This window comes from Acomys russatus, chromosome 4 (assembly GCF_903995435.1).
Source record: "Acomys russatus chromosome 4, mAcoRus1.1, whole genome shotgun sequence".
NCBI lineage: Eukaryota > Metazoa > Chordata > Mammalia > Rodentia > Muridae > Acomys > Acomys russatus.
Genome location: NC_067140.1, coordinates 43087287 through 43231465, shown reverse-complemented (window position 1 = coordinate 43231465; position 144179 = coordinate 43087287). Strand labels below are relative to the sequence as shown.

Below are 144179 nucleotides of genomic sequence, written 5' to 3'. Positions count from 1 at the left end.
CAATTACTTACAATACACAATGAAGTACATCAAATCTAACAACCACTCTTTAGCCCTTCATTATTTGGTAGAGTCTTTGTTAAATGTATAAACCATTTTCATCTAAATTATTTATTTATACTGTATATTTGACAAGCATATATTTCTTGCTTTATATCCCAATGGCATTTAAACCTTCCTAGAGGGCTATTAGAGTTTTTTAAACATTATCATTATAAAACTTATTTTTATTCTATTATCACTTTAATGGTAATTAAACTCTCTAATTTGATATATTCAAGTAATAGTACATAAATGCAAAGGAAAATGCCCATGAGTATGCTTGATAACACACCATACACTTAAAACACTGGAGTTCAAGGAATAAATGAACAGCTTAAGCATCTGTTTAGTAAGTGGAATTTTGTTTTTATAAAACTCCTGGGGTACACAAAGTACAAGGATTATTTAAACTTCCTCCTTCCCATCCCTCAGCCTGTTTAAACAAATGGCCTCCAGAAATACAAATAACTTCTTTCAAATTTTCTGATAAGATGTAATAACATCTTATAAAATAACATCACAGAAAGTGAATAATTCATGATAATAGCAGAAGTGAACAATTCCCTGTAGAATTTATTTCCAACTCTAGAAGAAAGTATGCACCTAGAGCAGCTTGGGCATTCAGGTGAAGCTTCCACAACTGCAGAGCAAGCTCAGACTGTCTTCCAACAGCACACTCTACAGTATGCATCCTGCAGAGAGAGTGACATACCTTACTCCCCGCACACCTCCCTCCCTCAGTGCTTTGATAGATGAGGACACTCTGAGCAAGAACAACTCCTAAGACTAAGGACCCTTGAGAGGTTCCTTGTGATCAGGGGAATAAAAGATTCCATGTCAAAGGGGAAAGAATGATTTTACCTGTGAAAAAGTACGAGATTAAATAAGGTACACCTTGTATCTGATACTGGGTAAGGTTATATATACTTTTTGTCAGTTTTCCCAGAATGTGAATTCCCAAAAGGAAGTTAGCTAATCTTTTATTGTGCTTTAAAGAAAATGGTTTACCAAGACCTAGCCGACGAACATGATACTCTCCACCGTTGAGTCGAGAGTGAGATCTGACTCTCACACGAACTCTGGTGCCCCTTTTCTGACCATATCCCCCGGATGGGGAGACCTGGTGGCACTCAGAGGAAGGATAGCAAGTTACCAAGAAGAGACTTGATATTCTGAGAGCATATATAGGGGGAGGAGGTCTCCCTCGGTCATGGACATAGGGGAGGGGAGAAGGGGAGAAATGGGAGGGAGGGAAGAATGGGAGGAAACAGGGGAAGGGCTAATAATCGAGATGTAATATGAATAAATTAATAAAATAAAATAAAAAAAGAAAATGGTTTACTATTGTCTAGTATTGTTGAGATTTTTTTTTAAAGACTTGAAGGAAAAACATCTGAGGAGAAGTATGAAGTGAGGAATGTATAACCTGGGTGACAGTGAGGAGGTACCATGTCTTACTCCTGCTGTCCCGCTGTCCCCATCTCCCCTCTGCCAACCCAGTCACTATGGAAATCCATAACTCCTTTTTGAAATGATGAGGTGACTATGTTGAAATTGTCCCTAGAAGCAATAGTATGTCCAAATGTTTATATTTCAGAGAAGCGCTATTACAATTAAAATACTCAAAATAGTTAAAATGATATTTTAAAACAGTGACCAAAAAAGATTAGTGTCCTTAAAGACAAGATTTTTTAAGTAGCCTAAATAATCTTCAGTAAACCTTTTGTTGATCATATAGGTCTCACTTAAAGTATTGAAAGTAATTTACCTCCTCAGGGGATTATAAAAGACAGTAATACACTGAACTGCCAGGGAACAAGATGTAGTGTAGCTTTCTATTATGAAATCCCTAGGAGGACTGATAGCTAAAGGATCACCAAAGGAAAGTACACTATCTGCAGAATAGCACTTATTGCTTAAGACACTCTACAGTCCCAAAATGTAATTATAATTTGGAATTTGCCTGCTACAGTGTCAGAGGTACTGTCTATGAAGACAGTGAAACTGCCCTGGATATCTGTGACAAACTATTCCTTGTGTCATCTATGTCTCAAAAGCTGGTGCCATATTCTGAGTCAGTTGGGAACATATTAGACCACAGCTGGGCAGGAAAAGCCTTCTGCTGCACAGATGTCTGAAAAGAAGATGAGGAGTAGCCAAGAGTCCTCCTAACCATAAACTAAGGGGATCTGACCATGTTCACACAGTTGGTGTTTGTTTTCTGGTGGGAGTGAAATACAGACAAACGTGGATGGTGTGGGAGCAGAGGAACACCACAGAACATCAGAGTGAGGGAAGATAGCCGGGTATGAAGAGGCAACAGAAGACAAGCAAACAGCTCGAGAAAATAACAGGAAAGTAAAGAGACGAGCCACAATACAGCCACTGTGGATGCACTTAATATGAATTTTTGTAAGATGTGTAATGTGTTAATTAGAAGGGAAATTATGAAGTGTATAAGCAAAATATATTACCACGCTTTAGCAATTATCCCTCATAAGTGATGACAAAAATTGCAGGAGAAAGGTGGTTAGAAAAACAAGAGTGAGACAGAGAAGCTTAACCACAGTCCAGGTCAAGATTTTAAAGATTTTTTTTCCCTTTTCTCATAGAGAAAGTCACGTCTTGAACAGCCACAGATCACCAGCAGATCCCAGGTTAACTTCAACCTTTCAATGCAACACTCTCAGGCTGAAGAGCATCACTTTCTTTATCATGGAGGTAATAGAACTCCAGGCATTGTCTTCAGCTTTTCATTCTAGGCACATCAGAATTAGAGGGGATGGTAACAGGCAATAGTGACAGAAAAGCAGTTATGAGTTAAACAAAGAAATGAAAGATTCACACTGGGGGAAAAAAACCTAGAGAAACAGGCAGCAAGAAATATCCACAGAAGTGTAGACACAGCACAAAAGGTAAGGCCAGTGTTAAAGAAATGAAAGGGGAAGGGATGGGAGGACACAGAAGCTGAATAAATGAATGTGTGTGTATGTACCTTTACCAGAAAATAAGAAAGTAGCTAAAATTGCTGAAAAAAATAATTGGAGTGAAAAGTAAAGCAGGATACCAGCTTGAAGTGGAAAAATGGAAACGGTACAAGTTAAAAGCAATAAAATATACATTTTCTCTTTGTTTTTAATCAAGAATATAATTGTGACCATACCTGTGTTCCTCTAGTATAACATACAGGATATATGTATCTAGAATGTATTTAAACACATAGTGAGCACCCTGTGTAAAGGACTTTCTACTCTGCTGCATGATGTCACAGTTCAGGAGCCATCATACATGCCAGCATTATCTTATAGTCAAGGTTCCACTATATCTCATCTAATATCTCCAAGAAATAAGCAAATATCATGTTACAACAGTAAGTAAATATGATCCAGAGTCTCTACAAAAGATAAGCTTGTTGGGCTCATGAATCATCCTAGTGATTGGCTTATAAGCTCAGTTTTATGCTGAACATAAAGATGATGACATTATATTTACTCAGCCAATGGTTTATCAGCATTTGGAAAATATTTTAAAAGGTTTACTGCAGATCATCATGTTAAGCAAAATTAGTCAAACTTAGAAAGACAAATGCTACATTTTTCCCATATGAGGAATTCAGATTTTACAAGCATGGTATGAAAGAAGAATGAGAATTATTATTTGAAAAGTGAAGAGACCAGAGAAACTAGCAAGGGTAATAGAGGCATGTGGCTATGATCAAAACAGATTATATGTACGACTGAAAGCATCATATGAAACCCATTCATTTATACAATCAATATATGTTAATAAAACAATCACAAAATAAAAGGAGGTTTTTTGTTTGTTTGTTTGTTTGGTTTGGTTTTACTTTCTGTTAAACAAATAAAAACATTGGGAAGATGCCCTAGTCATCTCTAGTTCATACGTCAGGTAACTGTTGCTGAGTTGGTGTAGTTGGGTTCAAACAAGTTTTTAGATATGTAAGTTTAATCAAGTTAATAAAGTATCTAGATCTTTGATTCCTCATTAAATATTAGATATGTTTAGACTACTAACTGCTTATATTTCTTTCAAACTTGTTTTGAGAGTAAAACTGACAAGTTGCAAGTTAATGGATAAGCAGGGTGATTGCATACATCAAAGATTACCTGCATTATTACGGTGGGGCCTTGAATAAGATGGCCTCCATAGGTATGCAGGCAGTGGCACTATTAGGAGGTGTGGCTTTGTTAGATAGAGGAAGTGCATCACTAAGGGGACAATTTGAGGTCTCAGAAGCTCAAGGCAGGTCTAGTGGCTCACACTCTCTTCCTTCTGCCTGTGGATCCAGATGTAGAACTCTCAGCTCCTTCTCCAGCACCATGTCTGACTGCATGCCACCATGCTTCTTGCCTCGATGATAATGGACTAAACCTCTGAACTATAAGCCAGCCCCAGAGAATGTTTTCTGTTAAAACAGTTGTCATGATCATGGTGTCTCTTTATAGCAGTAAAACCCAAACTTAGACAATTATAATGATCAATATAGTGACTGTTAGCTGTTCAAATAAGTGGAGAACCTAACATAGCTAACAACCTTTGTAACCCGCCAGCTCTCCAGGCATTATTTGTATCACTTCCTCTAAGTTCTGAATAAATACTGAAGGACACCTTTCTATGTGTGTGTGCCTCTTCTTTAGGATTCAGTGAATCACTTAACATTACACTTATTTTGGTAAAGAACACGGGATGTACTAGAAGGTGAGTGCACACTTGCTCCTGTTGTCCTCAGGATAGCTGCAGGACACTGGGAAGGAGGCCTCTTGATGCTTTAGTCCAGGAGGGAAACAGCCTAAGTCACCGCTCCTAGTTTAGGATTTCCAGTTAAGAATGATAAAGAATAAATAGTATTTAATTTAGAAGTAAAAGCCTCCAGGGTTTCATACCGAAGGTGGACATTAATCACAATTTGTCATCATTTGCTGTACTTTACCACAACTATTAAATATATTTCTTTACAAATTAACATTGATACAAAATTGAGGCAAGAGATTTTTTTTATCTAAACCTATACTTAGTATAATCCTAATTAATCAGTAAAGAAATTCTCATTTGTTCTAAAGTATTTTTATTTTTGCTGCTTACTGTCAGCCTCCACATCTAAGCAAACTTGCCTGAGGACGACGTTGCTGGGAACGCAGCATGGTGCACTAGATAGGTGTTTCTGTCTGCCCTTCTTCCCTTCCTTTCTCAAGTGTTCCTTCCTCCTGACTCTGGGAGAACTTTCCATTGTGCAGCCCTGTCTTTCAGGCCAGGAAATAAATGTCTCCAAGGCTGTCCAATCAAAGTACCACTCCTAAGACACAAGGATGGGCGAAGAGTATGAGCAATGTTCTCTTCCCTGAGAGTGAAAGCTCCTAGAACACTGAAACCTCTATATCCAAAAGAGAGTCAGCCCAGACTCAGGCAGACCTGAGATATGGAGAGCGATGGGAAGCAAGAGAGATTCCTGCTAACAGTATTTAAATTCCTAAAACCATTTTCTGAAAGGAACCGCACCGTCTGAGTGTTCTGGGCAGCTAAGCCAACTGTTTCTCTTTCTGTTTGAGCTTGTTTGCATTGGGATTTTCTTATTTGCAACCTATATATCTTGTATAACTCAAGACAACCTAAAATTTCTTAAGACCCAAATAATACACTCACAAGACAAATGCCAAGAATGTTATCTACAACATCCCCTCCGAGGTGTAAACATACACTAACAATTCTGATGAACTAGCCAGAGTCTTGTTTTAATGTTTCTCACTAAGGCAAGGAGGAGGAATCACAGAGCTATAAATCAAATTTCAATCCCCATCTCTGTCACTAAGAAACTATCCACAAAACTTGTGCTGTACTCACTTACCACCTCGATGTGGTCATCAAATAAAACGTAGCAGAAGAATCTTCCCAACAGCCAGAATTAAGGGCATTTAGATGATCAACCAAGGGGATTGCTTCACAGCTCCCACAGAGCTCAGCAGCATTGATGACCATCCAGGACCAGTGGCTGCTGTGAGTCCTGTTCTGGTTTCCTAATGTACATCCACTGGAAGTTATCTATAATAGGGCATTTTGATTGTTACTATATGAAAATGACATATAAAAGCCTATTCCTTTTTATACTACCATAAAAATTAATAACAAAAATGTGGTTTCCAATATATAAATTTATCACAGCATGACTCTACTTGGCAGTGAGACCATGTAGTGCAATGCGGACATAGGTAGACTTCACAACACAAGCACAGTAAGCTATCTTCTGTGGGGCCTATTATTGAACCAGTAAAAGGCATTCAGCCAAGCAAAGCTTTGAAGGAATTGAGTGAGGGTTTCTGATGAGCCTCTTTGGCTATGCCGAAATATCTGGTCAAATATTCTCAGTGTTTTATGCATTTCAATTTTCTCATCTCCATAACAGGGTCATCAACATGGTGATGAGGATAAAATTAACTGGCAGAGTCCCAACAGAGTGCTTGCCATATGATAGACTTCCCACACTGTTAATCTACATCAGTGTCAAATGAGGAAAGGTTTACCTTTTGCACAGCATGTCAAAAGAAGGTGCTTTACTTTGCCCAGCACTATCTGAAGACCAAGGGGAATCTGGCCCTCTCTTCTTGAGTTTTTCAGAGTAAGAAGGCTGAAGTTCCCCCCTAAAGACCCATTACTCTCTCAACTTCTTTCACCGGTTGAGTTCCCCTAAATTGGAGAGGGCTTATAAGCAAAAGTCAGCCTGTGTATAGAGAGGCAAAATTATATTAGAGAGTAAGTCATCCTGCAGAATGAAATGTCTTGATTGTCTTGAGGTGTTTAGTATTATAGTACATTATTTAAAAATAAAATTATGCATAATTATGCAAAATTATCTCTTGGAATATCACAGCAGTTTTACATTTTCCTTACACTTGATGATAATCCCAATTTTCAGTAAAAGAGGTAATAATTTCAGTGATAGGTATGGTTTTTGTCTATAGACTGGTTTCAACGTGTGTTAGTAGAGTGAGTTGTGTAAGTGTGAACTCATTATCATTATTAAATGCAGTATTTCTTCTGTACTGTTACTATAAAAACAGTGTCATCTTCACTAAAAGTAGAACATATTCACAGGTTAAGTAGAATATGCAGAATACAATGGGGCTTCAAATAACATTCCAGTACGTTACTAATTAAATGAGAACTAATTGTTAATTAGAAATTAAAGAAATAAAAATGTGTTAATTTTAATTTGACACTAAATACTATGGGACTTTAACAGAGTACAGATAAAGCCACTGCCTTATGTTTTATTAATAAGTGCATAGTTTATCCATTGACATGTTGAAAACCCATTTTTAAAATTTCCTCATTAATCATTTTACATGAATATGTACCCCCCTCTTACACTTACCCCAATCAGTTCTGCCTTTACTTTACAAAAGGCATCTGAGTACATAGTGTTTATGAACCTGGACTCTTTCATGTGAGTGTGTGGACTTGCATCCTGGCTGCATACTTTCTATGCCACTTAGGACCAGTCATATAAGCTCTGTCTTTTGGTTTGTTTGGCTGCAAAATGGAGATAGAAATAGTGGCTGGCTCATAAAGCTGTGTGCTTAGCACAGAGCAGGTGTCATGTGACAGTTACGGATGGACAGTTGAGTGGCCTTCAAGATGGGATGCAAAATTTCAAAGTTAGCTAGTGCCAGTTAGTACTTCATGGAGACTTTCCATTGGGCTTCCAAGAGTGAATAGATCTTAGAAAATTCTTTCCAGAGTCTTATATTCCATAAGCTTTCCTAAAATACATCTGCCCATCAAGCTGCTTGTCCTAACTACAGATTGTTATAGACAGTCTCTAGTTTTCTTTTCTCAAAAAGAAAGCCTTCATTTTATGCCCATACAGAACCTTAAGATAAAGGAAAGCTTCATAATTCCTTCCATCACACACACACACACACACACTGCTAAGTCAACGTAGTGTTGCTCATATGTATATGTGTTTAGGGCTGAACACTTGGTGCTGGATAACTGAATAACTGATAAGGGGATTCATCCTTAGTGACAATTAATAACCATAGATAAATAAACCATAGATGTAAGATTGTGTTGTAGATGTATCAACTGGGGAATGGCACCCACAGTCAGCTGCAGTTTTCCCAGAAGGGCAGGCCTACTCCAAGGGTAAGATATGGGTGAGGAGGTTCTTAAGACTGGGAAGAACAACCACACTACCCTCATATCTTATTTTAATTCCCTAAGCTAGATAGTGATGATTATTAGTAAAAATTCCAGACTGGGAGGGAGAGTTCTTCAAATGCATATGATACAGCAGTAATCTGCAAGTATCCTTGCCAGGAAAACTAGCTTAGAGAGCTCAGAAATCAAGGAAAATGTCTCAATTCATAGAGTGTGTCAAATAAATTTAAAGCATTGCAATAAGGCAGGGGAAAGAAATTAAATAGGTTAAAACTGTAAAAATTGGGTGTTCATGGCTGAACCAGGCTATATGTATCACAGCTTACACAGTATTTATGTGCAGTGCTTTCTCAAACCAAATCAGCCTTCCCTGTGAATATGTGTGAGGAAGGGCAGAATTGAGATTTGAGCTATGAAGCTCAGAGAGAAAGTACCAGGGGTCAATGGTGTGTAAGAGATAAAGTGTACATGATTAAAGATATAGCTGCCTGACTCACTTGTTGGGAAACTATGGGTTCTATTTGCATTCCTTGGGCACACTCTTTTTGGCAAAAATGGGAAGTTCAGTATGTTATCAGGAAGTGGCATAACACAGCTATCAAAGCCGATGTGACGAAACTATGAGATGATCTTAATAATTTTTATCAAGTGGTAAAAAATTTATGCTATCGTAGTCTACTTATTTTGTCTTACCCTACCTTACAAGTTATTAGCATGCTTACTGTGTACACATTGTTTATTTATTTTATCGACAAATCATAATTGTATACATTATGTGGTATAATATGATACATAAAATTTATAATGACTAAATAAAACTAATTAACATATCCATCACGTAATTGTTATTTTTTTTTTTTTGTGCTAAGACATTTGAATTTGACTCTTGTTTAGAAATACAAAATCCATTATCAAAAGTCCCTGCTGTATGACAGATCTTCAAACATAGTCCTTTTGTTTATCTGAAACTTAGACATGATCTGAATTTTAATTTTCATAGTTGCTTGTTGTTGTTTGAGACATTGCCTCTCTTTGCAGCCCTGACTGGCTTGCAATTCAGTAGTATTCTAGGCTCCCCCTGGCCTCATGGATAGGTCCTTCTGAGTGCTGTCATGCCCAGCTTTCTACCTTCTTTACTTCCTTCCTCAGAACTAACACCTCCTTCACTTGTGCCTCATAAGCTACTAGCTTACCTACTGCTTGTGTTCAGTATTTCTTGTCTGCTGCACTTGCTTTCTTACTTTCTGTATCAGGATCAAATGTCTAAACTCCTGTTGCATGTTACTTCGATCAGGATGAATATAAGAGAGCATGAGAAAGTCTGTATGTGAAAAGAAAGACACAAGTGAAGACAGAGAAGCATGCCATCTTTTTCAGAGGCTTGCTCAAAACCCAAGTTTGATGAGAGAAGCCAGAAATGATGTGGCGAGAGTCAGGGATCACATGCCAGGTATCAGTTCTACACAAAAACATTTAGGAACTTCTTTGCTAGTGTTTTTGGTCAAGTTCTACCAATCCAGGATGTGTATCTGCCATTGAAGGCTATGAAACATTGCATCACAGAATATCCTGTTTCCTGTCATCTTGCTAGCTTTATTTAGTTGCTACTTTCTACTGGTAATGAAATAGCATCTTTACGCTATGGTGGAAATCATTAAATCTATAATCGGAAACTGTGTTATGCCAAGATACTGCAAAAATAAATGTGAACTGTTGGTTCAGGAAATGCAAGTTGCACCTATCCTCAAACTTGGGAGACCACTGTCTCAGAAACTTGTAAAGGCTTACCTATGACAGAAGGCTAACTATTCAATTTAGTAAAGGAATACACCTGAAGGCTTTATTAAACCTAACTTTATATGGCTGTATAATAAATAAAACTATATTATATATATATATTCAGTTATTCTTTAAATCAATTTTAAAGCTATAGAAACATATCTTAGTATAGATGTATCTATTCTTCTGCAGGATAATGTTTGTATTTTAAAGAAACTTGAATTATCAAAATTATCTTGTATAAACAGTAGCTCAAACTACAAAAAGAAAACATGGACACAAAATGGGTGAAAAATTTTTGGTCAAGATCTCAAAAATATAGTAAACAAAAATAAAAGAAGACAGATGAGATTATATCAAAGCAAAGCATAGAGAAGTGAAGAAAAACAGACATTTTATATCTGACAAGGAGTTAATATAGCCAGAACAGATAATGAATTTTTAAAAATCAATAGCCAAAAGGCAAAATAAAACAATTTTGGACAGATGTTTCTCAAACGAAGACATTCAAGAGGTTACCAACAGGTATCTGAAAGGTGCTCAACGTTTTGAACCATCAGGGATGGGCAAGTTAAAAGAACAATGACTTACTGGCTCACACCAGTAAAAATGACTATTATCTAAATGACTAAGTATTGTCTAAAGGCAGGTGCTGGCGAGGATGTGGAGAAAGAGTAAGCTTGTGCTGTGCTGGCAAATACAAATTCAACCGTTATGGAAAATAGTACAGATGTTCCCTCAAATTGTTAAAAAAAAAAAAAAAAAAGGCAACTACAGTGTGACATAGTAGAAGCATCCTGAGTGTATATCCAAATCAGGTCAGGCTGCTAAACAGAGATCTGCATGCCATAGTCAATGCAGCACTATTCACAATACTCTAGAACCAGAAACCACTTATGTATTGATCAACCAATGCCAGGTGTTAAAAATTGGAATATTACTTAGTAATTTAAAAAATTGAGATTCTGTCACTTGCAATAGTGTTGATGGACCCAGGGAAGGTTGTCCTTAGGTGAAATGAGCCAGGCTCAGAAAGAAAGACAGCAACTGTATGATCATTCATTCTCATACAGGGTATGAAAGAATTAGCAGTATGTAAGTTGACAGCTACTACAAGATCGCTCACTTATGAGGTATGGGAAAGTTAATTAGACACAATTTAACAGGAAAATGGTAGTTGCCAGAGGCTGGGCAGGAGAAGGGAGAAGGAGGAAGAAGGAGGGAAGTCAGCAGGGCCTGGTAGCACAGACCTTTAACCCCAGCACTCGGGAGTTAGAGGCAGGCGAAGCTCTGAGTTTTAAACCAGCCTGGTCTATATAGCAAGCTCCTGGACAGCCAGGACTATACAGAGAAACTCTGTCTCAAAGAAAGGATAAGAAGTCAGTAAGTTCTAATGGCCTAATATGAAGAAGCTTTGTCATGCTAGCATGCAGTAAGATGATTAGCGACAATAAATGTACTGTATGTTTCAAAAGCTAGGATGCTAAATGTTTTGATCATACAGAAATGGCATTTTAGGAAACATATATAAACACATACATTTAATCTGATTTGAACATTGTTGCATGTATGTACGGATACTATAATTAACATATGTGATTTTATGCTTTTATTTACCATAAAAATACTTTACAATAACATTTTAAGAGGTGGAGGTGATTGCAGGCTCTCAAGTGAATCTTTTTTTCCTGCTGGAATCTCAGGGAGTTGGCTTTGCTTGCTTTAATAGCTGTCAAAGTGCAATTATAAGGTAAGCATCTTATGAGAGATCTGGCTCTCTCACTTTTGCCGTATTCTGTGTTGGTAGAAACAAAATTAACCAAGAAATTCTTGCATATGTAGATCACATCATTAGCCTGTAATCTATTGCTTTGATAAACACGTCAACTTTACTTAAATATAAGCAGGCATCTTTGTGGCCCTTAGAATATGTTTTCCCTAAAAGCACATTGTAAGGCCTATTCCCATCACTTGTTAATCTAGTCATCAAGTTACATATTTATTCAGTACTAGATTTTTGAAAAATAGCAGTGAATCAATGTTGAGCAAGACAGTGACCTGGGATCTGGATATAGCTCAGCAGGCTCACGCTTGTCTGGCACATGCATGGTCCTAGATTTGTGCCCTATCACTGCCCCAAGCCAACCAAACTGTCTGTACACCGGTTGTGTTTTGCCACAGTGTAATGATAATTTTAAGTAATTTGCCTTATTAAATGATAACTTGTTAGTACAGAAATGACTAGATAGAAAGATGGGAAACTGAAAGGCATGCATATATATATATATATATATATATATATATATATATATATATATATATATATATATTATACTATATATACCATTCCTCTCTCCTATACTTAGTATTAATCACTGTAATATTTTTTGAATGCCTTGGATTTTCATTAAGATTTCATAGTCTTTGAATTAAGCTAAGGTGTGGTCACGCTGAACACACAGCCTGTATGAGGTTCTTCCCATTAGTAGATAGACTGATGATGTCTGTGTTCTCACACTTTAACATGTTTCCTAATAGAACACAGCACTGTGGCCTCTGTGGCCACATGCCTCTGGCCACACCACTCAGTAGTCCTTTGAGAGCTCTAGGAGCTAAACTCCTCCACCAACGTGTCTATAGAACTTTCAAGGTACTGTATACTTCTAAATCAGATGGCTTTTGAGAAATGGAAGAAACGCTAGAATTGCTAGAAATATCTGAAAGCCTAGCTAGAACACCCATTAGCCAAGTAAGCATTCAGCCTAAAGTGCTTCCAATTTTAGAAAAATGCAATTTTTATTTTAAAAATATATTAGAATAGCTTTTTCAAAACAGAGTAATACAATATATTGTCTTGCATATGTAATACTACTGAAAAGGTGTTCTGAATGCTACAGAAACATGAGCACTGAGTACTGTGCTGGCTACAAACAAAAAACTTCTAAACTTGACAATAAATATTTAATGTTTTAACTGATTGTTATTTAAGTTTTAAAATGATATCAATATTCAAAGAAGATACCAAGACATAATCAGTGAGATCGTGTGGATTATGAGTTATTTTAATTCTATTTAGAAAAGCATTTAATTAAGGAATTCTATATATGCATATATATATGTATGTATGTTAAACTTCTAAGTAGTTTAAAGATAACTGAGTTCAAAATATCTAATTAGCCCAATGTCCCCTTTCCCATACACCTATGAGAACATATCCAATTATCTTGAAAAAGGCAATTAAAATTACAATTAATAATCTTAATACTAAGATGTGTTCTAATTCATTTGATAATTACATTTCCCACAGAGATACTGTCAACATCAACTGTGAAGCTGTAGCCCTATCCTGTTTACAACTCCAAGACACAATCTGCTCCCTGCCCGGCAGTACCTGAGTGCCCTGCTGCAGCTTTTCTTCACAGGTAACACGTGACAGGAAACATGTCTGTTTTATGCTTTATAACTTCCATTCTGATGTTTAGTGTTAAAAATTATATTTATGTATCACACATGACAGAATGATTTAAATAATTAAAAAGAAGCCACAGCATTCATGCCTTTCATTTCAAGTTGCAAAGTAGACATCTTTTGTTCGTAGGTGCTAAAACCATCTTAATGGGAAATACAAGCCATTTACACACCCGTGCTTATGAAGCAGCAGTGAGTATCAAGTCTAAGAACTCAGAGTTTGTAGCTTCAGAAATGTTTTATGAATCAAATTGTGTCATAAAAATGGGGACGATCAAAAGACAATATTGCAAGGTTGACTCATGAGTTCTAAATTTTGTTATTTCGCTTTATGTATACTCATTTTGATAACAAGGAAGAAAATAAATGTAATATTTTGATTGCAAAACCAAAATGCAAGAAAAGGTACCATTTAAACAAGGCTGAAGTTTACATTATTTATTGCTATTTCCTCAAAAATATGCATTAGGATAAATAGTTTTCTAAACACCAAAGTAAATACAGTACATGGTTCTGGCATATTTATTTCACTGAAAAGGTGTTCTGAATCTTAGACAACATAAATACTAAGTAGTGTAGTGGTTGCCATAGAAACAAGTAAATAGGGGCATAAAAATACATGCAATTTTTCAAACGTAGCCACTTTTTTTCATAAATATTCATTTTATATGTAAAAGATTATTCAATTCCTGCTTTTGTTCCCTTTTAGAGAGAGAAACATGTAATTCTTTAGGAATAAAAGATCACCATGAAGCAATGGAACAGGCTCAAAAATTTTTAAATGTACATGATCAATCTGAATGTTTTTAAGTTTGATTTTCCAAAATAAAGGTAGAATTTTTTTCTTTCATTATCTATTACTTTAATGGACAGAATTCTTCAAATAAGAACAAAAACACATAACATTTTTTCTTCCCAAACATAAAGTAGTCTTTTATTTTGGTTAAGTTCCTTATGAACAAATCTTCATCACATTCAGCATTGGCCCTCAGAAAACTGAAAGTCTCTTGACACAAGAAGTGAAGGAAGTTTGAAGCTGACCCAGGAAACAACACAGGAAGTGAAGGAAGTTTGAAGCTGACCCAGGAAACAACACAGGAAGTGAAGGAAGTTTGAAGCTGATCCAGGAAACAACACAGGAAGTGAAGGAAGTTTGAAGCTGACCCAGGAAACAACACTTGAACAGATCATTCTTTTCACCCTCACTTGTTAAAATACCATTTTTTTTTTAATTTACGGGTGACCTAACAGACACATTTAGTATACTAATAAAATCTTCTGAATTCTACATACAGCTTAAGGAGTTTCAACACATATTGTAGAGAGAAAAGCATTTCTGTAAGACACACTGCCACTTTGGAATCTGCTGGAAGGTACGGCAAGCCAACCAAAGCAAAAGAGAAAAACTGCTTAACCATTACTGGGAAATAAATCTCTTAAATCTGATAATATAACTAGTATTTCCAATTTGTTTCAATCATGATCATTATGTAATATGCTCCTAGGACAAAAATTAAACATTTTAAAGATCACTGCCTGGCCAAGGGTGACAAAACACTGCTTCCGGGTTCATCTTGTGCTCTCTTCTTGTTAAAGAAGCCATGTGCTAAGACTGGCTAGTCTGCCAAGGGAAGAACAATTAGACGCATCCTTATCATGCATATGCATGGCTTCATACAGTTTACTAAAACCATTACTTATGCAAGCAATGACAGACAAATAATTCTCATTATGGGTTTACTAAACAGATTCTTCAATGTAAAAAATAAACAAGCCCAGTGTATCTCACTTATCATAACATACCTCAAGAGCCATACGATGTTATCAAATCCTACATGTGCTATCTATTTCCTGTATCGATGTACACAAATTTAATTGCTCCTCCATCTGAGCTAAGCATCATGGCCAATGCTTTATCAGTTTGAGTTGTGGAGGCAAAATTAGCATGGACTTCTATTTTTTTCTTCAAAATTTCAGGTGTAGAAAAGTCATTCTTTTCTTTTTGAAATATTTGATGTGTGTGTGTGTGTGTGTGTGTGTGTGTTCATGAGGGCCAGAAGAAATCATTAGATCCCTGGAACTGGAGTTACACTTATCTGTGAACCACCTGACATGGATTCAGGAGCAGTACATGTTACCAGCCCAGAAGAGTCATTTGTACAGATTTTAGCCACTCAGAATATGGTCCCATTTATTTCCTTTTCAAGTCAAAACTTTCCATCTTCTCATCTACAGGACACACTATGGCTTCTCTTAGGCATACTTATATGGCCAACATTACGAGTTTTGCGGTTTGGAGGCATTATAAAATAAAGTCCATCTTGAGAACACAAGCATGGTCTTATTGTCACAGCCACTCTAAAACTAAGAGGCTCAGTGACTAATGGGTGGAGAAAGCACACAGCATGAACAGTATGGACAGAGTGAGGCTCGATATAGCAAAGAGGCAGAGCAGCATGTCATTCAACATCATCCCATTCCTCACTACAGCATGACATTTAAAATTATGAAATTCATCTAGAATTTTTCATCTATTATTTTTTATTTCAGTTATGTGTAACTCAAACCAAACATTATGAAACCATGGATAAGGGGAAATATTAGTGTAATATAAATACTAGTAAAGTATATAATATTAGTAAAATTAAGCTCAAACACAGTAATATTCTACATGAACAATATAGAAATTTATCACAGCAAAGTGTACTGACTTTAATGAATGCATAGTTGCTATAGCAATGTAAGAACTTTAAACTCTTGTAATAAAGCTTCAGCACATAGAAATTTATAACTCAATTAGTTACATTATCCCATGTGTTTTGAAGGTACAATTTAATTTCCTGTTTATCAAATACAGCTGAATCTCAGAGAAAAACTTCTAAAAGTAGATTGAGAGACTATTTATTAACAACAACAATAATAATAGCAACCCATCAGTCTTTGGGGGAATCATATATCTGTCTCCACTTTCATAACTACCTTCAGATATCTTTGGGTATTCCAAAACATTGCTCAAATTTTGTAATGACCTAAAGTGAAAGACAAGACAGTGTGCAGTTTCCTAAAGATGAGGGAGAAATGCTACAACTTGCACTAACATTGGCATTTAAAACAGGAAGGTTTGACTTACTTAATTTTGTGAATGACATTTTTTAATTTTTCTATTTGGGAGATATACCTAGACAGACATTTCATTCACACTGTGCTCCCTGATTCACAAACAATGTCTCTCTTTTCTGCCTATCTCTTTCTACACATAACAACACACACTTACATGCACTTATAAATTTTCATATGCTTAAGGTATTTTTTACTTGATAATTTCTATTGTGAATTTTCAACTTCAGTAAATTTGACTTGAACTGAAGTGGTGACCATCTTCTCTCAGCTTGCAAAATGTTGCCAAGGCTTTATTCATTCAGTCAGAAGTAACACAAATTAGAACCCAGTACCTGGAAAAGGTTACTATGTAAGTAATTGCAAAGAGTTACCTTATTTTCAATACCTAAGCTGCCTGCATAGCCTCAAGTGCCTTGCCCCAAAGAGTTATCATTATATAATGCTTTGTATTAAACATTCAAAAAATTATATTTTCATTGTACTTGATAAAACATGGCTAATTTTAATATACAATGGTTCCAACAGATGGTTATTTGTTTATTTGTTGTATGCACATGCCGTGTCATAAATATAAAGGTCACAGGACAACCTGAGTCACTAGATTTGGCAATAAGCACCTTTACCTGCAAAGTTACCTTGCACCAAACCAAGAGATGATGATTACTTAAGGATAAGCCGTATGCAGTAGAGACACAATGTGTTGCCTGTAACATTGCTGGGAGCATTTAAAGAATGTGGCCCAGTACCTTCACTGTTGGGATGCAGCAAAATGATCTATAACCCGATGAGGGCTACAAAATTGAGCTTTTAAAAAATACAGATTCAGATATTTTTCTTAAGGGTCTTGGTGATAATTCAATGGCTTCAAGCCTCGTGATGGATATTCATTATAATTCTATTACTATAACCCCAACACCTGCGATCATCAAGGCTAACTTCGATCATAACTGTAATAAGCACAGGGAACTCTGTGACGTGCTGAGGTATCCTGACCCTCTTGGAGAATGAGTAAGCAAGGAACTTGCAGAGTTCCGTTTGCAGAGTTCATTATAAGCAGAAATGTCTCCGTCTGGGAGGGATAGTTAATTTAAAATTTCAGAATCTTAAAGAAGGATTCCAATGTTGATTAAATGTTTATGACAATTAACATTAGAGTAGGGTAGGATGTCACACTGTCATCTTCTGTTACTCTTTCATTGTACTACTTTTTAATAAAAACTATTCTCCCCTGTTTTCACCAACCTAAAATGAAGGAAATTATCCATTGAGCCTGGAAAAGTGGAAACGTACCCATCTCTAAAAGAAGGGAAATTTACTTTGATAATTAGACAGTTTGGTTTAATCTAGGAACATGTAGTAACACGTCAAACAATCAGTTAATAACATAGAAAGTACAAGGAAACGAGTGTGTGAGTATCGGAGCAGCCTAGTATGCCAGATGAACTGGGCGTCCTCCTTTGATGACAACACATGCAACTATATGAAAAGGGAGCAGTGCAATTTCAGTGCTGCAAAGCCTTTATTCATTCTCTGGATCAGTAAGACACATGATTTAGGATGAAGAGAATCTAACAATGGCTTTAATTGGAGACAAGCAGTTATTGACCTATCTCCTCTCTTTTGAGGACCTATTTCAGAAACAGGTCAATGCATTTACTAGACTGTCATCAAGAAACTTTGCTTTTGTGTTTTGGCTCCTTCTCATCAGATCCTTCATAGTTCTTAAAATAAAAACAGAAATGAACTTCCTTTATACTCTCTCCAAACTGTCAACCTTTCTTCTCTGTTGGGATCATAAAGGATTTCTTGATTCCATGAAATTGGACTGCAGAAGGCTATGTATCCAATTAGGTAGAAATTTTGAGAGGAAAAGTGTGTGCACTATGGAAATAAATTGCCTTTATAGCTTTATAAGTTGATACAATGATATTTAAAGTAATTACATGGGGGGGGGCGTGGAAGAAATGGTACTTACTGCTCCTGAAGAGCATCAGATAGGTTCCCAGCACCACACAAATGCAACTCAGTTCCAGACAATCAAATGCCTTCTAGCTTCCACAAACACCTGCACACATGTGATACACATAGACTCATGCAAGCACACGACATGTACTAAGTAAATTCTTTTTTTAAAAAAAGTTGGCTTAAGAAATGAGTACAAAGATCACTTCCCCTTGGCAAGGCTGCCTCACCAGACCACAGGGGAAGAGGATGAGCTCAGTCCTGATGCAACTTGATGAGCTCTGGTGGGCTAGGGTTTTCCACTTTTCTGATGAGTACGGGAGGAGAGATGGGGAAAGAAAGAGGGAGGGTGGAACTTGGAGGAAAGGAGGGAAGGGGCTATGATTGGGATGTAAACTGAACAAATTAATTCATTAAAAACAGGTAAGTACAAGATTTTAAATTTTGGAAATTTAATGAGTGTAAAGAATAGCTATTTGTTTAAAGAAGACAAGTACTGTCAACAGGATGAGGAAGACGAGTCTTTGTATCCTGAGGTCAGGGATACGAGTGCACATGAGTACAGACCAGGGCATTAGGATGATTATTGTGAATAGAGGCCCTATCAGTGAAAGAAGGTGGAACATGGGCACCAGGACCATGCTGGTTAATCAGGCTTGATCTTGAATGAAAATGTACCATGTTAAGCAGAGGTTTCTATTGAACCAATGAATAAAGAGAATTATTTTTCTGAATTCTGTAACAATTTGTGATGGTCTAAATGAAAATGGCCCCCATAGACTCAAGGGGAATGACATTATTGGAGTGTGGCCTTGTTGGAAGACGTGTGCCACTGGGGGGTGGGCTTTGAGATTTCAAAAGTTCAAGCCAAGCCTATTGGCTCACTGTCTCTTCCTGCTGCCCATTGATCCAGGTAGCACTCTTTGCTCCTTCTCCAGCACCATGTCTGCCTGCACAATATCATATTTCCTTCCATGATGACAATGAACTAACCCTCTGAACAGTAAGCCAGCTCCAATTAAATATTTTCCTTTATAAGAGTTTCCATAGCACCTGTAATCCCAGCCCATGGGGAGGTAGAGGCAGGCTGATCTCTATGAGTTTGAGGCCAGCCTGGTCTACAAAGTGAGTCCAGGACAGCCAAAGCTACACAGAGAAATCCTGTCTTGGGGTGGAAAAAGAGTTGCCATGGTTCTGGTGTCTCTTTACAGCAATAGAAACCCTAACTATGACACCATTTAAAATAAAGAATATGGATATGTGAAAAATAAAAAAGTTTTATTACTAAATTTCTGATCTCAACTGTTTTTCAAAATAGCAGGAAAGTCATGGAAGTTCCCAGGCCAGAGATGGAATAGTGACCCTCAGACAGTACTTGTACCAGTGTACAAAGAAGGCAGTAGAGGCCAGTAACTAGTCCAACCTCTCTCACAAATAACAACAAACCAACAAAACCAGTCACATAATTTTCTTCCTCTCTTACCTTAGCATATTCCAAATGGTTAGGGAAGATGCCTAGATCATAGAAGATTTTCATAACTAAAACAGTGTAATAAGAACACCAATAAGGTGAAAATATTTCTATTTACTAAGCCAAGACTATAATAAATACTTTATTTAATAAGTAGAGAAATACAACTAAAGAAAATGGTCCTGCAGATTGTAGAGAAATGCAGTGTGTCCCATATGTAAAAATGACTGTAACTGGGTCAAGAAGTTTCAGAGTTCTGATGTTACTTTTTGGCCAGAGCTGAGGGAAATTCTAAAATCTCCTGTGTTCATTTTTCTGTCTAAAACATGAAGACGAAGCTGCTGATGGAAGTAGAATTCTGAAGTCACTCTATCTCTAAACTTCACGTCATAGAGGCTTTATAAGAAGTTTAGAGTCAGCTGCCTTCAGTTTGATGTTGTCTCTGTTCCATTCCAATCCTACCTGCTTTGTGGGGATGATAACAGCATCATCTATCTTACCTATCCAACGGTACTAAGGACTAAAGAAGAAAGTGCATGTGGAGCATGCCTGATATTTATAAGTCCTTACTTCTGCGTTTATACTTGTTTCTGCCCTTCCACTATCCAAGGAAGAATCTGCAGAGGCAGTAGAACATATCCCAGGGCTTCTTTGGTATCAGAGAAGATGAAGTCACACAGTAGATGCAAGTGAAGAGGACGTGCTTCCGCAGATGTTGAATTTCTAGCCACGCCAGAGTTGGACAGCTTAGGTTGCTTGTAATGTAGTATAAAAAAATACTCAGTAAGAAAAGTAGGTAAGTTTTCAATGCAGTTCCTCAGAGGCTAGAAGTAGAACCTCAACACAAAGCTACATAGCCCTGTTAGTGGAGTTTTCCTATGGCTTGGATGAGATTTGTCTCTCAAAGATCCATGTATGAACAACTTGGTCTTCAGGATGCCCTTGCTGGTATGTGTGTGAAGACATTAAGATGTGGGGCCTAGAGGGAGGTCCTTAGGTCGCTGGGGGCATATTCTCAGGAAGGATTAAAGCATTTTTAGGATACCTCTCATATCTATAGAAAACCAGCTGTTGTAAAGCCCTGGGTTTGGTTTCTGAATTACTCTCTGGATTCCTTCCTTATGATGACCTTTTGTTTTGTTACACACACTGTGGTGCCATTTGCTATGAGGCCTTTAACAGAACCAAGATGAAACTGATCTCTAAAACTGTGAGTGAAAGGAAAACGTCTTTATAAAGTTATCTGGCCTCAACGTATGTCATTATAAGAACAAAATAAACAGCAACAACAAAAAATGCTAATACAGTAGTATGTTAGAAGTAGAAAAAGAAATGACAACCGTTTGTGCTGAAGAAGATATCAACTTAAAAGCTTACATTCAGAATTCTCAACAGGGGACTATCGGATGGCTGAAAACACTTAAAGAAATGCTCAATGGCCCTAGTCATCAGGGAATCGCAAATCAAAATGACTGTCAGATTCCATCTTACACCCATCAGAATGGCTAAGACCAACTACTCAAGTGACAACACATGCTGGCAAGGATGTGAAGAAATGGGAACACTCCTCCATTGCTGGTGGGAGTGCAAAGCTGTATAATCACTTTGGAAGTCAATCTGGAACTTTCTCAGAAAAATGGGAATAGTTCTACCTGAAGACCCAGCCATACCACTCACTCCTGGGCATATACCCGAAAAATGTCCCACCATACAACAAGGATATTTGCTCAACTATGTTCATAGCAGCTTTATTTGTAATAGCCAGAATCTGAAAACAACATAGACATCCCTCAACCAGAAGAATGGATAAAGAAATTGTGGTATATTTATATAATGGAATACTACTCACCTATTAAAAACAAGGAAATCTTGAAATTTGCAGGCAAATGGATGGAACTAGAAATGAGTAAGGTACTCCAGACCCAGAAAGACATGCATTGTATATACTCACTTATAAGTGGATATTAGCCAAACAATACTGGATAACCACACTACAATACATAGACCTAAAGAAACTATCAAGGAGGATCCTAGGGAGGATGCTTAAATCTCATTCAGAAGGACAAATAGAATAGACATCAGAAGCAGATGAAGAGAAGGAACAGGAAGGGGGCCTACCACGGAGGTCCTCTGAAAGATTCCACCCACTAGAAGATTCAAGTAGATCCTGAGACATGCGGCAAAACTCCTGGGTGGAACACAGGGAGTCTTATGGAATAGTTGGGGAATAGAGGGACCTGGAGGGGTCAGGAGCTCCACAAGGAGACCAATGGAGCCAACAAATCTGGGCAGAGAAGAGGGGTGTTGCAGAGACTGATGCACCAACCAAGGACCATGCATGGTGAGGACCCAGAGCCTCTGCTCAGATGTAGTAGATAGGCAGCACAGTCTCCTTGTGGGACCCATAATACGGGGAGTAGGGACTACTTCTGACATGGACTCTGGCCCTCATACGTTGATTACTTCCTCTTGGCGGAATGATCTCGCCAGGCCATAGAGGAAGAGGATACAGGCACTCCAGATGAGACTTGGTAGGCTGAGGTCAGACGTTAGGGGAGATAGCTCCCCTTCTGAGGACTATGGAAGAGTAGGAAAGGGTATGAGGGAGGGGAGCTGGGACTGGGAATGAGGGGGGGATAAGGGAGAGGGCGTCAATTGGGATGTAAAGTGAACAAAAAAAATTTTTAAAGAATGAAAACACAAGGAATAATGTTTACATTTAGACTTGGATAATGGATATTGGCAGAAAGAAGAGACTCTGTGGAGAATTAGTCCACTCATTCTTTAAGGTCTATTAGCTAGACTGATTATAAAGATGAAGGTGATTCCTACACTACAAAATGTTAGGAAGTTACCAAGAATTAAAAGTAAAACATAAGGGGCTGAAGATATGGCTCCAAGGTTAAGAGCGCTGGCTGCACTCCTAGAGCACTAAGGTTCTATTCCCAGCTTCCACGCAAAGTGCCCCTCAACCATCTGTGGGCTCCAGTCTCAGTGTCTATCATGGCCTCTTCTGGCCTCCACCACAGCACTGCACGCATGTGGTGCACAGACATCCGCTCAGGCTGCCATGTGCATAAAATTAAAATAGCAAAAATGTTAATGAATTACAGAGAACTCAACTTTTCAGAGCACAAATGTTTATTTGTAAAGGTCTATGAGTTTTGCTTTCAATTTTTATAAATGAAAATTCATAATGTTACTTATAAAGATAAGAGTTTCTAAGCAACATATCAAAATTTATTTTATTGATGTATGTTCATATATTGATTATAGCCTTTTCATGAATATAGATCCAAAATAACAAACATGTACAAATGACACACTCCACAAAGCAAAATGCATTGGCTAGAAAGAAAATCCTGAATGCAGATTGGCCTGCTGCACACTGGAAGGAAGTCTTGTTCATCACTCCCCAGTTCTCAAGCCATACCTGGACCCTAGGGTAAAACAGCTCCAAACTCATGATTAGTCACTTAGTATTTCTTCAGCTGCCTCTCACTAAGCACTTTTATGGGCTGCCATTTGCTCACTCCAAGTTTAAAGCCAAATCAAATAACAAATAGTACCGGCATCCTGCGGACGGAGTTAGCTCCACCTGCTTTAAGTGAGGGACTATGGAGCAATGCCACACTTCATGTAGATGATGAACAAAAATCAAATACTATTCCTCAGCTTCCTTTAATCTCTTGCCTTTTCTTATGCAGGGTCTCCTAACTCTTAGACTAAGACAGGATGAGTTTCTTGTCAACTCTTCCTCTGTACTGATATGTATTAATATCACATGTACGTGTGTGTTTAATATATATAGCAATATAAGTCACTCATCTCTCCCCTCCTAAATTTAATTTTAGTTTAAGTTCACAAATGTTCACTGCACTATGGAATATGTCTTTCCTTTTCTTGTATTTAAGTTTCTCTAAACACACAGAGATAGTAAAAACAGGTAGTTTGATATTCACAGGGAAATACTCATAAAGAGAAATACTACAGAAAAGGATTCACACTACAGACAAAGATTAAAAAACATCCAGTCTTTCAAATTAATATATCTGACTGACTTTCTCTAATGTTCCCGCTTCACCTGCAGCACATCAGACAAGGTAATAATTTATGATAATCATATGAAAATATACAATTAATATTCATCACCTCTCATTCCTCATCACTTTAGATGATCAGTAATGCAGAGTGAAAATGCTGTCAGATTTCTAATTGCTTTGTAATGGGCTCGAAACAGGGAAATCATTAAAGGCAAACAATCTGTCATTTGTCTGTTACTTTAACTATCTATCACACCAAAAAAACTCATTAAAGAAATTGCTAATGAGCTACAAAAGACTGTACTCATGGCGCTTCTCAGCAGATTAAAAAATAATAGTATGAACTGCTCATCATATTCTTAAAAATATGATATTTTTTCTGGAAATTCATCAGAAAACAGCTATCCGGTATACTTCAGCTGTGTGCTTCCATCATCCTGGCACTGGCTCCATCAGTGCTGAAAGCCCATTAGCAAAGGAAACTTGTTTTTCATCCATCTCTAATGATTAAATGGGAGAGTTGCAAGTAGAAGCTGTAATGCTAAATGTGTTTATCACCAGTAAACTGATGTAAGCCGTAACAAATAGTACCATAGTGACCCATATGCTGAAGAGACGAACATAGTTTAAAATATGGTGGGGGGTGATGGTGAGGCTAACTCATTTCTTTTGTGGATTTGAACTGTGGAAGATGCACCACTGTATTCTTGAATCAGTCTACCAACCTACAAAATTACATCAGCTTCTGATCTTTATGCATCATAACATTAAGGCCTACATAATAATATCAATTTTTTGAAATTTTGATGGTATTAACCAATATGAACATGTCTCATAATATCACTGTGGGCAGCTTTACAGAGAAACACATCATTTATTTAGATCTGCATGTCTTCCTCCATTCAAGCTTTAATAATGTCACTTTTTTTTTTAAAGACAAAGGAGCAAACAAACAAACAGAAAGCTAGGAATGTTTTCTTAGTTATGCAGTGCAGTTTATTTTGGAAGAGCATCTGAGTAAGGAAGGCACTAGTGTTACTAGTCACATTTCCATTTCTCTAATGATGGATTGAATAGTGGGTTTCATTTCCAATGATGGAAGATAAGTCATACTAATGAAGTCAAACATTTCCTACATGTGCACACCTATTCATATGCAGCCGCATTTTAAGCCAGGTGCTGCAGTAAACATGCACTGGTGAATTCCAAACTAACTCCACAAGGTTCCCTAACACCCTGGAAACATCTTCATTATACACTCTAATTGACTTAAACAGACTTCATATCAACTATTTAACACGTTTTAACCCACAAATTAACACCCCTTGATCATTCAGATTAACCTTTCATCTGTGAGTCAATTACACGACAAAAATAAACTTTTTCTAAAAAAGTAAAAATGGAGAAGGAAGGATGCTATAAAAAGCAGCATATAACCGCATTTTCTCGTCTGATCAAAAGGGATTGCCGTGCATTGCAGAGAATCTAGGAAGTGCAGCGCAGAGAAGCCAGAGTGGTCACAAGAAGAGAGATGTAAATGAGTGAGATGCTAAAAATGACCTGGCATGTACTATGATTGCCAAAGATGAATCAAGGGCAGTGCCTCTAATAGGTTTTGAGATGGTTACAAGTACGAAGAATACAGGGACAAAACCCCGGGTAAAATAAGGACGCCCCAATAACCAAAGCACAGACACATGGAGTTAAACAAGAGATCACAATAGCAGATGTGGTGACCACATGTACTTCCAGCTCAGTCACTCTCTTACTAAGTACATGGCTGTGTGCAAACCCTGAATATTCATTCATAATGCTGTTGCCATGACAATATATTACAGCAAGTTTAGCAAGTTTGGGGAGAAACAAAAGCTGGTTTGAGAAGGTAGAATTGTTTTGCCAATCCAATTCCTGGTACTACAATAAAATACTGGAGATAACTGGCTTAAAAGGAAGAAGCATTTGTTTTGGTAAGTGTTTAAGCTCCAGTTCTGGAACAAGATGAGGCATCATGGGCAAGGAAGCTATTCCCTCTGTGGCAGCTGGGAAGCAAAAGGACACACAGAAAAGGATACAGGTGGATACAGACTCAAAATTGTCTTTAAGGACGCGCTTCCAGTGCTAACTTTTCCCTACTCGCCCCCACCTCCTGGTAGTACCATGAGCCAGGACAGTAATCTATTACCATATGGGGCTTTGGGGGATGTGTTAGACAGAAACTATAGTAGTCCTTCATTAGATTGACTTAAATATTGTATAAGCTTTTATGACAATCAGAAAAAAAAGCACGTTTCTCTAATTCTTGTCACAAATTTTCCCCTCCCTTTCAAGTATTACCGAAAGCTGAACACATCCACACATCTTCGTGGTTAGTTTAATCTTGATTTAAAACTTTCAGTAATTCAAACAGCTTGTTCTTCTCGGTACCTCTAAGTTACTAAAGTCAGTGATTGGCATTCCCTCATCGGGTGCTTGCAGTTATTTCCGCTGTCTTTTTCTATATCTGTCTGCCAAGATGAGTAAGATGCAGCCAACACTTTCTACTGTCAATCTGTATGAGGCACAGAGCAAACAGAAACTACTTGTAGACTGAGTGAACAAGGATGTTTATGTACCATATTATTACACTTAAAATCTAATTGCTAGCTAATTCTTGGTGGCTTGCCTATGTTCCCAGCAAGGTTTCAAATGGCTTTAGACGCAATTGCCTAATTTTAGAACATAGCCATAATATTTGTAACACCTGTGGTAATTACAAATAAATCCAGCTTAGTTCAGTGATAGGAAAATCCTAAAAAATCATAAATAAATACGAGAAAAATTAGAGTTGGTAATTAAATACCTGAAAAGTGTAAATAAATATAATGCCAAGAAATACACAAGGACACTGTTGCTAGGGCATGGGTATGAAGCGATCTCAAGAGCAGCGCTATTGGATGGGACCCTTGGGAAGTGGAACCTACAGGGAGATCTTTAGGCTATCAGAGATGTGTCCCTTTTCCTTTTGCTTCCTGATCATGAAGTAAGAAACTTGTTCCGTTACAGATTTTCCACCATTGTCACCTGGCACTCACTCCTACAAGAAAGCCAAAGCAACAGTCTATATGACATTGACCTAAGATAGACAAAACTTAACCAAAAAAATATTTTTGCTTTATGCATTACCCATCTCAGCTTTTCATTTTAGTAGCAGAAGCTAACTCAACTGTCTGTATGGTAAGAAGCATAGTTTTCTAGTAGCGTATCAAAGTATGAATCTAGTCAGTGTGTGATAGGCATTCACTTATAGGCAGATTAGTATTAATGTGATAAATTGAGTAATGAAGTAACTTTTGGTTCCTCTTACAATCAAGGGTTTTAGATCTATGTATCTATAATACTTGACTTGTAATCATATATTTAATGTATACCTACTGTTTTCATATTAGGTGTGGATAACATGAATTAAGAGGGTCTTGCCGATGCTTTTAATTTATCCTGTAGACAAACTAAAAGATTAATTCGGCAAACAGTTGGGTATGGCCTTATTTTTTTCTAATTCCACGGTTTGAGGTGTTCAAAGGATTCTGACATGGTGCCATGAGTGCTCACTGCTATATTTAAACTAAGAAGCAAATATTTTACTAGTAGTGGTAATAACCCACCTTTGCTAAGTACTTCCTCACTTCAGGAACCGTTCCTTCACTCATGCCTCACAGCACATTTATGAGGGAGGCCTTGTGTGTGCAGTTACTGGCAGAGAAAGAAAGCAGGGCAGAGAGGAACTCTCTCACTGCCAGGAAGAGGCAGAACTTGGGCTGAAGCTATGCTGCTTGACTGCAGAACTCATGTCCTTAACTACCACATGGCTTATGTTTCATCTAAAATATTTCATATTTATTCTATTTTTAATTAATTGCAAGTTCATGTGAGTGTGGGTGTCCTCAGAGGCCAGAGATGTTGGGTTCCCCTGGCATTGGAAGCACATGTGAGTTTAGCTATGCAGGGAATTAATTAAACTCAGATCCACTGCAAAAGCAGTCGGTGCTCTTAAGCACTGAGCTATTGCTCCAGCCCAATAGTTGACATTTATGCTATGTAAGTTTCACATATGATGGATACATTTGCTATTGAAAATGAGGCAGTAAGAAGCAAACCTATTGTAGAAACTTGTTGGGAACCAAGCTGATCCAAAGTTTTCCCAGGCCTTGAGAAGGAACTAAAATCAGAAACATGCATGGCAGAGCCAGTAATGAGCTGGAGCCAGGGCCTTGGGAGCTTTTTCTTGAGGCCCTGATGTATGGAGAAGGAACACAGGTTTTTGTGTAAAACCACAAATATGTTTGGCAGAGCCAGTAATGGCCTGGGGCCATGGTCTTGGGGGATCTGAGGCTTTCCAGAGAAATCAACTATCCACATCCCACAAGTGGCTATGGTTCTCAGTCGCAGGCCTCTGTGATACACTTGAGATAGCGTGTGTTCCGTTTTGCCCAGCAATGCTTGGTCAGCTTGCTAACTTCGTACTCCTACTGTGTCAAAATAACCTTTCGGCTTCCGTAGTGTCTAATCTCCTTGGAAACTATGTATAAAATGCTGTACTTTTTGTTTGTTTTTTGTTTCTCAAGACAAGGTTTCTCTATGTAACAGAGCTCTGGCTGTTCTGGACTTGCTTTGCAGACCTGGCTGGCCTCAAACTCACAGAGACTCACCTGCCTCTGCCTCTCCAGTGCTGGGATTAAAGGCAAGTGCCACCATGCCCCGTCCAATGCTGTAATGCTTAATACGCTTTTGTGGAATAAGACATAGCTTGTGTAAGACACTTATGACCCCAGATTTGCTTTTTTTCCCCTATCTTTTCATCCCCTGGTACACTAGCTCTTAGCACCCTGCCACTGAAGAACAACCTGGTCCAGGTCAGAAACTCATCACTAGAAAATGGAAAAGAGAGGCAGGGCAGCTCACAGTGCTCAGCTTGTCTAAAGAGAGAGGTTTCTTGCTCTAGTAGGATGGAAATACAATGCAGGGAACAGTGCCAGAACATACCTCTAGAGACTAGCGCATCGTGGAATCAGAAGAGTACAAATGAGTACTTTGTAGGACGTTCTATGAAAGGTGGAAGAAGTACTTTCTAAAGTTTCAACTCCTATAGAAGGTAGGACTTGAGGGATGGTGAGACAACTCAGAATGTAAAAAGCACTGCTGCCAATTCTGACAACCTGAGTTCTGTCCTCAGGTCCCACAAGGTAGAAGGAAGGAGCAAGCTGACTCCCACAAGTTGTATTCTGATCTCTAACATATGCTGTGGGACACACACACACACACACACACACACACACACACACACACACACACAAATGCATACACAATAAAAATAAGTGTAACTGAAAAAGAATTAGGACTTTATTCTTTAGACCTGCTTTGTTCAGTGTGCTAGCCATTAGTGACAGGAGGCTATCGAGTATGGGGACAGGAGTAGTTCAAACTGAGATATGCTGTAAAAGCAAATGTACCAGGTCTTTAAATGATTATATTTGATAGTTAAAATATTCTTCATATCTTGTATTAAATATAATATTTAAAAAGTCACACATGTAGCTTGCATTTGTGGTTTACTTTACCATATTTATAATGAATAACATTGCTCTAGACAAAAGAAGATTAATGACCAATGATCCATGTAACAGCCATCTTGAGGAGTTTATTCAAATACTGGAGCTTTGGATCATAAGACAAAACTTTAGTTCTTTAAAATGAACTAAAACCATCAACAAAGCCAAATTGTTAGTGAAGAATGTGTCTGGTAAAATATATTTTCAGAGACAGAAAAACCAGATTCAATGTTTCAGATGTTCGGATGCATATCCAGGCAAACTACCCCTAAACACATCTTTGAAACAATGAGGAAAACTTATAAAAGAAGGTGCATATATTGGATGATAATAATTAAATATTGACAGTTTGGATTGATTAAGGACACTTTGGAAATAAAGCAAAAAGTTGATCTGCTTTAGTGAAGCAAACTAAAGCACTTGGAGATAAAATGAAAATCATTTGAGATTTCTTTGAGGATATCAAATAAGCAGACAGAGTAAAACAAATAACACAATAACCTAATGGGATAGTATATCAAAACTTTTTTCTAAAAACTGGACTTTTTGGGGCTGGAGAGATGGCTCAGAGGTTAAGAGCACTGACTGATCTTCCAGAGGTCCTGAGTTCAATTCCCAGCAACCAAGTGATGGCTCACAACCATCTATAATGTGATCTAACACCCTCTTCCGGAGTGCAGTGTACATGGTGACAGAGCATTGTACGCATAATAAATAAATAAATAAATAAATAAATCTTTAAAAAATAAAAAATAAAAAATAAATAAAAACTGGACTTTTTGAACATACCTCGGCATACAAAGGAAGGTCAAGTAGTGTTATATGAGTGCTAGAAAAGTTTAATGGGAACTTTCTTATAATATTGTATAGGGAGAGATCCCCAGTACTTATTTCTGATGCTTATTTTGGTAGGCCCACACAGTTTTCTAAGTTTGGAAAACTAGATACTCTCACAGTTAGTATAGTGATCTTTGCTCTAAACATGACAAAATCCAATCGAGAACCTAATCTGTGCTTTTATATTTAGATTGTAAAGCCAACTGTGTCATTCTGCAATTCATCACGTCTTCTGCAATGCTCATATATTAAAGAATTTGTCCTATTAAATATTTCCACCTCATTTTATCTTCAGTGCTTCTTGAACTGATATTTGGAGGAAGAAAGACTAAAGGAAAAGTATATCTAAGCAACTTGCAACACCAAAACTACTTTATATCTCCAAGGGAGATCATATCATGTTGCTTAAAACTTAAGATTCTATCCCTGGCTTGCTTAACCATTTTCCCCCTTTTATTTGGGCCCCTTTCAAAGGTGTTATTGACCCTAAATCAGCCTGAAGAAACCTTAAGAAAATGACGTCCTATTTCCTCTAAAGGGGGGTTGGGTAGGTTTCTGTTTGCTCTCTTGGGCTACAGATGCTTATTTTCATCAGGAGTTGATTATAAGCAGTTATTGGTCTTATACAGAGAGAAAACTAGGTTGGATTCAGGAACTTCTCTCTTTTCCTTTATCTGTCTTTTGTAGGTAAGGAGATAGGAGCTGAAAAGAAAGAAAGAAAGAAAGAAAGAAAGAAAGAAAGAAAGAAAGAAAGAAAGAAAGAAATAGAAAAGTAGAGGGATGATAGAACAAGGCTTTAATTGTTACACACAAAGTTGTTTTTATTTCATTGGTATAGATTTTGCATATTGATGCAAAATACGTATAATTTTGATACATTGGTATAGAATTCAATCTGAGATTTTTCTTCACACATACACTATATATTTTTTCTAATCTAATATGAAGTATTATTCCCATCCAACTCAATTATAGTACAAGGTTTACTTCCAATACCTTGAAAGTGGTGCTGCAGCCTATTTAGCGTAAGTAAGACAAGCTAACTGTTAGTTGAACAAATCATCGTCATGCCAAATACTAGTCTAATTTTATCACAAGAATATATATCCTAGGTTTAACAGATAGATATGAATCTATAGATATATAAAGTAAAATAGTTAAATAAGGTCTTCAAAAGCCTCAGAGACCTACAGATTATGGCATTTAAAATGTTTTTATTATTCTAAAGATTCTTTGACAACAAGGCAAGTTAACTCCTGGCAATACCTAGATTACCTCAAATAAGATGATGAGCATCAAAGAACCTCCTTATGGAGATGTCTTCAAATGTGGCAAACAAGCCATTGGGCAAAATGCCCTCGTTTCTGCCACAGACAGAATTCTGCCTAAAATGGGAAAGCTTGGATGCAGTCAGAGTTGATGTCCAAACTAAACCAAGACAGGGTAAGCAAGTTCTCAATAGTTCCTGTCTAGCAAATATGGATGTCAGATGTATTGAGCTAGAAGGCTGAAGATGATACTCCAACATTATAGAGAGTTTTGGGTGACTGTTGAGGCAGTAAACTGTCTTTGTCATTTTTTTCATTTTGGACACTGCTAACCTTCACTTCTGGTTCACTAAGATATTTAACTTTTATTCCTTCTCAAGTCTCTGATGAGTTTGAAGACCATATAGTTTAGTCTTACAATTAAGCTTTGTTCTTTAGGGGTTAAGACGTTTTTAGAACTAGATAGATGTTTTAGGTTAATAGAGATGAGATATGATAGATATAGATTTTCATTCAGAATTTTAGATACTCAACAAGATAGGAAAGATGTTTACTTCAAGTTTGGCAAATACAAATAGCCAAATCAATACGAATGTAACATTTATATAATTCCTGATGATTTCATGGTTCTTCCTGCTGTATGTAGTTGGTTTTATTTATGTGCAATAATATAAATGTAGCTGTTAAAAAGAAACACAATAAAAATGAAAAAAATTAAGATGCTTCTCACCTATATATACAATGCAGAGACTACTAGATCAAGGCATGGTAAGAAACACAGATAAAAGTTAGTAAAAGGGAACAAATAAAAAGAGATGAAAGAAAAAACTAACATCATACTTAAAATTGTTCATTTGGAATAATTTAAATACTTCACAAAGTAGAGTTCATTCTGGTAAGAGTGCTGGTTCTATGCCTGCACCTGGCCTTGATCCTTGATTTGTTTCCTTATTTACAGAGTAATTATAGCAATACCTTCCACAGTTGTTTCACTGGGATGAAGTGAAAGCAATAAAGAGATAGATAGCAAATGTGAAAGGATTTGAAAAATTTAAAGTATTTTCAGTCAGTTGCTGAGGTCTAACGGGAATAATTATTAGGAATAATTTGTTAAATATCCTTATCACCAACTCCCCGCCCGCAGCATAAACCAATGGGACCCGAGCTGTTCAAAGTAAGGTAAGAGGAACCTGGGATGAAGGTGCACCGCAGGAGAGGTGGAGGGATGCGACAACTGCGGAGCCCGGCCAGGGAGAATTAGAGTCAGAGGAGGAAATGCATTTCTCCACAGCTCTTCTTACTTCAGACAGAAAGTTTGGAAACCCCGGGCGGGTTACCATAGCGACCGCGTCAGGCAGTGGGCTAGGCGCTACAGATAAGTGCGTCTACAACTAGGGCTCGACTGGAAACTCACTCCAGCAGTACTCTGACTTCCGGCGGAAGGAAAAGTGGGTTCCGCTCTCTGGCTGGCTGTGGCAGCGAGTGTGCTCCGGCTCCCGTGCGAAGCTTGGTAAGTCTGACGCTGTGTGGAGTCAGTCAGGGGAAGGCATCTTCAGGGGAAGGCTGGGTAATGCGGACTGTGGGTGCCGCGGGTCCCCAAGCTCTAAGTTGGCGAGAACCGGCTCTCTCATTGTGAGCTGATTTCTAAAGCTGGGGGGAGAGTGGCGTCCTGGAGTGCATACGCTTTGGGAGCGATTTGTTTGCCTGCTGTGAGCGTCTTTGCCCTAGCACGAGAAATCCCATTTTCCCCGAGTCCGTGCTGTCATTTCGTGCGTCTTTACATTTACTTTGGAGGAAGTGAACCAGGGAAAATCGGGGGGCTGTGTATGCCCTCAACTTCAATTTCTTTGGCATTCTATTTCTTTTATCCATTCATTTCATAAATACTTACTTAGCCTCAGTGGCACCTACATGCCAATTTTTACCATTAGATTTTAAGAAATACCTTCATAGAAGTTAATCCATCACCCAGGCTCATTATCAAATTCTCTTTTTATGACATTGTGAATTTATTTAAGTGATACACATATACCATGAAATATCTAATAGGTTTTCTGAATCCTTATATCCTCATACATGGCATTTAGGGGACATTTTAAGTGGAAATATAGATTTTCTTGGACTTGCATTATGATCACAATTTACTCAAGTCATAAAGAATTTAGAAAGGAATATTTCTTTATTCTGATTGTAATGAATTGTCATAACATTTCTGCTGCAGCTTATCAGAGAAGGCCCACTTCTAGTTAAAAGGACGCTGATGGCAGTTGAGCAGACACCCAAAAAGGATTGGTACAGCATTCTGGGGGCAGACCCATCTGCAAATGTGTCAGACCTAAAACAAAAGTATCAGAAACTCATATTACTGGTAAGTCTTTTTTTTCAGATAAGAAATCATGATGAGGAAAACAGTGTTGTTGTTTTTTTTTTTAATGTGACCAGAAATTTAAGCTTCAAAACATCTATATTAATATCAATAGGAATCTAGAAATTTGTTTGTTCATTTAAACGTTTCAGTAGTAGAGAAAAGAATTTTGATTAGGTGTGGGATCGGAAGGCGGCGATTGAATTAGAATCCTTTGACTCTGTCACTATAAGAACTTGGACCACTTTTCTTCTCTGTTTGTCTCAGCTAATGTTGAATGAAATAATCTATGTAATGTCTAAAACAGTTTTTACTTGAATGTTGAAATCCACTAGCCATACAATTGATGAGCACCTGAAAAGTTTAATGTTCTGTGTGTAAAATTGTAACATGTTACAAATATAGTGTTCACTGGATTCTGATGACTTGGTAAAAAAAAAAAATAAATAAAACAAATTTTTTACACCACATATATATTAAAATAATAATACTTTCTATGTGCTGGCTGTTGCACAGAATATATGTATGTGTTTTGCATATATATTAAAATTTTAAGTAATATTTTTAGTCTGAGAATTCCATACAATTTTGAACATATCCATTCCACTTCTCCCAGATATACTTCCACCTTCCTACCAACCCAAATTTGAGTTCTCTTCCCACCTGCTCAACCCATTGAGTCCAGTTGTGTTGCCCAAATACTCTTGGGTGTGGAGCCTGTGCTGGGTTATGGGCTGCCTACCAGGAGTCAGACTGGAAAGAAAACTAACTGCCTGCAGTTGTCAAGTGCTAGTAACTCCTCGCCTACTCTCCTCTCTCCCCCTCCGTGCCGGCATTTATAATATCAAAAATGTTGCTTAAATTTGTTCATATTTAACATGTATTGCAGGCTTTGTTTATAGTTTAGATTATATTTTTACTGGGTAGTGACAATTTAAGCCTTTTAAAACTGTTTTTCACTGAAAAAGAAAAGTAAAGAATCATTATGTGTAGCAGCACTGTTTGTCTAGTTTATGCCAAATGTGATCTCTGATATTTTGCCCAAACTGTGCTTATTGGGAAAGATATATCACCATCGGAAATGGGCTAATACCTCAGTCTTAGATAATAAATAAGAGTAACTGAACTTGAGGTACTTTCTGCCTTGGATTGTTTTAAGTACATTTTGCTGAAAATTTTTCTTATACTAAATTATTCTGTACTCTAGTTAATGGTGAGATAATGCTGGAGAATTGACTGACTAGACCTGGAGATCCTTCTGTGTTCTATTGTCTTTTAGTTGAGCAATGAGAAGGCTTTATGTGGTCCTCTTTGTCAGAGCTAAAGTGGATGAACCATTTTATATACAGGTTAGCAATGTATCAGGTCTAATTTATGTCTGTCTACCACTAAACTATATTCCCAGCATAGAAGTGTTTTTTGTTTTTATGAGATAATATCCATTTTGGTTTTGTTGTTGTATATGTCTTTTCTAGTGTCATGAAAATATTCTTATTTGTTTTCTAGATGCTTTATTGTTTGCTTTACTGATAACTCTTTAGCTTTTATGTAAACTGAGATTAGTGGTCAGGTTTGTAATGGAGACGCAGCTCCTCTGGTATCATTTGCTGAGATCACCTCCTTTCTTCATTAGCCGGTGTCAGCAGTATGGCTCTATTTCTGGACGTTTTAAATTCTCTCATGCTTTTTTATTTTATTTTTGTTTGTTTACATTATTTTTAAAATTTTCACTTATTTTTATTTCATTTAAAACTCTGTGTGTGTGTGTGTGTGTGTGTGTGTGTGTGTGTGTGTGTTACTCTGTGCAACCACAATGTGGAGTGTGTTGGTCAGAAAAGAACATGAAAGAGTCAGTTAGATTATATGGATCTTGGAGACACAACTCAGGTCCTTGAGTGTGGCAGCAAGTGCTTTTACCCACTGAGCCATCTTGTTAGGCCTTGCTTACATTTCTATAGAAACTTCAGAATCAGCTTATGAAATTCTAACAAAAAACAGGTTTGGCTGAGTCTTAAAATCAAATTTCCTTAATATATATCTATTTTAGCAAAATAGATACCTTACTAGTGTTGACCTTGAAAATATGAACACATTATATTCTTTCCACTACTTACTTAAGCCATTTTTAATTTATCTCGGCAATATTCACAATCTTTAGCATAGAGATTGTGCTAGTTCAGTAGGCTTCCTGGAAGCCTCAGCTTTCTTATTCTTAAGCTCTCTATTTTACAAAAGCAAAAGAAGAATTATGAATTGATGTGTTCCTCTGTGCTGTTACCAATAGGCTAATAGTAATGGCACTGAAGATACTTGGCTGTGCCACCCCACCCCACCCCCAACACACACAGAGACATCCTGTAAAAAACTAGCCAAATTATTAACCCACTTCTATCAGACGCACCATCTCTGCACTCTGTAGGAAAGCTGTTTTCCAAAGATGTCTCTACTACCTTTCTCTGGTTCCTCTCCTCCTCAGGAGGCTATGCCCCTTCTGCTCCACTGCAGTTCCTGTTGTCAGGAACACCACTAGTGCCTCCCTCGCTGAAAGCAGCAATCAATTGTAAAACATGATTTTGGTTTATTACTAAGGTGGCCAGATGCTCATTTTCTGAGAAGAGTTCTGACTTGTGCCTGCTGTCCTGGCATACTTAAGAGCAGCCCTCTTCGTGTTCAGAAGTAGAGTAGCTTAAATCACCACCCTGAGCAGCAGCAGCCTTTGGTTCAGCCTCTCACACTTTCTCCTTTCATACATTGTCTTTCCTTGTTTTCAAGGGCATGGTATTTTTCTGTGATAACTCCTGTTAAAAGCCATCTCTAGAGTGTTGTAGGCATTCAGTAAATGTTTGTTTTATGAATGTAGGCAACTTTATATTTTAATTCCTCTGTCACCAAGTTTTTGCTTGATTTGTATTTTTCCATTTGTGTTTTCTGCCTTATTTACTAAATTTTTATTTTTTGAGAGTATTTTTTCTATTATATCAATCAGCAACACAATATCTTTTCAATTTTATTCAAGTTTTTTTCCTTCAGCTTCTGAGTCCTCCTTCCCCCGACCCATCCCTTTTAATACTCAATGATTCATGATCATATATTTAAGAGTGAATATTAGAACTGATTTTGAATTTTTATGTATGTGACCAGAGGTGAGTGAGGTCAATGACACCACTTAACAACTTTAATTTTTTTTAGCATTTGGATCTATTTCCTGGTGAGGAATTCTGAAATCTCTGCCTGATGACATAGGAAGCTGGTTTCCTAGTATTCTATGTGTCCATGTTTCTCTTTTTATTTTCTCTCTCTTTTCTTTTCTTTTTCTTTTAGTACCATTTGTCAAAGCCCTTAGCCCCGTGACTAGTGTTCCTGAATTTAGAACCTCTTGGGTCTTTATGTGCACAGTAAAACTCTAGTTTTCTGTTTTGTTAGAAACAACGGATACCTGGAGTTGTGGTGAGGGAGGGTCCTGGAAAGCCAATTATTTTTGTTAAAGTTTAAACCAGATGACCTTTTTTGTCCTAGCCCACAACTTCATTCCTAAATGTAAGAATGAGTTCATATATACTTGCACAGTATGCTTATGTTTCAGTTTTTTGAATTGCATACCGTGTTAATCAGCATTCCATTACCACGGCAAGTACTTGAGGTAAGAAACATAAAGAGAAACGGCCTATTTTGGCTCATGACTTCAAATGCTCCGATGTATGGTCATTAGACCCATTGCTTCTGAGTTGTGCTGGTGCAGCTTACAGTATCACAAAACCATTTATCAATGGGTAGGGAACAAGGAGAAAGAGGAGGAGACTAGGCTCCCACAATTACTTTCAAGGGTACCACTGAGGAGCTCAAGACCTCATTTAGGCTCCTCCGACCTGTTGAAAGTCCCATCACTCTCTGATGTCACTGACCAGGGGACCAAACATTTGTTTACCACATGGGTCTTTGGAGAAATTCCTGATCAAAACTTTAGCATGTACCATTTATGGTCAGTTTTCCATCTAAGTACTAACCAGGTCCAACCATGCTTAGCTTCTGTGATCTAATGAGATTGTGTGACATCCACGGCAGTCTGGTCATAGACCATATGATTAATTTTCCATCTCAGTTTTGGTGTTTTTCACTTAAATATGTATTCCTGCTTTTGGTTTTATATATCCATATCTCTCTAATTCCTTTGCTGTTACAATCATATAATTTGGTGAGGAAACATAGATAAATGCATGTGTTAATTTCCTGTTTATTAGAGGCTGTGAGCTACTTTATTTTCCTCTTGTAGGACAGATACCCTTCCTTGGGTATTTACTGCTGTCCTGGTCCATTTTGATCTATCTGCCACCTCTCTCGAATAATTCACTGATTGCTTCAAAAATGATCTTAGAAACCTCAGCTCCCCATGTCCACCCTTCCTCATGGGGACCCACCCTTAGTATACTGTGTTTTGTAATAGTTCTGTGGAACACAGATGGTAGAGGTGTAAAGAAAAGAGAATAAGGTTGCCTGCATTGTCATAAAAGATGGCATTGAGTTGAGTGTGTTTACTTCTGATGGGGAGCAGTTAACAGGGCATGGAGTCTCAGGCACAGGGAGAAAGAAGAGCATTGGTAAGAGGAAGGAGAGAGTTGTCTCCATTGTCACAGAAGGAAGAAAGGTGAATGCAAGGCTGCTCATGTATCCATTTGATGGCAGAAAACTGATGTGCTCTATTTGACAGCTAGCTGTCTCTTGAGAGAGGGATATGAGGAAGCAAAGGAGCAAAGTGCAGGAGGGTATTACCCCTAGCATCATCCTGGGTGATGGTCCCTGAGTATGCTGATGCCAATAGTAAATCTCACTTAACAGCTATATATCAGGAAAAGAGCTGTACATGATCAGAAACAGTCAGATGGCATTCTAGCTGTTATACATGATGTGTCATTATAGACGAGCCCAGTGGCTGATATTCCTAATCATGACAGGGAGTTAAACTATGCTCCATATGTTCTGCTTAAGAAAGCAAGGGTGCATGTAGTTGTTCCTCAGCACATATATGTACAGCTTATGACTGCTTTTGCCTGCTGCCTGTTTTATAGTTTCCGCAGTCCTGTAAGGTAGGTGCTGTTATACCTGTGTTTGTAGTTAGAGAATAAGAATCTAAGCACAATCACAAATTTTCCAGTTCTGCACTTTGTCCCATTGTATTGCCACTTTCTCTCAAAATTGCTGTGCAGCAGTCTTTACTGTTCCTTAAAGACAGAATTTTCATTTTTCTAGGTTTCTTTATGGTTAGTGAGGTATAGTATAAGGCCAGCTAGTCTTTCTTTCTCTCTCTCTTCTCTTCTCTTCTCTTCTCTTCTCTTCTCTTCTCTTCTCTTCTCTTCTCTTCTCTTCTCTTCTCTTCTCTTCTCTTCCCTTCCCTTCCCTTCTCTGAGGTCCTGGACTAGCTTTGTAGACCAGGTGGCCTTGGACTCACAGCAGTCCTCCTGCCTCTGCCTCTCAAATGCTGGGAATAAAATTGTAGCCCACCATACTATTCTTTTTTTAACTTAAAAAGAATATAGATTGTGTATAGCTTATAGAATGAAACTTATTTTCCTTGTTTTGTATGATAAGTTTACAGTCTCATATATTTAAGAAAGAAAATCATATGGGAAACTGACATTGTTTATCATGGTTATTAGGTCTGTTTTGTTAGGAAAACAAGCTTTTAAATGACTATTTTCTCAATCTATGTTTTTCAACAGTGTCACAAAACAGTTGAGAATAAAATTCGGTGTCTAATTTTGTAAAAGCCACATTTATTACATGTGCTTTTTCCAAATATAGAAGACCCTGAATTTAACACCACCTACATAATTGGTTGCTGGGGTAAAATATTGCTAAATCGTAGGCTGCTAAGTTTACAACCCATGCTGATTTAGTAAGTACTGCTTCCTTTTTTCAGTTTTTGTGAATAGGCTGCTTTTCAAAGTTCTCGTATTAAAAACAGTCTTATTGACTGAAATATTCTAGAATGTTTCAGAGTCACATATAAATGTCAAGTGCACAATTACCCCTAAAGATGTTTCATTTACATAATATTTAGTCTTTTGCCACACGATTTACTACATAAAATAAAGCAATTAACATTTTAGCAGTGTTTTATTAATGTTTATTTATAAAAGTGATTGCTTCTTCTCCTTGAAAGTCAACTCTAAACTGTGTTTTTGTTTCCCACAAATAACAGTTTTAATAATCACCTATTGATGTAAAATCATCTAGGGTCTGGGAATATTAGTCATGTTATTCTTGTATTGCTTGAAACTATATATATATATATATATATATGCACACATATTGCTATTTGCTGAATATAAGCCTTTAGTGAAAACTGGGTCCCTTCCCATTGACACTGATGATATTACAGGATTCCTTTCAATTGGAAAAGAATTACTTTGCTGGAAAATTACATGCTGCTGTTAGAGTGTGTCCCATAACCTTAAGAAAAATCCATGTTACTTGAGGCTGGAGTGTTGGTGATGCTCTTAGTGTTGTAAGGGCATGAAATACGATTTCCTGTTTGTGTACATACTTAGAGGCTTTCTTAATTACAGCTGATTATGTGTAGATTATCATTAGGCTCCTTATGTAATACATTTTACATGTTGAAAGAGAAGTTACAAAGGGTACCTGTGCTGTTACAGAATGGATGTTGATGTGGGGATCTAAGATGTGCCTGTGACTACAAAGAAGTGATCTTGCTTACATAGTTGGGCATTAAGAGAAATATAGAATGGGAGCCAGAGTTGCTACACAGGGCTGAGGAAAGAAATCAAGGCACGTGGCAACTCTGACAACTAGAACTGTCTGTGTAGGACAGGTCAGGATAGCACTGCTCTTACCCCACTGTCCCCATGGCCTTAGTGAATACCTTCAGACTGCTGGTTTGAGTCACAGGAGTGACTCAGGAGTAGGCACTGAGCTCTGTTGATGCAATGAGAGGCCTTGGTTGTGGAGGACTGCACGCAGTTCGAGAAAGGTAGTTCTACTTGGGTATGACAGAGAGCGAATCTCTAGCAGGGTAAAGGATCCTTGGTGTCATGGTTGGCTCATGTGGTGAGAAGTTAGTCTCTAATGCAACAGTGCTGAGGGCAGAATGTTAAGAGGTAATGCTACTATCACAGGTGTAGTCTGGTTATTTGGGGGCGTACATTCCTGGTAAAGGCTGAGTTTGGTCCCCTTCACCTTCTTGCACACAATGTATTTTACCCTTCTTCCAGAGATGAACAGCGCACCAGCAAGGCACTGGCTGCTTCCAGGCATGTAAGAAGTGAAGCTCTGTTCTTTACAGATCACCTGGTTTTAATTATTGTGTTATAGCAGCACACAAGGAACGAAAAAACTGATCTGCTCCCCCAGTACTGTGAGCTATTATTCTGTGAACAACTTCAAGAACAATTAACCTATCCTCCACCTCAACCCTAACATCCCAAAACTTGTTTTGAAGTAAATTAGTTAAGTTGTTAACTTATTTTCTAACTTTTTGAGACAAGGTTTTTAGCCCAAGTTAGGTTGGAACTTTCTATGTGTTCCAAGCTTTCATTGAACTCAAAACAGTTCTGCTTCCTCAGCTTCCTTTGTGCTGGTATTTTAACTTTAAGCTGCAGAACTATTAGCATATGGGTTTTCTGAGGCATCTTTGCTCAGTGATATTGTCAAGACATCATCCTTCTAATGTGGGGACCACACCTCAGAAGCATGGCAGCCATCCTAATCATGTTGACTCCAAAAGTTCTTTACATTGTAACATAGGGATTTGTTGTTTACCATTCTGAAGATTAAGGGCTTTGATTATGCTTTCTAGCACTGTACCATGTGCTGTATATGCTCAGCCTGAACCTATGGGTTTTTAATCTTTTCAGTGAGACTACCACCTATGAAAATCACAATATTTTAAGTATGGTTTCTTATAATGTCATGTCCCTTATTGTGAATATAGGCATAATCTTAGATGAAACACTGGTGAACACTTTTTTAGTGACTAGTTATGTCTATAAAATTTATAGAAATTGTGATTAAAGATATTTATCAGCCGGGTGTGGTGGCACATAAGTTTAATCACTGCACTCAGGAGGCAGAGGTAGGTGGATCTCTGGCTACAGTGAGTCCAGACCAATCAAGGCTACACAGAGAAATCCTGTCTCAAAAAAAAGGGTATTTATTATTTAGTTTTTATATATAATTTGTGTTCTGTATTACAGCACATACTTGGTGTGGGGATGGGGCTAGGTAATAATAGAGGTTAAAAAAAACAAAACAAAAAACAAAAAACAGTTTACCAAAATCAAAACAAGCCTAGTAATAGCGTGAGAATGTGAAGCAGAGGTCTATCAGGAGACATAAGATTGCTGAAGTTCGAGTCTCTAGTCTAGAATTCTGGTTCAGGAGTCACATTCAAATACAATGATATTTGACCTTTGTTAAACTGTTAATAAAGGTTAGCCTTTGTTCAATTTAAGAAATAAGATAGCTCTTAGAAGGCATCTGGTTTTTGTTCTTTGAGGTCAGCACTTTTCTGTTTGTATGTGGTAGTTTAAAGCCTTTCATGAGTGTCTAATAAAATATTGCAGAGATACTGAGTACTGCACACTTTTATCATAAATAGATATATGCTTGTGCTCTGTATATGTTTTCTTCAAGAGGCCAGAGGGTGGTGTCATATTTCAGCAAGAAGTGATTTTAACAAGTGAGTGAAATACAGATTAACTTCAGAGTTGCTTCTCAGCTCTTTGGACACATCATTATCATCATGTGCTACTGGAAAACAGTTTGTGTGTCTAATTGAAAAAGAGCAAGCCAGCATTTTAAGGGTAATTAGTGATTATTGACTAAATTCGGTGTGTGAGCTATGATGGTCAATTGAGAAAACACCTCCATAAGATTGACCTCTAGACAAGTCTGTTAGGCGTGCGCACACACGCGCGCACACACACACACACACACACACACACACACACACACACACACACTCTTTTGGGGGTGGTTAGTCATTGATGTGGTAGGGCTCCACCCACTGTGGTCAGAAGCCAAGAGAAGCCTGGGCAGGTGGTCCTGAGTTCTATAAGAAAGCGGGCTGAGCATGAGAAGCAACCCTGCAGCATTCCTCCATGGCATCTATATCAGTTTCTGCCTCCAGGTCCTTGTCTTCAGTTCCTGTTTTGACTCCACTGGATACCAGCTGTAAAATGAAATAAACTATTTCCTCTCCAGCTTGCTTTTGGTCATGGTATATTATCAGAGCAATAGAAAAGTAACTAAGACATGAGTATTGCAAAGCTATCTACTTGGCAGACAGATGTGCATTTATATCAGAGGATATTTTAAAAGAGACCAATAAAAGGCCAGATAAAGAGGTACATAGGATGAGATGTCAAAGATCTCAAACTCAGGACCTTGCATCCCCATACGTTTGGAGTAAAGCTCCTTCGCAACATGTGAATATATTCTTGTCTACTAACCTAGGTCTCTCCAAACCCTCTCCTTTATAAGTTCATAGGAGAGTTCTTATGTAGCCATGACTGATGAAATTATGGGCTATGCCATGCATGATCAACTCAACTCAGCTCACTCCCTTCTAGAGTAGGAGCTGAGCCTGAGAGTTCTACTTCTTGGGTCAAGATTGGCCTATCTAGGAGGCCTCTGTCACCATCCTCTCCATTAACCTACAGAAGACAGCCTGTCCTTATTGCTGAGTTGCAAGGGCTTTATGAGCTATGTACCTGGAATCAGGGTAGAGACCAAGTATTTCTCCTTATATCATAGCATCATTGGTTGCATTCATAAGATGTTGACTTTTAAACAACTCACATTACCCACCTTCCAAGGCTGGGGCTTCAGAGTTTCAAGGCCCCACCATGCCTAGCTTAGCTATTAGTTTTCTGTTCCATTGAGCTCTTATCTCTTAGTCTGTCCTTGATGTGTCTATTTTGAGCCAAGTGGGCTTATGAAATAAAAGTTCATTGCAAAGGTGACTTTGAGAATGGGTGATGTTGCACCAGAACACCTTACATTCTCTGATCTTGGTCATCTGTTTCCTCGTGGTTTTGGCCTTTGTTGATAAAATTTAAATTGTATTTAAGATCATGTTGTTCGATTATTACTTAATGTATTATACATGTACAACTTATTTGAAGAGGTGAATGATAACTGTTATAACCTGTTCAGGATTGTTGGAGATAGAAGTTGGTAGTTGGTCACTTAAAAATCTTATTAGATACTAAACTGCTTAATTATAGAATAAGCTTTATTTAGTTTCTTGTATATTTTTTTCAAAAGGAATAGATAGACAATGGCTAGAATAGATAAATAGATGGTCTTCAAACACTTCAGAGATCGACAGAAAATGGCATTTAATAACAAAAGGCTTTTATGAAAGAGAGACACATCTATTCCTGGCAGCCTCTCCAGCCTAATTATGAGGGCATCAAGAAACTAGTGTGGCAGAATAGCCACAGGACTGTGGATCTCTACTGCTGATAAGAGACTGATCATCCACAATGATTCAGCCTGATATTGAGAAATTGGCTGCCCAGCCTTGCAGAGACTAGGTGGGCCAGTCCTTCAGGATTCCTGCTTCACAGAGCAGTCTGTCAGATGGTTTTGGGCCAGCGGGTTGAAGACTGGATGCCCGAAGATGGAGAGGAACATGTGACTGTCCAGGCAGTCAGCTCTCTCTACCTGTTTATACTTTTGGAAGTTGTTTGCCTGTACTTCCTTCATATTAGATAGTAGTTCCTTCTGGGGTCTCTGATGGCGTTGAAGACTAGATAGCCACAGTGTTACTATAAGCTTTAGTTTAAGAGTAAAAAAAACAAAAACAAAAAACAAAAACAAACAAATGAAAAAAAAAAAAACCCAAAATCCTTGAACATTAGCATAAGACTGAGTAGCATAGGATAGATAGTGGAATAATTCCTCCAAAATTGTTAACTACCAATGGTCTGGTCCGTGTAAATGTGACTTACTGGATAATTCTTATAATTATTTTTGTTCTATATCACTTATTTTATTTAATAGAAAGGGGAAATGAAGGAGAGATAAACATGTTTTTTTTTGTTTAGATCTCAAGTGTGGGATGAGGAACAGACTGGTGAGAGAGCAGGTGATGTTTATCCCCTTAGAAATCGAACTACCTTGTGGAGGAGCTTGGTTGTTACCATATGAAAAACATACTTGAACAGATTCTGAGATATAAATGTGAAACAAAAACAAGAGGTGGGACATCTTTGGAGACTTGGAATTGTTTGGTGTCCATTGCTCAACTTCGAGACACTCCTAGAGAGAACTGCTTGAGGGAAGGCTTTGGGCCTCTAGCTGAGGCTCCAGGTTCCGGTTGCTCCAGGTTTCAGCAGACGAAATCCTGCTGACTATGCCAGGAGAATCTTTCCTCAGAACTGATACCCAGAAGGTTTCATTCTTGTGTTCTTTAATCTCCTTTTCCTCTTGTTTAGGTTAGCCAGGTTATAAGTGAGGTACATTCAGTTAATAAGGTCATAATAAAATAGAATTGTTAAGAAGATTGAGCCTACAGGCCTTACTATGTTATTAAGTATTTGATGTGTTTAGGATTTTAAAAGTATTTTTGAGAGAAAATCTTTGTCTTTAGATAAAAGATTAATTTATAGATAATAACTATAACTATAAAAATGTCCAAACAGAAAATGGCCGAATAAGAAATAGTCTAATGAAATGGACTAGGGAATTAGGGGATGAGATAGAAGCCATTTTCAAGCCTTCCTCGCTCTTTCTGAATGCTTGCTGGCTGGCTCGACTCAGCTGTTCTGGCCTAAACTCTTCACCAAGATGACTGACTTAAATTGGCCTCTCTTGGCTTTTGACTGAATTGCTCTGCCGAGCCTCGCATTAATTCTATCAATATGTTTCATCTTCTTGCTCCTCATTGTCTTCACCTCTGTTTAGCTGGTTCTTTCTGCAACCTCTCTCTCTAAAATTGTCCTGGTAAGAAACTCTTAATTAAAACAAACAAACAAACAAACAAACAACAAGAAGAAGAAAAACCTCTGGTAAAAACTTCCTCTTTCTCCCTACACTGCTCTTAAGTAGTCTCTCTTTCCTTTCCTGTCCTTGTGAGAGGTCAGCATATCCTATCTCTGACTCATTCTGTCTCTTTCTTTGATTCATCACTTTGTCTGCCCCTCACTTAGATATCACTTTCAAACATGGCTGCTTCCTTTTCTAACTAACCTTACTTTCATTGTTTGGGATTAAAGCTATGTACTAAGGGCATATCTGTATTCCAGTCAGATCAAACAGTATGTCTGTATTCCACCTGAATCACATAGACGTAGAAGGTCTTTCAATGTTATCCCTTCCCAAAGCTACCATGGTCTATAACAGTTCTCAAAAAAGGAAGGAAAGGAAAAATAGACAGACACACACCCATACCCACACTCACCCCAACAACACACAGTGGGCTAGTTAGGGTTTCTATTTCTGTGATGAAACATCATGACCAAAAAACAAGTGGGGAGCAAGGGTTTATTTGGCTTACACTTCCATATCACTGCTCATTGAAGGAAGTGAGGACAGGAACTCAACAGGTTAGGAACCTGGAGGCAGAAACTGATGCAGAGGCCATGAAAGGGTGTTGCTTACTGGCTTGCTCCTCATGGCTTGCTCAGTCTGTTTTTTTATAGAACCCAGGACCACCAGCCCAAGGGTGTCACCACCCACAATGGAATGGCCCCTCCCCCAGTCAACACTAATTAAGAAAATGTCTTACAAACCTGCTTATAGCCTGATTTTACGGAGACATTTTCTTAATTGAGGTTCCTTCCTCTCAGTTGACTTTAGCTTGTGTCACGTTAACATAGAACTATATCCAACACAGTATTTTAAAATGTTTTCAACACCCTTAGCCATCTAGGGCATATGCATTAAAACCTCTTTGAGATTCTATAACTGTAGTTAGAAGGGATAGCATCACAAAAACAAATGATAACAAATGCTGGTGAGGATGTGGGGAAAGTAGAACCCTTATTCATTGCTAGTGGGAGTGTAAACTAATGCAGCCATTAGAGGAATCAGTGTAAGTATTCCCCAACAGATTAAAAATAGAGTGATTGTGTGACCCAACTATATCAGTCTCAGGTATATAGCTATAGGGCTGCACATCATACCAAGATATTGCATATCCCTGTTAATTGCTGCATTATTCACCATAGCCAGGGACTGAAACCAACCCAGATATTCATCAACAGATAAATGGATAATGAAAGTGTGATACATATATGTAGTGGAATTTTACTGTGATGTATACAAAAATGAAATCATGAAGTTTGCTGGGAAAATGGGTAGATTTGAAAAGTAAAGTGACACAGATTTAGAAAGACAAATATTTTATATGGATGAGAAGGGCATTAAGACATGTGGAATAAAGGCAGTAAGGGGGCTACTAGGGATGGTGGGAGATTATAAAGCAGTCAGGGAGATAAGAGAGAAAATACCAAGTGAAATCTAATACTTTGAATTGGAATAAATGAGTCTGTAAATTCTATCTGGCCATTAATGTTGTGTTTATTGGGAAGATTGCCTTAAATAACCTCACCTGCCATCATCAATAATGGAAACTTATCTTCCCATTCTTGCCCACTCCTTCCTCTTCAATGGTAGGAGGTGCACCTTCTGGTAAGGTACAAGTCTGCTAAGTGTCCTGAAGATATCCTTTAGTCAAAAAAATCTCTCTTCCATGCCCCTGGAAGTGTTGCAGGTGTGGCTGCTGTGTCACATATGCTTCAGTAGGTGGTCGAGAGGAGAGGGGCTATGTCTATGCCTGAGATGACCACCAGTCTGGTACTACACAGGCCCTGCACAGGCCCTGATGTGTTCCCAGGGCAGGGAGTGAGCCAGAGACTAGAAGAACCTCTCCTGGGAGGAGGTAACTGGTGGAGAAATGTAAAAGATAGAGAAACAGAAGGATATGGTCACAGTGAAGGGAGGCAGAACTGGAGACTTGAGAATAGTGAGGAACAGCCTGATGTGAGTAGCCTGTGATGCCATCTGGGACCATGGTGCAGTCCTGGCCTGTGCTGCCACTGGGGGTCACATCCGGGTCCATGGTCTGTTACCACCAGGGCATCCTTGGTCTGGGCTACTGCCCAGGGGTGTGTTGATATCTGAGGGCTGTGAAGAACTGGCCCCACCCCTCAGCAGGACATCTCATGCCTAGGGGCATGAGAGCAGGAGTGCTGTCCCTGCCCCTCACCAGCTGCAATACGTGGGAGAGCAGGCCCTGCACCTCACCTGCAAAGCACAGCAGAGTTTACCTCGGGTGCGAGGGTCCAGGTGAGCCAGCCTGAGCATGGGAGAGCGGGCCCGACATCTTGTCTTCCTGTGTGGTGCCATGGTTGAGGGAGAAATCTTCTCCTCTCCCTTTTTTTTTTTTTTTTTTTTTTTTGCTCTTACCACCAGCAGCTGATGGGAGAGCTGGCTCTGATGGGGTCATGGGAACAGGACTGTTGTCCATGCCCCTCACTTGCTGCAGGACTCAGGAGAGAGGCCCTGCACCTCACGTGGGCAGCACAGTAGAGCTACCCTGATGGCAGAGGTGCTGAGCATGGGACAGCTGACCCTACAACTTGTCTGCTATGTTGTGGCAGAGATGAGGGAGAGATGCCCATCCCCCTCCCTTGTCCCTTGCTACCTACAGCAGACCAGAGACGTGGCCCTGGGGTCATGAGAGTGGGATAGCTGCCCTTGTCCCTCACTGGTTGCAATACTTGGGAGAGCAAGCCCCACACCTTTGCCTGGGCAGCAGGATAGAGCTGCCCTGTTAGTTGATGTTGCTGGGGAGCTGGCCCTGAGAGTGGGAGAGTGGGGGAGCTGGTGGGTTGACCACCCAGATACCTTTCAGTCCCAGATCCAGGGCTTTGAATTGGCCTACCTCAACATCTACCCCATTAACTGCTAGAGTCCATGAAGGGGCCGGTTGTACAGATCCAAAACTACAGAATCTCCATGACACTGGGCAACAATGGGGCATCTGAGAGGAGTCCCAATGGGGTTCCAGTATTGATAAAATAGCAGAATCCAGAAGCCTCTAACCAGACCAACGAATCAATGCAATGAACATTTGCAAGCAAAGAAATTTGGACAAAATGGTGAGACACACTGACACACATTACAGCTTCCACGATGAGATTTTTTTCTCTTGTTATGGGGAAGGTTGCAAGGATGGAGGGCAGATGTGAGGGGAGTGAGAGGTGAGTAGAATTGGGGTGCATGATGTGAAATTCACAAAGAACCAATGAAATGTTTGCTTGTTTGTTTTTAAGCCTTTTGTCTTCTGTGGTCTGCTGGTAAATTGGTACCTTGCGAGCATTCTGCTGAGCATAGTGTATTTTTCATTACCCATGCCTGTGGCCACTTCAGCCAAAGTGAATTCTCTCAAAGCAGAAATCCTATCCACCTACTTTTCTCTTCTTGGTGGCATCAATTCCTTGCGCTCTCCAGAGCAGAATCTCAAGGAACAATTGCCATCTTGACTACTTTGTACCAAGTACTGTTCTTCATTTTCCATTATTCTTCTCAGGTTCAGTGATGTCCCTTGTGAACCCAACACTAGCATGTGAAGTAACTTAGCCTGTGGCAGTCTTTGAACCTATGGTTTATCTAACTTGTGCTCAGAAAGCCTGTGGTCACACCTTGCCCATCTCTGGGATAGATTTTATTTTGTTTTTTAAACAATGCTATATTCTATCATAGAGATAATATGGAATTTTCAATAGAGGCAAGTCAGCATTCTAAGATGTCTGCCTTGCAGGTCTTCTGTTTATAACTCTGGTGTCTGCCTTACTTATTTGCTATCTTGTATTTGCATCTTCTCTCTGTCCAGGATGTCCTTTTTCTCCACTCTTCCATAGTTCCTCCATAGGCTGACTTGTATTCATTCCTCAGACGTCAGTCAATGTAATAATAATAATAATAACAAAAATAATAATATAGTTTTATATAATTATATAGTTATATATATAATATATAGTTGTTCATTCTGTTGTCTTATCACCTCACTATTACTTTATAATTGATCATTCCCATGTGTGTCCTCTTCTTGTGGAAAAGTGAGACCGTTAAGGACCAGGATCCTCCCTTTGTCTTAAATAGCTATATTGGCTGGCACAGTATCTGTGCTGTAGTGAGGTGCTAAATAAATATTTTTTGTTGGCTAATCACATCTTTGAGTTGGCAACTTTAACATAGATTACATTTTCTATAATCCACAAAACCTTGAAAAATTAAGCTTTTTTAAAAAATCATGTTTTAATTGTTAGTTTAGAAAAAACAATGAGTTGTTGACTTTCTCTAGACAATATTTTACTAAGCATTAGGTGGCAGCAGTGTGTTAGACTTCACTTCACCTTTGATTTATTTTTTCCTTTTGGCTTTCATAATTTTAATGTATAAAGGTATAAAGGACACCTTTTGTAGTACTTTTATATATAACGTTTTTTAGTGACATAATCTTATTTGAAGCAAGTAATCTTTATAGAAATGAGGAAAACAAGACACAGCCATGGCAGTCAATGTGTATACCTCTTCAAACTGTACTCATGTTGGTTAGAGAATTACTCCTACAGAGTCTTAAGAGCCCTTCCTCACCAGCTGTTTAATGGCTGCTTTATGATAACTGTGATTTGTAATCATGAAAAGTAGATATGACCTAAGAGGGTACATGTTTTCTTCATGTTCCAAGAAGCTGTAAGTGTTCTGGGTATACTCAGGAGTATGCATATTAGGGTCACCTATCTTACTTATTGAGTTTCATTTTAGATGTTTTTCTCTCATCATTGTGTGGAAAGGATTAAGTATTGTCACCAGCACTCAAGAATTAGGTGTCTTGTTCTACATTAAGTTTGAATGTGTATGTGTGTATTCAAATGCCAGTGCTTTTTATATACATCTAATTTTCATGATAGCTTCCTAAGGCCTGTAAAATTAAATAATCAGAAATTATATTTAAAGAAACTATACATTTTAGCTCCACAAAAACACATTTCTGCAAAGAAAAGAAACAGGAAGGTATTGAGAGCGGATTTGGATGAGAAAGGCAGGATTCTTCCATCACTCTTCTCTTCTTTACTTTTCTATCTCAGGGGAAGCACTTGGGGGAATTCAAGCCAGTGTGCTCATTTCATTAATAAGGCAGATTGGTCAATTACTACAAGAAGAGCAGGAGTGCGCTGACAGAGCACCTCACCTAATTAGTACCGCGTGGCCTTGGTGGCCACCAGGAGCTGCAGGTTACTCCAGGAGAGCAGCACTGGGAGGGTCCCTGTCTGTTTGTCACCACTCTTTACTTTGCATGCACAACTGTAGCTTAGTGTCAGTTGTTCAAGTCCTTAATTATGGAAAACCAGAATAAAAGAACCTAGAGAATAGGCAGGCTCAGCAGTGTCCTAGTGAGGGTCTTTGCAGGAGACTGGAGGTCAGTGTTTACCTTGAAATTTCAAGTGTAGCTCTGCAAAATGTATTGAGAGGTCAGACTTCTACTTCTTAGTTTCCCATAATGTCATTCTAGTTCCACCAAACCCACTTCTTAATGCTTCCTTTGAAAAACATCCACACGTGAATATTACAGGCTTTGTTTTCTTCAGCCTCTTCCCTCTGTTCCCTGACATGTCTGGGTCCTTTTTGAACCCCATGTTGCTCAGTTCTCCTTCTCCCCTGTAACCTTTTCTTTGCATCTACCACTTCCCCTTCCTCCTCCTGCTTTTCCTACCTACCCCGCCCTCACATTTAAAAACCTTCCTATTTTGATCGTTGTTAGAGCTAACTAGTTTCAAAAAGAGACTCCATTTTGGCCTCCAAGGCCATTAATGTTGCACTGGTGGGTTATAGAAGCTTGAAAATCTGTCAAGTAGACCAAATATTATCTTAAAAAGCATTCTTGGTGCTCCCGTGACTCTTCTAGGCAGAGATCCTTGAGCCTGGTCCTGCATATTTTATCTGATAGTGTGGCCATGTCATCACACCAAAGCCTCACTCTGAGGCTCTTCTGAGGATTGAAGGGGGATGGTAGAAGTCAGACTCTATCAGAATTAAAATCAAAATTCTATGGATAACTAACCCCTGGTAAGGGCTGCTAGTGTGTTTCACAGCCAGACTGAGCGTAGGACACGTCCATACAAAATAACTCTTACCTCAAAGGCGATAAGATAAAAGGTTTTATTCTGGAGTCAAATACGAATGAATAATCCAGGATCAAAGATTTAGGTTACACCAAAGGTTACCTCTTAGTTTTTTGGTTGGTGGAAACTAGGGATTTGTTAAGTTAACACATTCCAAAAGATGTGTACCTGTTAGTTATAGGATTTTAAGTCTGAGACAGGGATGGGCAAGGAACGTCTGACTGGGTTAGTGGGCTAAAGGTAGACCAAGGTAAGTTGGTCTGGACCAGCAACATTCCAACCTCTCCACAGTCATTGAAGTTCTAACCAGTTAACTAGCTTAGCAGAAGATTCAGTCTGAAAATACAGCATCTTTCTAGGAACTTTCTTTCTCAGGTAACATGATATTGGCTCTATACAGATACACACACACACACACACACACACACACACACACACACCACATATAATCATATGCACATACATAAACACACACATATAAACACACACAAATATGTACACATAAACATACATGCATATATCCCACATCAAGTTTGAATGTGTGTATATTAATAACTTAATATTTATATAAAAATAAAATATGTATTAATACATTTCCCTTTAAGCTCTTAGTTATTCTCAGAATTTCCAAAGGAGCTGAGAATGGTGGGGGTTTTTTTTTTGTTCTGTTTTTTGTTTTGATACTTAGGAATCACACGTCTTATTTTTGGTTAATTAGTATATGAATGTGTGTGTGTGTGTGTGTGTGTGTGTGTGTGTGTGTATGTGTGTGTTTCCTGTCTTGAGTAGACAAGTCCATAGAGACACAAAGTAAACTAGTAGTTGCTGGGGGAGAGCGAACAGGAATAAAAATGACTACCAGTGAACACAGGGTTTCCTTTAGAAGTGATGGCGATGTTCTGAAGTTAATGGTGATAGTGTGCTGTATTAGATATCTTTAAAAACAATGCATTGGACTTAAAGGGTAAACTATAAGGTGTGTGTATTATATTTCAATAGAATAAGTTAGTACCATACTTTAAGACTTAGTGGTTTAGAAGATAACTAAAAATAGGAGTTTATAGCCAGGCCTGGTAATGTATTCTTATGATTCCAGCACTTAGCTGGTGGAGGCAGAAGGATTAGGAATTCAAAGCTAGCTTGGACTACATGGCAGCCTGTCTCAAAAAAACAAAAATAAAAGCAAGGAAACTCATAAATTCATACCTGAGTTTTATAAGTGGGGCTAGTGCTACTTTTTGTTGCTGTTGTTTATTTTGGTTTTTTTGAGACAAGGTTTTTCTCTGTGTAGCTCTGGCTGTCCTGGAACTTTCTTTGTAGACCAGGCTGGCCTTCAACTCAAAGATCCACCTGCCTCTGGCTCCTGAAGTGCTGCTCAGCTAGTAGAGTGACTTTTACTATTTGTTACGGTGTGTGTGTGTGTGTGTGTGTGTGTGTGTGTGTGTGTGTGTGTGTGTGTATGTTGTTTTTGAGACAGTATCTTGCTATATTCTCCAATCTGTTTTTGAGTTCATGATCCTCCCATCTCAGCTTCTCGGTACCTGGGATTGTAGCCGTCACACCTATCAACTTTAATTATTTCCCTAAGTGCACAAATGACACTAAACTGGGCCTTGCCCTGAGGAGTACTTGTAATCTGGCCACTTGGCCACAAAGCAGTACTTCAAGTTCTTACTCATTCCAGTAGCATCCCTTGATATTTTCTCAATCAGCTTTTGCAAATGAAAACATAAAGGTCTGTTTAAATGTATACCAACTAAAAGAAGATACTGAATAGAGTTAATTCATCACCTTTCAAAAATGTGTATCAAAATATGTACTTTGAGGGAGGTTGAGATAGGAACAAACTAGTGAAAACATGTTTAGGGGAAAAGGGTGTTTTTTCTTATTATTTTTGTGTTAATATATCAAATTAGTAATTTCTCCTTTTAATGGTGAGCTACTAAATTTTAGAGTCAATAATTGTGATTCTATGTGTTGTGATTATCTGAGAACAGTTCCCCCTCCACACTCCCCCTCACTAGTTTGCAAATGTGTGCAGGTGGTAGTCATTACCAGCTATAGCAGAATAAGGATACAGCAGAATGAGGGAGGTCTGACTGTACCTGGAGAACAGACAGGGCAACTCCATACCCCTTTCTGCCTTTCCTATCTCCTTACCAGCCTTTACTCCACTGTAGGAATGCGATGGAAGTGTGTTGCATTGCAGAATGGCAGAGGGACACTCTACTCTTCTCAGCTGTCACTCTCTGAGAAAGACAGCACTGTCTCCACGCTTCCAGAAGCCTTAAAGACCCTATCATGGGTCTCCTCAAACCCATGGACTCCCTCCTTTGAGCCACATTTAATTCTTGCTTTTTTATTGTGTTTTAAAATTTTTTGTTTTGTTTTGTGGGGTGATACTCATAGCTGTCATGATGTAAGTGGGCCTGTGAGACAAGCAGACTTCTTACCTTTTTCAAACATGGAAGGAAAGTTGAGGCCTCAAAGGTCAGTGCTGGCCTCCAGGAGTATGCTCAGAGCTGGAGGTGTGTCCCGTAGTGGAACATCACAAGACCTCTTGGACTAGAAGATGTCTGGGAGATTCTTGACAGAAGATAGAGGAGAAAGGGTAAGAGAGGCAAAGCAGATGAAAGAGGCAGTAGGTGGGAGTGCTAGGGTCAAACATGGCTGACTAGTGTATGAAGGGTATTTAACTTATAGTGACCAAACCATTTGGATTTTCTCTTTCTCTTGTTCTTTTAAAATAATAAGAAGCAGAAACAGGTTAAAATATCAGCAGCACCAGATAGAGTTCAGTAGCTTCTTCAGCAGCAAAGTGAGTTGGTATAAACAATAGAGGTTGGCATTTGTCCTTAAGCAACAGAAGGTTTCCAATATCAAAATCTTCCTGCTTTGTAACACTTAATGTGATTTTCATTATGGTGTCCTAAGTTAACATAATTATGTGGGGGGCACCCATTCAACATTTATTAGTCTTTTAAAAATACATATACCTACTTGGCAGAGTGTGCTTGTCATAAAGCTGTAATGGCAGCACCAATTGGATGACTTGTTCTAAGCAGCAGAGACTGACAGAGTGCTCTTCTCAGCCTTCTCTGGTTTCTCATCTAGGCAGTGTGGCGAGGCTCTGGAGTTCTCTGAAGGTTTGAGGTGGGTCCCAAGAAGTGGTGTTTTCCCTAAGCTCTCAGACAATGCTAATTCTGCAGATCAAGGGAAGCTGGGCTTGGTGGTGCACGCCTTTAATCCCAGCAGCTGGGAGGCAGAGGAAGGTGAATCGCTGTGAGTTCAAGGCCAGCCTGGTAGCCTGGTCTACAAAGCAAGTCCAATATAGCCAAGGCTATTACACAGAGAAACCCTGTCTCAAAAACCCAACAACAACAGAAACCAAACAAACCTGTAGATCCGAGGACAGCATTCTGAGCAGCACTAGGGTGACATTGTGACAGTCACTCCTGACTTAGGCATCAAGAAAGTACTTAGACTTATTCTAAATTCAGAACAAAAGAATAAAACATTCCATATCCAGCAACCCATTGCCATAGACTAACAGGAATTGATACTTTACAATAAAATGTTAATTATCAGTCAGAAGACAGACAACAAACCACTCCCGGGATAAGACTACATCAGTGTCTTTATATCTTTCCTAGTATTTTGAGTGATTCTCTACTTATATATCAAAACAGTTTTTCTAGCTGTTTCTCATCCTGAAGTGGCAAGGGAATTGAGAAATATAAGCTCTTCATTCTTTACTTGAAAAATTTCCCCCAACCATGAGGAAACTACTGGAAAGTTGTAGCTGCTGCCATTTGAGAGAAGTGAACTAAACAACTGGTGAAGCCTTTGGAAACAGACACCTTTGTACGGAGAGGATAAAGAACCATGGAGGGGCAGCTGTGCTGATTCAGGGCTGGAATCTCTGGGCTCTCCTTGCTCAAATAGGAGGATTGCTAGGTGGGCCAGCCTGAACTATTTGGTGAGTTGAATCCCAGGCCAGCCTTGGCTACAGTATAAGCCCTTGTCTCAAGAAAACTTTTTCTTAAAGGATCAAAAAGATGATATCAGTATTTTTACTTTTGTACTATTGTACTGTTTAATGTGCTTTGACTGTCCACTAACATTTTTAACAAACAAAGATATTCATGTGGGGAAGGAGAAAGCTCCAAGCGTGTGAAGGCCTGAGCAAATTTGTGCTGTGGACATGGGCACAGCCATGTCAAGGAACTTAGGCTCAGACCCATTGAAAAATGTCAAGGCCTTCCCCTGTCCTGAGGTGAGGCTCAGAGGGATGGCAAAATCTTCCTCGAGTCTGAGTGCAAACGTTGACAGTGCGTGCAGAAATGCTCACTGCAGCCGTCTTCCTGGATGTTCACTGCTTGGATGCTGCCCCTTAGAGAGAGCACTTCTGAGAGATTCAGTAAACCATCCTTCTGATCCAAACCTTGCCTCCTTCTTTAACTGGGTCTAATGACTCTGTCTAGGTCAGCTGCATGTAATGGCCCCGCCCACCTATTGCTCAGCTGTATGTAATAGCCCCCCTCCCATTCTACTCAATATACTAAACATGCTGAGCTTCTGAGCTGCTGCAGTTGCTCCAAGAGCCCAGTTCGCCTGACTTCACCTTTCTGTACATGTGTCCTTCAGTTTGTCTTTTCTTTATTCCCTTGTGGTCCCCAGTGAAATCAAGGCCTCAGGGCTATGCACAGACAAGGCATATTTATTTATTTATTTATTTATTTATTTATTTATTTATTTTGTGCGTGGGGTTGGGGGTAGGGTGGTGGGGGAGGAGTATTCCATTGGCACATCCACTCAAAAGTAAAACTTTCCATAAGCTATTTGTAATTCAAACTTTTACCCTAATTTTAATTCTTACCAGGCTTTTGATTAACATTTTCTGTTTTAGTGTACTTTTCTACTTTTATTTTAATGTGTTGCTTAGCAATGTTGCAGCCCAGGCTGGCCTGGAACTCACTGTATAGACCAGGCTGGCCTTAATCTCAGCCAGCCTTCTCCTTTGTACACCTTCTACTGTGCTAGGATTAGAGGAACGTTTCACTACACTCAGCTGGTTTTCTCTTTTTTGGTAATAGAAGAATTTTTCACATTTTTCTTTTCCATCTTACAGAGATTAGCTAAATTCTTTCTTTAAATTTAGATTGCTGAAAAATTTTGCTTTTGAAACATGGCCAGTATTGAGTGAAATATGGAGTATCTTTTGTGTATTTGGCTTGGCCAGATTCAGTGCTATAACTAGCACCCCAAAATATACAGAACACCTTCATTCTTAAAAAGAATTCCTTTTTGCTCATTTCCTCAATTCTTACCACCCATTTCTATCTAGAAACATTATTTTTGTCACCATAGAACCTGTTTGTCAAAACTTTTGTTTCATGTGTTTAAATTCTCTAGCATGTGTTATATATTTGAATGTGCTCCTTTTGTTCAGAGAAATGTTTTAGACATTTTTTTTTTGTGATTTTGACTGTATCATCATTTTTTAACTGCTGAATAGAATACATAGGGATTTAATTGCATTTATTAATGCACACTCTCCTTGATGGGCATGTGTAGGTTCTAGGTTTTCTTAATATTTATTAATAAGACAATACTTTGTTTATGAGCCTTTTCCTGAATATATGTCTTTATATTTTATTTCTCTTAGGCAAAAAAATCTGAGAGTGGACCCTGGGGTAGATCGTAATTCAACTGTCCTGCAGCCCCATTTAGCAGTGCACAGATGAGTTCCGGTCTTCTGTGTCACACAAGTCTTGACGCATGACCACTGAGTAGTTTCCTCAGTTTGCCCCTTATTCATTTTCTTGTGTTACTTTTGATGAGCAGAAAGTTGGGAAATTTGGCAAAGTTCAGTCTTATTGTGCCATGTAGTTTACATTTCTGCTTATTTCAATATGCTATATGCCTGTCCCAGGGGCAGGATTAATCCTTTTTGTTCCCTTTGAGAAGCTTTATGGTTCTATGGTTGTCTTGTTGCTTGTCTGTGTGTGTTTTGTGTTTCTGGAGATTGAACCTAGGGCCTTGTACATACTTAGCAAGCGCTGTACTTCTGAGCTTCGCTTTGTGCTAGCAGGTCTCCCGATGAAGTCTAGGCTGCCCTGCAGCCTGTGATTCTCTGCTTTTGCCTGCGTGGACTGTGAGCGCAGGCCGTCTCCCCCACACCAGCTGGCTTTGTGCTTTACCTTTATGTCTCTGATTCACCCAGAATGACTTCTTGTGTTAAGAACAAGATAGTGGTTGAGGTTATGCTTTCCGTGTGGGTATGCTACTCACTTAAAACCATTCAGCATATGAAAACAGCTCTAGTGTGAATCGTGCATGTTCCTTGGATGCCCATGTGTTTATGCCTTGGTCCCAAGGTTGTGCTCTTGGATAATGATAGAAAAACTCAGGTCTTTGGGGTATGTTCTTGAAGGGAATATTGGAACCCTGGCCCGTTATTGCCTTCTGGCCACCAAGAAATGAACAAGCCACACTTGCCACATGCTCAGGTCATGGTATAATCTGCTACTACAGGTCCAAAGCAATAGGTCCAGACGTCATTGGACTATAGTCTCCAAAACTGTGAGCCAAACAAACTTTTCTCCTTCCAAGATGATTTAGGGCAGGTATTTGTTACAGTAATAGAAAGCTTCATTGCATTGCTACAATACTTTGTAGAGTCAGTTGATCATGTGTGTCTGACCTATTTCCAGGCTCTTTGTTCTGTTCCACTGATCTCTTTGTATCACACTATGAGTCCAAAACTACAGTTTTAGTACTATAGTGTTAAAGCAAGTCAAATGGTCTTCTTCTTTAAAAAACAAAAAAGCTTCTTGGACTCCATTAGTGTACCATTTTATATTTTCACCAGCCATGAATAAAGGTTCTTCTTTCTCTACATCAACTTAGTTTCTATGTTTTCCCCAGCATACATGAAGTGTACTTGTTGTTCTGTTTAACCAAATAGCAGAGTCCCTTTGGCTCTTCTGATAATGATCAGCAGTAGGGTGGGGCAGGTTACCATGATAATGCATCTATTGTTAAAGCCCACAGTTAAAAAAAAAAATTAAACCTACATATTCTGAATTCAATAGGAATCAAAGTTATTTAGCTTTATGTTACCATGACTTGTTATATAAATTTGAACTTAGCAACTTGAATAAAGAGTGGGGGTGCTTGTAAGACCTTGTGTACCTTGGATGTCTATAAGTCGGAGGCATTACCTGGTTGTGATAATGAGCTGTCTGCATCCATGTGTTATGGAATATAGGCATGCCTCTGTACCTGTTTTATTGAAACAACTTGAAAAAGAAAAATTTACTGGGTTTATCTTTAAAACTTAAATGTGTTCTGTAGTTTGTTTGTTAAAACTTTCAAAGTAATTATTGGCAGAAAATTTCTAGATATTACTGTCAAATGATTTCTTATTTACCTGAGAATGAAAAAAAAAAATTACACTTGTGAGCATCTGCTCTGCCACCTACTCCTTGTCGTAACTAAAATGTCCTAAACTTAATCTTTCTTCAATTGTTTATTGAGAGACTTGTTACACATAAAGGAGACAAGAGAATAAAGAGAAAAGGAGGAAAGGGTAAGGTAAGCGAAGCTCCTAGCAAGCCACACGTACTTCATGGTTTTGGCCAAGTAGTATAAATATTAAAAATATTACTGAAAATTTTTAAGAGTTAGAAAGTTCAATAAAAAAGATGTTTAATGAGTTTATATTAAAATGTTTTATTGAGTTCCTTACAAATGCGGCCTGGAAACTGAAAACATCAAGGCTGAGAGGAATGTGAGAAGTCTTTTCCTTCCTTCTTTCCTTCCTTCCTTCCTTCCTTCTTTCCTTCCTTTCTTTCTCTCTGCTTATAGCTAGATTGTTTTAAAATTTCATAAGAAAACCATCTTTTCCCATTTTGAAATTATATCTACATTCAAAACATATAAGGAACCCTTTATTTGTGTGGTTCAGGTCCTGCTGCTTTGCACGTACTTATTTCTCTTTGTGTTAGTCACCTTCTGTAGGTAAATTGTCCATGAGACCAGTGATTCCATGAGCAAATTATCCAGAAAATGCTGTCTTTGCACGTTGTGACAGATCATGCCACTGGTGGATCTGCAGCTATGCAGTGGTCTAATTAACCTGGCAGTTGTCTCCTGTGCCCAACACTGTTGTCTCATTGCCTTGGCATCTTAGTCTCCATCTTCTCATTATCTTCTTAACTAAAGCTCATATTTGATTGTTTTGTTTTGTTTTGTTTTTTTAAGCCTACTCCACTCAACTATGCACCACCCTTATTTTTGATTGGCAGTATCATCCAGATAAACAAAGCGCAGATGTGCCAGCAGGAACCATGGAGGCATGTATGCAGAAGTTCATTGAAATTGATCAGGCATGGAAAATTCTAGGCAATGAAGAAACCAAAAAAAAGTATGACCTGCAGCGGCATGGTAGGTACTTGTGGTGAGGAGACAGGGCTATGGGCAGCTCTTTGAAGCACAGTGCACAGGCCATGCCTGGGGAGCATTTCCTAGCATTTGTATTCAGTTACTGCCACCATTATTTCTCATTCTATCATTGTTTTTAATTATGTCCTATTATTAGTATGATTATTGTGTATTTATTAAGAAATTAACAAAACTACTAAGGTGTAGCTTCTTGTAAGGCATGAAATGTGCTTCCTGTAAACTAGTAAAATGTTCAGTAATATGCCCCAAGTTAATATGCATTATATACCTAAAACTACTTGGTATTAAGCTTAGCTATATATGCATTACAATCTTAAGTGTGGTATTTGGAAGCCTACATGCTGTAGCCATGGCTGACTACAGGAAGCTGTTGTTCGGGTTAGCTCCCACAGCACTGCTGGCTGTGCCCTGTGTTTTAAGGTGGGTCTCATGATTAGCTACTCTTCATGAAGCTGCTGTCAGTAGTGCCTTAGGAATGCACATGGCTTAAATAATTTTAAAGGTCATTTCGTTTTTGCCTTTTGAAAATAGCTCCTTAAAACAGTGACAAGCTGCTGGGAGAAAGAAAGAAAAAATGTAGGTCAAGTTTGTCACACATGAATTGTAGTTACACGAAGTGATAGGTTGTCTTTCAGCACTGGCCTTGGGACAGGAGTCCCTCAGCCTATATTTGGACATTCAATAAGCACCCTGCATGCTAATGGGGAAGTCAATAGTCCGCTGCGGCCGTGGGGAAAACACTCCGTAGCTTCTCTGCAGTAGCACATCAGGCTCAACGTGGACTGAGATGCTAGTTGGTTCTTGAGTCCCCTCCCATGCCAACGCCGGTACACTCTCCCCGTCACCAAATGGCTTTCTAAGGCTTCTGCTACTGAGATTATGAAAAGTTGATTTGGGAAGCAAGGAGTTATTTATTTTTCTTTTTAACTATATTTTTAATGTGCATTAGTATTTTGCCTGCATATGTCTGAGGGTGCCAGGTTCCCTGGAACTGGAGTTACAGACAGTTGTGAGCTTCCATGTGGGTACTAGGAATTGAACCCTGGTCCTCTGGAAGAACAGCCAGTGCTCCTAACCTCTGAGTCATCTCTTTAGCCTATAAGGCTTTATTTCTAAATGTAACATAACAGAATACAGCCAGTATTTGTAGAAATCACAGGAAGCTGTACCAGTAAAATACAAGTTTATTTTTAAGTGAGACTTAATTTTTTTCATCTTTCTTCATTGAGACAAGGTAACCTTGTAGCCTAGTCTGGTCTCAAACTCACCATAGGGCCAGGCTGTGGGGAGCCATGTCTCTGTTCCCCCCCTTTCAATCCATGCTCCCTCTTTCAGAGAACCTGTTCGACTTGTCCCATGGGATGGGACACCAGGCTTTTTACTTTTTATAAGATCACTGTTTGGTTTTGTTGCCATTGTTTGATTTTTACTATTAAGACCTGGTGAGTATACCGTTTGAAGGGATTTGCATTGATTTTAAAATGTGCCTTAAATATCTGGTCTTCTGTTTGGTATATGCATTTTACCAGTAAAATTGTATTTCTTGCAGAAAAGATGCAGAGGTACCTTCAGTTGAGAACAAATTCCATCTGTAGGTGCATCCTTAAAAACAGGGTTCACATAAGTTTCTGTGACTGTATTAGAGCTAATGCATTTGAATATATTGTAATGCTGATGTGAGCTGGTCCAGCTTCATAAAGCCACAGTTCTTTGGTGGTATGTCCTCACATTTTTTATCACTCTTTACCAATGTGGGGTACCAGTTTACTTAAGAAGAATTTACACAAAACTGTACCCTAAGGAGTATCAGACAGAGGCTGGAGAGGTGACTCAGGAGTCAAGAGCATTGACTGTTCTTTTAGGGGACCTGGGATCAATTCCTAGCATCCACATAGCAGCTTAGAACCATCTGTAACTCTAGTCCCAAGGGATCCAATGACCTCTCCCGGCCTTTGTGGGACCAGGCATGAGTATGGTGCACAGCAATATATACAGGCAAAACTTTGCATGCATAAAATAGAACAAAGCATGTATGTCTACGGTGTTCAGTGTCTATGTTTTTGCCATTTGTAGCCTGTAAACTATAAAGATCATGTGAGTGAAACTGCCTAGAAGTCTACTTTGCAAAGGGTAAGAAGAGAGCAGAAATCATGAAGTAATTTCTTTTTCTGGGGCATGCAGTAGGATAAACCAAAATTGTAAAGACCTAGGAACTGACTTTGAGTGTAGTATTGCATGAAGAGAGTTTAAAAGACATTATAAGTACAAATGGCCAATAGAGTTACTAGAACTCTGCCTTTCTTTTGAGCTTTTGAGTGCGCACTTTTAGCATCTGTAGCCTGAGATATCCTAGGAACTTCTGTGATTGGTGAACTCACAATAAAGTTTAGAAAAATTATGATTCAGATAAATAAACTTGAGTTTATATGTCAGTTTGCAGGTGCCAATTGTACAGGTGGGTGGTTTACTAAGCTGAGCTGTTCTAGGACAATAGAAGTACAGATTTAACTACCCTTGAGTACCTCAGATAAGTGTGTTCTTCACCAGAACTTCTGAACATGAGTGCTCTCTTCCATTTAAATGGCCGCTGGCCTGCTGTTGAGAGCCCTCGTATCTAAGTACGACTTGCTATATTTAAACCTCTAACTCCAGAGCTGCTTTTCAAAACTCTTATGAAAATCCTGGTTTGAATACTGATATTAATTTCTTCTTACTCATCAATAAATGCCTTTTCAAAAGCAAATGAAATGAACTTGAATCTCTAACAGGATTTAGATTTGCTATAAGGAAAACCTTTGAGGGTGCTAATTTGTTAAAGATCAGTGTAGGTTAGCAGAAGAGAGAATTGTTAAAACCAGGTCAGAGCAGTCAGTTTTTCTGGGTCACCCTGGGAACATGGAAATAGCTTTGGTAATGCAGAACTCTTTTTGCATTTGGTGATGGTTATTGTAAAACTTTCTTTTTGCAGTATTAAGTATATTGATTGCCTATCTGCCATTGACTTGCAGTGTATGTAAGTTTAAGCTGTACTTAAGTCATTGGCTGATGTTCAGTGCTTCTCCATCTCTCCCAGCTCAGAGTGGTACTCTGGTTTAAAAAGATCCTTACCAGTATTTCCACAGCCATAGATGGATTAGAGGCTAATTTAGAGAATCCTTGGCATTCATGGTTTTTTACTTCTCAAAAGAAGCAACTAAATATTTCTAATGAATAAAATGTGGTAATAGGGCATATAGCCTTAAGTAAAACATAATTTTTTTCTCCCTCCTATTCATGTCTGTATTCTTGGCATTTTAGGGCAGAGCTGGTCAGGCAAAGGAGAACAAGTCTAAGGATGAGTAATGCTGGGTTCCCAGAGATCTTACATTTTGAAAGTGATGCTAACTAGTGAAATCAACCAATTAGTTCCAATTGGCATATTTACCATGTTGTTGGTAAAGATGGCTCTAAAACTGCTTGCAGCATTCCCCTGGCAAGTATGTAGTTATCCAAGACCAGGCTTTGCATTTCAACCAGAGGCATACTTGGAGAACTCTTTAAAGATCTGCACGCAAAATGTTCACTGTACTGGTATCAAAAAGATTTTGGTGTCTATATAAATCTTGGGGAGTTTTCTCATATATTAAATACATTAAAATAAACAACAGGATATCTCATGGGAATAACAGGGACCACATGGTTAGGTAGCTTTATAATGTTCTGCCGTGCAGATCTCAGGGTCTCAGTGGCCCTACACAATGGCACGGCTATGAGTTATTTCTTTTACCTGAAGAGGAACAAGCTTACCATTGCTGCTGATCAGATCAACTAATGCTTAAACAAAATAAGTTGACTGTGTATGGGATCCCTGTTCATACTTTATATTACAGAACATCTTGCTCTCGGTTACTGTGGTCAACTGTTTTGGTGATGCTGTACTGTCATTTGCCCACGTGCACAAGTGTGTGGATGCCTCGGCAGCCTAGCTGAGAGGGATTTGGCAGAGCATCAGAGCTAAGATGCTATTCTTTGCTGGATATAGCAAGTCACTCCTGGTGTTTTATTACACAGTTCACTTCATTTCTTTATTAGGATAAATATTTGAACATGGAGGGTAAGGAAATAAATCTTGTACCAATGAGGAATGAATCTTTAAAACTCCACAAATATTCATGTAATAGGTCACTAAATCATCAGTGTAAAATTGGAATTCTTTCTGGAAAGGGCCTTTATTTTTAAGGCGGATTATAAGAAGGGGAAAATGTGCTTTTAAATGTAAATAAGATAACCTTGGGCTTCTAGTCCTTGAGGCCAGTAGATAATTGTGTAAATTATGTCCTAATGCTGACCCTTACAAAATACTTGAATTAGTCAGATTAGAAACTCAGTTTGATTTTAGGAATTTCAAAATTGACTGTAAAAATTTGCTTCAGGTAAAAACTTGTAGATAAGCATCGAGAGGTTTGTTTTTTTTGCTGACTGTTTCTGGGAAAAATAAGTATGTGAAATGATGCAGAAAATCTATCTAGACAGTTGAGACTGGCATCTTAAGAAGAACAGGAGAGCGTAGGTGAACTCTCCACGAGGGGCCCCTGCCTCGGCTTATTTGTCACTCACATTATTTTACTTTCACGTGAATGCAAATAACTATTTTTACCATGCAAAGTATTTTAAGATTGTTTGTTATTGATTTTGAATAAAAATTAAATACTTTCAAGTAATTCAAAGCCTGTTGGCAAAAATTCGGTTGTAATTCTGGTGTGAATGAACACCACTGGAGAGCCTGACTTACTAGCATGAGTGTGGAGACTGTGAGGAAGTACTTACTTTCTTCTCTAATGGGTTTCCCAATATCTACTTGTTTATTTGACCTACTTGAAGTTGGTTAGTTCAAAACCAAGAAGAGTTGGCCTTTCCCGTTGTTCAGTTCCTTCCTCAGACTTGAGCCAGTCTTACACTGCTTTGCTCTGCTTACCACCAATGTAGTGTTCCTTTGTCCTGTATATTCATGTCATCCTCACAGCTCCTTAGTCCTTCCTCACACTGTAGCTTACAGCCTGATCACCTCCACTGTGCCTTTCCATTTTGTGCTGCAGTCTTCTCCCAGAGTTCCTGACTTTTTGTTCTTTTATTTTGTCTTTGTTTAAGAACCTTTATAATTCCCCCCAAACAGCATTTATCTGAAATTTAAATGGGGCAGAAATTTCTTGGCTTGTCCATATCACTTTTCCCGTCCCCCCCCCTCTCTCTCACACACACACACACACACACACAGACACATACACACACACACACACACACACACACACACACACACACACCTTTTCATAATACTACTGCTGGTTTTAATGGGACTGACAACTGTTAAGAAACCAGATGAGGTAAGGAGTTGCTGCCTTCCTTCCTACACTGGAACTTAAAGCTCCCTCTCCAACAGTGAGCTAGATTTTCCTCATTTTCTTATACTCTGGTACAGACTTCAATGGGAAAAGTATTAGATAGTAACAGTAAAAATAGTTACTATTTTTTGCTCACTGGAACTGTGGTAATTGTCTTCTTTTAAATGTTATTTCAATACCCTTGTTAGGAAGATAGCATTATTTGTTTGCTGGAAGTCAAAAGCTTCTTGTGGTTAGCTAATTTCACCAAGGTCACACACCTAGTGACTGATAGCAAGGGACTGAAAGCCATTTACTCCGAGTCTTAATCAGAATACCAGGCTAACAAGTTTTGCACAACTTTTGCAGTTTCGCCCAGTCATGGTCCACTACTTTTTAATCTAAATAGTCATTTTGATGATCCCAACAAGAGGCCGGGCCTATTTCTATCCATTCTATTATGAAGCAGACAGAATTCAGCTTTGTGTCTCATTTGGTACCTATCTCATCCTTTCTTCCCCTCCTGCCCTCCCTCCACTACCCCTTCCCGCACCAACCCCAACACACACAGGGTCACACTTTGTAGCCTGGATTTGTGTCCTTGATTTCCTTGTCTTCAGCCCCAGTCTTCAGAATGGTGGGGTCACAGGTGTATATCCCAGACCTTTCCTGCGTACCAGTTTTACCTCTAGTTTGTAAAACCTCTACAGTTCTTATCTTCAGTGTGGAAAACATTGTAATTGTGGCTTGATTTCATCTGAGAAAAGATTATAGGCTTTATAATTTAATAAACAATTTTAAAGCTAAGTGTTACTCAACTTTCAGGCGCCTACCAGAGACTCTGCCAAGAAGAGCAGCATGGTGACCAGGACAGATCACTGTCTGATCCTTCCTACTTGGAAAGTCTAATTTCTGACTGTAGTGAAATGTACTTTAAAATGAGATGATTCTTTAAATTACTTGTCTGAAGAAAGACAAATTCTGAGCTAGACCCAGACAAAAACACTAGTGTTTGGTTTTAATTTAAATACATACACAAGTCTTTAAAAGTGAAACAAATGTTTTATTTTTATGCATTTGAAATTGCATAACAATAAAAGTAAGGGACTAATTGCTACATGGGAGCATCTGAGGGTATGATGATCCTTTGAATAAATGACATATCCACATGTGAATGGGACAGACAGGCCAGCAGATAGATGCACTTGATCTCTTGGCCATTATTCAGTTGAGTGAGACTTTTAAACACCTCAGCCATAGTGAACTGTTAAGTCCCTCTCCCCAGGGCTTCAGGTTGCTGCTGTTTTTAAATTTTTACTTACTGGTTTTTCTTTTTCTTTTCTTTTCTTTTTTTTTTTTTTTTAAATTGTAGCTTCAGTTAGAATAGTTTACTGGGATTAGAAATGAATTATTTAGATGCTAAAGTGTTGTTTAAAAAATTTGACTATCATTAGGAAGAAGTTTTTAAAGAGTGGAATTCCATTGTCTTACAAGAAGTAAGAAATATTTATTGGTTCCCAAATGGGGCTGAAGAAACTTTCCCTCTTTAGAAGGCTCTGAATGACTCAGCGAGAGCCCTGGTGAGCTCGGCTGAACCAAGCTGCTAATAGTTATTTAATGTTATTCGTCAGTGTGAAAGAATCGCTGTAGATTTTCCTTTTAATCTCTTTGAATTGCAGGCTCATAAACCTCTCTGATGAGCCCTGGCAGTGTTGTCTTAGATCCCACTGTTGAGACAATGGAGCCACAGAATTCTTTCACCTCTTGTTGTCAGACAAACCCAATAGAATGCAAGGTCAGAAGGGCCTATACTTCTAAAGACTGAAAGATTCTTTTTCAAGTAACCACATAAATTATTTGATTTTATCATTATATTCCTCAGGAACCTCACTCTAACTATAATGCACTGCTTTTGATACATAAAAGTAAAATGGAAAGGTTGGGGATTGGAGATTGTCCTGTTTCTTTGGCTAAGTTTGTCAGTATGACACAGGGTGTAAACAGACCTTAATATTCTTATCTATCTTCAAAAGAATTGAGCCCATTTTCTAATAAAGAAACTGTATAGTCTCTGCACTCAGGATAGAGTGAGCACACCAAATGCCAGTAGTATGCCCTTTACAAATGGCCATAGGTTGCTTTGTTCTTTTTGGGTTTTGTTTGTTGTCTGTGTTTTTGTTGTTTGGTTTTTCCAAATAGTTGTTGCCATTATATAGAAAAAAAAATTCAGTTTTTAAATCTTTATTTTTAAATCAAATCAGTTTCTTTTTCTCAATGTCAGCAGTGTCGTATTTCCACAGGAGAACTTTGAGGTGGAATTTTCTGTTTAGATCAGCTATTAACATGTTTCATTGCAGTAAACAAAATTGTGTGTGTGTGTGTGTGTGTGTGTGTGTGTGTGTGTGTGTGTGTGTGTGTGTGTGTGTGTGTTTCCACAAAAGAAAACAAATTCATCTGTTTGGAAAATCCCATGCCTGATTAATACAGAATTATCAAAGCTACTTACCTTTCAGGGCTCCTGCAAAGTGACTCTAGTGGATAGGGAAGAATTAAGAGATTTAATTACAGCCACAATGGTGGACAAGCAGAGATCATTGTTTAAAAAGAAAGAAAGAAAAACACATGGATTTGTTTGTCCTCCTTCCTGTAATTGTGGTGGGGGTTGGGATGGTTGAGTGGAATTTGCTCTTGCCCCATCCTTGGACACCTGCCTCTCAACAAAGGATGGCGCTCACCCCCCACTGCCCACATTTAGATTCACCTTTTACTTTCCTGGACTGGGTCTGCTCATTATAGAGTTCTGCAGGGATCCAATTTTCCCCTGAGCTAATCACTCCAGCCTTTTCAGAAGTTGTTAGATTATTGTCTTTTCAAAAGGCAATAACTTTTCTTTAATAAAATAATAAAAATAACTTTTCTTATTTCTAGTTTTTAAAACAAGAGCTCAAACACACTGCCTTTAAACCTTGTTGTAAAGTGTAATATGAGTGGACACAAAGAGGTGCAGAAGTCTGGGTGTCACTGATAGATTTTTTTTTTTTTTTTTTACCACAAGCGCATCAGTTTAACCAGAAAACCCCTAGACTTCAAGGCAGCACTTCTTGGCTCTCAGCAGCACAGGGAAGGGTTCCTGGCATGTTTCAAACTTGTATTTATGTCAGATCCTAACTTTTAAAACCAGACTCTTCGATTTTTGTGCACACAGTATTGAATAATCAACATCTCCATGTTTCCATAGCCACAGAACTCCAACATATTCCTTTCAACTCTGATCTTTGGCAAAGAACTAGCCATTTTTGTGTTCTCTTTTCCTTTTCACCATGAGATGGGCTATGCTAATCTTTTAACCAAGAATAGGTGCTACTCTAAAGGCCCTGTGCTAGGGATGAAAAGGAAGAGGAAATAATGAACTGTGGGAGGATTAATGGAGTGGCACACAAAATAGTAAAAAGACCAGAATAATGGTTGAGTCTCAGTAGAAAAGCAGACCAGTAGGAAGCTGACTTGCTTGTAGTTACATTTACAGGGTACTTCTTATTTGTTATTTATTTTCAAGTATAGTGGCATCATGGGTAATTATAATTGTTTATTCTTTTAATACAGTTAGTCTATTCTGGGTATCCAAGCTAGATCAGCCTGAGAAAGCTGATTCCCCCAATCAGCGTTGCTTCAGTTGTGTGCAAGATGTAAAGAAATACCAGATACCCTAGGAACTTGGTTGCAAATTGATGATACCTACTTATTCTCCAAATAGGTCTTCTCATCCTTCAAATATTAATTTCTTAATTCTAACAAAGAGACTGAATAAGAGACTGAAACATAAGAATTTTTTTCTGTCCCTGAGATTTTCATATTGATATTTAAAAATTAAAAAAAAAAAAACTGGAAAGAGGCATGTTTGTTGGCATACACCTTTAATTCCAGCAGGCAGAGGGAGGTGGAGCTCTGTGAGTCTGAGGCCACTCTGGTCTACATAGTGAGTTCCAGGACAGCCAAGGCTATGTAGAGAGATCCTATCTCAATGGAAAGAAAAAAAAAAGTGTGTGTGTGTGTGTGTGTGTGTGTGTGTGTGTGTGTGTGTGTGTGTGAAGTCAGGCAGGCATGGAGGCTCAGGCCTGTAATCCAAACATTCAGCAGGCAGCAAGACTGCCATGTGTTCAAGACCAGCATGATCTACACACCGTCTGCTCAAGTGCAGCCTGGACTATAGAGTAGTCCTGGTCCGTAGGAGAGAGAGAGAAAGCCAGAAAAGGTAGACAAGTGTACTTTGTATAGAATGTGGAAAATAAGTTGTTTTGTTTAGGAACTACTTAACATACTATTAATTATGTATAAGCTATTCAGTGGTCATAGATAGATGGGAGAGTTATTTAGGCCACAAGAGAAAGTCTGTGTCTGGGTTTTAGGACAGTTTAAGAGACTGTTGGTACTCAATAAATATAATGTATAATATTTGACATACTTTAATAGAAGAATATGGTAGGCTCAAAATATTGTATAATCTTTTCATTTATTTTTAAATTGTGTAACTCACCAATAAATTCTGAGCAGGTGGTTATTAAATATAATTAAGTTGCAGGCATGCACGCAGCAGAACAAAGGGACACATTCTCAGCAAGGGAACAGGAGACTAGTGAGACAGCTAAAGAACTTTTCACTGAAGTTGGGGGAGGTTGCTGAATTTCAGTAATGTGTTCCCTTTTCTTTTTCATTTTTTGAAGCATTAACTTCTAAAAGAACAATGCACACATACAGAATTTTACAATGCCTTTGAAAACAGAGTCGAGTGGTTTCCACCCATAGTTGCTTTCTTTGCTCAAAGTCTGTATGTTTCAAGTGAGACTTCATGCTTATACTATCCAGACCATACTCACTATATTTAGATGGATTAACGGCTCCCTTAGCCCCTCTATCTGTAGAGGAATACTTCAGCCCAGGGAACAGTAGAAGATGCACAGTACACAGTTGTGCTGTTGGATTACCAAAGCAGTGAAGTCCCTCTCCGTTTGGATTCTTATTCTCTCGCAGTCAGATGACCACCAGCCCCTATGCTTTGTAGAGCTTTGCTCTTTACAGCACCTCTGGCCTGATCTCATGTGTTTAAAGAATACCCATTAGTTTGCTTGAGCTGCCATAACACAACACTGCAGACCAGGTAGCTAAGCAGAATTTACTTCTCATGGGTCTGGAGGCTGAGAAGTTTGAGATCAAGATGTTGGTCAGTTCTGTTTCTCATCAGGGCTGTTCTTCTGGCTTGCTGTTCTTCATAAAGATTTTCCTCTGTATCTGGGTAGACATGAGATACAACCTCTCTGCCTCTGTGCTAATATCAAAAGCAGTAAAGTAGCTCGAAGATGGTTCATAGTAGGTGTTTGAATGGCCACACTGGAGATACATTATCAGTATTCTTCATTATCAAAATTGTCTTGCTTTGTATTTTACAGAAGATGAGCTAAGAAATGTGGGACCAGTGGACACACAGGTGCACCTTGAAGAGATGGTCTGGAACAAAGGTTATATTTTATTTTGTAAAATAAGGATATGTGGAAGTCTTAAATAATAGCTTTACCTTTCCACATACAGTTTTGTACAGTTTTGCTTTTATCAACTTTACTTATTAAGGTATTATATGACTCATTTCTCATTATTTTCTATTTTAATTAAGTATATAAGGGGTTTTCTTTCATTTTCTTACTGCTATAATTTTTGCATTAATATGTATAAAATGGTTTTAAAAAGTAAAAGTGATAATATTGTTCATGATGACAAATAAACTCCTGTCAGAATTTTTTTTGCTATCTATGGAATCAGGAACTGCTAGATCATTTTAGTGTTCCTACCTTCTGCTTTAAAAGAGATTGCTGTTCCTCTTTGCCCTCACTTTCACTGTTTGGTTTTGTTTGAGCCAAGGTCTTGTGTATAGCCTGCTACCATCACATCTGAAAATACCTAGGCTAACTGAGAATGACCTGATGTTATCCTCCTGCCTCCCCCTGCTGAATGCTGGGGTGCAGGCACAAACCACCACCTAGTGCTGCTCTCACTGTCATTCTGCTGGCCTGGCCTATCTCGGTCCACGTCCTTTTTCTAGAGTATTAAAACTGCAGTAACAATGTAATTTTCACATTCTTCTGATCTTTGCAGTTGTTGTGGCTACACACGATTAGATTAGGAAAACACTAGTTCCTGATGGGAACCATGAGCACTGTGCTTCAGTGCTTCTCTGGGAAAGTCTAGTTACCATTTCCTAAAATTGTTTTATAGATTTATTTTTCAGCTTAGGATCCAATTCCTGTAAAGGCTTATAGAAGCTCACTAATGAATGGGGTACTGTGATAGACACAGCCACCCTTCTTAAAACCAAGCTTCATTTATAATGGCAAATTCTTTACCTAATGCTCTAAGGAAGAGAGTCCCAAGCCTTCTAAGTCTATTGACTTAGAAGAGGAATCATGTTCTGCCTATGGACTCACTCAGTGTGTAGCCATCCAAGTGAAATTCTGGTGTAGAAGCTGATGTTTACTATGGAAAACCAGAGTCCTGGGGTCTTCCATGGTGGAGTCATTATAGCAAGAGGAGGGGCTGCTTTTCTGAAAGCAACAGTGGCCTGCTCTCCATTGCTAGCTTGTGGCGGGACAAACTAGACTGTGACATTCATTCTCAATTTGTCCATCTAAATGTATTTTTTAAAATATACCTTGGGGGCTGGAGTATATATACTTCAGCTTCCATTCAGATGGCTCAGTGGTTAGGAGCATTGGCTGCTTTTGTGAAGGGCAGTTCTCAACGCCATGTGGCAGCTCACAGCTGTCGACGCTCCGGTTCCAGAGGATCCACCACCCTCCTTTGGCTTCTGCAGGCACTGCATACATGTGCTACACAGACATGCATGCAGGCAAAACACCACACACAGGGAAACAAAGTTAAAACAGTTTTTAAAGTATACTCTAACTCCTTGTTAATTGTTAAGCATTTAATTGCTAAGCAAATTAGCTCTTGGTGTAGGAGGTAGTACTTTGCCTGCTAATGGCGTCTAATAGCATAAAAATAGGATAAGCTGATTTTTGTAACTTTTTTTCATGTATATTTGAGCATTTTGATTTTGTAGTTTTAAGATTCTATCTATCATCTACTTATTGCTTTATTAATGGGGTATCTCACTTAATCCAGACTAGGTTCAAACTGTCAAGATACAGCTGGAAAACCTTGAACTCTTAACCTTCCTGCTTTCACCCTCCAAGTGCTGGAATTATAGGCATCTCTTACTAGGCCCAGTCTAAAACTTTATTTTAAAGACAAAATGCGAATTGGTAGTTAATTCCAACATACTAAAGAAAGAACAGAAAATGGAATCACCAGTAGTTATCAGAAGTATGTTTTTCCCCTAGAAAAGAGTGTATATGCACATGCACGCGCATGGGGGTGCTGGATGAACTTGCCCATATGCAGGCCACAGGTTGATGATAGATAGTATATTATTTCAATTGCTTCTCACGTTATTTTTTGAGATCTTTTTACTGAGTACAGATCTGAGATTGGCTAGCCTAGATGGCCAGTAAGTCCCTGGGTCTCTATGTTTCCACTCTGCTGACCTGCCGACCCACCCACTAGTACCAGGGTTACAGCTGTGTGCCACTACAGCTGCCCTCTATATGGGTGCTGGGATCAAACTTGCCCTCAGGTTATGCAGCAAGCCCTTTACCCACTGAGCTATTTCCAGCTCTTCTAAAATAATCTTCATAGTAAAAGAGAGCAGAACCTCAGCTACACCAATGAGTCAGTAAGAAGTGTACACAGATAATCTTACACACCTCAAGCCGGGGCTGTAGCTCATTGATATAGTGCTGGCCTCACATGCATGAAACCCTTGGTTTAAGTTGTAAAGAGAGAAGCCATCCATATTCTCCTGAGAAAAATGAGCAACATCTGTGTGAAGTCTGGATACTAAAAGCATTAAAAACTAATGAAGGTTTTAAACTAACTTTTTGTGGTTAGAAAAAGTAGTCTTAATTTTTTTAAAAAAGCAGTCTTAGCATATTTAGTTAATAAAAGGTCTATCAAGTAGGCAGGTTATATGGTTTAGATTCTTTCAGGATCATTTTCACAATGGCCTTGGGTAGTAAAGATCTAATAAAGGAGAAGTTGTAAACATGCAAATGCGAGACATGGTCCAATCGTGCATTATGCTGAAAACATGTTCCTGGTGTCACTGGGACACTGAAGACTAAGCTTCCTCCAGGCAGTAACCTTGGTTATTTTGTTGATTTTCATACATTACATCTAAAATGTTTATATGATAATACTGCTTTAAGGCTTCAGTGAAGATAAGAAATTTCATCCAGATGTGAAGATGAAAACCCATGACAAAAATCCAGGGTGGCCCATGGTGCCCTTTGTGTCACTTAGGAGTTTATCACATCAGGTGTTTCTTAGTCCTCACTGAAGTAGTTTTAAAAGGTGTGTGTGTTGTGGGGACTTACCTTAAGAAACCCAATGGCCAATATATAAAATAAAATAAAATAAAACATATCCCAAAAAGAAAGAAGGAAGAAAGAGTAAACAGGAAAGGGGAAGGAAAGAGAAAAGAAAAAGTCCAATGGCAAAGCCAGGCCTGGTGGCTTCTTTATTTTTTGAGAAAAGGTCACATTATGTAGTTCTGGCTGTCCTGGAGCTATGTATACCAGGCTGACCTCACCAAGATCCACTTCCCTCTAACTCCCAAGCGATGGGATTAAAGGCTTGGGTCACCAGGCAAGGCATGGTGGCTTCTAATTTGAGCCTATAATGCCAACACTTGGTAGGCTGAGGTAGGGATATTGCACAGTTCAAGGCCAATAATAGCTACTCAGTAAGACACTGTCTCAAACCAAAAAGAGAAAAAGAAGAAGAAGAAGAGGAGGAGGAGGAGGAGGAGGAGGAGCGGGAGGAGGAGGAGAATGAAAACAAAAGGAAAGAAGAAAGTGAGAGCAAGAAGAGAGGAGAGGAGAAGGGAGGGCTTGACACATGGATCCCAAGGACCTACATGGTGTAAGGAAAGAATCATCCAACACATACATTTTATCTCCTGACCTCTACACACATGCCATGGTGTGCACATACACACAATAATGATAATAATAATGATGATGATGATATAAATAAAAATAGATTTTCAATTTTTATTTTATTTTCATTTTATTTATTTATTCATTCATTTATTTATTTATTTATTGCTCTTCCTTCTTCAAGTTGCTTTGGTTGACAACTTGTTCAGGTTTCTTTTTCTTTTTTTTTTTTTTTTTTATTAATTTATTCTTGTTACATCTCAATGGTTATCCCATCCCTTATATCTTCCCATTTCCCCTTATTTCCCCGCCCCCCATGACTGTTCCTGGGGGGGATTTCCTCCCCCTGTATATGCTCATAGGGTATCAAGTCTCTTCTTGGTAACCTGCTATCCTTCCTCTGAGTGCCACCAGGTCTCCTCCTCCAGGGGACATGGTCAAATATGAGGCACCAGAGTTCGTGTGAAAGTCATACCCGACTCTCCACTCAACTGTGGAGAATGTTCTGTCCATTGGCTAGATCTGGGTAGGGGTTTAAAGTTTACTGCCTGTATTGTCCTTGCCTGGTGCCTTAGTTTGAGCGGGACGCCTGGGCCCAAATCTGCCTATCATAATGTTCTACTGGTAGGTTTCTAGGACCCTCTGGATCCTTCTACTTTGCTATTCTCCCATGCTTCTCTCATCTAGAATCCCAATAGGATGTCCTCCCCTCTGTCCCAGTTTCCTGGTAAATGAAGGCTTTCATGGGACATGCCCCTTGGGCTAGTATGCAGATATAAGTGAGTATATACCATTTGATTCTTTCTGCTTCTGGGTTAACTCACTCATTATTATTATTTCTAGTTCAATCCATTTGTCCACAAATTTCAGGAATTCCTTGTTTTTAATAGCTGAGTAGTATTCCATAGTGTATATGTACCACAGTTTCTTTATCCATTCTTCTATTGAGGGACACTTAATCTGTTTCCATGTTCTGGCTATTATGAATAAGGCTGCTATGAACATGGTTGAGCAAATTTTCTTGTGTGCTGGAGCATCTTCTGGGTATATTCCAAGGAGTGGAATACCTGGGTCTTGAGGAAGCCCTAGATTTTCAATTTTTAAATAATTAAGGTAACTATTCATTTGAAAACATGCTTTCACTAGTTACATATATATATGTGTGTGTGTGTGTATATATATATATATGTTGGCTTAAACAAGGGAGATCTTTGCATTTCTAAATTCAAAATGAGATTACTTTTGTTGATGGAGAAAATTCACATTGAGATAAAGAATAAAAAGCAAGAACAGGTTTATGTTTTCCTTTTTGATAAGGCAGCATATAAATTTGGCTTATTAGTCCATTCTTCCAAGACTGCATTTTATACAGAGCAAGCACAAGGCAGCTGAATCTCATTTCAGCCTCTCTCTTCCTCCCTCTTGCACAGAATGAGCTCTAAACTTTGAGAGTCAGCTGAAGCTACTTCAGGATCCTGTGCCCACTGAGATGTCACTTGTCTCTAAGTTATGAGTGCAGTGAAGTAGATTATGCCCTGGTGAGTTCTGATAACTACAATACTTCACAGAGACAGCAAACTAGAACAGCAGCAGGATCAGAGGCTTTCATTCAAAGGACAGTAGCATCTAAATTTTCCATTCCCACCATTATTAGAAGGGATGCTGGTACATGTCTGCAGTCCTGGCACCCAGAGGCTGAGTCAGGATAACCAGAGTTCAAGGCCATCCTAGGCTGCATAACATAATTAGGGCTTTACAAATAAAATTTAAGGAGCTGGCAAAATGGCTCATGGAATAAAGGCACTTAGGGTCAAACCTGACAACCTGAGTTTGATTCCCAGACATGGTGGAAGGGGAGAACTGACTTCCACAAGTTGTTCTTTGACTGTCATACGCATGCCATGCCATATGTATATGAGAAAATAATGTAGGAAGAAACCTTTATCAATCTATAGCCTTCATATGTACACACACACACACACACACACACACACACACACACACACACACACACAAACACACACTCACACAAATGTAGTACATTTTAAAAATACAAAGTTAGTACTGGAGAGATGGCTCAGCCCTTAAAGGCCAGGCTCATAACCAAAAAAAACGCAAAGTAAAATTTAAAAATCCCATCATCAAATGTACTATTTGTATGTGGTTTTCCTATGGTACTTACTATTTTAAATATAAAGCAAAACAGTGCATAACTCACAGGGAAAATAACAAACAATATAAGCAAACACTTGACGTGGCATTGTATGAAACATGAGTGATGGCTTGAGAGAAACAGTTTGGGCAGCCACTTTCCCTAGGAGAGTCTTCAGCAAACACCATGTTCCTTTTATCCTCACTGTAACATCTTAAATGCATTGCTGAGAAGAATATAAAATTTTCAGGATTCTTAAGAAAACAAAGATTCTATGTAGATGTCATAGTATACTCTGAGCACCCTTTGCTGTAGCCCCGTCTGTGAATACTGAATACTGAGTCGGTGCCCCCGTCCATCACCACTACAGATAGACACTGTTCCTATGCATGAGAGTTCCTCCAGCTCTCCTTTAAACTCACTTGTATCTGTACCTGGATTTTCTGGAACATGTTCTGTATTTTGATTGATTTTGGCAAAGCAGGCGACTGTAAGCATCTGAGGCATTACTTTGTTTTCTCTGTAGATGATGAGTCTTTTTCTCTAAGCTGTCGATGTGGTGGAAAGTATACTGTCTACAAGGATGAAGCAGAAGAAGTGAACCTCATTTCTTGTGATACGTGCTCACTGATTGTGGAACTCCTTCATCAGAGCTGATTCTATTTCTGCGATCCTTTAGCTGCAGTCAGCATGGACAGATGCCTTTTTGATGTTAGCTATGCAATTTGCATAGATAAGATGAGAACTTCAAGTAAAGACACTTCAGATTAATGAATTCATTCAGTTATTTATATGTACTTGAAATGTGTAATTATAAGGTATCACAAAAAGGACTTGAATTATGTTTTTTCAATTTCATGTGACAACTTTTGTTTTCTCCTTGGTACATAAGTATTTCTTTTTTTAAGTAAGTATAAATGTCTTTTTAAAAAAAAAAATCAGGTAACAGCATTCTTTTTAGTTACTTTGCTTTGTTTTTTGTTTAGATCTTTAACGTGTGTGTGTGTGTGTGTGTGTGTGTGTGTGTGTTTGTGTGTGTAAAGGGTAGAGGACAATCTGTGAGTCTGTGAGGAGCTGATTCTTCTCTTCTTCCTCCAAATGGATCCCAGGGGTCAACTTTGAGTTGTTAAGTGCCTGAACCTGCTGAACCTTCTTGCTGCCCTTAACTAAAAGATGATGGTATTCTTTGCTGAATTTATATGCCTATTATAAACCTATCATAATTTCTTAGGCATTCAAATTAGATTAGAAATTTTTGTGTATAAAGTGTGAACTGAATATGGATCTCTATGAATTTATTCCAAAGCTGGTAAAGAGGACCAAGTATTAGAAAATGTGGCTCTAGTCCTGGCCCTGTGTGTCTAAAGCTTGCAGCGGCTACCATAACTTCAGATGTAATTTAGGAAAATTTAAAAACAAAAACTGAATTGAAAAACAAACAAAACTTGAACTTTAAAGCTGACTTTTATTTGTTCACCTCTGTCTAAGAACAGCCTTCATTTCATTACTGGTGCCCGGAGAGGCTTTTCTAATGAATTATTGCTGAATACAGTAGACCGTAGATGTCCTATCCTACATGACTTCCCTTGTATACTGTATACTATGTATACTATGTCGACCAGAATTCATTTCATGAACACAAGGGAACCCATACAGACTGCTGCTCAGAGGGTTCTGTTAGGTCTCCCCTTGCTGTTGTCAGAAGAGCTTAGATTTGGGATGTTTAGTCTTAGACTCCTGTAAAGGGCTGGCACATGAGGTTGGTCACTTGACACCAGACTGCTTGCATTGTACAGGAACTACCAAAATTCAGATATGAGGTAGTCACTTGGATTTCTTCCCCAAGATATTTTATAACATAAAATCTAGAAGGAAAACTTGTTTTGGATTAATTTTTATCCAAATACTTTTAGTTAATTGCAGAGTGTGATATTTACTCTTATATCTAATTAAAAACATAAATAAAACTGAATAGCAAATAGTTTATTAAAAGTTCATGGTTTCAACTGCAGTAAAAATTCATTTAAATAGGAGACAATAATCAAATCAAAAAGTAAATACTTGTTAATCATCAGAAAATCTGTGGTCATTTGGGCTGCCACGCAGAAATCCAAAGTCCCTGAAAGGCCAAATCTGTAAAATGAAAACAGTTGAAGACAATTAATGAAAATTCTCTATCATCATGACGCTCCCTCTTCCTGTCCTCTGTGTTAGATAATGCAGTGCATTCTTTTCACCACTTTGTGAAAATAAACCTGTGTGTCTAATTTAGGGCATTCAAACACGATACCAGAAGCCCTGCTTGTTTAGTGTATCAATATAAATTTGTGAAGACATGTCTGTTTTCTTTTACCAACCTAAAATAAGTTACACTATTAATCTATGGTACTTGACACGTTAAGTGCTTGCATATGGCATCTGTTTAAGTATAAAGAACCCTGACTATTGTCCAGTGACTGTAGGTATTCATGAGCTTTTCTTCTTAGGCTCTGTGATGAAGGGCAAGCAGGTGTGGTAATGCACACCTGTAATCCACATCTGTGATGTTAGCAAGATGGAGAGCTTAAGGCTAGCCTGGACTCCAGAGTGATAGCCTGTCTCAAGACAAAACTGTATCAACCAATAATGGAAGAGGCAATGAAGATGACAGTGTCATCTAAGGCTCATACATTCACTAGAGCCATGCACCTGCCTATGGTTTGCTGTATTATTCCAAGTAGATGGAACCTGGGTTAGCTAAAATGCCAGGATATGACTATGGCTGTAAAAGTCACACATGACACAGGATTTGGTTTCTGTAAACTCAAAGGTTACCTAGGCTACTACTAATTTTGTTTGAATTTTATTGTAAAAATTGCTCAGTTATTCCACTTAGGAGCAGGAAGGGGAGAGAATAATGTTTTGTCCATATCCCTTAAGTAAAGGTAAAATGTTCATCAAATGCAGTCACTGCAATTGTTAAGTCAACCTAGCAGCCCATGGATTTCAACATTCAGTTAGAGAGAATCATCCCCCAACTCAGAGAATAAATCTTGTGTTTTAGGCATTAAACCATACCTTAAAGAAGATCCGTCCTCTTATTAGTCCATATGGTATAGGTCCGTAGTACCTGGAATCTGTAGAATTCTGTAAGTTATCACCTTCTAGCCAAACATGACCTGTTGGCACCTGGTATTAGTAAAAAAAAGCAAGCCCTTTAGAAATAAGAAAACCTCAACAGGGGACTATCACTGAAAATATGTGCCTTAAAGGCCCAAACTGTGGTGTACAACTTGAATCCCCACACTCAGGAGACTGAAACAAGGGGTCATGAACTTGAAGCTAGCCTGGCTCTATGTGGAAGAAAAACTTTGGAGGTAGAACATATATCCAGCCTTCCTTTATACATGTTGTAAAGATTGCTACTTTTGCTTTCATTTCTTACTAAATATCAAAGGTTTCCACATTTTAAAAAGATCTTATTATACAGATCCTAAGCATTAATTTGTAGAAACCTCAAACTAAGGTCATAAGAAATCAAAACAGTGTGGCAGTGTCATCAGTTTAATAGACTTCAGAAGAGGTCATTAGGCTGCTGACTGAAAATGCTGCAATAACAGTAGAAGCAGGGCAGCCAGTCAGCAACATCCTGGGGCCAGTTCCGAGGCCAGACCTATTAGAATGCTCATGATGAGCTAAGTGGTAATGGATTGTGACATCAATTACAAATAATCTCATCATTTTATTGCAGTGGGCTTGTCAGAGTTCTAATTAAGACCCCTGTCTTGTCGTTGTACAGGCCATATCGTCACTGCCTTATATGTTGATAATGACCATCAAGAACAGAAGGACCTATTATAAAACCATCAGTTGCAAATTAATGACAGTGACCTTCTACTAGATGAAAAGATAAGTCCTGTGGATTAACTGGTAAAAAGGCTTTTAGAAGGCAATACTTTTCAAAAATGCATCCCTCCAATATAAGACATTCACCCACTAATATTCGTTCAACATAAACTTTAAAGGTGCTTTCTGAAAGCAATCTGTACACTACCTTTTTCTGTTTTTATTTTATCATTTTTGTTGTGCAAGAAAACTTGATTTATTCACCAAACCAAAACAATATATTGGGAAGATTTCATTATTTTTAGTGGGGCTTAATAAGACACACTATAATTTTTATATGACTTTTTTTCTTATGAATATTTAAATTTTAAGTTCATTCTCATAAGATTACATTTCTGGGATATCCTGATTAGAGGAACTAGTTTCTGGTCCTAGAGCAGATTTCACATCTAGGACCATCTATATCATAAACTGACAGACAGGCAACGAAGTGTAGGAAAGCAAGTGTATCTGAAGTCATGCACAAATGAGCACTACATGTGGAAAAGCCAAGTGTACCTACCGCACTCTGAGGTTTTACTTTTGAAGAAGATGCAAGAAAGACCTCTTGTACTTAGATATTTAGTTTCTCAAAACATTTGTTTTTCAGTCTTAGAACATAGGTGCTGTGTATGAATGAGTAAGGGACACCAGTAAGAGCAAAAGAAAACTGTTACAGATAGGGTACTGCACCATCAGTCTTGAGAGATCTACCCAGCTAAGGACCCATGACACTTACAGTCCACCTTACTATGTGGTTTTCCCCCAATTTGTCTTCAGAGCACTTGTCATATAATTGCCAACCTTGCTTGGCACACTAACAACATCCAACTTTAAATTCTTTTTGTTGTTTTGAGACAGAATCTCATGTAGCTGGGCTGCAAACTGTAGCCAAGAGTATGGCCTTGAAGTGCTGATTTTCCCATTTCCTCCTTGAGTTCTGAGATTACAGGCATATATCACCATGCCTGATTTTATGTGGTGCTGGAGACTGAATTCAGGGTCTACTGCATCCTAGGCAAGCACTATACCAACTGAGCTACCTCTCCAGCCTGCTTCGATGTGTCTCTTTTCACTGTTTTTATGACAAAATAAGCAAGTAGATATTGATGCTATTTTAAGTTTTTGTTATTTTATATTACCATTGTTATTAAATGTTTGCCAACACAATGGTAAAAACTAGTATCTCTGTATATTACTTTTGTCTTACTTTTAAAAATGAGTTTTACCATTGTGTGTGTGTATACATGCCATGATGTGCCTTTTTCTCCCTTGAGGATTACAAGAATTGTGCTTAGGGTGTCAGGTTAATGCCTTTATCCAATAAGCCATCTCTCCTCCACAGTTCTGAGGGAGGCCAAATCTCTTTTTATGTATTTAGAAGACAATGTAAGGGGCTAGGAATATTGCTTAATGGCAGAGTACTGTCTACCTAGCACATATGAGACCCTGCATTCATTCCCCAACAATCCCCCCTCAACAACAACAAAGCCAAGCAAACAAATAAAAACAAAAAAAAAAATGAAAAAAAAAAAAAAACCCACAAAACCTGCTTTGCTTTGCTATGTCATTGATACTACCTTAGGCCTCACTGGTGCTTCTTCCATTGCATGGTTTTAGTTTAACTGTCAGAAGATTGTTCTCCACATTGGTTTCTGATTGTAGTTCATTCAGGTCAGCAATGTGTTTGCACCTGTTTTGCATACAATGGTCCTCATGATCCTAACTTTCCTATCAACCCCCAACTGTTTCTCATATAATATAGCATAGACCCGGCTCCATCATATGAGTGAGCAGTGATCTCTCACAACCACTTTATATTTTTAATATTATGTTACACATGATTATAAATTTATACATTAAACATTTACCTTTTACCTGTATGCTGCTTATTTACCTTTATTTTCTAAACAAGAGTTCAATTCCATATAGGACCTCAAGTGTTTGCTTAACATAAGGACTTGTAAGTAGACCTTCTGCTGAAGCAGAATGACCTACTTTTGTCATAGTTATGGCATGCTTCTTTGGAAATAAACAAAGATAAAGAATAATAAACTTAATAATTACTAAAACAGTCTTCTAAAAGAAACCCAGAAGTCTGGAGATGTTGCTCAGAGGTTAAGAGCACGGGCTGCTCTGGCAGAGGACCCAGCTTTGATTCCTGGCACCCACACAGCTGCTCATGAGCATCTGTAACTCCAGACCCAGGGCATCCAATGTCCTCTTCTGGCCTCCTTGGGCATCAGACATGGACACAGTGCATAGGCACATGTGGGCAAAACACTCATATACAAAATCATAGAAAAATGTAATTGAAAAAGAAAAAGGAAATCCAGAACACATCTGCAGAAGCCTTTGGAAGGATGTGACCTGGTCTCACAGGAGGTAGCATAAAAGAGGAGTAAGAAAAATAATGCATTATTTTAGGTCATGTGATCTTTAGAATACCTTGTTTAAAAAAAAAAAAACACTGTTTCTGATGTTATTTTTTTTTTAAAGAGTAGGTTTGTGTATGTGACATGTTAGCTCCTGGTTGCGTTGACTCTCACATATGCTACTACATCTGCATATGCAGTAAGAGAACAGTCTATTTCTCGTAGACTTGGGGCTTCATGTAACATAAACAACCCAAGAAAACAAGCTCATTACTGATGTTCCCTTTAATCCAAGCGCATCTTTTATAGTAGGGAAATCTCCTAAGTATGGATCTTTTTCTTTTGACGTATTAGATACTTTTTAGTAGTTATGTTTGTAGGATACGTACAATTACATTTTTATTGACACATATTCCTTGTACATGTGTTAGATTTCATATAATCTGCTAATAGGTAATATCATAGACTCTGACGATATCTGCCTTCTTTCCCTACTCCTATTATTCCTCCCCCATACACTACTCTTCTCCCATCCCCTAGTCTCCCTTTTATTTTCATGTCAAACATATGTCCATGCACATATGTGTATAGGACATAAAAACACATATAGTTTTATATATACATAAATTCTTTAATTCTAGGACAACAAATAAGAGAAATATGCAGTGTTTGCTTTCCTGTATCAGACTCCTCTCACTTAATATGGCCATTTCCACTTGCATCCATTTCCCATTGTCTGTACCTGACTATAACTGCATTATGTGTGCACACCACTCTCTTGTACGTGCACCTGTTCACAGATGGTGAGGCCTACTCTATTCACTTGGATACTGAGAACTGTGCTGCAGTAAGCATGAATGGGATATGCTGTCTTAGGGTCCTTTGGGTGTATACCCAGGAAAAGCATAACTAGATCATGTCATAGTTTTATTTCTAGCTCTCTAAAGTAACTTCCACTATGATTTCCATAGTAGCTACTTGAATCTACATTCCCATCATTAATATAAAAATGTTCCTTGTCACATCCTTGCCTATATTTTTTTCCCATAATGATGACCACCATAACCAGGCTGAAACAAAGTTTTAACTTCTGTTCTACTGATGGATAAGATGATGAACAAACTATCATGTTGATTAGCCATTTACACTTCATATTTTGAAAATTGTCTCTTCATTTTATTAGCTCATTCACTGATTGGGTTGTCTGGCTTTTTCTGTTTTTTTTTTTTTTTTTTTTTTTTTGAGTTCTTTGTATGTTTTAGGTGTCTTCTCCCATCCTGTAGCTTGTCTCTTCGCTTGGTTATTTCCTTGCTGCGTAGAAGTGTTTTCTTTTGTTTAACACCATGCTGTTTTTGGTAATTACTTCCTGACTTACTGGAGTCTGTTTCAGAATGTCTTTGCCTGTGCCTATATCTTCAAACATATTTTTTCTCTAACACATTCCAAACTTCAGGTCTTAAATAAGAATGTTAATCCATTTTGAACTGACTTTTGTGCTGGGTGATAGGGTAATCTAGCTTTGCTGTTTTGCCAGTGGCTACCCAGTATTCCTAACATCATTTCTTGAAAAGAATATTTTTGGCATCTTAGTAAAAAGGGAAACCAGGTGGCTTTAGATGCTCGGGTTTGTATCTGGGTCCTCCCTTCTATCCAAGTGATCTCACCTGTGTCTTTGAACCAATACCACGCTGAGTTTGTTACTGTGGTTCTGCAATACAACTTGAAATTGGTGATATAATAATTTCCAGCACTGTTCTTTTCGCTCAGGTTTGCCTTAACTATTGTGATTCTGTATGAATTACATGATTACTTTTTCTGTTTGCATAAAAAAAGGTGGCACTGGAAATTTGATGGAGATTGCTTTGAATCTATAGGTTGCTTTTGATATATACCTATTTCACTATTCTGTATTTATCCATGAGGATTGGAGACTTGATCATCATATTCCAGTGTTGTGCTCAATGTCTTCAGAATTTTTAACTTCTCAGTGTAGTTTTTTTTTTTTTTTTTTTTTCACTTTATTACTAAGTATTTTGGTGATTTTTGTGGGTGTTGGTTGTTTGGTCATAGTTTTTTTTTTTTTTTTTTTGTAATGCTATTTTAAATAGGATTCACTTTCTGATTTCTTTTTTTATTTATTTTATTTTATTGGCATATATATATTTATATTATTATACATAAACAAAAAAAAAACTACATACAGCAAGAAGAACCACAAAACAATCAGGAATTATACATCACATTCTTAGTGTTTTGGCTATTTGTATTTGACAGCCTTGAAGAAAACATCTTTCCTATCTTGGTGAGTCTAAAATTCTGAATGTAAATCAATCTCCATCACATCTTGTCATTATCAACTTAAAACACCTATCTAGAGCTAAAAACATCTTAACCCATTAAAAAAAAAAAAATCTTAGTCTGGTCTTCAACTCCATCAGAGACTTGAGAAGGAATAAAACTAGTTACCAGAGTGAACCAGAAGTGTATGTTAGTAGCTTCCCAAATGAGAAGATGACAGAGACAGTTTGCTGCCTGAACAGTCACCCAAAACTATAATGTTGAAGCATCATCTTGAGCCTTCTGGCCCAATATATCTGACAGACATATTTGTGACGCAGGAACTATTGAAGACTTGCTTACCCTGTCTTGGCAGAGTTTGGCTGTAGACTCTGCCTGGATCTAAGCTCCCATTTTAAGGCAGAACTCTGTCTGTGGCAGAAACAAGGACATTTTGCCCAGTGGTTTGTTTGCCACATTTGAAGCCATCTCCATAAGGAGTTTCTTTGATGCTCATCATCTTCTTGAGATAGGCTGGGTGTTGCCAGGAGTTAACCTGTCTTGCTGTCAAAGAATCTTTAAACTATTAAAACCATCTTTAAATGCCATATTCTGTATGTCTTTGAGGCTTTTGAAGACCTTATCTAACTATTTTACCTTATCTATCTAGAGGATCATATCTATCTGTTAAACATAGGATCTATATTCTTGTGGTAAAAATATTCTAGTAATTGACATGACCACTTGGAAGTTCCTTATTAATCAGAAGAGCTACTGATTTTAAAGTACTGTTTTTGTATTTATGCATACAATTACAATGGCTCCAGTAAGTGTAGTGTTGAGTTCATTCTAAAAATATGAACAAAACCAGGCTGGTGATAATGGCTCCTGGGTAGAGGGTTTGTGTAGCATCTGAAGCCCTGAGTTTAGTTCCAAGCAAATGCCTGTATCTTCAAACATTTTTTTCTAATACTTTCCAAATTTTATGTCTTACATAAAGAACTTTAATCCATTTTGAACCAACTTCTATGCAGGGTGATAGGTCAAAGAGAGAACCCTTTGCAAAAGATAATAAATACTATGTTTTCTGTATAAACAAACATGTTTATTGATGGTACTCTTTATATTGTTATAAACCCACATGCGTAGCTCCTTTATCTTTTACTTTGAGGACCATCCTTTTACATTTTTGTAAGTCTATTTGCAAGGAATTTTTCAGTTTTTAAAAAAAGTTCTCTAGTGTCTATGTGAAAAAACCTATTTTTGAGAGATATTTCAAAATTACTTTTCTTTTATATTCACAATTCTGCTGTTAAAGTGGAAGAATTTCAAACAAGAGCTTTATTTAATTTTTATTTAATGTGCATTGGTGTGAGAGTGTCAGATCACCTGGAACTGGAGTTACAGACAATTATGAGCTGCCATGTGGGTGCTGGGGATGAGATTTATTTATTTATTTATTTACTTTTTTTTTTCTTCAAGATAGGGTTTCTCTGTGTAGCCCTGGCTGTCCTGGACTCGCTTCATAGACCAGGCTGGCCTAGTACTCAGAGGTCCATCTGCCTCTGCCTCCCGAGTGCTGGGATTAAATGTGTGCTTGTGGTTCCTTGAAAACAATTAGAAATGGCATTTTAGAGTACTTTCTGCTAATTTCACCACCCATCTTTCTGGGACTAGTTACTTGATTCATTTCTGAGTGCTGGTTGCCTTTTACTGTTTCTTCATGGACCCAGTGATTTGTGACTTAGCTAGGAACCCCCTCCCCTCTGCTGAGTGGATCTGCTGCCAGTCTTCAGAGAGGATCATTTCTTCACATTAAGCCTTAGTTTCAAGCTTGAGAGGAGTTCCTTTTCACTGTACTACAGAGGCATAATCTTCCCAGGTCTCAAAGGACCACTTGTCCACACTGGCTTAGAGACTCAAGTGTCTTTTGGTTTTGTGTGAGTTTTAGGAATTGAGCTGTATAGTCACCTTTGTTTTATTACTAAGTTTCACCATAAATAGGCACAATTTCTTAGCTGTCAACCAAGGGAATATGATGGTAGATCTCTGGAGATATCTTTGTAGCTCCTGCCTTCCTGGTAATATGATCCACAAATCCTAACCACTTATGCACCTAATCTCTGCTTCCTCAGCAACCAACCAGTGCTTTCTTGATGACAAAGTCAAAGGGCTGGGGTTATAGCTTAGTCGACAAAATGGTTGTCTAGCATGCCAGCAGCCTTGGGTTCTAGTTAGGGAAACGCATAAAATGGACTGTGGTGTTACATACATGCAATACGAGCACTCAGAAGGTATAGGCAGGAAGATCGTAAGTTCAAGGTCATCCTTGGGTACAGAGTCTGAGGCCGGCCAGCCCTGGCCTATGCTCTAAGAGACCCTGTTTCAAAACAAAACAATCAAAAAAGATACAAATGAGAGCAAATGTGTTTACCCTGTTCTTTCTCGTGTCTCAAAGTTGGCAGTAATAGAAATGTTCATTGGTAAGCAGAGGTTAAATAATTCATTTATATAAGAGACAGACGATTAAAATACAAAAACCAAAATATATTAATAAAGAACAAACTAATGGAATGACTTCTACAATCAAGTCTGTTGTGTTGGAGGTTTTGGTTTATAGGCAAACATGTTTTTGTTATAATCCAAGGTAAGATATGGGGGCTACACCAGTTTGTCCAGAGCTAACAACTGCCTCCTGAGAGGACACTTGCCCTTTGCCAGCTGTGCTTCTCCCCTGCTGCTCCTGGTTGCTGCTGCTGAAGTCTGACGAGAGGAAGTTGGACATATCCTGAAACAAAGATTGGACTTGCCTCAAGGAACCCAGTGACCACAAACATCAGGAAGTAGCAAAGGAAAACTGCGCCACCCTCTATGCACTAACGTTCTTTTCTACCTGGTGTTGGAAGGGACTGGGGTGGAGGGAAAAAAAAGATTTAAGGAACCCGAAATAAAAATAGTTGTTTAAAAGTACGCCAACAGAGGCAGTGAAAAAAAAAAAAAACTTTCAGGATTGTGTACATAAATGCATAAGGTCTTTGTTCTGTATATGTCAAATGTTGTATTTTTATAATAGCATGCATTGCCTAAATCTCTAAAACATCTTGCACATGCATGCATGCACATCTTGACCTGCTTTACCTTTCAGTAGTGCTTGTACTTTTTTTTCCTGATAGTATTTCACCATGTATCACAGACTGCCCTGGAACTCACAATCCCTCCTTTTAACCTTTAGAGAGCTGGAGTTTTGGGTATGCACCATCCACCACCATGCCCAGCTTGGCTTTATTAATGGGGTATCGCTAGACAGCCTTGGCTGGTCTAGAATTCACTGCTGTAGAACAGGCTGACCCAGGAATCACAAGATGTCTGCCTATCTCTGCCTCCCAAGTCCTGGAATCAAAAGTGAGCATTGCTGTGCCCTATGTATGTTTCCATCTGCATGTTAGAACGTGTGCATGTATACAGGTGATTATGGAGACCAACCTGGGCATCAGATGCATGGAGGTGGAGTTAAAGGCCTGGAGCCTGACACTGCTCGACAAGGAGCCCTGTAATGATGGCAGACAGGGACAGCTTTGCCAACACTTCCTGCTCCCACAGTAAGAAGTGCAGGCTAACCCTAACCCTTACAGTGGACCTCTGCTGCTTTGAAGCGTGCAAATAAAAATTACACCAAACAACACGGGAAAGACATTCATAGCAGTCCTGTATTAAAGTGTGAAGAGGAAAAGATCGCAGAGTAGAATATATAACATATCATAAAACCTATGGTAGTCTTAAAACTAGAGCTAGAACATAATTTAACAAACAATATTTCACAAATTCTGAATTCCATATATTTGTGTTGTTTTCTATAATCAACATTTTCTAAGACAGATTACTTTTCTTTTGAGACTGTTGTAAGTCTGCCATGCTTACTTTCTGAGCCTTGATAAAAACTAATCTCAGCACTGGGAAAAAGGATCCAGTCTGCAGTTCTTGGCTATACTCACTGAGATCTGGTTAAGTGCCTTCTTTTTACTCCAAGCAACAAATTGCCCCATGACCTGCGAGTGTCCATTTATCACAGGCAGCTTTGCAAGGAAAGCCACAGGTGGTACCTTTCTTGATTCAAGTGAAATCTGATGAGAGCTTAAAATTTCAGATAACACATATACTAAACTGTAATCACTCATTTATTTGATTAAGCAAAGAGCAACTAACTTTTTAAACATTGACTAAAAAATAAGATATTATATATTGATTTTCCAGATGTTTCAAAACAGAAAATCTTAAGAACTGATTATTTTTTAAGCTAACATCTTATTCACTACAGGTCTTATACTTTACAAACAAAAGCATAGGTGTGCATTGGCCCTATCGATAGCATATGCATAATGGCTCTTCTACGAAGTGCATTAAAACATGAAGGCAGGAAGAGGAGTGGCCCTTTAGGAATTCTTTTATGGACTATTTCTTCTTCCTGTAATATACAGGAAGCATACACTTTATAAAAGCTTTCAGATTAGGCCCTTTTGTCCTTTTGTTTCCTTTTAGCAAAAGGAAATGAAAGTGATACAGCAAGAGCACTTTAGCCTCAAAAGCATTCATTTTAAGCACATGTGTTTAAATATCCATTTTGTATCTAAGGAAATATAATGCTCAATTTCTTGCCTGAAAAAAAAACATTTTTTTATGTTACTGTCTTCAAATATCTACACTTCTATGTAAGTAAAGCATATTCTGCTGCTTAATTATGACTTATACATCAAGAATGCAGCCATGTTAGGGCTTTATGTATAGAAACAAAGTAATTTATTAATAATACTATCCCAGCTGGACACAGTAGCACCCACCTCCTGACACATGGAAGGGTGAGGGGAATATTGCCACAGATTCTAAGTTATTAGCCCAGGTCCCAAACTGAGTTCCAGGTCAGAGTGAACTATAGTGAGGCTCTGTCTCAAAAAACCAAAACAAACAAACAACAACAAAACTTAATGCAATCCAGGGCACTTCAGAGATGAATACAAGAATAAGTACTAAACAATGAGGTTTTTTGTCCTTTTGGGAAAAAAAATTAAATAGTTGGCAAATCAGATATACACTGTAAAACATATACATGCAAATATGCATCTGATTTTAGGTGTTTGTTGGGGGTTGGGATTGGGGGGTGGTGAGACAGCATCTTTCTAGCCTTGGCTGGCCTGGAATTAACTATGTATATACCAGGTTGGCCTCAAACTAGGTGTGCACCACCATGCCTGGCAGTTCTATTCTTAAAGAAAACATTTAAACTTGTGGTTTGCCTGCATGTATGCATATGCATTGCATATGTGCCTGGCACCTGTAGGCTTCAGAAGAAGGTGCAGGATTCCCTGGACCTGGAGTCACACATGGTTATGATCCAACATGTAGGTGCTGGAAATTGAACCCAGGTACTCTGCAAGAGCAGTCAGTAATCTTAACTGTGGGGCCATTTCTACAACTATTCTTGTCATTTCACCCAATTCTTTTCAAAGCCTGAGCTCATTTTGGTATTAATTCATTGCTGTAGATGAATTTTTGTCATTCTTTTCAGGCTTCTATGGTGTCTGCATCGCCATACCTATTTCATGAGAGGATTTGGGTGAGAAACATTTATACTGAAACTGAAGGCACCAGTAGGAAAAAGCCCATTTTCTTAAAGGAGAAATGATTAAAAATAAATATGTAGGTCTGTTGTATTGACATTACTTATGCATTGTTTACAAAGGAATTTTGAACACTTGTTTTTGATAGACACTCCTACTTGTGTCTTATTCATCAAAGCACAATTCTAATAAATCATTCAAATTATTTAGAGTGAAAGCTTTGTAAATAGAAAATTATGGAAATTATGGGAGTAAATGAAAACTAACATTTGTTATTGTGTTTTGAGTCAGTTTCACTCCATAGCCCACACTAGCCTCAAACTGACAGTTCCAGCCTCAGCTTCCTAAGTACTGGAATTACAGCTACATGCCAGCACACCTAGCTGAGGTGATATTTTTTAATCTTATATGTGTATTTTTAATTCAGTTATATCTCTTCCTCCTTCTCTTTCCTCCCTCTAGCCCCTCTCATGTCCTTCCTAATCCCTTTATATTATTACACATATATAGATGCACAAATATGTAAATACAGCCTTCTGGACTTTTTATATGATTCCAGAGCTGACCACTCTGTATTGGATAATCAGAGGGATCATTCTTGAGCTAACTCTTGTTGAGAAGTTATTAGTTGCCTGTAGTTTTTTGTTGTTTTGTTTTGTTTTTGTTTTTTGTCTAGGACTAGACAACATCCTAGAATATCCACATAGGAAATCCCAGTGAGATTTTCTCTCTCCCATGTTAGCAAGTCTATTGGTATTGTCCCTGTTTAGGTCTCTTTTGTAACCATTTCTAGGAGACAGTCTCAGAGCAGAACTCCTGGTCTTCTTGCTCTTAATTGTTTCTGTCTGCTCTTCAATGTTCCCCAACCTCAAAGAAAAGGAGCTGTGTTATAGATGTGTCTGGTGGGACTTGGCTCCCTATGATCCCTTGAGCTCTGAATTGTACCTAGCTGTGTTTTGCTGTATTGGCTCCATTTGCTGTAAAGAGAAGCTTCTTCGCTAGCTAGAGTGGTGGCTCTGCTTCTCTGTGGGTGTAAGGATACTGTGCAGGAAGTAGCCACAGGAAGTGGTGGACTTAGTTCTCATCTAAGACATGTGCCCTCACTAGGTTCAGGCTGGGTTTATAGTTCCAGGCATGATCCCCTGCCTTAAATCCAATTAGACAGCTCTTGGTTACTGTCAATGTGTGAATGTCAGGAGACATTTTTTATGACAATGGATAAAACAGCGTAGACAAAGGTCTTTAAAACTAAGGTTGATGTTATAGGATTGAGAGCAATAAAATACTGTGTTGACTGTTAGATCATGAAACAAACTGGATATCAGCAGTTAAATATAAAATACAGTATATCTTTAGATTATTAGTAACTTATTATAATTTTTCTTTATCCTTGATAATATCATTAATGTAGAGAATGAAATATCTACCCCTATCATTCCTCTTTCCAACTCTCCCCATGTGCCCAAACACATCCCTTTGCCAACTTCATGTCATTTGGCATGGGGGAGGGGAACTCACTAAGTGCAATGTGTTTATCCAGATCTGCATGGGTTTGGGTTTGGGGCATCCACTGGACCACAGAAAACCTCGAGTGGCCAAACATTCACAAAAGAATTATCTTCCTTCTCACTGCAGCCGTCAAGTCCCAAAAGCTCCTCAGCAAGGCATGGTGTCTGAAGATCACCTACCCACCTATGCCAGGAGGCTGAGTGGCTTGATTTTGCATGGGTCTTAGGCTGATAACCACAGCTGCTGCAGAGACAGTGCAGCAGCCACACCAAGGCCAAAGCCAGCATTTCACAGCAGTCCTCTCCATCCTCTGCTGACTTGTTTTTTTTCCTTATCTTTGGGACTTAGTAAATTCTTAAATTTGTGCAAAATCAATGTATCTTCTAATTCTGAAGTTAATCTCTTCCCCCACAGGGCCAGTTAACTCTTTGCCAATAACTTAGACAAAAATTTAAAATCCTTTGGCTTCCCTTTCTATCCCTGTCCAATCTTGGTATTTTCTCAGTCTCTCTGTGCTCTTGGCACTTTTTTCCGTTCTCTGTGTTTCTACCTCCGTTAGACTTCAGACTTCATTTGCAGCTTATTTAACCAGGTTCCCCACCTTAGGGACTCCCATTCCAAACTGTCTTCTACAGTAATCTCAGAATGATCATTTATAAATTAAGTCTCTGTGTTGAGAAATACAGGAACTAAGTTTGTCTTTTGGTTGCATATCTATTAAGATGCACTGCCTTCTTCCCTTCCCCCACCCCCGCAGGAACTTCCTTTTGGCAATTACGAAAAGTATAATGCTTCATTCTTACGCCTAGGTCTCATGAAGTCTATTTTAAGTCTTCACTCCCAAACCACCCTTCTGCCCTCTCTTCTGAATTCAATGACCTGGCTGTTCCGCAGGCAGCCTCATTAAGGCAGGCACCAGAATTGGTTTAGAGCCAGAAATCCTTTTTGGTATATGGCCCCAGAGTTATTTTGACTTTCTTTAAAAAGGGAAATCAGGTCAAATTTCAAATTGCTGCAGACAGTATAGGCTGATTTTAGAGGTTCATACACAAAGTATATAGGAAGCAGATGAGAATTTTCAGTTCACAGTACAGGTTTAAATTATTCATATACAGCTGTATTTTATGTATTAGCTTTATGTGCATGTTTGGTAGTGATACAAGCACTGCTGTTCACACAAAGGGATATGTTATTCACTTGTAGACTCTCTAAAGGGATAGGAGAAAAGCCCTCGCACCTATCTAAGTTACCAGTACAGTGATATGTAATGCCAACCTAACTTACTATGTGCAACCTCTTCAAAATATGCACATTTATTCTCCTTTAAATTTTTTAATTAATTAATCTATTTATTCACTTTATATCCTGATCATAGGCCCCTGCCTCCTCTCCTCCTGGTCGCACCCTCCCTCTTCCCCCATCACCACCTCTGCTCATCAAGTCTCATCAGGAATGAGCAAGTCCTCCTCAGCTGTGGTCTGGCGTGCAGCCCCTCCAGGGGGAAGTGATCAAAAAGCAAGCAACTAAGTCCATGTCAGAAACAGTCCCTGCTCCCCTTACCAGGGGGCCCACATGAAGCCTGGGCTGCCCATCTGCTACATCTGTGGAGGGTGCATGGTTGGTGCTTCAGTCTCTGCAAGCCCCTCTGGCCCTGGTTAGTTGGCTCTGTTGGTCTTCTTGTGGAGCTCCTGTCACCTCCAGGTCCTTCTATCCTTCCCCTCACTTTTCAACAAGACTCCTTAGGCTTCCCCCAAAGTTTGGCTGTGAGTCTCAGCATGTTTTTTTTTTGTTTCGTTTTGGTTTTTTTGTTTGTTTTTTAATCTGCTGCTGGGTGGAGTCTGAGAACAGCTATGTTAGGTAGACTCTTGTCTGCAAGCACAGGCAAGTATTGTTAATAGTGCCGGGCTGGCTCTCAGGTTGGGCCAGGCATTGGTTGAATCTTCTCTGCTCCATCTTTATCTCTGCACATCTTATAGATAGGGTAAATTTTGGGTCAAAGTTTTTGTGGGTGGGTTGGTGTTCTCCTCCCTCCACTAGCAGTCTTATCTAGTTAGAGGGTGTCCTCATCAGTCTCCATGACCTCTGATACTAGGAATAGCAACTAGAGTCATCTCCGTATCTTCCTAGAAGCCTACCTTTTCCTGTGTCACAGAGATGCCTCTGGCCATGGTTTCTCTTCTGTCCGTAGGCCCTCTGTCCTCCTGCCCCTTGCTCTCCCTAGGTCTGATCTCCACCCTCATTTCTCTCTGTGTTCCCTCTCCTACCTTGCTCATTCTCTTCAACCATTTCTGTTGTGTATTCTATTTCCCTTTCTGAGTGAGATTTAAGCATCATCCCCACCTCAATCCCCTCGGATGCTCCTTATTACTTAATCTTCCTTGGGTCAGTGAATTGTAGTATGTTTATCCTATACTATATGGCTAAAATCCGCTTATAAGTGAGTACATACCCTGTGTGTCTTTCTGGGTCTGGGTTACCTCACTCAGGGTAATCTTTTCTAGCCCCATCCATTTGCCTGAAAATACTATGATGTCCTTGTTTTTAATAGCTGAGTAGTATTGCCTTGTGTAAATGTACCATAGTTTCTTTATCCATTCTTTGGTTGAAGGACATCTAGGTTGTTTCCAGATTCTGGCTATTACAAATGAAGCTGCTATGACCATAGTTGAGCAAATGTCCTTGTTATCTGGTGGGGCATCTTTTGGTTATATGCCTAACAGTGGTATAGCTGGACTTTGAGATAGAGCTATTCCCAATTTTCTAAGAAAGTGCCAGATTGATTTCCAAAGTGGTTGTACAAGTTTACACTCCCACCAGCGATGGATGAGTGTTCCTCTTTCTCCTCATCCTCACAAGCATGTACTGTCACTTGAGGTTTTTTGTTTATTTGTTTTTATCTTAACCATTCTGATGGGTGTAAGATGAAATTTCAAGAGTCATTTTGATTAGCATTTCCCTGATAACTAAGGACATTGAGCATTTTTAAGTGCTTCTCCTACATTCTTATTTTAGGTAAAAATAGTTTAGAATAGTAAGAATACTTTTATAGGATAAGATTAAATGGGTCACAGAAACTACACATAGCCTGTCAAAAATCTGATTTTCTACAGAGGCAGGGCAAGTACCTCATTAGTTTTTTCTTCCAAGACATCTGAACCTGTTCTGCCTTGACAACAGCCATTATTTTTTCCCAAATGACATTAGGAGGCCAACTGACAGGTAGAACATTTCTCTTTAATCACAACAGAGTTTGCAGTGGGGTTCAGAACTTCTACTGAATAGCAGCATACAATTTGAGTCCTTGTTTTTTCTCAATTACATTTAGGTAATATTAAAGGAAAGAAGCATCAGTTGACTTACACACTTAAACACACAGAGTACTGTACTGGACGAGGCCTCTCTAGATTTTCACCAATAGCATTACTAGTGTCTAACTATGAATCCCTGAAATACTGCTATTGATCAATATGCACTAATTTCAGAACAGTTTTCTACTCTGCAAATACAAATGCTGATCTTCTAAACATCTTTTCAGACATATAAGAATAGGGCTATAGGACAGGAGAGATGGCTTGGTGGTTAGGAGCACTGGCTGCTCTTGCAGAGGTCCTGAGTTCAATTCCCAGAAAATACATGGTGACTCACAACCATTTATAATGGGATCTGGTGCCCACTTCTGCTGTGCAGATGTACAGGAAGATAGAGCACTCGTATACATATGTAAATAAGTATAAAATAAAGGACTATAAAACAAAATTATAAAACACTACATTAGCAAACTAAGTTCAAAGTTTTCTGTAAGAGAAGGCACCAAAAATGCTGAGAGGCATAAAAGATTCTTTACTGTTAACATCTAAGTGAAAACACTTCAGACTAGTAAACTATTAGTGATATTTACCTTTTAAACTGTGTTAGTTATAGGATGAAAGAGCCATGCCATCTCTGTAGTAAATTTCACTTTAGCAAAAGAGTAAACATACTCCTCCACACCAGCTGCAATTAAGGCATTAGGAGTGTGCTATGGTTGATTACCTGGAGCTGTTGCTGAGAAATGGACGTGTAGTATGGCTTTTATCACCAGAGTTTGGAAAAAAACAAGTCCTTTGCTTAGATATAGTGTCATACGTGACATTATTAGGTAGTCCTTCTGTCTAAATGACATAGGATTTAGTGTATCAGCAATTTACAATAAACAAGCCCTTTCATCTGATGGTTTCTCTCCCTACACAGAAGTACTTTTTCTGTTAATAAGACAACTGGTAATACAAGACCAGATGGTTGCAACTTTTAGCGGAGGTAAATGACACTTAAACAAACAGAAAGCCAGCATTAGGATACTGAGGGGTTTCAACTGTATCCTAAACACACAGTCTACACTAAAGGAGTAGTAGCATTAACTCTATAAAGTGTCCATTTTTCAATGCTGTCTAATTAGTGAGGCTGTTTTGCAGGTTGTCAGTTTGATTTAAATATTTTCTAGTATACCATAATGCAGCTTCCTTTCTACTGTGCTGTTGCATTTCCAAGTCCTAACACAATCTAACCAGTGCATCCTGAGAACATTTAACTAGCTCTTTCTGAAATACAGAACTCTTTTTTTCTATTTCTACCGGTAACAGAAATATTACTAACACATCCTAAGTTTGACATAAAATGATACAAGCAACATAGCCAACCTCCATCACTCAATCCTAACTGTACATTAAAACAATTTGGTGAGGATTTACTTTCTATGTACAAAACTAGACTATGTGGTATCAAAGACAACTAAAAAGTTTTGCCTGGTTGTTTTTTTAAAATAACTTTAAGTCAAATGTGAAGGCACATAAATTCTTAATTTTTTTTTTCATGACAACAACAAGCTCTGTAGGCCACAATCCTAGAAATGTACTAAAGTGTCAATAAATACATGTAAAGCAGATGCTATGGTTGTAAAATTGAAGCATTGTTTGAAAGATTTGACAATGGGGGACTGCAAGATGGCTCAGAAGACAGGGGCACCTGCTGCCAGGCCTGAGTTCCATCCCCAAACCCACATGGTGGGAGGAGAGAACCAACTCCTTCAAGTTGTCCTTACACACACACACACACACACACACACACACACACACACACACACACACACTAAAATGGCACATGCATGCAGACACACAATAAATAAATGTAATAGCATTTTTAAAGAAGTGAAAAGGATTCAGAGTTTCACACTGAACTACTGGAAATTACAAGTTTACAGTTAAAAGACAAGTTTCCAAACCACAGGTAACAACTGGGCCCTGTAGTAATCTGGCAGCCAACCAAAGGATCAAAAGAACAAAGTACCATAGTGGGGAGATAAGTCCAAAAGGCACATACATACACTTCAACTGAAATGCAGAAAACTCTATTACCACACAATCTAATGAGCAGGCATTGATTCTCACAAGGGCAATTCAGCTGCTACCTCACCAAGCTACCATAGCCTTTTAAGGCATCAAATCTTCCTTCAAAATGATACCAACGTAGGTCATACAGAATTAAATTTCATGGTACGTATTCCTTGGACTAGTGTTTTGATATAAGTGAGTTTATACCATTTGTCTCTTTTTGCTTCTGGGTGAACTCACTCATTATGATAATTTCTAGATCAATCCATTTGTCCACAAATTTTGGGAATTCCTTGTTTTTAATAGCTGAGTAGTATTCCATAGTGTAAATGTACCACAGTTTCTTCACCGTTGAGTGGAGAGTGAGATCTGACTCTCACACGAACTCTGGTGCCCCTTTTCTGACCACGTCCCCTGGATGGGGAGGCCTGGCGGCACTCAGAGGAAGGATAGCAAGTTACCAAGAAGAGACTCGATATTCTAAGAGCATATATAGGGGGAGGAGGTCTCCCTCAATCACAGACATAGGGGAGGGGAGAAGGGAGGAAGTGGGAGGGAGGGAAGAATGGGAGGAAACGGGAAGGGCTAACAATCGAGATATAATATGAATAAAATAATAAAATGGAAAAAAAATTAAATTTCACCATCTCTTTATGTGTAACTGAAATAAAGTTCAATACACAAATGAATGAATAAATGAATGAAGTTAATTCAGAACCATCTGATTTATGGTATGCTTATTAAAGGTTCTAAAATTTACAATCCAATCCAAGTTGTGTTAGTTAGGCAAACATTTAATTGGCACTTTGTTCTGGCATACGCTAACAGGAATTCTAATATTCCCAACTTCCACCTGTCATTCTGTGAGGTGGTTAAATACAGAGTTGAGGAGCCCAGCTTTTAAGTGTTCTATAAAGATTACACCAAACCAAGATTGTAGGTAACATTTCTGAAAGCTGTATCATCCATTTCTACAACAGAAACTCTAGATTAGAAGTTAATCAGAATTAAAGCAGAAATCTAATCATGGTACATTTGTCCAGTTTTCAAGAACTTTGGATATCCGTGTGTAGCACTACATGTCTGAAATCCTTACACTTGGGATGTATCAGCAGGAGAATCATGAGGTTTAAGACTAACTTTGGCTTTTCGAAGGCATAAGCAGCTGAAAGCATGGGCGCAGTTACTGTCTGAGGAGCAGCTCATAAAGAAGTAGGAAAGCAACAACGCGGACAGAGGTTTAAAGACAGCAGTTCAAAAATTATTGCAAGATGGAAAGCGGCAAAGGTGGGCTTGCTCTGTACGAGCGTGATAGCAGAGATGGTATCGAGACCTGATCTGAATCTGATTATTCCTAAGAGGTTATAGCCACAACTTTCTGTTGGATTTAACAGTAGGGTGAAAGAGGAAGACTTGAAGACGAGGCCCACACAAGCAGAAAAATGAAATTGGTTGACTATAGCTGAGGCGTAGAGAGAGGCACCTACTGGGCCAAGAAAATAAGAATTTTAGTTTTGAAAATACTCAGTTTGAGATGACCACTATCTATTTATTTGGAGATATTAAATAAACAGACACAGATTCTGGAATTTAAAAAAGAGGTTCTGGGGCTAGAAAGATGGCCCAGTGATAAGAGTACTTACTGCTCTTAAAGAGGACCTAGCTTGGTTCCCAGCACTCACAGCAAGCAATTCACAAGCACCTGTAACTCTAAGGCCAAGGGACCCAACTCCCTCTTCTGGCACTCTCAGAAACCCTTACACACACAGCACACAATCAGACACAGACACAAATAAAAATAAATCCTAAACCCAAATAAAACCCTATCTTTTCTTGAATAACTAATACTATTCCTGACCAGAAAAGGTTGCTTTCTTTTTTAAAATAGCAAAGACAAATACGTTTAAGAAAAAGACTAATTTGATGAAATGGGAGTTGAAATAATAGGTAGGTGGAGCCTATTCTGAGAAATGTAATGGCCTGCTGGGGAAATGGAGAGGCGCTCCTGGTGTTTGAGTCTGGTGACCTACTTAACCTCCCCATTGTGTAGCTTTCCTACCAGACAAATACTGCTACTACCTACTTAATTGGGTTGCAATTGTAGTGACTAATAAATTTGCCATTCAAAAAAGTTTCATCAATACTGAGTAAGTGCAGAATGTTACCAACATTATTTCACGCATGCACCCTGCACTTAGAAGCACCAAAGTCAGTCGAACACTGGGGAAAAAATGGCAGTAAGATCTAACTTGCTCATTCATTGGACATTAAAAAAAAATTGATGAACATTTTCCTTAAATAGAATATTCAAAAAGTTTACATTTTGTAATTCTATGGTTGTCTTCTCCGATTACTCAGAGCAAGGATTTTGATGTAAACCTTTTAGCCCCGGTATTCCTATCCTAGTGACTTTAACAAAGAAACCAGCATACATAAATTGAGATATTTATGTACATAATAAGGATGCCTTTTTTGTTCCGACTCTTGACAAAACTATTTCTGCTCTGAAGTAGACTCTTTTTGCTAAAACAACTTAGATGTCACTAGAATACCTCACGGTATGTGAATAGTCATGTGAGGATGAAAGCATATGACATACTGACAATTTTGAAGAATAAAAGGATACAATGTTCATAAAGAAAGCCACAGTAGAAAACCAAATTACCTGACACCAGGCTATCATCTTCACATCATCACTATCAGCTAACAATTACTCTGTGTCTAGATCTATAGCAATATATGTCAAAAATCATTTACACAGCTGAACCAGACTCCATTATCAATGGTAAATAATGGACTAATAGACTATTGGGCAAACCTTCTTAATAGAGTAATCAAACTATCATGGTTCAAAATGAAAGAACAATGATGAAGATCAACTTCAATTATTAGCTTATTTTAGGGATGAATAGAGGTACAGTTGGTTAAAAGACATGACAATTGTGTAATTTGATAGCAACACACAAAAGATAAAGTAGAAAATTGAGCTCTAGTTATCAAGCAGCATGTATGCTGAGTAAAGAAGGGCCAGCATATGTTCCCCATAAGCTGTGTGGTAACAGCCGTGTGACTGGAGGAAGCAGCAACACAGCACATCTGCCTGTTATTCTTCAGTTCTCCTCCTTCAATACGCCTCTGAATGAAGAGATAAGGTGACTATATGCAGTTTTTATTCTAAATGTTTAAGGGTTAACTAGACTAAGGCTTCATTTGATTTCACTACATTTGTTAACTAATAAAAGTTAGAACTTTCTAAAGCAAGAATCCATACTGCTTACACATGGTTCATGCCTGTAATCTTAGTTTTCTGGAAGGCTAAGTCAGCAAGATTGCAAACTTGAAGGCAACCTGGGCAGCTTAGTTGCCCAGGAGACAAAGGACATCATACTGCTCCTTACCTCCCTCTTATCTAGGAAAGGTCCTCGGTTGTTCTTGGTTTTCTATGGCCTTGACCTCTGTTACAACCCTTCTGATTATTACGAAGCAGGGTCCTGCTATGTAGTTCAGGGTCACCTTGAACTCCCACTGGAGTTCCTCTTGTTCAGACTCTCCAGTGCTGAGGTCACACACATCCACCACACCGAGTGATGACTGGTTTTTAAATGCACTAGTCAATTGTATCCTAGAATGATCTCAATGCACACATTTTGATGTTTTTTCTTGATTAGAATTAAGTTGCTTTGTTACTGTTTGATAATAGTATCATAAAAGTCATATGCCCTTTTTTGTGTTTTAATCTACATTATACTAGTATGTCTTGGTATAAATGAAGGATAATAACCCTGACCACTAGTGAAGGTAGTGTCTAACAGGTTTCCTTCTGTATGAAATTATTACTATTTCTTCTGTAATGAATATCTCACAAAAGATATTATTATACTATGTAAATATATAGTTTCTCTTCAAATTGAGATGATTCTGTAAGACTTTAAAAATAACTAAAATATGTGAATTTTTATCATAGGCTGTTTTTTATATACTTAAACTCTACTTGATGAAATTTTTTTTCTTAAATTAAAAAATATAGACAAAGATTCATTTCCTCTGCAATACTGACTAGCCAAGCAACATGTACCCACTGGCAAATCTGTTACGGAGGCAACCAACTGCTTTTTAACTGGATATGAGGTCTGCTCCACAGGATGGATTTCACTTCTGGTACTGTCAATCTGCTCAAAAGCCCATGACTTGAAAGGTTATAGGTCATGGCGGGGAAACTACAGCTGTTAATACTAAGGGATATATGCCTATCAAAATTATTCATAAGATTTTTGTTTGTTTGCCCTCCAAATTTTTATTCCTATGCCCAATGCTGGTTAATTTTATGTAGAGAACATTCAATTGGGGGATAATGCCTCCATAATACTCACTGGGCATTTTCTTGATTGACTTATATCCAGTCCACTGTGGGGGTTGCCAAGCCTGGGCAGGTTGTCTTAAGTTATATATGAATGCAAGGTGGGCAAGTCATGAGGAGGAAGCCAGTACATAGTGTTCTTTCATGTGCTCTGCTTCAGTTGCTGTCACTAAGTTCCTGCTAGGACTTCCCTCAACAATGGAGTGTGTCTTCAGAGTTGTAAGCTAAAATAAAACCTTTTTGCCAAGTTCTTTTGCTCATGGCATTTTTATCGTATCAGGAGAAGCCCTAACTGACACATGCCCATAAAATAGTACCATCAGCTCTAATCAGAGACGCTTCTTCTCGCAGTAGTGACTAGTTACTGGAGAGTCACAGCTGGTCAAAGCACTGAGGATAAGTGAACGTTAAAAATGTTCAACCATAAATGAGACATGTACTGATTCCCTCCAAGGCTCAGGAAACATCATGAAATAGAGGGCAGCAAGAATGTAAGAGCCAGAGAATGGGGTAGAGTGCTATGGAACATTATTTTCTGAACTCCAAATGCCTATTCACTCTTGAACTCACAAAAGCTATGACCACCTGATGAGTCCTGTTCAAAATTGGGTCCACTGATAGAAATCCTGTCATGAAGTGGGTAGGGTATCAAAAGATGCAATCTTTTCTAAAGAGCTGTTGGCAGTTGATGGTTCATGGAATGGTGATAGGAGGAGATATTTCTCTAGTAGCCACTGGTGGAACAAATAACTTCACACCCATCTGTGGCCTTATAAGCAACCCCTAGGAAATTCATTACATCACCATACAAACAACAAAAATTAAACAAAGCAGCAACCAAAACCAAACAGGAAAGTAGAAGGGAAACTCACTGGCAAGAAAAAGTAGATTAGCCAGAATGGCAGGAGTAATGGGGATGAATATAATCAAAGTACGCCATATACATGTATGAAGAGGCCACAGCGAAACCCACTGTAAACTACATAATTAATATATGCTCATACAAACATTAAAATGTTATTATTTTTAATTATGTGCTATGTGTATGAGTGCTTGTCTGTGTGTGAATATGTAAACGCGAATGCTTGTGACTAAAGGGTCCAGAGGTATTGAAAGTTTTTGAAGCTAGAGTTATAGGTGGTTATAAGTCACCTGATTTGGATGCTGGGGCTCAAATTTGGGTCCTCTGGAAGACCATTATGTGTCCTTAACTGCTGCCATCTCTCCAGCCCAACACAAACACTTTGAAAGATCATTTTGTTTTCTCAGTGTATTCAGTTAGTTTTAATCAACCATGATAGCAATAAAATGACATAACTGAAATATTACTTACGTAACTATGGTTCTTAAAGATATCAGATGGACTAGTGGTGAGGATTTTGTCTCCTTCCAAACCAATTACTCTTTTACAAATATTTGATTTTGGATCACTTGGGCTTTTTGCAATTACAATGTCACCTCTAAAGGGGGAAAAAAGAAAAAGAAGTATCAGTATTATTTCCAAGCATATCCACATACATAGGGCTGCTTTAATAATTTTAGAAGGTAACCTACAGAAAGACACATCCTTTATCCTATCCTATATTGACCTGACATACACTTATCATGTTTAGAAACCATTATCACTTATATTTAGGGTCAGAACACAATTAAAGTCATGAAAACTCCACATAAAATTATTGATAATTTCTAATAGTCTCATGAGAATTATATCCACTGCATATTATTTCTGCATCCAATTCTAGATCACTAAAAATGAAGAAACATCATCTATTCCCCAAAATTCAAAAATTAAAGAATAACAATATTTAAGTTTTATAATTCATTTAAGTCATAATTTATAGTACACACTTACATTTGAGGGGGAAAAAATCGACACAACCAAACAAAACACTAAAAGCTGTGGAACTATAATGGCTCGAGATTAATGGGGGAAGGGCTGAGGAAAATTTCAACCCATGAAAACTCATGAGGATGGCAACCATTGGTTCCCTCCCATCTCCCGGCCTCGCACCAGAAAATAATTAGCAGCCCCAGTAAGAGTTTACTGCCCTGACAGTTATCAGGACTCACTCCTTGCTTGACCTTATAAAGTTTTTTGTTTTGGTTTTTGGTTTTTGCCCTCAGACCCTCCAGCCTCTAAGGATGCAGATGAACTATCTTTCAACATCCCCTGTTCTGGTCAATTGTACTGGCCACACAAACCTTGCTAGAGAGACCCTGCCCACCTTCCCAGGAACATAAAGAACCGCCGCCCCTCCCCCAGACTGGACCAGTTCGCTGAAGCTGTTCCTGTGCAGGTATGTATTCTTTGCCTGTGCACTCACTGCCGACCAAACCTAGCACTGCACCCACATGCCCTGACTAAGCTTCCCTCTCTCCAGCCCAAGCCCAGCCCAGTAAGCAACTGACTGGTTATCCCAAAGAGGAAAAGAGGAGCAGCAAAAAGCTAAGCAAACACGTACTATAAAATTGGATATGGTGTCAAGTATGTAATATGATTCGTGTTACATATAGAAGGACTGAGTCATGTAGGAGGAAACATTCTACATGATAAGAGAAAAAAAAGAGAGGTTTTATGGTGATTTATGCCTGTAATCCCAAAACTCAAGCAGGAAAGAACTATAATCTGGAGGCTAGTGTAAACTACAAAGCAAATTCAAAGCCCATCAGAGCTACACAGTGAAAATATGTTTAAACACCCCCACCTGCACACCTATCACACACAGGGGAGGGGTGAGGAGCAGAACTGAGCTGAATGATATCCCAGTCAAGCAGAATGTAGGAACTGTATTAACATTTTCATTATTTAAAATATCTATTAACTGCAATTACAATTTAATTTATATTTTGATGTTATTTATAAAAGATACACGTGTCAAATAACATAAAATCCATAATAATAAAAGGAAGTTGATAATTCAGAAACCTAATCATTGGGCTAGCCAAGGCTAAGGATGCCTGTTATCCCAGCATTTGGGCTATGCAGTAAGCTGAAGGCAAATCTGGGCTAAAAGATAAGATTCTATCCTAACAGAGCAACATTGAAGAAAGAATACAGAACCTTCATTACCGCTGCACCCTGAGTACTCAACACCTTCTGAGCATTTGGGTAGCCGCCACCTCAATTTGAGAGGGCTATGGATATTGATCAATGACAGAGAAGCTTGTCTGGCATACAGGAGGCCCCAGATTTGGTCCCCAGGAACAAGAAAAGGACAAATGATGAGACTAATTAGTTACTGTTAATACAATTAGGCTTGAAAAGGTAAGACAAAAATTTTCCCTAATAGCTAAATCAAGGAACAATTCATAAGGCAGATTTTTATGTAAAAGAATAAAGGACGCCATTTAATCAGAATTTTATAGGCAATACAGAAATAGTATCGACAACAACCACATCACGAGGCTTTTCTTTCTAATTGAGTGGCAGTAAGCCATTCAATTTAATAGCTGGGGCAGGAAAGCACTGTTTTCTTTTGAAGTGTTAGTAGAAGTGTTCACATGAAAAACTCTGCAAAGACTTATAGTCTATGAAAACCTATCTAGTATGTGTTGGGAAAATCATTTTCATGGGTACTTGTGTTTTATGCAGTTTATGTTACTTGATACAACAATATAACCCTTAAAGCCAGCACCTAACAAGCAACACTTAAGTCATAATTTAGTCAGGTTGATTTTACAGAGATCAACGCTAACTGAAACCATTAATATATGTGTACTGGTCTAGCTACATACATAGATAAATCAAAACACATGCTCTTGGACTCTCGCCTCCTTTAAGGGAAGTTTTAAAGCTCACTTAATAACAGACCCATTACTTACAATTTCCTTTCCCATTATACTTATTGTTGGGTGTGGTGCTTTGTGACTCCCAGCCATTGGGAGGCTGAGACAAGAGGATCACTACAGTGTGAAGCCAGCCTAGACTAGATAGTAACATTCAGGTTAGCATGGACTAATCTATCTCAAAATTCCTAAAACAAATTATTAAATTGAAAATATAGTCATAAGCATCCTTTCTGCCTACTAGATGGTGAATTGTTCCAATGTCAATGTGTCACTCATTGTATCATTGCTGTAATGTATAACATGCCTTTATAATGTAGATACCTGTTAGCTATTTGCTGTAAGAATTACTAATGGGAGACTGATTATCTCAAGGATAAGGAATCCCTGCAGCTAATGGACAAAGGTCCTGTGTACTACAGATACCACATGTGCAGACTTTTATTCTTGCACAAAACAATAGTCTGGTCTCCCTTATAAATAAGCAGGCAGCAATAAGGGTCAGAAATTCCTTCCATTAGAATCTCGGTCGTAAGCTGCAATAAAAATAATAGGGGGAGTAATATTTTAAAGTTGCAGTATCAGCACGGCCCGCCTTGGTTCTGAAAGTTATTTTGTCATGTTTTATAAAGACCAGATTCCAGCATCCTCCACACACTAATAAGACTCCTAAATTAACACAGTAATGAGACCTCTGAATGAACAGAGCACAAAATGAAATCTTCAAAGAACCTTCATTTCCTGAATGTACTTATTTCTATTACTCACTTGATTGCAAAAAGTACTTTTAATAAAGTAACACTAAGCTATTTATTCAGAAACTATCAGCTGATCCAGCACACTGTTATGTACATTTCAGGGTTCCTATGTCTCTGGCACACAGCAGCAGCTTGCCAGCATGCTACAGTGAGGGTAAATCACTGGCTACTTTGGCAAAAGTCAAAAAGCAAATGAGATAACTAAGCCTGCTATTTAAGTTTTAATTTACAATCCCCAAATCTACAAGTATGTTTCTTGAAATTATTTTTTTTCCAATTCTATAAAAAAATTTTAGAGAGGCACAGTTTAGAAAATATACTAAGCTAACTATGACATCCATTCAATAGGTAGTCAATCTCACAAGATCCTGAGCCACTGTGTGGTATACAATTTTGAAAAATTTAGTAACAAACAGTACTTACCAAGTAGTTACTCAACTTAATAATTAATCGATCAATCTGAAAAACCAGATTGGACCAAATTCCTCATTCTCAGGCACACACAAAGCCAAACCTACAGATAACGGAGTAGTTATGTCTCTGTACAAAGAATAAGCAAGACAGTCATCAGTGCTAACTAGAACACTGATGTGGTGAGCATACAGCCCATGAGGCTCTTGCTACTGACATAAAGCATTTTAGGAGCCTATAAAGAGAATGAGGCTCTCACATATGTCTTAATAAGGACTGTTGACTGTCCTGGATGGTAAGTGAAGAGACGCAGTGGCCACAGACACTGTACATGTTGACTATGAAAATGTTCTCAAAGAAACAGGAAATATTCAAGACTTTTGTCTACATATAGAAGATTTTTTAACACAAAGTTAGAAATTACAAAAAAAAAACATAGAGTTTATATACCTTTCACTGTAGGTATATCCATAATAGAAATTTACCTTTGGATGCCATAAAAATGTCGGCTTAGATTTTCTGCAAAGACAATATCTGAATTTTGAATTGTGGGTTCCATTGATGGTCCAGAACACTGAAAAGAAATGCAATCTTCTAAGCTCAAATCTCTTTAAATATACAAAAATCTTTTGCATGGGCTTAAGAGAAAGAAAATTGGGTAAATGTTCTTCCTAGAAACAGACCATATTATAATTGTTGATGATACTTTATAAGACACGAACAAAGTAACATCTCTACTTGTAATTTTTGGCCACCCTACAGAATACTGAACTCCACAAGGAGCACAGGCACCTTGTCTCAGTCTCCCATTATGTAAATCTCCACTACCAAGGGGAGTACTGAGCAGTGTCTGTGCCTGATACATTCTTGTGGCATGAATGATGGACTTCCTTGGTTTTCTCAAATATCACTTAGTGCCCATTGTGGCCTTTAAAGCAACATTTCACTGTTCATTCTCTGAGAACTGACATTCCCTCTCCCAGGAAAATTCTTACTCATTATGACAGGGCTGCAGCTTACATTCTTTACTGAAAAATACAGTGAGATGGACCTAAAGACATTCGTATCTATATGTCTTAAAAGAACAATCTTGATATGTGCCTAATTCTGCAGTAATAATTGCCACTTAAAAATATAAAGAACATAGTCTTTATCTATTCTATTATTTATCTGTAAATAATCTTTTATTCAAAACAGGCAAAATAATAAACATTTAAATAAAATAATGAATAACAATGAAGTTTAGGTTTACTATTTCTGGAAGTACCAATGTCCTTGTCAAGACTTAAGGGGAGGAGTGTTAGCTAAATACATCTATATCCTTTACCCCAGCTCAAATAATCATTATTATAAATATCACTCTTTTAAAGTAAAACTAATGTAAAAATAACAACACCGCCCGCCCCGCCAAAAAATCCCACTGGCTGTTCAGTTGGCCAATATTGTTTCATTTACATAACAAAGACTTGAACATTCTGAGTTTACAGATGTTGAGAAAAACTGCTGGTTGGGAAATCCAGTGCTATATTGTATTACTGCTCTAATTGGAATAGTCACGTGCTTCAGTGATAACTTGGTAGTTATTAGTAGTTTTAAGCATCAGAGAAATCTGTGTTGAATTCAACTCTCCTACTTACTAACAGTGGGGCCTGGAATGAGTTTGTTTTTTGAGCCTGAGCGTTTCCTCTTGAGTAGAATGAATTCTTCACACAAGTGCAATGGACAATGTAAGGGAAGAAGTTACCAGCATCAACCATATTCTAGAAAGCACAACAGTACTCAAATGATCACTGTTTATAAACAGCTTGTCAAGAGGACTAGTTGTGCTCTGCTAAATACAGAACATAAAAGGAAGGATTCAATGGCTCTAACATTTTTCTCTGGTGCAGATACAAACATACACTTTGCTTAATTGTTTGGTTTTTATTATTTCTTTACTGTACTGTGTTTGTGTGCATGTGAGAGTGAGTGCACACACATATGTGTGTATGCATGTACTTTCAACAGAGTATCAGCTGAGGTCAGAGGACAACTTGTATGAATCAGTTCTCTTTCCACCATATAGATCCTGGGCATCAGAGGGTGGCAAGCACCTTACCCGCTGAGACACCTCACTAGCCCTGCTGTTTTTTGACATAAGATTTGTTTTGTGGCTAAGGAGGGATGGGTGAGGGTACTTGTGACAGAGTCTTATTAGGCACCTCAGGATGGACTTGAACTCAGTATGTAGCCTAGTCTCACCTTGAACTCACAGTCTAAGGCCTCAACTTTCAGATTAAAGGTATGTGTCACTACACTCACCTCCAATATTTAGAAATATTTTATGTTTTGTTTTTTCCCTGAGACTGGGTTTCTTTGTGTAGCCTTGGCTGTCTTGGACTCACTTTGTAGACAAGGATAGCCTTGAGCTCACAGAAACCTGTCTCTGTCTCCTTGAGTGTTGCGATTACAGGTGTGCACCACCAAGCCTGACATGATTTTGTTTTAATTTTCATGAAATGACCTCAAGCAAATTTAAAAAACAAACAAACAAAAAACCTCTGATGTCTCCTTGCATTAAAAAAGAAGCTATATTTTAAAATGAAAATTCTAAATGTAGGAACTTACCATCACAACACCACCAACATATTCAAAAGCGCAATGAGCTATACAGCCATACTGAATGGTATAGCCAGCAAGTCGAATGGCCTTTCCCAGAACAGCACGAAGCATAGTTCAAAGTTGACTCTGCCAGCCTGATGGTGAATCTGAAAGTTTCATGAGCAGAACTTCTTAAAACAATTCAGAAAGAGTTCTACTTTAAAATATCGCACTATACACAGAACGACACAAATCAGTTTTGTTCATCTGTTACTGAACATTTAAGTGACTGAGTTCATGATAACCAGCAGCTCAAAAACCACCCTATAAGCTCCTTACTAAGGAACAGGTCCTGATAAGGACGAGCACACCAAAACATGTCGTGAAATCCTTGAAATTTTTAAACAATGGAACTTCCAAACCTTCAGAATCATACAGAAAACCATTATTAACACTTAAATGAATCCCCCTCCCCATTCCTTACCCAAACACACACACACACACACACACACACACACACACACACACCACACATACACACACACACACACACACACACACACACACACGCTTAACAACAATTAATGAAAGCAGAGGCCATGAATTTGAAAAAGAATAAGGAGGGGCAGAAGAGAGGGCTTAGAAAGAGAAATGATATATTATAATCCCCAAATATAAAAATCACCCCCCAGAGTTCCTATAATTGCTTACGAACAGGGACGTTTAGTTTGAGGCACCCTCAACCTTTCATGAGCCTCATCCACTTATATTTGATACAGAATAAGGTACCTCTAAACCTCTTACTCCATTATGATAAGAGCTCTCCTTTGTGTTAATAGTTTTGTCAAAAAACAAATAAAAGAAAAAACAAGGAGCTGGAAATTTAACTCCTATTTCAATGAAGATTATATTCTTCAGTAAACAACAGAAAACTAAAGTAGTAGCTTAAATAAAGATCTGTTTTCTATCAACAATAGCACCCATAGCCAAGTTATAGGCAGAAAGAACTAAGAAATAGAAAGAGAACTCTAGCAACATAGTTTTGTGTTGATTTTGTTGTTTTTTGTTTGTTTATTTCAGGAATAAATACATTCCTTCCACTTGCATGTAACTAGCCAAAAACATATTTAAAAGTTCAAGATGTGCTCCAAGAGTCTTACCTGTAACATGATTGAACCATTACAATTCATGTTAAATATCATTTTAGAAAGAAAGAAAGAAAGAAAGAAAGAAAGAAAGAAAGAAAGAAAAAGAAAAGAAAGAAAACTTAAAATGTGTAAGAGGGATACAGATATGGACATGGAGATATTATATACATTTACTCTGAAAAAGTTTAGCCATAACAAATACAAACTCTAGTGCCAAGAATGATTTATTTCTCAAGCAATTGTTGGCCAATGGGGTCACAGCGACCCCCAAATATTATAGGTTGTTGCCGTTACTCCTGGTTACCTTCCAGATGTTCACAGTGAGACCTTTTTGATGACGATGCCACCCACATACACCATAAAACATGGGAAAATCAGGTGTTTTTTGACCTGTACCATTCTCATTGGCTAGCTTTCATGGTGCTGAAAGGTGGCCACTGCGTTAGAGTAATGGCACAACAGTATTATAAATGCTATAGGAGGAACTAACCACTTCTTGGTTAGATTAAAGGCCACATTTACAAGACAGGACCCATACTGGGACAAGTGTCTGTGCCTATAAAGGTCATGGGCCCTAGAGGAGAACCTAGTACTATTATTCCACTAAACGGACATAGTATTAAAATGACTCCTAAGGACTCGTTGCTATATCCATACTATCTTGCAAAGGATAGTGATTAACACAGAGACAGAGCTGCTAACTGTGCAAAGAATGACTGCAGAGTGCTTGGCCCGAGATATAGATCACACCCCTTTCCCAAAGCTCAGTCATCATCAGAGAAGAGGGGGTGCAAAGATTTTAAGATCTAGAGGTGGTGGATGACTACATGAAAGAGTGTTTTCCAGATACACCAGGAATGAAATACAAATGAACTCACAGATTATAACAACAAAAACGAGACTTAAGTCAGTTCAGTCCAGACAAAATGTCAGCATGGCAATGAGAAGTAGACACAAAGCCTAAACCCTGGCTGGAGGTATTTGATGGCTGCTAAAAAGTAAGAGTCGATTTTGTTCAAGGGAAGGATAGAAGAGTTTTGTGTTTTATTAAATTCCAGGAATTGATAATTTGTTTTGGGTATCTATCTTGAGAATTACTGGTTATGAAATAATTCCTGGCCTCTAGCTACCAATAGCCCTGTCTTTCCAATCTGTGTTAAGTCAAAATGTTTCCAAACATTTCTTTATGTCGACTGAAATGCTAAATTACCACAGTTGAGAACAGCTACAGAGAGGGGAAAGTCAGGATGAGTTTATGGGCAAGAGGAGTATTATAAGCTTAGGAGCTGTGGAGGTTTGAATGAGAAAGGCCTGTAAGTCATATATTTGAAATGCTTGGTCCCCATTTTGTGGAACTGTTTGGGAAGTATTAAGAGATATGACCTTGTTGGTGAAGGTGTCTTTCGCATTGGAGGTTGGGGAAGGGGCTGCTTTGAAGTTTCAAAAGCCCATGCCATTTCCAGTTACTATTATTCATTTTCTCACTCTCTCCTCTCTCTTTTCTCTCTCTTCTCTCCTCCTCCTCTTCCTCGTCCTCTTCCTCCTCCTCTTCTTCCTCATCCTCCTCCTCCTCTTCTTCTTCTCTTAGGAAAAACTTACTTTTTTGCAATGTGGCTTCTCTCTCTCTCTCTCTCTCTCTCTCTCTGCCCCTTCTCCCCACCTAATGCTTGTAGATCAAGATGTAAGCTCTAACTACTGCTCTACTGCCATGACTACCATGTTCCTTGCCATGTTCCTTGTCATGTGCTTACCCTATGGAACCATGATCCCGAGAGAGGTTTTCTTTTATAAGTTGCCTTGGTCATGGTGTCTCTTTACAATAGAAAAGTAACCAAGAAAAGAGCTAACAATAATACTCCTGCAGAGACAGAGAGGAGGGATCAAAAGACCAGTGGCAAGAGAAAGGAAAAGTGGTAAGACAGAAAGATGATTGCACAAGAAAAGAAGTCAAGCAGAAGGACTTCAGTGCCAGCTGTGACAGTACCTACAAGAGGCTAAAGTTCATTCAAGGCCAACTTAGTCTGCACAAGTCCAGGACAGCCAGGGCTACTCAGAGAAACCATGTCTCGAAAAACAAAAGCAAAGCAAAGTGCTAAAGTTCTCAGTAAAAATAAAGCAACTACAAAATCTGGACAAGGTATACAAAATAGTTCTCTAAAAGTATTAGGTATGAACACAGATGGTCGCAGAGGGGATCCTCCTAAACTGTACAGTGGGCAAAGAGACTAAGCAGCAATGGCATGCATTCATTACTCTGCTTCTTAACTATAGATGTGATGTTCCAGCTACTGCAAGCTCCTGTGTTCCTGGCTCCCCTGCCGTGATAGACAGTACCCCAGCTGTAAACCACAATAAGCCATTTTACCCTTAAGTTGGGTTTTTCAGAGTATTTTACTACAGCAACAGTAAGAATGAGACATTAAATAATCCAATGTAAAAACCATACTATTTTTACTCATCAACTCATGAATTGAAGAACATTTATTGTGAATTATCAACAATGTTTCTATAATGTTAACATACTTATTCTGTGCAGAAACATGTTTTCAGTTTAAATTCAGAAATGGAATTGCAGCCAAATCGGAATACTCTGCTGAACTTCATAAGCACTCTTAAATTGCTTCTCAAAGCATATGCAATCTTTTAGATTTTTTTAAACCAGAAATATATAAGCATTTCAATTTCTACACATATTTCCCAATAGAAATGATATTCATATTTTTATTATGTCATCCTAATAAATATGAAGTGATACCTCACTGTGATATTTTCATTTAGTTAATAATGTTAAGCATATTTTTCCTATGATTATTGGCCATTTGTCTATCTTTGAAAAAAATGGCCATTTAAACCATTTGCCCACTTTTATAATTGTGTTATTATAATTTTAAATGTAGCTGGATCAAAGATTTTAAGCATGCCATGAAACATTCTCACAATCCCAACATTTGTGAACCTGAGGCAGGATGATCCTGAGTTCAAGACCAGGCTCTGCTAAACAGTGAGACTCTGTCTGAAAAATAAAAAACAATATAATTTATTATAAAAGTTTACTAAGAAGATTAGATTCAGAGTCACAGAAGACAAAGTGAACTAGTAAGCAGATTGGGACCTAAAACATGAAAACCAGTGGATAATGAAGGAAAAAAGTAGCATCAGAATTCTAAAGGAAAGAAGCGAATAGGGCATGTGATGGTTAGTTTTAACTATCAACTTGGCATAATCAAGAATCACTTGGGATTCTCAATGAGGAACTATCTAGATGAGGGTGAGGGGTGCCTGTGGACATGTCTGTGGGGAGTTGTGTTGATTATAATTGGGGTGGGAAAATATGCCATTGTGAATCACACCATTCCTTCACCCAGGTCACATACTATAAGTTGGAGAAGGGACTCAGATATTGGCAGCTTTTCAGTCTTGTAAAAGAGTGAGGTAGCTATTGTCTCACATGTTTTTGTTTTCTCAGTGAAGTCATGAGCCGAGATCAAGAATTCCTGACAGAAAGCCAACCAGTAAGCTGGTTGTTCTTTACAGATGTGCTGCTACTAGTCTATGACTGCTGTAACAAATCATCATAGATCTAGCAACATAAAACAACACAATATAGGAACTCACAGCCTGCCAGTCAGAACTCTGCTGCAAATCTTACTGGTTAAGTTCAAGGTGTTGGCAAGGTTCTACATTCCTTTCCAGATGCTTTAGGTAAAGTCGTTGGCCTTTTCTGGCTTCTAAAGTCACCAGCATGCTTTGGTTCAGAGTCCTTTTCCTTCACCCCCAAAGTCTTGCATTTCTCCATCACTCAATGGTCCCTCCCTAACTTCTCACTCACTTACAAAGACCTTTATAATTATATTCATCTCACAGTAACGTATGATGACCTTATTCTAGTCCTATCTTCAAATTCCTTTCCCCATGTACAATAAAGTGCTCACAGGTTAGAAGATGGAGATCTTTAGAGGGCCATATCTACTTATCGTATCAGGACACTAACACATAAACCTAGAAATTATCCAATGTATCTCCAGAAAGCTTGTGGCATCAACTGGCAAGCTTTTGAAAATAAATTCAAATTACTGGGGTAAAGGCAAGATATATAACTATATGCTTTGGGAATGTGGTTCGGTGTCCTCCATTAGCAAGTCTCTCAGGTCACTCTAAGGCAGACTTTGACTAAGGAGTATTGGAAAGCCACTGTTACCCATTCTCAAGGAGGTTAATGGCCACCTCCAGCCTCAGTCCCCTTGCTCATCTATGCCCTGGCATATCCTTCATAATTAACCACATCCTAGTTGTACTGAGAGTAGAAGTGGGGACCTTGAGTACTTGAAAGTGAACCTAGGGTGCTGAGCATGCTAGGAAAGCACCTACCATAGAGGTACAGCCCCAGGCACTTTAGATTCTTTGATTGTAAAGCACACTCTTACTAATGTGTTGAGGCTGGCTGGCTCAGACTCACCGTGTAGCCGAGGCAGGCCTTGACTCTGCAAATTTATTGCTTCGACTTCCCAAGTAGCTGGGATTACAAGCTTATGCCTTCAAGGCTGTGGGAAAGATTAAGCTTTGTCACCAGTAGAAGCAGTCTTAGCGGGCTTTACCCTTGGGGCACCCCATGAATACCTTGTGACAGACTGAGTGGAGCCATCCTGGGCCTGGAATTCAGGAAGCAGACCTGGGAACCCCAACTGGGCTATTGTTTTTCTAATTGACCCTCAACGGGAGAAGGAGACCGCCCTTCCCATGTGACTCAGGCAGGTGGGGAGGAGAGAACAACAAGTTCAACCCAGGCTTGAGCGTGTGTGGAGCAGCGAACAGGCCGGACCAGCACGCAGGCCAGAGAGACACCTAAGGACCTGTCCCGTGGAATGGATATCGGAAGGTTCACTCTTTTGTCCCTTTAACCTTTTTTCCTTCTTGTGTAAGCTAGTTGGGTTGTATAATAAAGTTTAATTGTTAAGAAACAGAGCCAACATCTGGCGCACGACGTGGGGCCTGATGAGTTCCACAGTCCCTAATGGTATGAGGGAAGATTCAGTATTTGAAGGTATAGAAATGCTGTTTCAGGGTATCAGCAAAGTTGCAACTACTGTTGCAAAACTCTTTCCTGCATAATACTTAGAGGGAATTCTCTGGTTTTTCATTGTCCTTTTATTACAATATTTCATGCTTAGAAGGATTAGAAGAAAGGCTAATGACATAGAAAAGCCATAAGGGTCAGTAAGTTCTATCCTTTTGGAAAAGATTACATATTTGACTGGACAGATGGAAAGGCTGAGGAAAGAAAATGAAGGGATGGGAAAGCAGATAGAATTTTTGGTAATTGGTAGTGATGAAGGACAGAAAATAGAGAGACTGGAAAGCCAGAAAAAAACAGAAGAGGCAATAAGCTCTATCCTTTTGGAAAGAATTACTGACTTGACTGAACAAATGGGCAAAATGCAGAAAAAACTGGAAGGGCTGGAAAAGCAGAAGGCACCTTTGGTTAAAAAGGGTGGAGAAGGTCAGAAACCAGAGGCAAAGGAAGCCAGACTGACCAAAAGGTCTTTGGAAGTAAATGTCCCAGTGGAGGACACCTCCACAGTCGCCCAGACACCTTCAGCTTTTCCAGTCACTGTAAGACATGTGCCCGAGCAAAATGGTGCTGAAGGTTATGACGAAATGGCCTGGCGTCCTGTAGACATGATGGGTTTAAAACATTTTAAGGAAGCTGTCATCAAATATGGTATGCACTCTACCTTCGTTAAACAAATGTTCAACAGCTGGGCTACTCAGAATAGACTTGTTCCCCAAGATTGGAAAAATTTAGTTTCAGCGGTATTGGAAGCAGCACAACAGTTACACATGGTGGCGAACAGAGGCTATAAAAATAGAACAAGAAAATACGACACAGGGAATAAATAATTAGAGATCAAATGCTTGGTGAAGGACAATATACTAACATTAGAGAACAAATCCAAGCTGAATGTAGAGTGATTGAACAGTGTCATAAGGCAGCCTTAAGAGCTTGGGAGCTGGTAGAGGAACCTGGGAAAACAACGATTCCTGTTACTAAAGTGTTCCAAGGACCCCTGGAGCCCTTTACAGAATTCTTGCAGAGATTAGGATCTGCTATGGATAAGGTGATGCCAGATTCTGACAACAAACAGACATTAAAACTTATCATGGCTTATGAGAATGCAAATGCTGACTGTAAGAGGGTGCTTAGACCATTAAAGGAAAGAGGCGCTCCACTAGATGACTGGGTAAAGGAGACAGTTAATATCAACTCTCAGGAGTATCAAAATAATATTGTGGGACAAGCTTTAGCCAGAGAGCCCAGATATCATAATACTCGGTGCTTCAATTGTGGTAAAATTGGTCATGTGCAAAGAAACTGTAGAGATAGAAGGCGCAATAACCCGGGAGAAAACGTAACTCGTAGGAGAGAACAAGGAGGTTCTGGTTATGATGGTAATGAGGTACCAAGACTTCCAGGGTACTGTAGTCACTGTGGAAAAGGGAAACATTGGTCTCGGGATTGTCAGTCTAAGAGAGATGTGCAAGGCAATATCTTGCCAACGGGAAATGGCAGGAGGGGGCCATCGGCTCGGGCCCCCGTAAACAATGCCAGCCGAATTCCTTTGGCCAGTGGAAGTGACAAACCCGCAGGAAAACAGGAACTGAGTGTTAGTGATCTAATGCATGCTACTGAAGGCAGTGCAGCCTTGGATCTGGCTTCAAATGTGTCTCTTACTCTATCTCCCCAGGTTGAATGTTAACAAATTAAAAATTGGTGTTTTTGGACCTTTGCCTTCAGGCACAGTAGGAATGGTTCTGGGAAGAAGTGGGCGGACTTCTCATGGTTTTATTGTGCATCCCGGTATTATAGATGGAGATTCTAAGAAGGAAATAAAAATCATGGCATGTGTGAAAAAGGAGATGAAAATCGATGCCGGGGATAGAATTGCTCAACTCCTACTGTTTCCTTACATTAAGGGCAATGCCGCTCCAGTGGAAAGGACTGGTGCATTCGGAAGCACAGGGACACGTGAGTTCTGGCAAACAGTAATTAATGATCAGAGACCTAAGTTAATTATACAATTGAATAGTGTTAAAAATAGAAGGCTTGGTAGACAGCGGAGCCGATGTCTCCATCATTTGCCAGAAGTCTTGGAACCAAAATTGGCCACCTAAGAAGGTTTATACAGAAATTGTAGGAATTAGTAAGTTATCTCAAATAAAACAAAGTGTACAGTGGCTTGAGTGTGTGGGACCAGATGGGCAGATAGGGAGGCTGAAACCCTATGTGGCTGACATTCCTATAAATCTATGGGGAAGAGACCTCTTACAACAATGGGGTACTCAGATTACTATTCCTGCAAATACCGAGATAAACAAGGTTGAAACTATGGGTGAATTGGTACGCACTTCTGGGGAAGAGATTCATGTAAGTGATCAGGGGCGACCACAAGCTATGCCCATTGTCCAACCTCAGAACTCTTCAGGTTTAGAGTGTCAAAATTTATAAGAGGGGCCACTGCTGAGATACCAACCGCCTTGCCCCTAAAATGGATTTCAAACACACCTGTATGGCAGGAGCAGTGGCCCTTAACAAAAGAAAAGTTACAGGCGCTTCATGGTTTAGTGAAAGAGCAGCTGGAGGCTCAACACATCAAAGAATCTTCCAGTCCCGGGAATTCCCCTGTGTTTGTGGTAAGAAAGAAATCAGGTGGATGGAGAATGATAACAGATTTGAGTGCCATAAACAAGGTGATTCAACCCATGGGTTCGCTTCAACCTGGAATTCCTTTGCCTTCCTTGCTACCTAGGTCTTGGCATATAATTACAATTGATTTAAAAGATTGTTTTTTCACCATACCTCTACATGAGAAGGACAGGGAAAGGTTTGCTTTCTCAGTACCTACTCTGAACAGTAATTCTCCAATGAAGAGATATCATTGGAAAGTACTTCCACAGGGAATGTTGAATAGCCCAACTTTATGCCAGTATTTTGTGCAACAACCTTTAGAAATAATTCGTAAGCAGTTTCCTTAATCTATCATATACCATTACATGGATGATATTCTGTTAGCTGATTCTGATCCTAGTGTTGTAGAAAAAAATGTTTCAGGAAGCACAAAGAATTCTACCATGCTGGGGATTACAAATTGCTGTGGAAAAAATACAAAGAGGAGATTCAATTACCTATTTAGGCTATAATATAACTGAACAAAAAATTCGACCACAAAAGGTACAGATCCGTAGAGATCAATTGCAAACTCTTAATGACTTTCAAAGATTATTGGGAGATATTAACTGGTTAAGGCCTACAATCGGGTTAGCTACGTATGAGTTAAGTAACTTGTTTCAAACATTACAAGGGGATTCGGATTTAAACAGTCCTAGGTGTCTAACCGCTGAGGCAGAAAAGGAGTTAATTCTGGTGGACCAAAAACTTCAAAAGGCATATGTGGATAGAATTGATCCTGAACTTGGTTGTATTCTGGTTATTTTGCGTTCGAAACATTCTCCTACTGGGCTTCTCATGCAAAGGGAAGACAGAATCATAGAATGGATATTTCTGGCAAATAAACAAAGCAAAAAATTGAAAACATACATAGAGAAAATTTCTGAATTCTTACTAATGTGTTGAGGCTGGCTGGCTCAGACTCACCGTGTAGCCCAGGCAGGCCTTGACTCTGCAAATTTTTTGCTTCCACTTCCCAAGTAGCTGGGATTACAAGCTTATGCCTTCAAGGCTGTTCTTCAAAAATTTTAATTCCACCTAGAAAACATAAAATAGCATTTTTATTCATATATGTGTGTGTTTTTTAAAAACTAATGACATAAATATTTATATATCATTAAGATAATGAATCAATTTCATTAAAGAAGAACATACCTACATTATCAAAATAATTACTGGGAAAGGTAAGAGAAACTAAAAGTGCCCATTAATGGTGTCATTTAACATAGAAAGAGATACACAGAATGATCGTCCATAAAAATATAGCAAAATTTGACAGCCAACAGAGGTGAGCTGCATGCTGTCCTCCAACTGTACCATCTGCCTTCTGGAGAAGGCCTATGGGCCACAGGAAAATCCAGCTTAGGCCCCTTCCTACTAATTTCCTTCCTGCCTAGACCACCTAGAGCATAGCCAGCAGAAGTGAGCTGAGATCTGTCCCATAAGCACCACTGTCAGGTCCAAGGCTCTTTCTGCTTCCCTGAGGAATCCAGCATCAAGAATATCCAGCCAACACCAGGGAGAGTCAGATGGCTAAAGGCCAGCATAAGAACACAACCAACAAGAGCTGGAGCACTATTGCACCACCAGAGCCCCTACGACAACAAGTCTTGGATTTCCTAACATACCAAAGGACAAGAAGACGACCTTAAATCCAATCTTAAAGAGAGAGGCCTTGAAAGAGGAAATGAATAAATCCTTCAAAGAAATACAAGAAAATACAATCAAATACATGAAGGAAATAAATAAAACTGTTTAAAACCTGAAAATGAAAATAGATGCAATAAAGAAAACACAATCTGAGGGAATCCTGGAGATGGAAAACCCAGGGAAGAGAACAGGGACTACAGATGGGAGATCACCAACAGAATACAAAAGATGGAAGATAGACTCTTAGATGTAGAAAATATGATTGAAAAAAAATTGATACATCAAAGAAAATGTTAAATCTAAGAAGTTTTTGACACAAAATATCCAGGAAAGCTGGGATACTTTGAAAAGACCAAACCTAAGAATAATAGGGATATAAAAAGGAAAAGAATCGTAGCTAGAAGGCCCAAAAAATATTTTCAACAAAATCATAGAAAACTTCTCAACCTAAAGAAAGAGATGCCTATAAGCATACAAGAAGCTTATAGAACATCAAATAGATTAGACCAGAAAATAAAATCATCCTGCCATATAATAATCAAAACATGAAATGTACAGAAAAAGAATATTAAAAGCAGCAAAGGGAAAAGGCCAAATAACATATAAAGGCAGACCTCTAAGAATTACACATGGCTTCTCAACAGAGACTCTAAAAGTTAGTAACTCCTGGACAGATATATTGCAGACTCTAGGAGACGAGATGTCAGACTAGATTACTATACCCAGCAAAGCTTTTAATCATAGATGGCAAAAACAAGATATTCCATGACAAACCCAAATTTAAACAATATCTACCCCAAAATTCAGTCCTATAGAAGGTACTAGAAAGAAAACACCAGGAGGTTAACTACACCTAAGATAACATGGGAAATAAATAACTCCAGACCAGCAAAACCAAAAAGAAGAGCATCTACCCCTGCCTCTCACCACCAACATCAAATTAGCAAGAATTAAAACTCATTGATCAAATGGATGGAACTAGAAAACATCATCCTGAGGTAACCCAGACCCAGAAAGATGCTCATGGTATGTACTCATTTATAAGTGGACATTAGCCATATAATATAGTACAGGATAACCATACTAAAATCTACAAACCCAAAGAAATAACAAGCACAACCCAAGGGAAGATGCTTGAATTCCACTCAGAAGGGAAAAGAGAATAAACATCGGAAGTGGATGAAGAGAGGAAACTGAGTTGAGGAGGGTACAGGCAGAGATCAAGGGTAGGGATCAGATGTGGTTAGAACAGGGTGGTAAGCCACAGGGCTGAGAGAAAGGAAACTGAGCAGAGAGGGCATATCTAAGGCAAGCTGGAGACCTGCAACACGGCAGGCTCCTGGGAGGATATTGTGCTGACTCTAGCTGACTTCTAGCTGTGGGGGACATGAAGACTTCCAATGAAAGGAGAAGGAGATCAACCCACCCACAAAACCTTCAACCCCAAATGTAAGATGGAGCAGAGAATGATGGAATGGCCAACCAACGACTGGCCCAACCTGAGACCCACCCCATAGAAGAGAGCCAACCCCTGACACTATTAAAAATACTCTGCTATGCTTGCAGATAGGGGCATAATGTAACTGTCTTCTGAGAGGCATCACCTAGCAGCAGACTGAAAGATGTTAGGACTCATATCCAAACATTAGGTAGAGCCCGGGGTGTCTTGTGGAAGAGTGGGGGAAAGGATAGAGGTACTGGAGGGGACAAGAACTCCTCAAGAAAGCCAACAGAGACAACTAATTAAGGCCCATAGAGGTTTACAGAGACAGAAGCACCAACCAAAGAGCATGCATGGGCTGGACATAGGCCCTTGACACATATGTAACTGATGGGCAGCTTGGTTTTCATGTGGTTCCCTTAGGAAGTGGAGCTGGGTTTGTATCTCACATGAGCTCTGTTGCCTGCTTTTGGATCACTTTCCCCTAACTGGGCTGCCTTGTCTGGCATCAGTGAAAAAGGATGTGCTTAGTCCTGGTGTGATTCAATGTGCTAGGGCGGATTTGTAAGGCGTTGGAGGGGGTGGGGGCACTCCCTTTTTCTAAGAAGGGAAGGGGGAAAAGGATGGGAGGGTGGGACAGGGAGGAGTGCAAGGAGGGGGCTGCGATCGGGATGTATGAATAAATAAATAAATAAATTTAACAACAATAACAAAAATCAATCATTGGTCATTAATATCTCTCAATATCAGTGGACTCAATTCCCCAATAAAAAGACACAGGCTAACAGAATGGATGCAAAAACATAACCCATCATTCTCCTGCATACAAGAAACACCCCAGCAACAAAGACAAACATCACCTCAGAGTAAAGAGCTGGAAAAAGGTTTTCCAAGCAAACAGATTCAAGAAGCAAGATGGAGTAGCCATTCTAAAAAATCTAATAAAATAGGCTTTCAACCAAAATTAATCAAAAGAGATGGGGAAGGACACTTCATGCACATCAAAAGAAAATTCCACCAAGGTGACATCTCAATTCTGAACATCTCTGCCCCAAATGCAAGGGCACCAACATTCATAAAAGAAACATTATTCAATAAAGAAAGAGAATTTCAGACCAATTTCCCTTTTGGACATTGTTGCAAAAATACTCAACAAAATACTCATAAACTGAATCCAAGAATACATAAAAAAATAACATCCACCATAAATAAGTAGGCTTCATCCTAGGGAAGCAGGGGTAGTTCAATATATGAAAATCCATTAACATAATCTACCATATAAACAAACTGAAGGAAATAGCCACAAACAATATAAAATATCTTGGTATAACTCTAACCAAGCAAGTGAAAGACCTGTATGGCAAGAATTTCAAGTCTCTGAAGAAAGAAATTGAAGAAGATATCAGAAGATGAAAAGATCTCCCATGTTCATGGATTGGTAGGATTAACATAGTACAAATAGCCACCTTACCAAAACCAGTTTACAGAGTTAATGAAATTTGCCTCAAAATTCTAATATAATTCTTTACAGATCTGGAAAGAGCAATTCTCAACTTAATATGGAAAAATAAAAAACCCAAGTTAGCTAAAACAATCCTGTACAATAAAAACAAAAACAAAAACAAAACTTGTGGAGGTATCACCATTCCTGATTTCAAACTGTACTACAGAGCAATAGTAATAAAAACAGCATGGTATTGGCATTAAAAACAGACTAAGGTTTCCAGGCATTTTAGCAGCTAATTAAATAAATTATTAATATTATTTTGTTATCATTGCTGAACTGATATAAGAAGAGGACTCACTGCTATTTATAAAAATGTTAGCAGTAGCCAAGGTGAGCTGAGTATGGTGGATCTCAGTCCTGGGGAAGTGGAGGTAAGCAGATCAGGAGTTCAATGTCATCTTCAGCTGTAAAAGAAATTTAAGGACAGCCTGGAATACATAAGACTCATCCTCAAATACAAATATATTGCAGTATATTTCTTTCATTTGGGCCAGAAAAAATATTTTGAAATATCTGATATGAAATTACTTTTAAAACCATGTTTTCCCATAGAAAGATTAATATAAAACAACCGTAAGATATATGTCCATTTACAATTCTAGATGGGGGTTACTGAGCCAAGTAGAGAACAAAGGCTCATCAAGATACAAGTGCTGCATGGTGCACAACGCTCACTAGCAGAGTTACTCACTTTCACACAACAGTCTCTCCAACAACCTAACTCAAATGCCTGCTAAAGTAAAATCACCTTTAAGACTGCTCATGAAATACAGGAGGAGGAGGTCTCCCTCAATCACAGACATAGGGGAGGGGAGAAGGGGGAAAGCGGGAGGGAGGGAGGAATAGGAGGATATAAGGGAAGGGCTAACAATTTAGATGTAATATGAATAAATTAATAAAAAAATTTTAAAGGAAAAAAAAAGACTGCTCATGAATTGACCAAATCTATAAATATTAAACCTACTGTAAGATTTGTCCAGACTTTATTTTTCATGTTTAAAAAATACAAATTCAAAGCACTCTAATCCCATAATCTATGAAGATTTTATTATGTCCTTTTGTTTTATTTCAAGAGGAAAAAATCTGAACTCATTCTCAGGCTTAAAGCAGGTGAACACTTTTTCACTTTGACCGCAGGATCAAAATAAGCTCATAATTATATATCAACCAAAATTAAAAACTTATACTTCAGACACTTATGCTATTACCATAGCACTAATAATGAATCCTCGGGAGCAAAGAGACAGAGTCTTCAGTTTTAATAAGGCCTAGGAAGAAAGCTCAGAAAAGGTCTTTGTGCTAACACTAGAGGCCATAGAAGCCTGCTCAACATTTTCAGAAATACAAGACTTAACCACTCTTATTTTAAACTGTCAACTTTGGGATGATTTTATAAATTTTCCTTATTGATTACATTTTATAATTAATTCTTTAACATACTATTCCAATCACTTTCACCAATCACATTACCATTCCCTTATGATTCTCTTGTTATAAACATCTAAAATCAAAATAACATTAATTCAAATGGAAGAGCTAACACTTCACACTACAGGCAGCCGCCACTGCTGCCACACCCTAGCACATATAGGTTCCTCAGAGGGTCGCTGAGTCAATAAACATCCAAAAAGGAGAGAGCTGATCATGTCTTAATCAGCAATTCCTATCAGTCTCAGGCTGCTGTTTTGTTAGCCCTAACATCCCTCTCCATACACTTCTCATTTCCTGTACCTTACATCCCATTATTTTATCTCACAACATACTTCAACTCTTCCTGACATCATTATGTATCATCCATGCTGCAAATTAAATCAGTATCTACCTTTTCAAGATGAATCCAATGTATAACTAATAGAGTACTACATTCAAATTATGTATATTTATACAAAAGAATGTGTATCATTGGGAAGAACTTACATGTTCATGCTGAATTTGATTAAGATATACTTATTTTGGGCTTTAAGTAAAAAAATCTAATAATATATGATTGGCACCTAAGATAGAAGAAGAAAAGGAGACTAATTCTAAAGAGCCACTTAAAAAAAAAATAGCTTAACTACAATTACAAATTCCCGCTGTGCTTAATAAAGGCAAACTTACAGACAGAGTTTAAAGAAATGATACTTTACAAAACAATTATACAATATTATTAAATAAGCACAGAAAATTAAGCTGACTAAATAATACAAGTAATTTCAAAATGAGGAAATGATTTTATTCCCTCTATTTCACCGATTGCTTTTTCTCATAATAAAATTTTAAGTAAATAATTTTTCTAGTGGTAAAACTACAGAGCTCTAGAGAAATATCATTGAGCTTTCTTGCCCATTCATTTTAAATAGAGTAAAATAAAGAAACACACAATACAGTAGCTTGACAGTGGTCACATCAAATCCAGTAAGAATGACATACTTGCAAGGAGAGTTGGCAGAACACCATTTACACTTATATTCTACTTAATGGCTTTCCAACAAAGACTTTACACAGAAGATAAAACGCACTACATGCAAACGGACGCCATAGGTACATTTATAAACATATGTGATTGGGCTTTACTCTTATAATATCATGAAAATATTTTATCCACTCATATTCAGTTAAAAATTTAAAGTTTAAAAACATTTAGACTGCATTTTTAAAATCTATTTTTGAAATGTAAAGCTACTAAGATCAAGAAGCACAATAAGGTACAAGTCAAGTCCTATGAATAAATATTTTTAAATTAACTACTCTGAGATCATAACACTGACAATACTAATTATCTTTTCTTGTCTTGGCAGTTATGGTGCATACTGTTTGGGTGACTGATGGGATAATTTCACTTCATTTTCTCTCAGTTTATTCCGAATAGTATAAGAGAAGAATATTAAAACAATTAACACCTCTAAACAAAGTATTTGATAAGGTTCTGGGATGAAATAAAGTGTTAAAAAAATTAACTAATGGGCTGATTTTAGAGCAACTAACTACCCCATATGCTGACTGAAAGCTGGACTACAAACCACTGGAGATAGCCACTCAGCACTGTACTAACTATCCTCAGCCTTGGTCATGTTAACAGCATTTATTTCTCACAAAGAGTCATTTCATCAATAGTTTGAGCTAATGTTACTTAAATAGCATACATATGTATTATATATTTTAAACTACTATATGTTCTATTGACCAAAAATGTTTGACATCAGCAACTCAATCAAAAATAGGTAAAATGTATGTCAAAACAAATTATTTTCAATTTCTTACATCTATACGCATTTTATTACATCAATAATAGCTCTATATCCAAAAGAATATAACAATATTTATATTAATATTTAATCTCACATACAAATCTTTAAAATAGCAATTACTTGGTCACTCAACTAGAAAAAGTATAAGGCATCACCAAAATAGTTTTATATTTGAACAGTGTAATAAAATGTGAACCATGATGATCAGTTTGTATAAGTCACATTACATAAACCTACATATTACAATAAAAGATATGTTCTTTGCCATGATCACCTGGTTTTTTATTGTTGTTTATAAAATTAATCACAGTTAGCAGGGCAGAAATCGCTTTGAGCTTCGTGAATGACATCCAAGAGATGGGAAAGGATTAGTTCTCAGTTGCTGCCAGTTATAACGCCAGGTGGCTTTTTCTGCAGTGAAGGTGTTACCGATAATCCCATTACGCTGGCACTAAATCTTGCAGACATCAAAATTATCACCAAGGTTCCTTTTCATCCCATCCTTTCCAAATGACTGGAAGTCGCTTCACCTGAAAGAAGTCAAATCCACATGCAGCTGCTGTTTTAGCAGGCAGCAAACTCCCTGAGAATGCCAGTCATGATTCAATTTTGCTGTGCTGGTGGCCCCCTATTCCCTGTCCAATAATACATCTGTTAAAAAATCCTACAGCTACAAATCAAGTTTAATCCTACCAGGGACCTCATGTTGGTCTTGTCTTCCAAAAAGGCAGCAGGGTCTGCTGTCTATCTCTGCTAGTGTCTGGGGAATACCCTTTAAATCCCAGCCCTACTTAGAAGAATAAGCTAAGGATCACAAAACATGACCTCAAAAACCCTGATATGACTATATTCTGACCCAGAGGCATTCATTCTAGGTGAAGATTAGAACTTTGCATAATAAGATTACACAGCAAGTGAATGATATCAAGGGACTATCCATATGCAGCCGCCTGGTTCTGTATAGACAGCCTGTGCTGCACAATATGCACTGCCGAGAAAGAGCTGGGTCTTTCTAGCTGAAATAAAATAGATTCACATAAATTAGTTGGCCATTTCCAGAGTCCTAAATCCCCTATTACATCTTTTATTGACAGCTCCTGAGAGGATAGCACAAATGTAACTCCTTTTTATTCTGTGCTTCTGTAACATCATGCTCTGTAATTGAAATGTACATAGATTATGTCTTAAAATTAACATCTTGTTTGCTGTAATCTTGGATTACAATTGACTGTGTGCATAATAAAATTAAGAAATCAATGGATGGATTTATCATCTCCAAGAAACTAGAGGCATTGTTTATAGAGTGGTTTAACATTTTGTGTCAGCATTTTAAATACAAAAGTCACAGAGAGTAGTCAATAAAATTTAATGAGTCAAAGAATACAACAGGCAAAGTTAAACTGTGCTAAGATTAAGTTATATTATTCAAAATTCAGAAAGTGGGGGAAAACTCAAGGAACTCATGAATATATGATTTTCTCTAAGCTATATTCTAGCACAGTCAATTATTGATGCTGATGTGTACTTTTTTTGATATTATATGAGGTTATTAGATAAGCATGGTGAGAGAAGGAAAGGGGAAAGAGGTACCCTAGAGAGAGAGAGAGAGAGAGAGAGAGAGAGAGAGAGAGAGAGAGAGAGAGACAGAGACACACAGAGAGAGAGACAGAGACAGAGGAAGAGAGAAGGAGCTAAGACAGGGAGGGAGGTAGGGAGGGAGGGGGTAAGAGAGCTGATGTCAAGAAAGGATAAGCAGGCTACCAAGATGAGACTTGATAGCCTATGACCATATAGTTGGGGAGGAGGTCCCCCTCGGTCATAGACCTAGGGGAGGGAGTAAGGTGAAAGCAGGAGGGAGGGAGGAACGGGAAGATACAAGTGATGGGATAATAACTGAGTTGTAATCTGAATAAATTAATTAAATAAAAAAGAATCAAAACATAAAAAAAGAGAGCTGATGTCTACATTTTTAAAGATTTATTTTTATTATTTTTAATATATGTGTACGTGTGTGTAGGGCTGTAAACGTGTGATTGCAAATGCACATGCATGTCAAAAGAGGGCATCAGAAGCCCTGAAGTTGGAGGACAGATGCCGGTGAAACACTTGAAACAGCGCTGGGAATGAAATCCGGGTCCTATGCCAAGAACACTGCATGCTCAGGAGTGCTGGGCCATTCCTCCCTTTTGTGCCTACCTTTCTTTATAAAGTGGGTACACTGGATTCTTTGTTTGGTTCATTGGCTGGTTTTTGTTTTTTTTGAGACAGAGTTTCTCTGTGTAGCCTTGGCTGTTGTGGAATTTGCTCTGTGAACCAGGCTGGCCTCAAATTCTCAGGGATTCTTCTGCCTCTGCCTCCTGAGTGCCTATACCACCACCACTCTACACTGTGGTTTTTAAAGCAAATCCCCCTAATCATTGTATAACTACATTGTAAGATAGTTGCATCAACTCATATTAATTATAATTCAGGGTTTTATAATTCCTAATTACATATGTAAAAGCATGTCCCACTGAAATAATGTCTCAACATAGTATCATACACAGTATTTTCAGAATACTGTACAAAGAATTCTAGAGATATTTAGGAAATATTTTATAAACAAGCATATGAAATGAAAGCTTCATACCCATTTGCACAAGTATCAACCTAGAGAAATCTAAGGGCATATAAGGAGGAGCTAGCTTTATGTGAAAAGGTGTTAAGGTTCCTTGTATGGTTTTTAAAAAAACATGTTCTTCAGTATCTTTGAATGTGGCTTACTTGCTAAGTTTGATTGACCCATAATTTCTGAAGAACAGTTCTCACCATCACTTTGGCCATTGTCGTATCATCACAGTATATTTAAGCCTGTCTGCATGCTATCTGGTCAGTATTCAGGAGTCAGGTAATATAATTCTGGTTTTCTATGATAGGTTCTACTATTGACAGAATTGTAAGTAAACAGTCTAATTTCATAGCACATGACTTTTCTTTAGATACCCTGACAACATTATTAGAAAAATAATAAATAGTACAAAAAATTTACTTTATCATGATGTATCACTGTGATTGTGTAATACCTTATAGCTACAGCCAGGGCTAAAGAAAGAAAGCATGTCTTGAAAATCCATAAACCATCAAAAAAGAAAAGCCTCGAAGAACCATAAATCATCAAAACAAACAAACAAACAACTCAGTGTACCCACTTTATAAAGAAATGTAGGCACAAACTGGCGGAATGAACTCAGCACATCATAGCATGTAGTGTTCTTAACATAGTAGGACACAGATATATCAACCCTGGGGCTGTTGAATACTTTAAATGTGACCAGTTTAAACTCATATGAACCACAATGAATTCTGAAGACATTATAAAAAAAAATGGAAAAATACAACGTTGTAAAATTTTAGTGATCCATGTTGAATAGTTAGGTAATAACTGGATATACCTGGCTAAGAAAAACATTACATGGTTCACATTAAATTGCCACTGAATAATACTATGTTGGCATTCATACATTTTTAATAGCTTGTTCCTGTGTTGGTTCACGTTTGTCAGCTTGACACAAGCAGAGTTACCTGGGAAAATGCAACCCCAGTTGAAAACTGCCTCCTTCAAACTGGCCTATGGACAAGTTGATATGGGAGGGTTCAGCCCACTGTAGTAGGTGGTCCTGGGAGACGTAAGAAAATAGGCTGAGCAAGTCATGAGGAACAAGAAAATAAGAAGCATTCTCCCATAGTTCTTGACTCTCCTTCTGCCTGAGTCCCTGCCCTGACTTTGCTCAATGATGAAAGGTGTTGCCAAACTGCTCTTGGTCATGGTGCTTATCACAGCAACTGAGGCAAATGAGAAGGTTCCTCAGCTAAATGACACTGTTCAAAACAGCACTAAAGCAGTGAGTTGAGAAAAAAAAGCAGTATTAAATCTGATGAATAAACTTATTAATGACAGGATAGGATCTTGCCACTGAAACTTCCATTGAGTGCTTCTAGCTTAAAGGAAATGGTAAGAGATGAGAATTCCCTAAAGACTAGCTATTTTGCAAACATAAATGGAATCATGATGTGTCAAGCTGCAATAAATAAATAAATAAATAATGAAAAAGCTTCAGTGCAGTAAGTCTGGGATTAGCATGAGCTGTTCATGTGTTAGTGAGGCAGGGTCTCACTATGCAGTTTCAGCTGGCTTCAATCTCACTGTGAGTCTCCTGACTCAGCCACAGAACTGCAAGAATTACAAGCATAGGTCATCATTCCCAATAAATACAGATTTTTTTTCACAGAACTTTTTCATCCTCTCAAAAACATCTACAACAAAAATGTAGATTTAAAAATAAATACATCCTTCCTGGGCTACTTCTGCATATTACACCTGTGTTCAACAGACAGCAGCTTAAAAACATGTCTGGGCTTATAAAGGACCAGGTTTTTATCTATATGACTATAAAATTGTTTATACCCAAAAATTTTCACCATATTTAAGTAGCAATGAAAGAGATTAAAGCATTTAGTACATTTCAGAATGTTAGTAAAAAATGAAGAATCAATTTTATAAATTATTAGTAAACTGCTTTTCTATAAGTCTCTTCATCATATCCATTAGTTTTTTAAGCTTTCACTTAAAAATCGTTCCATAGAAGAATACTTAAAAATAGTTAAAATATGTAACATATGCCTAACAACCAAAAAATAAAATGACTCATTTATAATGGCCACAGACAAACCATAATATAATTAAAATAAAGTCTATCTCCACCAAGTATTTAAGTGATTTTAACAACATGACGCAAATTGACATGTTTAAGGTATTAGCTTACATAAAAGTTGCTTTTTCATAATTGTTCCTTTAAAATATTTATTTAATATATTACACTACTGCTGAAATTTGAGTATCTATAAATAACATGGTTAAAAATTAATCTATTCTTTATTGTTTAATCATGTCATTTTCTCTGGCTTCTTAAAATTATTTAAGTTTAGCCTTTTTTTAGTTTACAAGTATCATATAAGTACGTACACACACACACACACACACACACACACAAGCAAATGAAAACAACAGTAACAAAAAAATAAGCCTTTCTAACCATCAATAGATGAGTGCGATGATATTCACTCTAAGTTAATCTCCAGACATCCAAATTCATGAATAAAAATTCATCAGTTTAAAATACACTGAGCCTATTAAGCAAGAACAAAAGCATATGCACAAAAGAGCTTTTAATATATTTCAAAGCCCACAAGAGCCATGGTCTCATTAAAATTATAAATTACACAAACATGGAATGAAGATTCAAACGGCAGTGCAGCTAAGCAGATTACAGAAAGGCCCGAGTTCCATATGATAACACACCATGGCCCTCCCAGATGGGGGCTTGGAACAAAAAGGCCATCACCACAGCTAGGGAAAACCTCCTTGTGATCTCTGGTTTCTGTTCAGCACATGACAGCCAAATAATATGTTGATTATTCTGTTTGTGCAGCTAAGCTTGTACGATGGAATAAAAGCGATATGATCTATTGTGAACTCAATGCTAATGTGTTGCTCCACTCATAAGTAATATATTGATTTTATTTTGAAATTATCTTTTATCTGAATATCCATTTTTAAATGCATGAATTAAAATAAAAGCCATGATAAAATAATAGTTAATTTGGTACTTGAAACTAAAAATGCAGTTGACAAGTGAAGAACATCTGAATGCCTAGTGAGAAGTCAAATCTAATCACTTACCTTTCCTTTAACTTCTGCATTGTGATCAGAGTGTATTTTAAAATATCTTAAAATGGGAAATTAATCTCATTATGAAATATAAAAGTAACACAACAATAATTAACTTACTAATACACATTACTGGCGAGATAAAAGCTCAATAATTAGAATATTTAAAAAGATAATTCTATAATATAAATAATAGCACACATTAAAACAAATAGTAACATTTTGAAAAAATGGTGTTAAAAAAAAGAAAAAATATAGTTGAGGATCTCATAACTGTTTACAACTTAGCCACAAATGGTAATCATGTGGTCCTATTTAAAATAAGTTAGAAGACACATATAATTTTTAAATATAACTCCAGCATTAATATATTGCCATGGTGACAAAAAGTTAAAATCTAAATTTTCTTTCAATTAAAATTATATATTTAATAGGCTAATCTTTAGTGGGGAAATTATATCCAACTTAGGTTACTAGGATTATGTACAAATGCTTCACAAAATTACATATTTCATAAACAAATAATTATAAATATCAGTGTCACTAACATTGAAAAACAGTAACACTTATTTTCCTCTTCAGAATCTCCTGTCTGAATAATACAGCAGAATCTTCTTAAAGACAGATAACAAAACAAAACAGCAATAAAAGAAGTACAAAAGGCAAATGTGGACAAACAGGCCTACTTCCTTAAGGATTATTTTGTAGAAAGTACCTAACTATGAGTCTTCACCACCTACATCCACTTTGTTTGGCTCTTTCTCCAGATATAGTCTTGAATCCAAAAAGTAAAGTAAAATTGCCTCACAAGAAAATACAACCTAGAATGGTAAGTCTGAAGGACAGAACAAAGACATGCTTAGAGAACTAACTTAGTGTATAACATATCCTTGGAATGGATAAATACAACTCAAATAAGAAAAGGGACTAAATATAACTGACATCTATTAAATCTGTGAATTCCTGTTCATCAAAAACCCTGCTGAGAAAATGGAAAACAAATGTAAGTCAGAGAAATCAATGTCCACACTTAATTATAAATTCATATTTTGGAAAAAAAATTCATATTTTGAATATATAAAAACTGCTACTCAAAGAAAAACACAGAAAATAGGAGAGTGCAAAAGAGATGAACAAGCACCTTGTAAGAAACACCAAATATCTAGTATGTATATGAAAAAAGCAATCTACTTTATTACCACACAAGAGACTATAAATTACAGATAAAATTTCATAGCCACTGGAACTTGAAAAGTGAAAAAGATAAAGTCAAGCCCTAGAAAATGTGTGGTGCAGTCAGTGTGAATCAGCACAGCAATCTTAGAAGAAGGGCAAATTGCTTAAACCTGGATATGTACTTACAAAATCTATTTCACTCCTAGATACACTGTCAAAGATATACGAACATGTACGTGGACATCCACACACACGGTGCACTCTAGCATGTTTAGAGTGACAATACATGAAACCTCCCTAAATATATGCTAATGATGAGGTGAACAATTATTGTCCATATACTGGTATATAACAATGAAAATAAACCATAAGAAGTTACAATAAGCTAGACAAATCTCACAATATAATGCTGAACAAAGGAAAATAGACACAAAAGTATAATTATCAACGTATGTGTACATATTACAATACATAACAAAAGTAACTCCTGCTATGAAAACCCAGGAGAGTGCTTCTCCTCATGTAGGAAGGGACGTGGCCAGCAGGTGCCATGGAGGGGTCTTATACAATGCCTACAAAATGTCTTTCCTTCTACCTGCATGCTAGTCACCTGGGTGAATGTGGTTTGTAAAAATCCATTAGGCCATCTACTTGTAACACATTCTTCTCTGTGCAGACAACCTTTTAAAAAGGCAGGGTTCCATCCCTTCTCACCCGCCATTTTCTCTATCTAGAGCTCTCCTCTTCCCCTCATCAGAGCTTAATCCAGGTAACTCCCCAAGTGATAAAACTCAAATAAATTAATTTTCCTTAATGTATAAATGGATCAGTAAAGTTTTACATGGTATTGGCATTTTTAAAAAGGCAGGGTTATACACAAATATGTAAAAAGAAAAATGTAGTCATATCTATGGCATAAAAAACTTCTGAACTGATCTGTTTATATATTCTTTTTTTTTTTTTTTTCTTCAAGACAGAGTTTCTCTGTGTAGCCTTGGCTGTCCAGGACTCAATTTGCACACGAGGCTGGCCTCGAACTCTCAGCGATCCACCTGCCTCTACCTCCCAAGTACTGGGATTAAAGGCATGCGCCACCACACCTGGCTCCTGATCTACACACACACACACACACACACACACACACACACACACACACACAGACACACACACAGACACACACACACACACACACACACACACACGTGTATGTGTGCCTGATCTATATATATATATTCTATATGAGCAAATTGGAGGATTCCACAGCCATTTGAAGATTGGAGTTTGAAGCGCACTGTTAAGATAAGCTCCGGCTTTCAATGAAGAAGCCTAAGTCCTCTGTGCTGTTGTCTCCCCTCACTCCCAGCATCCTCAGACTTGGGCTGTCTTTATAGCAGGGGCAGCTTTTGCTGCTATTGCAACCGCTTTGGAAATAATGACAGAACTGACAACCAGCTCTTATGGCAGAAACCAGAAGTGGATGGATGGTGCAGCAGCATGAGGAATATCAGCACTATCCCCTCTGTACTCAAAGTCGATAAGCACTGTCTGTCAATCATGAACGATCCCTTAAAACTTTCATTTTATCTTTCCAATAAAATTGGACAACATACTTTACTCTTTAATACTAATGTTATATAAAATAATGAAACTCGATGATAACGTGACATAATAAGCCAAACTACTTATTCCATATCAGGTATGATTTGTATTTTTTTCTCTTACTGAGATGTTTTAAATACCCACAATGAATGCAGAAATACACAAGGAAAATTCTTAAAATTAGCATCCACTATAGCTGCCTTTTAGAAGATCACCTATGACTCAGAACATTAACATTTTGGGAGCTTTAAACACAGAGCTCCCTATAAGCTAATTCTTCGTTACAAGCTAAATATCTGATAATTTGTACAAGTCAGTTGCGCAAATTTCTAACTATATAACTTAAAACATTTAAGGAAATGTCCTGATTTGACTTTACTATGTTAAGAGTACCAAATAGATAGGCAGGCTGGTTCCTAATTCCAAGTCGCTCTATGTCTTTAAAGTTTTTATTCTTCTTACACTGCCCTACTGAACACAGGGCCTCACATGGAAGACACCCAGAGGCCTGCCTGAAGTGGAAGCCACTATGATGAGCAAGTACGTGGTGGAGAGATGGAAGAGAAAGAGAAGCAGAACAGTTTTAGTACTATGAAAAAGGTGGAACTGTAGACATAAGGGTGGAGAGGATCAGCCTGCTGTGAGTAGCTGCCCCGCCATGCCCTGCGGCCATGGTAAAACCCTAGGCTATGCTTCAGCTGACAGGCATGTCTGGGTTCATGGTTATGCAGCAGCAGAGCTCTGTGTGTATGCCTGTATCTCTGACTACCACCAAAGACCATGCAGACAACCCTGGTCTGGGCTGCTACTTGGGACCACCGAGCTAGACCTGCCTCTCACTGGCTGCACCACTTAGGAGGGTTGGCCCCAGCTATAGTGAACACCAGTGACCCTGGCGGCATGGGTGAGGGTGAGCCAGGGCCAAGGGCATGAGAGCTGGCCTGCCCCTTGCTTGCTGAAGCTTTGGGTGAGCTATCCAGGGCAGTAATGGAGAGCTGGTCTTGGTGGTGTGAGTGCAGAAGAGCTGGCGGGTTGACCAACTCAACTACCTTACCACTCAGGCCCATATCCAGGGCTTTGGGTGGGCCCATGGGTCCACTCCAACATCTACCTCCCAACCCATCTGTGAACGGCTGGAGTGCTTAAAGAGCTGGTCCTGCAGATCCAAAGCTACGGGATTACAGGACACAGGACAACACGATATCCTAGAGGAGTCTCAGTGAGGACCCAGTATGAATAGTGTAGCAGATGCCAGAGGCCTCAAACCAGACCGAAGACTCCTTTCAATAAACATTTGCAAGTATAGATGTGTGGACAAAAGGGTATACTGTATGACATATTGTGACACACAACAGCTTCTAAAGCTACATAATTTTCTGTTTTGTTTTATATCTTTTTTTTTTTCTTTTGAGGGGAAGCTTGTAAGGGATGAGGGTGGATATGAAGGGAGAGGAAGATGAGTGAGATTGGACTGCATGACGTGAAATCACAAAGAATCAATAAAAAGTAAAAAGAAAAGTTAAATGAAATAAAAACAGATACTATTTTATAAGGAAAAAGAGGTAAAATATAAACATATTGCTTAGGAACATACATGAAAAGTAAAATTTTTATAAAAATAAGTAGTTATAGCAAAAGGCAGAGTATTTGTTACCTCTAAAGAAAAGGGAGACTAAGCTGGACATGGTAAAACACAGCCAACAGTCTCAGGATGCTTGAGTCCAGGAATGTGCAATCACCAACAGTTAGATGCCATTAGAGTCTATATTTAGAGAGTGAGAAAGAGGGGTAGAAGAGAGAGAAGGGGGGTGGGTGGAGGGCAGAGAGACGTCAGCGCTGGGGAGTGCTGGCTAGGTGGTGGTCTGGCTCTGTTACATAAGTAGCTCCTAATTATTCCATATATTTGCCTATGTTTCTTTCTAACCTCACATTATACAATCCAAAGTTTTAACTTACGTATTATCTCTGATACTACGTTCTTGCTGAGAAAGAAAAGATTCATTCTCTTGTTGAGAACAATTTACATTCTTTGTCTATGTTTCTAATTTTTATGGCAATATTTTAATAACAAAGAACTGTTATTATGAATAATTCTTCATAATTCTAATTAAGTATGGATCTCATATTTTACAACAGCTATAAAAATATAGACCTTTAAAGAATGTAAGTTAAATTATTCTACTTCACTTTTGCTTATGTATTTAATGTTATTTCTGCCCCCTTTTCTTCTTTTCACAAACAACAAAATAAGAAAGCTTACTTTTAAAATTCTAGATTAGAATAAAGTAATTTTGGGCAGATCCCAATCCCAAAAAATTAAGAATATGATAGCTTGAAGAAAGAAAGAAAGTTTCCTTCTTCTCTCGTATGCTTTAAATGTACTGTAAGCATCTGCGGTAGGTAAGTTGCAGATACAATATCTCTAGTATGACCCACTGTCACGTGTGTGAAGTATGCTCCCTCTCTGCTAGCAAATACAGCAGTTGGAATAGGGTGAAGACCAAGGTAAGTAATGCTTAAAGACCAGTACATAAAACATAAAATACAGGTTGCTCATTCAAAATAGATCCAATATGATCTAATTAAATTACACTGAAGCAGTTTCTACTATTAGGGAAGGTAATTGTGTAGACACAAGCTTTTTTGTTTCTACAATAGCATATGGAAGTAAAATTGTTATAGCAAGTATCATGATAGTATACTGACTGACATTACAAAAGAGCACACACAATTAAGGAAGTCATTTAAGACCCACACTGACAAGTATTCCTAGATATATGTTTTTATAACTTTTAGACACCACTAAACAGGAAGCAAGAAATAACTAAGGAAACAAGAAAGGATCAGCCTTCTCACCAGACTGCAGCAAATGATGATCAACATGGCAGAAAACTATAGCACCATTTGAGGGTGGCTTTTGTGAACATGACAAGGATTCCTTTGGGGGAGGGGCGGGCACCTGAGCCATTCTTTGCTCATCTATTTAGTGCCAACTTTAGAAAGTCACATTTTGTCCAGCAGGGAGCAGTCTTACAACAGCCAGAGGACTTAACTTGAACATGAAACCCACAGATGAAAAAGGGGGGTTTTGCTTTTAAAAGTCTACTTACCATAGGTCTGTTCCATAAATCGCTCAACTTTAGGGTAGGTTTCCAGGAAGACCCAGGTCAAAGCGTATGCAAGTCATCCATGGTTGCAGATTCCTAAAGTGGTAAAGCAAAGTTGCATTGTGTGAAATCTTCTCTGACCAATGCTGGCTAAAGTAATGGATGGTAAGAGAAGCTACTTCTCAGTGAACTGTGTCTTCCTTTTGGGGCAGCAGCAGGAGTCTTGAATTTGGATATTCTATAGCATTGGGCCCTTATGAAATGAAACTACTAAACTACTTTATCTAAAAGAGATTGAAAAAGGAAGAAATTAGAAGACATAACAAGCTCTGTGGCTAAAGAGTTAAGGAAGCTGATAAGGCAGCCATCCACACTTTTGCTTTTTCAGGTCAACATGCATATGTCAATGTAAAAAATAAATTTTTTTTTTGAGATAGGGTCCCTCTACATAGTCTACATAGTACTGGCTGTCCTAGAACTTGCTTTGTAGATCATACTCGCCTTGAACTCACAGAGTTTTGCTGCCCCCACAGTGCTGGGATTAAAGACCATGAGAAACCTTGCCCAGCTAAATTTTAAAACTGAAAACATAGAAAATAATCTATATTTCTGTTATGAAAAACTGATTAATCTTTTAATGAATATAACTGCAAATGATACTATAGAAAAAAATTCATGCTCAACAGAAAGACAAACTATTTTAATGTTAAAACTTATGATATAGTTAGCCATAATTTTACATCAGTTCTTAAGACTTAAAGACACAACTAATGTTTCCTATGTGAAATGTCAAAGTTTGCTTTGTATGTGTTTGCATATTGCTTTTTTAGAGTTCATAACAAATAACCAATTTCTGCTTTCAAAATAAGATGCTTATCTATCTCCAAATACATTTTATGTAAAAATCTGTTTAAATATATTCATTCATTTATTAACAGGCACTATAACTGATTTTAATCTCATTGTATGACAAGTCTCAAACACACTTATTTTATGATTCTCATATAAGTATGTTTTTAGTTATATAAGCATTTGAACCCTCCCTAAACATTTTAGAGTCAGTATCCAAACACCTAAATTTCATTTCACTCTTGTTTCAATGAGTTAGACACACTATAGTAATAAAGAGGTGGTTTAAGATCTTGTTATACTGATATTTATACTAAACAACAAACTTCTTTAAGTCAACAAAACTTTTGTGTTACTAATGTGTGCATGCACACAGATACAATAGCCTTAGTCTAATATGAAGTTTGAAAGAAAATAATTTCTCTATTTAGCACTTCTAAGTACTAACGTTAACACAAAGGGCTCTAGCGGGTTGTGAAACATGTATTTATTCGGAGGGGAGTGCATGCCTATCATAGCATCCACGGAGAGAGAAGTCAGAGGACAGCTTGCTCAATTAGTTCTCTCCTGCTACCATGTGGGCCCTAGGGGTGGAGCTCAGGTCATCGGTCTTGGAAGCAAGCACTTTTAGCCATCGGGAAATCTCATCAATCCATGAGCCATCTCAACCATCCAGGAAATGTTTACCAATTAGTTATTCATAAGGTTTTAAATTTTGTAAATACATTATAGGAAAGTTTACACTATAGATGAGCATTATCCAAAAGAAACTTCAGTGGGTTGAGTAGTGTCCTACTTCCCAAATTAATATCCACTTAGAACCACAGTGCATGATCCTATATTATTTGCGATGTCATTAAGGTAAGGGTCAACATGAGATTATACAGGATTAAGGAGGTAATAAACCTAATGAGAATGTCCTTTTTAAAAAGACAGAACAATACACAAAGCCATGAGAAGAGGAGTTATGAAAATGGAGACAGAGATTGAAGTTTCACAACCAAGACTATCAAGAGCCAGCAGAAGCCAGAAACGGAGAGTCGGTAAACATCTGGAATCAATGTGGCCATGCTGACACCTGACCATATTTTTTTACTTCTGATGTTCTGAAAAACAAAGTTTTCTGTGACGCCACCAAGTTTAGGCCAGTCTATCATGACAGCCCTAGGAAATTCTTGTAGATTTTGACAGCAAGATGTGGGGTGCTGCCTCAAAAAGACTGTATGGGGAACACACCTCTCTTCCCAGTATCATGTCAACAGGAAATCCTGGTTCAAAGCGCAAGCTTAATAACACTTTTCCAAAACCGCTCCAGTACAACAGTATGCTTTTAAATAATGTAAGTAAACACTGAAAAGCACGGCCATACTAGAGACCCTGAAGGGTTTCCAAAGAATAAAACAGAGAATTAGAGAGAAAAGTAGAAAACAGCCCAGCACCCAGGCTGACACACTATGGTTCGTAAGGGGAATCTTCCAGTGCCATTTACTTTTGTGTGGCAACATAAAGAAGTGCCATACACTTGACTCTTAAATGGCTCAAAGGAAAAAGAAGACTATGCTGTGACATATGAAAACTCTATGAAATTCAATTTCAGCTTCTAAAATAGCTGTGCTCAACTGTTAATGGCAACTCTCACGGTTTACTCACGGAAGAGAGGAGCAGGGACAAGAAACTCTGTTGTCTGCCAAACCTAAAGTACTTACTACCTAGTCTCTGAAAGAAGCAGAAACACAGGATTTTTCATATTTCTTGCTGTGGATACAACCGGTCTTGATCTTCACTGGGAATAATGGAGTATAGACAAATGAAGCAAAATATATCATCTGCCTCAAAGGAGCTTGGCATCTAAAATAAGAAGACTGGTAAACTAGGACAGGGAATTCTTTATTTGCTATTCTAGAAGGACGTCACCATTTTTATGAAATGTCAAGACTGGATCTGAGCAGAAAGCAAGTATCAACAGTTAATTGAGTGGCTTAAAAGTATAAAAATATGTATAATATGTACTGATGGCATGTTTGAAATGAAAGCAGAACCTTCATCAGATATTTCTGGTTGATGTGTTGCTAAACCACAAGATTTGTTGCTTCCCCCACCTCCCCAAATATGGTTCTCTATATTCTGTTTTGGGGAGTTGTTTGTTTGTTTTGTTTTGTTTTGTTTTGTTTTGAGATACAGTCTTAGGAAACTGATGCTAACTCTGAACACCTGATTCTCCTTCTCCACCTCTTTGGGATTATAGGCTTAATCCAGCCTGAATATGACCAGGAAGAGAGAAAAGGAGGAAGGAGGGAAGGACAGAGGGAGGGAAGGAGAAAAGGTATAGTTAAGAAAGAAAAAAAAAATACAGTAAATAAGGCTGTTGTGCTGGCATTTACCTGTAAGTCTCAGCACCAGAAGGCAAAGACAGGCCGACTTCTGAGTACCAGGCCAACAAGGGCTACATAGTGAGACTCTTTCTCAAAATAAATGAATGAGTGAATCAATCAATCAATCCATGTATCATCCATCCATCCATCCATCAACCAAGCCATCTATCATCCATCACTGTCAGCAGTAACTCAATGATGGGGGTGTTGACTTGAGACTCATGTTTATTTCAAACATTGCTTATATTAGAAGTCTTTTTAAAAATCACTTAATCATTTCCTCCTCCAGTTCTCATTTGAAAAACTCAAATCTCCAAACAGCTCTAAATTATATGGTTTTTCTCCCACAAATAAAACACACTTCAGTAAGAACCTTTTCCATCCAGATGCCACAATCAATAGAAAAACAAAGTACAAAAAAAAAAAAAAAAAAAAAAATCTAATTCTACTCAAGATTTAGGAGAGAAATCTCAAGTATTTTCTGTTATTTGCAGCTGCTTCTGAAAGCGACAATTAAATGTGTGAACAAGGTTTTCAGAGTAACACTTGTCATTCACATCGCTTAGTAAAGACTCTCCAAGATTTACAGCAACACTAATTAAAATTAAGGAAAGCTGATCACGAGGACTTGTCAGCGAGGTATAGGTATTGTCTGTAGGGCGGGAGAGGATGGGTGGGGGGGTTAGGTGGGAGGGGGAGAAAGGCAATGGTACCCAAGTTCCTGAAGTGAAGTTTCTAAGTAAAGTCTACTATGCAACTCAGCTAGCCCTGGGCTCTAACTGTCTAAGCCCAGGCACTCAGCAGCCACTGAAGTCACCGTTACACCCTTTCCAGACAGCACAAACCCTTCGGGAAGACATGGTCTTGCACAGGTGGGGGTGAAAAACTTTCCCTAGAAAACAGCAGCAAAAGAAGCCTCTCTCTTCTTTGCTAAACAGCGGGGAAGATGCGAGCTCCAACTCGCAGTGGCTTGAGAAGCCCTGTGGGCGAATCGCTTCCCTTCCCTTAACTCCACGTGAATGTAGACACCAAGAATGGCCAAGGTCAGTACCCACCTGCAGCCCCCGACACCAACAGAAGTTCCTCACCCAGGACTCAGGTGGACCGGGTTCACCTGGGCCGGCGCACGATCCTCTAGCTTTACGTACAACACTTTTCAGCAATAGGCCTTGCGATTGGTTGACCAAGAAGGAACTATCATTTTTATTGGCTAGTAGAGGTGAGTAGGCGGGACTTGGCGGCTGGCTCTGACAGGCCGGCCTCGCGAGTTCCCAGAGTTCCTATTGGGTCATCGCGGGAGCTTCAAGATGGCTGCGGCAGCCGGTTGCGGCTCGAGCTCCATTAGTTCTCGGTGTGGAGCATCCGAGGCCGGCCGGAGCGGCACCACCAGCTTCCAGAGGAGGGGCAAGGCCTCTGGGGCTGCCGGAGGGGGCCCTCGGCTGGTGTCCATTGCGGGCACACGACCGTCGGTACGGAATGGACAACTGCTGGTGTCAACCGGGCTCCCTGCCTTGGACCAGCTCTTAGGTCGGTTCAGAATGAAGATGTGGGCGCATTCCAGGGAAAACTTGGGGAGGGACTCCCGGGGCACCCCCTGTCCTTCCCCGCCCCCTCCCCCGCTCCCTTTCACAAGCATGGTCAGGATCGACTGCTTTGATAGCAAGACTGGGGGAGGAAACTTGCGTGGAGGTGTCTTAGGAACTATACGCTAAGCCCGCCTGAGGACCCACACTCCTTACTCTGCTCTGCCCTGCACCCCATTTCCAGATGACCATGGACCCCCCTACATGCTTTTACCCTTAAATGATTACTGAAGAAAAACAAACGTATAGGAAGGAATTGACTTGTAGGATCCTTTGCTGGTCTCTCAGGACATCCTCCTTCCAATCCCGGCTAGCTTAAATCTGGGACGACCAACAAAACTTTTTAGCCTTGTAAAAGAAGGGCTTCATTAGAAAATGCTGAAAGTGTTGCCCTCTCTTCCACCTCTGGGCTACTCATATCCTTAAGTCGTAAACAGTGTTGATTTTAAAAGAGTAGATGTTAAAGATGACTATTACCCCGAGTGTCTTAACATATGTTAATATATATTATAATCTTTGGCATTTTTAAATGCAAAGCCTACTGTTGCATAGAACTGATTTGTTGAAAGGATTGACTAGATTAGGTTGGTAGGACAGGCTAAATTTCTATCTGAATACTGCTTCATAAAAACAGATGTGTGTTTACATTTTGTAACCTTTTTTCTTAGTGTTTATGATGTGTCTGTACATAATCTGATACATTTGCATAATATATTACAACTGACATTGCTTTCTCTTATATTTTATTTGACACTTTCTCTGGGTTATACCCCAGGCTTTTCAAGTAAGTTTAACAAAGAGGAAAATAACAAGACAACAGAAACAGTATGGTTTCTTGATTCTATTATTTCATGTTCTAAATGGATCTTTATTGTTTTCTACATAAGTATATAGTAG

The 144179-nt window shown here is 38.4% G+C and overlaps 4 protein-coding genes, 1 long non-coding RNA gene and 1 other non-coding gene across 6 annotated transcripts in view; 3 read left to right on the top strand and 3 right to left on the bottom strand.

The window, feature by feature from the left end:
- Dcdc1 (doublecortin domain containing 1) overlaps nt 1-4175 on the bottom strand; it is a 364522-nt gene extending 360347 nt beyond the window's left edge. The window contains 1 exon segment of the mRNA XM_051144875.1: nt 4170-4175. Coding sequence (XP_051000832.1) covers nt 4170-4175 — 6 coding nt within the window.
- A 29018-nt stretch (nt 4176-33193) lies between these two features.
- Dnajc24 (DnaJ heat shock protein family (Hsp40) member C24) lies at nt 33194-78207 on the top strand. The gene is made up of 5 exons (XM_051144291.1): nt 33194-33260; nt 33972-34118; nt 60583-60721; nt 71541-71609; nt 77819-78207. The coding sequence occupies exons 2-5, from the start codon at nt 34011-34013 to the stop codon at nt 77947-77949; spliced, it is 447 nt and encodes a 148-aa protein (XP_051000248.1). The 5' UTR covers nt 33194-33260; nt 33972-34010; the 3' UTR covers nt 77950-78207.
- On the top strand, nt 47832-47957 carry LOC127188718 (small nucleolar RNA SNORA17). The gene has a single exon (XR_007830570.1). It is a non-coding gene; the product is annotated as a small nucleolar RNA SNORA17 (small nucleolar RNA).
- Nucleotides 78208-78899: 692 nt separating the features above from the next.
- Immp1l (inner mitochondrial membrane peptidase subunit 1) lies at nt 78900-115883 on the bottom strand. Its single transcript, XM_051144290.1, has 6 exons — nt 115795-115883; nt 110218-110357; nt 108096-108184; nt 103986-104112; nt 80350-80460; nt 78900-79425 (listed from the first exon to the last, which is right to left on the bottom strand). Exons 2-6 carry the CDS (start codon nt 110320-110322, stop codon nt 79357-79359), a joined length of 501 nt encoding a protein of 166 aa, XP_051000247.1. The 5' UTR covers nt 110323-110357; nt 115795-115883; the 3' UTR covers nt 78900-79356.
- A 4130-nt stretch (nt 115884-120013) lies between these two features.
- LOC127187968 (uncharacterized) lies at nt 120014-138741 on the bottom strand. The gene is made up of 3 exons (XR_007830515.1): nt 138482-138741; nt 127164-127419; nt 120014-120099 (listed from the first exon to the last, which is right to left on the bottom strand). It is a non-coding gene; the product is annotated as an uncharacterized LOC127187968 (long non-coding RNA).
- Nucleotides 138742-142977: 4236 nt separating this feature from the next.
- Elp4 (elongator acetyltransferase complex subunit 4) overlaps nt 142978-144179 on the top strand; it is a 216433-nt gene continuing 215231 nt past the window's right edge. Inside the window, exon 1 of the mRNA XM_051144289.1 lies at nt 142978-143226. Coding sequence (XP_051000246.1) covers nt 143007-143226 — 220 coding nt within the window. The 5' untranslated portion in view covers nt 142978-143006. The remainder of the gene's footprint in view (nt 143227-144179) is intronic.

Excerpts from the sequence above, each read along its gene's own strand:
- Immp1l (XM_051144290.1), bottom strand. The coding sequence starts at position 110,322 with ATGCTTCGTGCTGTTCTGGGAAAGGCCATTCGACTTGCTGGCTATACC. Across the intron at positions 104,113-108,095 it reads CATTTTTATGGCATCCAAAG|AGGTGACATTGTAATTGCAA; the intron begins GTAAATTTCTAT and ends TTCCCCCTTTAG. Across the intron at positions 80,461-103,985 it reads TCTTTAAGAACCATAGTTAC|GTGCCAACAGGTCATGTTTG; the intron begins GTAAGTAATATT and ends TACTAATACCAG.
- Dnajc24 (XM_051144291.1), top strand. The coding sequence starts at position 34,011 with ATGGCAGTTGAGCAGACACCCAAAAAGGATTGGTACAGCATTCTGGGG. Across the intron at positions 34,119-60,582 it reads ATCAGAAACTCATATTACTG|TATCATCCAGATAAACAAAG; the intron begins GTAAGTCTTTTT and ends TTTGATTGGCAG. Across the intron at positions 60,722-71,540 it reads GTATGACCTGCAGCGGCATG|AAGATGAGCTAAGAAATGTG; the intron begins GTAGGTACTTGT and ends TGTATTTTACAG.